The 142,500-nt window shown below is 43.4% G+C and overlaps 3 protein-coding genes across 12 annotated transcripts in view; 1 reads left to right on the top strand and 2 right to left on the bottom strand.

The window, feature by feature from the left end:
* Positions 1–45,242: 45,242 nt before the first annotated feature.
* On the bottom strand, positions 45,243–75,722 carry LOC105889387 (alpha-amylase-like). 7 transcript variants are annotated; one of them, XR_006152910.1, is made up of 15 exons: positions 75,289–75,722; positions 74,808–74,975; positions 74,448–74,594; positions 73,876–74,073; positions 73,420–73,671; positions 73,135–73,268; positions 72,884–73,006; positions 72,435–72,552; positions 71,965–72,086; positions 71,581–71,706; positions 71,041–71,316; positions 68,244–68,303; positions 67,870–67,909; positions 60,903–61,046; positions 45,243–45,314 (listed from the first exon to the last, which is right to left on the bottom strand). XR_006152910.1 is itself a non-coding variant. In XM_031583887.2 (11 exons), the coding sequence occupies exons 1-11, from the start codon at positions 75,292–75,294 to the stop codon at positions 71,121–71,123; spliced, it is 1,590 nt and encodes a 529-aa protein (XP_031439747.1). In that variant the 5' UTR covers positions 75,295–75,722; the 3' UTR covers positions 70,763–71,120. The 7 variants fall into 7 exon arrangements, 5 of the variants coding, with proteins under 5 accessions (XP_031439747.1, XP_031439748.1, XP_031439749.1 ...); XR_006152909.1 differs by lacking the exon at positions 45,243–45,314 and having other exon boundaries at positions 60,698–61,046; XM_031583887.2 differs by lacking the exons at positions 45,243–45,314; positions 60,903–61,046; positions 67,870–67,909; positions 68,244–68,303 and having other exon boundaries at positions 70,763–71,316.
* Positions 75,723–76,595: 873 nt separating this feature from the next.
* On the bottom strand, positions 76,596–88,890 carry rnpc3 (RNA-binding region (RNP1, RRM) containing 3). 4 transcript variants are annotated; one of them, XM_031583892.1, is made up of 16 exons: positions 88,792–88,890; positions 87,836–87,995; positions 87,537–87,584; positions 87,333–87,442; positions 86,174–86,263; positions 84,307–84,418; positions 83,231–83,299; positions 82,564–82,703; positions 82,008–82,133; positions 81,349–81,512; positions 78,806–78,979; positions 78,198–78,292; positions 78,013–78,071; positions 77,738–77,870; positions 77,449–77,521; positions 76,596–77,264 (listed from the first exon to the last, which is right to left on the bottom strand). In XM_031583892.1, the coding sequence occupies exons 2-15, from the start codon at positions 87,989–87,991 to the stop codon at positions 77,453–77,455; spliced, it is 1,545 nt and encodes a 514-aa protein (XP_031439752.1). In that variant the 5' UTR covers positions 87,992–87,995; positions 88,792–88,890; the 3' UTR covers positions 76,596–77,264; positions 77,449–77,452. The 4 variants fall into 4 exon arrangements, with proteins under 4 accessions (XP_031439752.1, XP_012670668.1, XP_031439754.1 ...); XM_012815214.2 differs by having other exon boundaries at positions 76,596–76,702; XM_031583894.1 differs by having other exon boundaries at positions 78,806–78,976.
* A 21,159-nt stretch (positions 88,891–110,049) lies between these two features.
* The window catches only part of col11a1a (collagen, type XI, alpha 1a), a 78,750-nt gene continuing 46,299 nt past the window's right edge, over positions 110,050–142,500 (top strand). The window contains exons 1-12 of the mRNA XM_031583937.2: positions 110,050–110,728; positions 116,957–117,121; positions 118,090–118,303; positions 120,969–121,131; positions 129,956–130,081; positions 132,377–132,463; positions 133,193–133,297; positions 135,829–136,131; positions 138,437–138,502; positions 138,755–138,796; positions 138,964–139,026; positions 142,175–142,249. Coding sequence (XP_031439797.1) covers positions 110,614–110,728; positions 116,957–117,121; positions 118,090–118,303; positions 120,969–121,131; positions 129,956–130,081; positions 132,377–132,463; positions 133,193–133,297; positions 135,829–136,131; positions 138,437–138,502; positions 138,755–138,796; positions 138,964–139,026; positions 142,175–142,249 — 1,524 coding nt within the window. The 5' untranslated portion in view covers positions 110,050–110,613. The remainder of the gene's footprint in view (positions 110,729–116,956; positions 117,122–118,089; positions 118,304–120,968; positions 121,132–129,955; positions 130,082–132,376; positions 132,464–133,192; positions 133,298–135,828; positions 136,132–138,436; positions 138,503–138,754; positions 138,797–138,963; positions 139,027–142,174; positions 142,250–142,500) is intronic.

The raw sequence follows: 142,500 nt of genomic DNA, 5'->3' as shown, positions 1-142,500 counted from the left end.
CCACGGAGTAAAGGAGTCGCAGAACCATAAAAACACCTTTAGAAGCCAAAAGTGATATCAAAAAGACGGCCAAGGTCACACAAAGTAAAGTATACCCCCTCTATTGTTCCATTCCATAGGTCAGCCGTGTGGCTGTTGTAATTAAGTTGACATGACGGTAACCATCCATTTGACAAAACTTCTATCATAAGCATGTTATGGCATGTTACTAATGAGGCAACATCTGCCACGACATCAAACTTTTCAGAGCTGTCTTGGTAATTATTGATAATGGTAAAGTGATATATGAATAAGACATCTGCCGTGACAAGTTCATGACATATCATGCTCTAATGGCATTTGACACAATGTTGTTGTATGTCATTTTAATCCAGTAAGCACCACAACATTGCATTATGTCAACAAAAATATATGTCCTTTGACAGTAACTGACATCACAGCTTGATCTTCCTGGAATCAACCTCAATAGATGGCTACTCAGTTGTCACAAAGGACTGAAGTTCTCATGAAGCCACATGAACACTGCCCTGAAGTAAACCTAAGTGGAGCCTTGGTGGCGTTGTAAAATATATTGAACTATATCGTTCTCTCTCAACTATTTGCTCTTTCTAACCACAATGTCTCTCTCGTCTGACCCACCTCCTGCTGCCCCTAACTCCCTGGAGAGTGGCTGAGGCTGTCTTTGTGTCTGGACAAAGAGCAGGGAGACTTGAAGGTCCTCGCATGGCCTCCGTCTTTTGGAAAGTTGGCTTATTTCAAATTTGTTCCGTGGTTGATTTCATTTTTTTTCCTTATTTCATTTTTTTTTTTGAAGTGCCAGACAAGGCCCCTCTCTTGAATCCAGCCAAGGCCGGCAGGGGCTGGTATGTGTGTGAGAGGAGAGCACCGGGAGCAGCCAGCGCCGCAGGGCATCCCTCAAAACATCTCACTTCACTGCCACAGAAGACAAGGTGTCTGAGGAGAAGCTTCCAGGTGACGAACTGCCGAGGAGAAAAAAAAAGGACGAAATGAAAAAAAAAAGGAAGGAGAAACAAGAAAGCAGAGAGAAGAAGAAGAGAGGAGGGGGTGGTGTGTGCCCACTGGGACCCCAGCAACACAGCGCTGTGCCTTCTCTTTGTTTGTGTAGAATTCAACAAATGTAGCTTTCTTTAGTATGCACCAAGTGAGGAAAACCGTCCAATTTCCATGCCTTATGTCTCCATACAAATCTCATATCTCAAGGGATGCATTAAATATGATGCACAATTCATTCCCTGACTGTAAATGCTTTTCATGAATTAATTTTAGTCAAAAAGCCAGTGCAGGGTTTTACCATTACTGGACATGTGAAAGATTTCCCTCCTGACGAGTGTCCATTGAAGCCCCTAGTAAACACAGCAGTATGTTTAAACACACAGCCAAGACAAACACAGACACCTATAGGGCCAACAGACAGAATACAGGTCCTTCACAAACAGTCTTTTTTTCTCCCGGTGTTTGTCATAACAAAGCATCAGGCTTTCGGGAAGCTCTGCAATTGTGCAAAGAAGAATGGAGGACAGAGGGGTGCACCAAATGTAATGCAACTGCGTGGCATCAAAACTCTCAAGAGGTGCTTTGAACAGTACTTATCACACACACACACACACACACACACACACACACACACACACACACACACACACACACACACACACACACACACACACACACACACACACACACACACACACACACACACATGCACACAAACACTCAAATTTGTCCTATAGCCAAATTCATCACTGCTCACATACACACACACATGAAATGTGTATTTATGCCTGCTACAGTGGGGAAAATAAGTATTTGAACCCCTGCCGATTTCGCAAGTTTGGCCACTTGCAAAGAAATGTTTGATCTATAATTGTAATGGTAGGTGTATTTTAACAGTGAGAAATAGAATATCAAAAAACAAATCCAGAAAACTGCATTTTATAACATTTATGACTTTATTTGTATTTGATGCAGAAAATAAGTATTTGAACCCCCAAGCAAACAGCAAGAATTCTGGCTCCCAATGACCAGTTATGCGCCCAAGAAGCACACAGATTAGTCCTCATTAGGCCTAACAAGGTACACCTGATCTCAACTGGTGATGTGTATAAAAGAAACCTGTCCAAAGAATCATACTTCACACATTCAACCTCACCACCATGGGCAAGACCAAAGAGTTGACCAAGGATGTCAGAGATAAGATTGTAGACCTGCAAAAGGCTGGAATGGGTTACAAAACCATCGGCAAGCAGCTTGGTGAGAAGCAGACAACTATTGGTGCGATTATTCGTAAATGGAATCAACACCAAACAACTGTCCATCGCTCTAGGTCTGGGGCTCCATGCAAGATATCCCCTCGTGCGGTATCGGTGATCATCCGAAAGGTGCAGAATAACCACAGAACTATACAGGGGGAGCTTGTGAATTATCTCAAGGCAGCTGGGACCACAGTCACCAAGAAAACCATTGGCAACACACTACGCCGTAATGGTTTGAAGTACTGCAGAACTCGCAAGGTCCCCCTGCTCAAGGAAGCATATGTACAGGGTCGTCTGAAGTTTGCCAATGAACACTTGAATGATTCTAAGGAGGATTGGGAGACAGGATATGGTCAGATGAGACCAAAATCAAGCTCTTTGGCATCAACTCGACTTGCCACGTTTGGAGGGGTAAGAATGCTGAATATGACACCATCCCCACCGTCAAGCATGGAGGTGGAAACATTATGCTTTGTAGCTGTTTCTCTGCCAAGGGTACAGGACAACTCCACTGCATCGAGGGGACTATGGATGGGGCCATGTAATGTGGAATATTGGGCTTGAACCTCATTCCCTCATTCCCTCCCATTGAAAACGCAACCTTAAGGATTTGGAGAGGATCTGCAAAGAGGAGTGGACCAAAATCCCTCCTGAGATGTGTGTAAACCTGGTGACCAACTGCAAGAAAAGTCTGACGTCTGTGCTTGCCAACAAGGGTTATTCCACCAAGTACTAAGTCATGTTTTGTTAGGGGTTCAAATACTTATTTTCAGCATCAAATGCAAATTAAGTCATACATGTTATAAAATGCAGTTTTCTGGATTTTTTTGTTGATATTCTGTTTCTCACTGTTAAAATACACCTACTATTACAATTATAGATCACACATTTCTTTGCAAGTGGCCAAACTTGCGAAATCGGCAGAGGTTCAAATACTTATTTTCCCCACCGTATATGTAAGACACCAGGTGCCAAGGCAGACTACACATGCCTCAGACGGAGAAAGACTGCGTCACGACCAAGGCAGACCGCACATGCCTCAGATAGAGAAAAACTGCGTCACGGCGAGATTAAGCAGGCCCTTTCTGTAATCAGGGCGGGTGTCTGAGATTTGACCTTGCAAAGCACTCGCTGTGCAGCAAGACGTTTGCCTGGAATCAGCTCAGTGAATCCTTCATCAGACATCCCCTAACAAGAAGTCAATCAGCGCTTGAGAGAGTAATTGCACGCTGTCAATACTCAATCAAGAAATGCCTGCTGGTGGAATAATGTTTGGATTTGATCTCGGTTAATAATGCCATCCAGGCTGGTGTCAGAAAGGGTGCACTACTTGCTCTCTCCTTCTCGCTGTCTTTTTCTTTACCTATTTTCTCTCTTTCTCTCTTTCTCTCTCTTTCTCTCTCTCTCTCTCCCTGTGTCTCTATATCCATCTATTGTTTTCCCCTCTAAGCCCTAGTACAAACAAGGCAGTTTTCTGGTTTCGATCCTTGTCCAATACTCTAATCATTTCTTTGTGGGAGAAAATACTTAAGAAGATGTTCAAGAAAATGACATTTTTTCAGATGGAGAAAAACTCAACAAAGATACCACAATATGGCCATTGTCAGAGGACAGGCATAACTTTTTATTGTTTTGTTTTCTCCATGACAACGGAATTGGAGGATGATGAATTTAACACAGATTGTAGGACACTGAAGGATGATGTCTATGATTTTATTACACAGAAAGGAGCAGGGGCATTTCTCATTCCTACGTTCATTAAGCTCCATATTTTAACCCGCTCTGTTTTCAGGTTTCACCATTTTTCAGCTTTTGTATCAAACCCAATTGCCGATCCTTGGTAGACGATTTTATTACATTTTATATTGAATCATGTCTAGACACCGCAGGATTTTTTTTTAGCCGTCATATTTCAGATGTCTTTATCTTGGCTCTTTGCTTCATTTGGGAAATTTCTCAAGTGGCCACTCTTAGAATTTCATTTCTTTTTTGCCTTAGCAAAATGAAAAAGGTTAACATTGTTGAGCACAAGTGCTTGAAATATGGGCCAGTACAGTGGATCTGAAGGTATGTGACAAAAGCTCTATTTTGTCAATTGGATTCCATTAAGCGCCATAAAGTAAAATATGTGTAAAAATTAATTTCATTTTCAGTTGCTGCCACAAATCACATTGATTATTTCAAACATGTTCAGTGCCTAAATCTATTTAGCGCTCTGAACCCCAGGACATTTTGTGCTGTTATTCATTCCTTTGGCTCACAAATAACACAGAAGACACCATTTAATGAAAGCATGCTCTATATATCTATAAAAGACAATTGGACAAAAGGACATTGGATAGGCCTTGAATATATTCCTATCTGAAGCATGTTTATTATGTATACATTTTATGACTTTATTTCAGGTTTTCAGTACTCCATTTCATTAACTTTTACAAGTGGTGCCTTAGCCTTATTACATTGTATAAAACTCCAAAATAACAATGATAGGGATTGTTTTACATGTAAGCTATGCCCATGTTTACAACTACATAGGAAGACAGATACATTACGTATAGTCTACCTCAGTGACCTCAGTCATGATAACTCAGGTATCATAGAATGTGTTTAGCTTGGCTGTGGCAAACTCAGACTTTTACAATAACCATTTCAATGCACTCATTAATATGACAAGCATACAGGCTTTGGCTGCAACAATGCTGAGGTTGGGTGACAAATTGGTAGACTGCCAAATGCATGACTTGCTGAAATTGAATTATGCTGAATTATAAGAACACTGTCTTTGACAAAGGTAGAAAAGAACAACATTTTTGAATTCTCAAGCTCATGCTGAATTCTCTCAAAGCCAGTGTGTTCGTCGATCCAGTCTGTATCTTTAAATCATTAATAGCCTGGTTCATTTCAGTAGCACACACCTGCTATGGAATCAATGCACCTTGCACCAGGGTGAAGGCCTGTAAAACTTTCAAATGAATGTGTGCAAGAGCAGATGTGTTGGGAGAGCTCCATGATTTCCATTAAGAATCACTGCTGCTTTGATAATCTGCTGAGTAAAGCTCTTGGAAGTACAGTAGACCCCCTACCTCTCATCCCCATTACTCTATATATTACTGTAGTTGCTGAAGCCTGCATTATTCGAGATGCCAAAGCCTGATTCAGACAAATAACTTTTAAAATGAGAGTGGATAATCATGATAGTAAGTGTGGTATAAATATTGCCAGAGTGCTGTTTGATGTTATGTTAGATTTAGTCTCGCACCAGAAAGATTTAATCAGATTAGCGTGGAATGGCTTACGCTGTAAATTAAACGACACCGTCCACTTGAAGAGTTCCCGCTGACAAGCAGGAGATGGGAAGGGACGTCCCATTTTAACGTATTAAATCTCACTCCCGGAAGCAACCTACAGCCAACTGCTTACATATTTGAGGGTATGTCTTCTCAGGACAATCAATCCCTTATACTTTTTGCATCTTAAATAGCCTATCCTTAGTCCAAGATACAAGAGTGTATGAGCCTTGATATGGACACCTTCAAAATAGTATTTTCCACTTTTTGTTTACCCAAGAAAATTTCGGCTGAAGATATAGACGTCAATAACCCTGCATAAAAGGTGTATTCAAATCAGGCCAATATATTTGCAAAGGCTGTCCTAACTTATTCAGTCAATGTGTATAGGATGAATCAGATGACAGACCCATTTACAATTTGTGCGTACAAAGAGTAGGTTTATGTAAAAAAAAAAAATGCATAGAATAAACTGGCTTTGTGGTTCAACGTGCCATAGGAAGGAGGTATTTCAGTAGTGTCAGGGACTAAATGTGCCACAAACACTAATTTAACACGCCTAAAAACGGCAGGTTTCAATACAACATAAGTGAAGGCTACGTAAAGTCATACGTCTTCCTCCATTGTTCATGTCTGTGGAACTTCATTTTGTGTCTGGTTTAATTATATCTGAGACATTATTATTTGGAACGAGTAGTCAGGAGCTCAAGTCAGAATCACAGTATAATAAGGCTTCACTCACCCACATTTTGCTCCAGGTAATGCAAATCTGTTGCCAAGGCACTCGTGCCATTGTGTGTATTGTGAATTATTGCTACGATTATGGATTATACCTCATGCAATACCAATTCAACTGGCTGGAATATTTCCCTCAACAATGCAAAATCATTTATGTCGTTAATTACACGGCAATATTTATCGCAGCCAATTTCAGTGAAAATAAGGTACAATGGTAAACAGAGAGAGAAAGAGCGAGAGAGAGAGAAAGAGAAAGAGAGAGAGTGAGTCTGAATGAAATCCTAAAATAGGTTTCTGTGGTTTCCTTATTACAAAACCCCTGATTTATAAAGCCGGAGTTCATTTCTACCATTAATGTCATAGTTGATTGGTTGCCAGCTATTTGGTCTAATGGTGGTGTGACATGGTTTATTCCCCTTAATTATAGTTAGATTATTGCCTGCCTCTGCTTTTCCTGGGAAAGCCCGTTGAGGAAACTGGCTCCGTCAGCTCTTTTCACAAGCCAACTGTTTGGATTCGGAACTTTAAGGCCCGCTAAGTAAAACATATGGAATGGTTTTTTCTTTCCTATTTCTGATTCCGTTGACAGAAAGGTTAATTTAACTTTTCTGTATAGTGTCACCAGTAATTACTGTCTCAAATGGTGATAGACTGAGCCAGATACACTGGGTTACTGGCAACCAGGAACCTTACACTTGTGACATTTTTAGTAATGTTGTTAACACGTTCCCCTCACATGAAAAAAGCCACTCAAAACATTGATATGCACGTGCTCCTTCTAAGCAGGAGATAAATGACCAATTAATTACGTTCAAATTAAAATTGTTAATTAAAAATCCGATTGATCCCCCCCCCCCACCACCACCACCAAACACACAGCTGACCTTTAAAACAAACATATACACAAACTTAGGTTTCGCTCTCGAAAACTTTCTGGTCAAGCCTAGAGACGATTCCACTGCTGAATTTCCACTTTGCCTTCATTACATCTCAATTGACCCCAATTCTAATGTGAGTGGGGGGGTTGGGGGTGTTTAAGGAGCACGGCACACTCTTGGCGTGGCTCAGGGCCTTGTATGTATTCAGGATTAGTTCTCGTCCTCTGGGAGCATTAGTAACAACCTTTCAGAAGTACTGATTGGAGAGAAGGATGTGCTGCATATTAACAGGAAGTTGCCATCCCCGGAGGATTCCGGCTGGAAGGAGAGCAAAGAGGAGCTGACAGAGGGACAGCCAAGGAGGAGGGAAGGAGGTTTGTGTGCGTGGGTGCGTGGGTGCGTGTGTGTGTGTGTGTGTGTGTGTGTGTGTGTGTGTGTGTGTGTAAGAGACAGGCGGTCTGTGTGTACCTGGCATCTAAAGGCCCTGAATTGAAATGATTAAGAGGCACTCGAACTAAAATAAGTTTAACCGCTGATGCTAGTCAGGGAGGAGGGAACATAAAAGCAGGAACAAGAGAGAAATCCATTACAGTGTGGCACCCTTAACAGATTTATTTAAAATGTCCAGGGAGCCAAGGCTGGAGAAGAATATGCCGGGCTACTGTGGCGTACCTATAAACCAAAAGGACAAGTTTGCACAAGCGGAAAAAGTAAGGAGATATGTGTGTGTGTGTGTGTGGGGGGGGGGGTCGTTTACAATAAATAAAAATAAATAAACAAAGTCAGACATCGGTGCTCCTTGTTCGGCTTTAAGGGACTATGTGAAGAAGAGAAGAGGCACACAGTTGTGTCTCAATGAGTTATGGCATCCCCGATGAATGGATCTACATCTATTTCCACCTACCTGTGCAATTCATCATGACTGATGATGACGTCTTATTTTTCCCCTCAAACTTTTGGGAAAGGGTTTCAAGGAGAACTGAACTTTTCAGGTTGTGGTCGATACTGGTTTTGTGTACTGCGTAGCATTGGCTGCCCTTGCAGGGTTTTTGTTTGGCAAATATTATTTTGGACGTGCAGAGAGGCCCATGATCTTGCTCATTATAGTCCATGGGCAGGCAGAGAGACCAAACAAGCAAATAGAGGCCATTGTCCTTTGTGTGAATCAGAGCACAAGGGCAAGCTTACGCTCTAAATGGAACAATACAGCATAATACGGAAATTACAATGTGAATGAATCAGCTGTTACCGTCAAACTAAATTTGTAATCACTGAAACTATGAAAATAGCTATTGCATTGCCGCTATACATCAAACCATATAACCATCAAAGTGAAAGTACATTTTGGCAGTTGTTCATTTTGATAATTTCCAACACACAAGCCCTTGAGTGAAATTAATTCATTTTGGCTCTATAAGGCCGATTGTTTGAGCTAATAATCCATGTCGAACAGGTGTATCATGAGTCCTTCGGAGCCTATTTGGTCTAATAGTCTTTAAGTGGCAGTCTCTTCAGGCTAAGAGGCCCTAGCACTTGTGCTAGTTGTGGCTGTCTCTGCCAGCTGTCTCATCAGCCCCCCTGCATTAGGCTTGGCCATAGTCGCAGAGCAATCAATGCGCTCCTCTTGTCTGGCTGGTGCCTGCCCTACAAGTATCAATTTATTGGAATGTTCTCATGTAACAGCCTAATCACACCTTCCTGTCAAAGTCCCAGACTCTCTTTCACTCTGCTCTCTATCACACTCTCAAACACACACACACACACACACACACACAACACACACACACACACACACACACACACACACACACACACACACACACACACACACACAGTGTCCAGGTGTAATACTGTGTTTGTATTCCTCTTCACTCTGCGGCCAAACACAGTATTTTTCTCCAAAAGTATTCTTTTTTGAAGAGCAGGTAGTTTGCCTGATCTACTTAACATTTCTGGAGTGCTTTTACTCTCTTCTGGGAGCTACAATAAGAAAGTAAGACCGGTGGGTGTGGTGGGGGGGGGCGCACCTTTACCTGGAGGTACGAGTCGGCAAAACCCGATGTAGGCCCCTGATAAAGACATTCAGGAGGCTGCCCAGAGCATAGGACTCCCACAGCTGAGAGCTGGGAAGGTGAGCTATCACTATGTTCAGACACCGGGCGCATCAAACAGCACACCAGGGCCCCGAACCAAGGAGCAGATGGGACGGCAAAGGCACTGCTCCATCTATCATCTCACCCTCCCTCTGCAGAAAACACGGCGCGGCAGGAAATCTATCGGTCTCACTTTTAAACAATATTCCCTCCATCTTTGTCATCGCACGGCAAGTTGAAACTCTTGCAAATATCCACTGAGAAATCAGCAAGTCTAGACTAGCATGCGAGGCTGGCGGGGGGGGATTGGAGAGGAGGAGTGCTAGCCGGTCGAACAGAGAAAAAACTTTTTTGTGACGATGTGAAAGATTGCTTTTTCATGATCAAGTGCCTTACACAGTCGGCCATAAGATGGACTATAAACACTGGAGTAGGTGCTTCAGTGAATAGGCACTCAAGTGAGGAAAAAAGCCACATGTTGGTAGTGGCAGCCTATTGTACCTAGTATTGCAAGCAGACGCTTCGTGTCTCCATAGAAAGACACGGTAGCCTGTCAATCAGCACATCATGGCGTAGGTCATGACACTGCTTCAAAAGGTGCATCTTCGAGGGTGTGATTAAGTATTGAGTGGGTGTAACCCCGGCTTCCACTGAGAAAACAGCAGGCTTCAAAAACGAAAAGAAGCCAGAATAAGAAGAGAGGAGGGAAAAAGACCTGATCTTGTTACAGCAGGTCAAATATAACATGTCAGTCAACTCTTCCACTTGTTTCCGAGGTGCTTTTCTCCCGACAGTCCGGCCTGTCAGAACCCAAGAGCTTTTCCGACTGGCAGGTCATCTCTCCAGGTGGAAACCTGAACCCCATTCTGGAACAGTCCATTAAACACTAGCACCCTCCAACTGTGGAAGAATAACACCAAAAAAGAAACATTGAGTTCAATTACAGTGAGCTTCACTGAACTGTGAACAGAGAATTACACTTTTCCAGTCCACAACTACTTGACGATGGTGATCCACAGTGAACATTCAAGCAAACACATGACATACTTACATATTGTGGGGGAGGTGGAAGCTTTTTTTGGTGGTTTTTATGTTTCCATTACTGAGTCTTCACAGTCATGTCTGTCAATTTGATTTACAGGAAGGGGCAAATACCTCCAGCTTTCACTTGACCCAAACAAGCTTCCCAAAGCCAGCGCTCCTTAATCTTTTCCGCACGAAAATAAGATGAGAAACACAGGATGCTCCGAGGTCACTGAGCGTCTTGAGGAGCTGCATCCTAACAGGATGCCAGGGTGGCGTTTCCTGCGAAAGCCACCGGTGGAGGCTGACAGCACGGAATTAATTGACATGCCTCGGAGAGGCGGTTCTTTAATAACATATCGATCAGTTGGGTCAGATATGCAAAGCATCTGCCATGTAGCGTCGCTCTTAGCGGGGAAGCGGGACGCCACCGGAATGCCTGATACGCCTCCCGTTGATTAAAGGAAGTATTAACCCCTCTGATCGGACAAGAGACGACGTCAGGTGCCTCCCTCAGAGGAACACGAAATCGCTCTTTCACAAAGGGCTCGCTGTAGTTTTCCCTTCATTCTCCCTGTCTGGTGGCTTTTTTCTTCCCACCTCCATTCCTCTGATGATACTTTGGCACTCACAAATACACAAATAAGCACACACAATACAATGTGAGATCCAAATAAGCTATGGCTGTAGACACAGGTGCTTTTGGTTGTCAGCCAAATAGCTTGGCAAAGCATTACACACATTTATCATATAAAGCAGCAGAAATACGCTTCAGATTTTTTTTGTGCGTGTGTGTGGAGAGCACTTACAGATTATGTTAACCACACTCAAAAGCAGCATTACTGTCAGTAATCAAAGAGGGGAGAACCTTCTCAACAAAAACGGTTTGCCTCTACTGAACCATTATCTTAATATAACATCTTCAGAACTAGGAGGATCAATACAGAGCCATTACACACACCAAAGGGAACATTCTGCTGTGTCGCCATCTGCCATCACAGGTTGATTATTCATCTTATGTCTGGGGCTTAAAAGCCCTGGGAAGAATGTCTTTTTCATTCTGGTTAACACAAAAATAGCTGAAACAAGTGGCCCATGAAAACCAGTATTGACAGGGAGAGCACACCTCCCTCTAAAACAAGGGCTGAGAAAGGTCAGACTAGCTATTTGGCATTAACAGTGGCTCTCAGCCAGCTCTGTGAATCCCATACACCTCGCTGACACTATATTTAGATGAGCACGTAAAGAACTGAGAGAGAGAGAGAGAGAGAGAGAGGACACTGATATCTTTATTACGGTGATAACTGCCATTTTGAATGATTTCTCACTGGCATTAATCTCATCCATTTATTCTAGCGCATCTAATCCCAATGACGCATAGATTCTGCAAACAGGAATATTTTTGTATTCAAAAGTCCACATCTTGAAAAGATTTTTTAAGCGCTTAAGAATGACCAAACATTTCAGTAGGTTATCTGATGGTCTATGGTGGCTATGCATACAGAAATGTTCATTATAGATTTATCTTCTTTTCCCTGTACATTTTCACCAACATCACAATGTCTTTGTCTAGATGGCTTAACATTATTTCTGTGTTAATAAGGTCAGAAGAAGCACAGCCTATTTGTCAGCCTTATAACATGAAACACTAATCAGCCACAAAGCTTATGCAAAGTGACAACTCAACACAGGGCGGCAACACAGGGCGGCAACACATGGTGGCGTGACTCCTAGAAAAATCGTCCAGGCAGCACACGCGCTCGCTAATGCCCTAGGTGAGCCACACTGGCACATAGCAGCACAGCAATGGATCCACTTACCCTCAGCAGTGGGACGTGTCAGGGGTTATTGAGGGGCTCCCGCCCCAGCCAGCTGCCCGGACACCACAGCAGGTTTGTCTGCTTTTGACAGCTAGCTAATGGTGGGAGGCAGCACTCAGAGGGCCTTGAAAGGGAGACTCCGTCCCCTCAGCAGAGCCGCCCTTGCTGCACTGGCACTGATGCACATGGATCAGCACTTGCTTAAAACGCATCATGGCTGCCAATCTGGCAGACCTATGAGGAACCCTGTGGCATGCTGGTCCAATTTCGAATAACCTAAATGAAGTGAGCTGTCGGGATGCCACCTCTCCATTTTAGGATGAATAATCTTTGCCAAATGAATACAAAACTTTTTAAACATTTATGGGCTTTCCTGTTCATTTAATAGAAAATGGACAGTGTTCTTTTTAAATAGATAACTATACATGAAATGCTGCACCAAAGGCATTAACTCACAAATGTATACTTATTTGGGACAATATGGGAGTGACTATACCATGAACTACAGACTAATGTATATACAGTATATTCATACTTTGAATATACTGTGTATAATACTAATTGGACATTGCACAGCCTAGAAACATGTTGTTCCACTATGGCAATAAATGTTGTTCCACTCTGGAAACCTGCATGTTACACTGCTACACTGATCTTTTCACAATGTAACAGGATGTATGTGATGCAAGGTGTTACCAAATAAGTCTATAAAGTACCACCTACCCTGCCACAGGCAAGAGGAGACAGTTCCTTCTCCCCACAGCTCTTAGTCACCTCAGCTTGATTATTTATCCTCTCCTTGCCTTCCTGAAACTTGAGAGAGGACTCTGACAGAGTGTGTGGGCAGGGTGAGACCCCATCAACGCCACTGCACACAGCAAACCAGGTCACACCTGACTTTCCCCCCCAAAAGCAGTCCATGTCTAAATGTGGTCAGTATGTAGGAGCTAGCCACATCCTCATGATGACATTTTGATAGATGATAACAACAACAAAAGTGTCTCTATCAAAGGTGTTTGCTGGTTACACTTAGAGTGACAGACGCGTACTTGTGGTTGACTTCAGAAAAACTAATCTCACTGTTCTGTGCTGTGGATATTCTGTGCTCTCCGTGCAACTTGCATCAAAAATGAATGGCCTTCTTATGTCATCCACTTGACAGGGTAGAAGAAACAAGCAAAACTGTATTCCTCTTGTCTGGTGGAGGCCCTTCCCGTTTTGCACCGCAATTTGCCTCAGAGACAGCTTTGGGGGCTCTTGTCCTGTCTGAGTTAAAATTGCAGGGGCCTTGGCACACACCGTCTTCCTCTGGGTTGCCCCCCCTGTTAATTTATGCCACATTAAAGTGAGCTGCAGTATCTCCGCCTTGCCATTCCCTCCCTCGGAAAGTCCCCCCTTCTGTTCTCTTTTCTATCTTCCAGACATGAGCTCCTCACAGTCACGAAGCCTCTTATTTTTGTGCCGAGGAGAGAAAAACAATAAGTTACCCAGCTGGGGTAGATGAGAGCTCCATCTATTGTATTCAAATAAGAGTCCTGTCTCTGTGGGGGGTGGGTAGGAGCGGTTTAGGGAAATGGAGGGTACTATGGCTGATAGGCTCCTGCCACGGACCGCTGAAGACTTCGGAAATGAAAAGGCGAAGGGCTTTCAATGCCCCCTGCAGGAACGGGGGGCCGGACCCCGACAGCCTCTCGAGGGCACACTTTCGCACAAGTCATCGACGAGGCTGTCGCTAGCCTCTAGATGCAATTGTGTGACTGGTGAACTGTGTTTGTGAGTCCCAGCTGGCACACTGTGCGCAGACGGGCAGGGGCTGGGACCGGATTTGAAGCTGCTGCAGCCTAATGGCAGGATGCTGAGAAGGTTTTTAATCTATTGATTTATTTAATTATTTCTAAAATATTTACACAATGCCGAGAAATGGATAGGAAGCTATGGGAGGGAGTGGATCCCTGAAATGCCATTTCAGTGGATGAGAAATTAGTCAAAACCAACAAATCCAACTGTATGTAAATGTTGTAGTGATCTGAGAAAGGTTAAAGCTGGTAGCAGGAACACTTAAAATGAACTTGAAATGAAAGCTGCTGTAATGGATAGTGTTAAAGGGTTCAGATAGCTGCTTAACATTCCCACATCTCTCAGAAAGCATCAGTAAAACACAAAGAAGAAATGTATGAACCAATCACAAACCTCCTACAAGATAGGCATCCTTGCCAGCCAATAATTTCGTATGTACCCAGAACATGATAATAGGATGTTATACACCAACACTGGTGTATCCTGGCAAGAGTAAGCAGGAATTTCTTATATTGCTACACTTTGTAATGCATATTTTGTTGTCTTACAGTAATACATGTGTATTTACATTGTAATAATAAATTGTACAAAACTGTATGCTTTTTCTCTGACGTTTCTGACAATTGCAGTAGCACATCATTCTGGATGTTCAGTAATGTAAGCAGTAATGTAAGCAGAGATGCCACTGCAAGAAACTTATATAAGATAAATGTACAGAAGATAAGTGTACTTGAAAGCATTCCTCGTGTAGCAAATGCACTGCATTTACATCTAGACACATAAGTATTTACAGAGGATTTAAGTGCTTCTAAATGCACACTGAAAGAACATTATGGCACGCCTACATGAAGCCAACCCCTAAGTCAACTCTGGTTAGAGTGATCACTGAGTTTTTTTTCTCTCCAGTAAGCCACCTGCGCTATTCATGTGCAACTGCAAAGTTGTACAGGGTCCCTGCGGGGCACTGCGGAACCTTACCTCCTCTTTGGTTCACTCTGCACAAGGCCTGATGTTCACATTCTTCTCATCCTCTCTGGTTTCTATGGCTACCCTTGTGACATGAAAAGACCATCCAGCCAATCTGTTGTTCTGGCAAGGGTACAAAGCCCACTAATTAAAAAGTCCATCCGCTCTGCACTGATTTCTATACGGAGGCCTGTTATTGGTGGGGAAGACCTCCTCTCCTCCATTCACATTTTGATATCTTTATCTTTGTAATTGTTGATAAAGCTGGCCTGCATTATGCATGAGCATATAAAATAAAACAAAACAAAAAAGACACAACAACAGCAGAAAACTGAGCACAAACAACACAAACACAGGCTAAACAATATGCATGCAAAACAAATACCCTGAGGTGAGCATCACACACACAAACCTACAGAGTTTAGTCGTCCGCTTGTAATGTCTCTCAAATTAAGCACCAGTAAGCAATTGCCTATGGGGCGTGTAGAAAAAATAAAGCCTGAAGGAAGGTTAAGGGGGGGGCAATTATGTTTATGCTTTGAATTCTTTCTCTCCCTTCCTCTCTTTCTTTGTCCCTCCATTTGTCTATCTATATATGTGCCTCTTCTTGGCAACACAACTCAGCATTCGTTTTTTTCTCAAGGTGCAGCAGTCTTGCAATTTGCATGTGTGCCTACTTGGGTGTGAAGGTTGTTGTACCCTCAACGTTGTGTATGGAAATAAAGACATGCGACAGGAGTTGAATGCAAATTAGCGCGTTCAGTCATCATCATGCATGCTTCACCACATGTTATCTTTACAGGTCTCGGAATTGGTTCATCAGATATGAATACAATAATTGCTGTGATGTCACAACCACAGAATACCTTATTACAACGTGAAGAACCAGAATAAATCAAATAGCTGACTGCAGATATTCTTACATCAGCATTCACATAACAACTAAAATAAATACTTAATAATCCCATAACCCAATCTGAATACATACCACAAAATACGAGATCTTCCTAAATGGTTTCGGGTCACTTGTACAGTACTGTAGTGCAAGATGTTTGTGAGCTCTTTTTTGCTGCAATAAAAAACAACTGTTATTTTCAATGCACAATCCAAACAGCCAAAAAGGACCACAATAATGCACAAAGAAATTGGATTGTTGCTAGCTAGACACCATATTTCTTGCACACCATATTGCAAACCATATTCCGGTCATAACCTATGGCTATACTGCAAGTCACACAGTTCAAGACTACGGTAAACTTGGTGAACCCAATTTTGGAACTTTCGACTTCTGAAATATGGGCATTTGCCTGATCAGTTCGAAAAACAATCTGATGCCTACAGCAACATCTGTCGTCTCACCTGAATGGTTTGTTCATTTGAATCATATCGATAGCCAATCATGATCCTATCAATCAAGCTCGATTAGACTAATATCAGTTATTGCAAATGTCTTTGAAAAAACGCTAGCAATTTCACTAACACATTTAGAATGCAAACATATCATAAACAATAGTAAATTACTTCTTAAAAGTAATAAGTGTTTTATATTAGTGTAATATTACTGTCACAATGAAGGATGCCATGATTGTAGTTGTTGCGTAAAGTCGGGTAAAATCATTCGTTTCCGAGTAAAAATTCTAACCCGGCCATGCGTTCAAATATTTTTTTCCTGACTCAGAGCTTGCATTTCCCAATTTGCCAACATGATGTCATGGACACAGCATTAGCCTGCAACAAAACAAGATTATTATCAAAGTTAAGGCACTATGAGAAGAGATAAATCCTTAATCGTTTCTTTGAGTAAGCGGATGGATTTTTGTACTCATATTTCAGTCTTAAGATATAAGCTACTTCCGTTATTGATTTATTTTTTTTGGTTAAAATGCAAAAGTCCTGTTTAAGGATATATTTAAATATATACAGTATATTAAATACATATAGAATTCTAGCATAGCATGAGCTCTACAATCTGCTTGACAATATCATACTGTTCTGGCCCTGTCTGTGTTACAATGTTACAACCTACAATTATGCAATGGTTTGTCTCTATGATATGATACATTTGAGTATGGTTAGTGTTTCAGATGACCATTGTAGCTTTGTTTTGTTGCACCCCGTCACACACATATTCTACCACACATGGTAGTCATTTAGTCTATAGTTTATATGTATTCTTTACTAAAACTGTATCATGATGCAGGCTTATGTGAAAACAGCAAAATAAATTATCAAATAAATCACAATTTTGACCTTAACAGCAAAAAAACAAGAAAAAAAAAAAACATTTCCAATGCAAAAGAGGAAATGAGGGGCATGAAAGTATACTTTTTTCCATGGATATTTGTTCTGCTCTTGACTGATCCAAGCAGTCCTTTGTCCTTTTGCACAGCCAGAGAAAAGTCCTTACATGAAAGGTCACAGTTCACAGATATTTGAAGTAATTTTTGATCAGCTCTGTGTTGCATCTGTTCCGTGAGTCTGGTTTCAATGGTCATCAGAGAGAAAAACCTCTCTACAAAGGCATTTGAGCCTGGCACACTGAGGACAAATGAGATAACCCTGAAAATCAAGTTGGCTTTCCCTATGTTTTAGAAAACTGCTACCCACTTCTCACTGGTGGATTCCGAGGTATCCTGTTCAGCTTCTTTGCAGTTTGTCTATATTTGCACTTGCCAAACTGACTTGACAACACCAGATATTACTGAAACCTTTCCGCCCCCAGGAATTGGCGCTTTTATGCTATATGCACAACAGATGCACATGAAGGGGCAAGTGATTTGATGACAGTGACATGATCGGGGCAAGTGATTGGATGACAGGTCTCACCCGTGACATGATCTGGGCAAGTGATTGGATGACAGTGACATGATCTGGGCAAGTGATTGGATGACAGGTCTCACCCGTGACATGATCTGAGCAAGTGATTGGATGACAGTGCCATGATCTGGGCAAGTGATTGGATGACAGGTCTCACCCGTGACATGATCTGCTACTGCTGTGATATCAGATCTAGGATCTGTAGGAGTGCCGTCTGGTGATTACAGGTGAGTAGAGTAGCAGTCAATAGACCTCTGCAGATGTGCTGTCACTCCGTGGACCATTATGGACTTCTGTGTCAAAACGATTTTCTCTATGGGATTTGGGATGGGATATGGGATTTGGAATAATGGCACCTACCAAACGGTCTGACTTTGAGTGGATCCTGTGATCCTCAAGGGTGGTAAGATTTTTGCCACATTGGAGTTAAACAAAACTAGCTACTCAGGGTTTCCTTCGGACAACGCCAGTTAACGGGACTAGGAAGGAGGTTTACCTGGAAACTGGCACGCTGTTAGCGAACGTTAGTGAAATAGCAGGGTTTTTCCTGCATAGAGAAAATTTGGGCGCGCACCTAAGCCGTTTTCCCGAGCGCCTACGACAAATCCCGAGCGCCTAAGGCAAAAAAAAAAGTCAGCGATAAAAAAATTCATAAAAAAAAGCTGTCATTCATGGCGCAATTCAGCTTAATGGTGTTTTGAACCCTCACCGTCGACTTCAAGGCAGCAGCTGCCTGGAAGCTGCATCCCGCCGCCCACCCCCTGAGCCAATCATTGAACAGAGGCTGCTCCAAGCTTGCCAGTTTAGAGAAGACGTTGGTTTGATTATGAGATTTGAGCAAGCAACTTAATGTAGCTAGCTTTTAGCTGTTTAAAACCAAGGCACTCAGCCGAGTTTGGTCCGGAGTTTAGCTGCTAAAGTTATCTTCTGTCCTGTCGTTTGAAGCAAACCTTTTAGCTCTGGCATTGGTCTCCTATTATGTATTCATCACTTCACTGGATTGGAAGTCCATTTTCCAGGCTCTCGCACGCCCCCTTCATTGAGGCAGAGGTTAGGTTTGCCTCCCCTATGTGCTTTTTCACTGTGGTTTTATGACAGATCAGCAAGACTAAATAGCTTCTTCATATACGTGAAATACATTGCATTACCTATTCTATGGATACAAACGACATAATAAATAATAAAAGTGTCTACAAATATTTCAGTGATGACAAACAATGAGAAAGCAAAAGGCATGCGCTCAACCCAGTGTGTGAGGGATTGCACAATCTGATATGAGGCGCAGCTCGTTGCTGCCTCACCTCGCAAGTCGCCTCTCTGTTTGAACAGGACATGGTCAAATTCAGCGATTTTGATTATAAAAATGATCGGAATCATACAACATTTTTATTTAAAGCACAGATCAGTAGATACATATTAATATTTATTTTATTTTATCATTATTTATTTTTTACTTTTCATGGGGCTCTGCCTTCCCTGACCACACGTCCCTATGTGTATGTAATCTGAAGCACTGACCCGTTTTCTACTGCCGGGCGCTTCACTGCAACTGAACAAACTTACCACTCTCCTACTTCAGTTTGTTTTCAGAATGAGAGAATTTTAGGAGGAGGATGCCATTACTGTGGCTCAACTAGAGGCAGGAGTCAGGTGCAAATAGGCCTTGTCCTGACAAGCTAGACTCAAAGAGTAATGTAAAGGGAAAAGAATATGTGTTCCCACTGTCAGTTTTTCAAGAACACGGAGAAGCTAGGCCATGCCTGATGCAGCCTCTGTTGATTTTCTGTTCCAATAGTTGGCCCTTTTTTTGCTTAATACCTGAAGGAGATCTGTGACGTAATGTGCTTTGGTGAAGTGGACTGGAGTGGGTGGTCGGGAGGGTATTGGGGTGGGTGGTTGGGTGGGTATTGGGGTGGGTGGTTGGGTTGGCCTGTGCCCGTGCAACATTCAACACAGGAATGTTTATGATTAAACTGTTACCAGAGCACAAAATTGTTTACAACAGCACAAAGTTCTTCATAGATCTAGCCTCATCATTTTGTTGTCAAGTGCACCGGATTGATGCATTGAACTTTAAAATGTGCAAAGTGTTCTCATATATAAAATATATTCCCCGGGGAGCATGCCCCGGACCCTCCTAGGGGGTTTGCATCGTTGTCACCTTTTTCATTCCTGATGAGTTTGCACCCCTGATTAAGGCAGCCACCAGTCTTTGGATAGCTCTCATAAGTCAGTTATTGTATATGGCATTAATATTATTCTAACCATCACACATAGGATATATAGGTACACACACACTGCTTAAATAAAACACTAAGCCTACTATCACAGTATTTTTTTAAAGATAATGTAGGCAACTGCTAGCTAGGTGCTTGCTCAAATTCAAACCAACGTCTTCTCTAAACTGGCAAGCTAGGAGCAGCTTCTGTTCAATGATTGGCTCAGGGGGTGGGATGCGCCTTCCAGGCAGCTGCCGCCTTGAAGTCGACGGTGAGGGCTCAAAACACCATTAAGCCGCAATTCATCACGCGTGCAATGCATGTCAGCGAATATGTTCTCAATAGTATGTTTCAAGTATAGGCTACAGCCGAAACCTCATTCTGTTTTGATCAATAGTAATCGAGTTGATAAGCGTGTCTTCTTGTCTGAACAATACGCAACTGTGAGGTGCGCGAATGGACAGAGCGGCCAGCTGCCAATCACTCAACTTGCGTATGCATCCTGACTTCATCAGTCGGCGGTGATTTTGAGCATAACATTCCATTTTCAGTATTCATGGCTTTCAATGTATTAAAATATCTGCTATGTTGAGGACCTACACAGGTGTAGGCTATTATTTGATTTGTCTACCCGTTTGAACGAGTAGCCTACCAGTAGACCGCGGGGCCTCGGGAGAGGCAGACAACCGCATTGGTTTATCAATGAAAGCTCAGCTCCTTCTGAGGAGAGCGGATAGATTTGTGTTGCATCTCGAATATAGTAATATTAATATTATCATTGATAAACTGGTGCGGTTGTAAACTGCCGTTCCGCTGCGAGGGCCAGCCCGACGTGCACCAATACACCTGTACAAATGCAAATTAAATTTCCACTCAAAATGCTGACAAAAGTTTGATTTCCAACGCAGCCTCCATTGGTGGGCCAATAGAAGTTAAACACACTATTAAACATATTTGTGGACAGTTTTAATAATAAAAACAAAAAGAATGGCATGTAGGTTTGTATAATAAAAATGAATAGTAATAGATAAACTTGAATTTCAGAATTTGTGTGTTCCATTTCTAGTTCTAGATTATATTGATATACATTTCAGTAGTTTGCATATATATGTAAAGAGGTAAACCTTGATAATCTTTGAACCATACATGATAGCACCATGGAGCTTGGACTATTGTCAATCTATTAGCCTATCTATTTTAATCTAAAGTAGAAGCAAAATGATTTCCTAAAGCATATCCTCCATTATTTATGAATTGGTAAAATGTAAGCTAATAAGGTGATACGGTAACACAGAGTGTGCGCGCATAGCACGCAATATTTATTTTTTGAGCACCGAAGACCCATTTTGACCCAGGAAAAACCCTGAATAGCTATCCCTAGGTAGCTAACTAATAACCAAGTAACCAAGTTGTCTAGTTTAAAGCCTGAACTATGCAATTATTTCATGATGTCGACGACAAGAGACGACATACTGGCAACTGGCATACTATCAATGTAGTTTAAAAGGCTAATGGTTTGTTAGCTCCCATGTACCAACATTAAAGATTGCAGGATCCACTCAAAGTCAGACGACAAAAGCATGTAGGGCAAAATGGGAGCCTTTCAGATTACTTCGTGGCAGACAGAATTTGGTAGGTGTGAATATTCAACCCCCCGAATATAAAACAATGTAAAATCATGGACTCTAGCTAAACTCTATGGCTAAAAAACGTAAGTAACTAAACTGTCCGCTAACTCAACCATATTAGCCTAGACAGTTTTTACGATCTAGTGGCGCTCTGGCGTTACATTGACTATGTTGCCAAAAACACCTCCGCCTCACCCTTTACATCTTACGTGACAATTTCTTTACAGTGATTATACACCATAATGGTTGGAAAAATTAAGATGTTGAAGCCACCTTTTTCAGTTTCATTGGTACTGCCATTGGATACAGTTTTAAGATGATTGGAGAAATTTGCTAACCTGTATCGATAGCACTCATAAGGTAGCTAGGGTGTTCCATACACATTTGTGGAGAGAAATTTTCTCTGAGAAAGATTTTATCTGGTCAAGTGTTTGGAGTACAATGTATCAACTACACACTGTACACAAGAAAAGTCACACGTCACAAGATGCACAGAAGGACACAGGGTCAGACTGGGCACTGAAATTCTTAGGACAAGGCACCGCACCACAACCTGCCATAGCATAACATAACATAATATAACATAACTAGGGCTGTCAATAGATTAAAAAAAATGTACTAATTAATCTCACATTTGAGATTCATTAATCTAGATTAATCGCGATTAAAAGTTTGTTTGTCTGTTTTTTTTTTTTTTACTTCCAATGAAAAATATCTCAATTTCCATACATTGTCAATCAAATGAGCTGTGACACCAAGGTAATTGTCATTGCTGACTGATGTCCAGTGGTCACCAGTAAGGGCGACGCTGGCAGCTTGCTCGAGGAGCTGAATTTTTCGTGCTCTCTCGCCGTCATAAAAGGAATGTATGCGAGACACAATGGTGCCCCTCGACGGTAAATCGTAAGAGTTGTCTCCTGAAGCAATTCGAATCACCTCAGTCAGCCCAACATCCTTAACTATGTTGATGGTCTGACAGTCACCGGCAACCCAAAATGCTAAAGCGTTGGTAACCTTTTCACGGACTGGTCTAGTTATTTTACTAGAGAAGTCGTAGAGTGTGGGTTGGCGACCATCTAACCTGGGACTGCTTTCTGTTGGGTGCTTTGCATTAAGGTGATAACTTAAAGACAAGCTGCTTCTGTGATAGCTAAATTCAATTTGACAAATGCTACATACAACTTTAGTTTTGTCGATTGTTCCGTAATTTTGCCTATTAAACAGAAACTTTCCGCCCAACAATCCCTCAGCTCTCTCCATCTTCAACTACCGCAGTGGTTCTCAAACCTTTTCTGTCATTCCCCACTTTGAACAAGGGGGGCTATTGGTAGGCCAAGCCCCCTACTTACATTGCCCGAGGGGACACAGGTTCAAGTCTTGGCTGATGTAATTTCCCAATCCTCTCCCCACCTCTTCTCCGCATCGCTTCCTGTCATAACTTCATAACTATCCAAATAAAGGCATTAAAAAAAAAAAAAAGTTGCGTTAATTGCGTTAAAATATTTTATCGCGTTAATCGCGGCCGCATTAATCGCATAGATTAACGCGTTAACGCTGACAGCCCTAAACATAACATAACATGACATACACTCTGTACAAGAAGAAAAGGCAAGGGTAAATGCTCACAGTTAGATAGCTAACTAAGGAGCTACAATACAAAATCTGTCTGGCTGAAGACTGCAGTTAACCAGTTATCCAGTTAGATACCTAGCTAACAAACTACTGGTACCAAACAAACTATAGGTATTTTGTGAACCGCAGTGTAACTATTTGCATTGTTAGGTAATTTAGATTAAATATCAGGTATATCGATACAAATTATAATACAATTATATTAGATATACATATTTTGCAGTAAACTATGGGCTGCTGAGCACCAAAGAAGATTAGCAATGGCAGTCAAATTATCGAGTAGGAACTACTGAAAGACCTTGTGTTGCTTTCAATACATTGCAAAAATTATGAGAATTATTAGTTTTCTCAGGTAGGAAATGAGATAGACACACTCTGTGGCCCTCAAAAACAGATTTTCAAAAAAATAATATTTTGTAGTCTGAGAATTAAGACTAAGACTAAGGCTAAAGAGTGTGGTAGAAAATGACATTGTCCTTTCAAGAATGCCGGTGAAATCAGTTTCAGTGAAACACTGAAACAATGCTCCTAATTAGCATCAAAAGCACGATTTTGTGTTTCTACACCATGTGTCTGTACCAAAACATGTCCATAGGGCTTTTTCTTGTAAAAAAAAAGCAGTATAGCTTGAGGTCTCAGACAGACAGGGGACATATTCCTTTGAACAGCTTATTCTGTATGAGCAGCTTGACAATAGTTACAGCTCCCTACTGGGGAGCATAGTATGGACAGTATTGCACACAATGTCAGACTGTTTCAGTTTTATAAAAATGCATTTACTTTCGTCAGTTTATCAGTCTAAACAACAGGAGGACAATATCATTTGAACTTGTTGGACATCATAAGTCAGATTTAATGATATATCAATGTAACTTCATGTAACACTCTCACTGTCAACTCTATAACATTCAGATTAAGCGATCCCATATCAGTTTACTATGAATTGAAATGACCTACTCTTCAATAACAGCCGATGTACAGTATGCTAGACAAAAATCACTGACACTACCCAAATGGGTAACGACAGCATGATCTACCTGACTTTATCAGTAAAAGACAAACTATCAAGATACTATTCTTGTGGAATGAGGAATTATTTTCTAATAACTGTTTAAAATATTGCTGAAAAAATCCCACAAATAAAGTTTTGATCACTGTATCATCCAGGCCACACGTCAGAGATATTCAGAACAATGTTACTTAGAGATACTCAGATCAATGAGTATGAGGTGTCGGGAGGTGTTGTTTTGTCTTTTAAAGGATGTTTGGGTTGCTGAAAAATGTTTTGTGGAAGTGGGGTTAGAGGTGCTCAAGGACAACCATGGTATGCCTCTTTAAAGGTCTTCTTCTCAACAATGCCATTTTAGTGAATAATTAATGTTATGGTAATAATCTAGACATGCTTGTAAATAAACACGTGTGTGTAAAGCATGTTAATGTTTTCTTCCTATCGGTTATTTATTAAATGGAAATACATTTAAGTATTTTTTAATGAACTGTAATCTGTGAGTCTATTTGGCATCACAGAACATCTAACTTCTTAATAATCGATGGCTAAAAATCAGCAGGATTAGTGTGGGGGAAGAGCAAAACCAACCAATAATGGGCCCTTTGGGACTTCAAATGCAAAGTTAAACATACTTACGTGACCTAAATAATGAAAAGTAATGAACTATTGGCAACGCTATTTCAAAATATGATGACCAATATCTGTTGGCAGGATATTTTTATGATGTGCCCAACTTAAGGCTTTTAAAAGACGTGTGTATCCTATTGGACATTCAGGACACAACAGCTTAAGCTAATACGTTTTCAATTACGCAAATTCTGTCATTTCAAATCTAGCAAACTTTACAGCAATGGCTATGCATGTCAAGTATCTACAAATAACCCACATTTAGGCCTCTTTTATTAGAACTTATGGATATTTGTATGGATCAATTTCCTGATACCTAATCAGGAGATCTTTTGCGATGGGAAAAAAATATGGCTCTTCTGCTTACTGAGTTCAATATGCTTGCTAACCATTTGACCACTTTCAGTGTAATCTAATAAATGTCCCTTACACAAATCCAATTCAATCAAGTGTGTCCAGACCACAATGAATACAGAGTTTTTCTGTAGTCGTCCGTGCATGGCATTAAAATGTCCACTTTTCGAGGAAAGCGTCCAATCTTTTGTAGGTGGCCGTGACCCAGCCAATAAAGAAAGGTCTGAGCTCAGTTTCAGAGTAAAACCTAGTTTTGTATAACCTATGATAATAACAAGCTGTGGTAGAGCTTTGGGTTGGACAAAACGGTGTATGTATCTAACTATAGATGCAGGCTTTTGATGTTAATAGCTCTTTGAGAGATGGGTGAGCTTTCTGACAGGGAATTATGGGAAATATAATGCTCTGTAAATTGATATTTGAGTAAATGTTCAGCATGTAATAGAATTAAACATGAAACAATTTGCTGTGCGGCAATGTTGTTCAGCTGCGTCTGCCAAGTAAAGAGTATTAGTCACAAAAGTAGAACCACTTCCATGCAGAAGCCACTCTCATTGCCTTCTCTCTTTCCCTCTCTAGCTTTCCTTTGGCAGAACACAGGATTAGAGGTGATTGATAATTGTTTATGCCGTAGGCTGTAATGAATTTGTGTATTTCAAGAAATTAAAGTTGGGTTCAGGCAGACATGCACACGGCAGAGAGGAAATGGAGGGGTGTCTGACAAGAAGAGAGGGGGATAGAAAGACCTAAAAATGGAAAGTTATGGAATATGAAAGTGGACTGATGTTTTTATTTTGTTTTGTTTTTTAAAGGTGGGTTTAGTTTTAGTCTTTAATGAGAATTTTTGGCAAACTCTGTTTTAATTGGAACACTGTTTTAGCAACTGTACGTGTAATTGCTTATTATGCTTTCTTTGACGAACTAGAACATGCGGTAAGTTTGTATTGTTTCATATAGGAACAAACATCAGTGAAAAGCTTTCAATACTTAATCTTCAAAACTGTAGATATGCTGCCTTTGATTTAAAAATATTTTGCTTGTAACCACAATTCAAAGTATTAACATGGACAGAATCTATTTGAATGAGGTCTGTTAAGAGGGTGATAAGAAAGCACTGTGTTTTATAGAAGGGTATGATTGGATGGGTAATAGAACAGCTTATTAACACATTACAGGTTCTTTCATGTGTTTGGTATTTTCTGTCTGTTTCTGGGTTACGTGTTCATTGAGCACAGGGGTAGCAAGGTTGATATGTATTGCCTGAGCATATCTCCCTCTAGGACTTTTACAGCAGCTGTACTCGTGGCCTGGTGTGACTTCGGATGGCCCTGAAATGTCAAGGGCTGGTAAAAAATGGCTTTTACCCAATTTATGGCCACTTCAGTTCATTCGGGTAATCATGGGCTACACACAGACACACAAATGGCCAGTAGAAACCAGCCTGGAAGAGTCTGTAACATTTTTTTTGTGCTAATTTAAAAAGGCGTAGGCTATAGACTAAAGGTGTCAGAATATAGGCAGAAATGTGTATTGCATCAAATGCCAGAAGTGTCTAGGTACAATATAAATTCTGTAAAAAAAAAAAAAGTGGAGAAAAGAAAACACAATATGCTCACAATCTCACTGATGTACATGTGCATTTGTTTGTACATTTATAAAAGGTCAAAGGTGAAGGTCTTTAGCAGACCAGACCTTTTATCCAAAGTGACTTAACATCGGAAAAAAAAAAACATTTATTTTTTGACAAGGAGTGGTAACTTAAAAAGGCAATGGCTATAAACAGATTGTGTACCCATGTATAATTGTTAAGCGACTTTACATCAGGGAGACAGGCAGAGAAAGAGATCTTTCCCAATTCGTCTCCAATTCATCAGTGGCACCATTAGTTGGCAAGTTATGCAGTGAGAGGAAGGGTCAGTCAGCCCAGTCTCACTCCCTTCTAAGTGCTTTTGTGTATTGTGACTTAGGGTTTGCATACGCATTAGTAGATATATTGGGGATGTCTATTCTTCACTGTTTGATAGAAGAATAATGAAAGAAAGAACGAACAAGTCTTTTGGGTACAGTGACCTCTGCTGGTGTTTCTGGCAGTCTGATAAAACGGAGATTGTTCAGAGGAAACCAGAAAGAATGGGATGTAGCCCGAATGTAAGAGATACAAAAAAAAAAAACACTTACACATGTACATTACAGAGATAAATATTCAGTCACTCATAGAATTAAGCTTCCTCCAGTCTCTCCAGTTTTGCTTCCTGCTGGAATACAGCAGTAATGATAAGAACGCATTGTAAGCTCCCTGAGCAAAGGAGGAGGAGGAGGAGGTCCTGTCAGTAAGGTGATCGCCTCCTCCCTCCTCATGGGTATCAGCAGGCCAGCCTCAGAGGTCAGTCACTGGCGGCTTGGTCCTCGGGGAGGGGCCCAAAGGGCTGGAGCTGAGGTTTTGCTGCAGCACTGGCTCTATATTATGGAGTTCAGGGGGATCAATGTGCTTTTATTGCGGTCCTTCCACGGGGCCGAACCGCACGTAGTCCCTTCGCCTGCCCTCAATCTATATCGCCCCTGCTGTATTTACAGTAATGAAACATTTAGACGCGTAAAGACAGCCATTGATTTTGTTGTGGGCACACTTCTTTTTTTCGGCCGCTGACTGACATTTCTCAAATGGCAGCCCGTCATAAAATAATAATGAGCCGATCCTGATTAACATTCTGTCTTTATGCTGAAAAATTGATTTAGTATTAAGATTTCGCTTAACTGCTTTTAAATATGCATGAGTTATGTAACTGGACAAAAAAATGACATTTGTTTTATTTTTCCACATCCTCTGAGGAGCTATCAGCAGCATTGATTTGACAGAGGTATTGATCAAACCTGTCTAAAGTGACGTAGGGTTAGCGTATAATGCCTGTTGTCAATGAGTGCCTAAAAGACTAAAAACCTCATTAACTTAATGATGAGCAAACCGGATGGTACTAATCATAGACAACTAATGACAAAGCTTACTAAAATAACAAAGCAACACGCAGACTTAATTTGGTTTAAATACAAATTTCTTTGGTAGATAAATAAATACAAATTGGATGGTATATCAAGCTCACCAAATACAGTAGGCACAGAGGAATTAACTGAAATAAGGTTAATTTATCTATTATCCATTTTAGCAGAGGTTTACAAAATGTTTTATCTGGCTCTTTCTGTCGCTCTCTCACACACACACACACACACACACACACACACACCATAGAATCCTGTAATTCAACTTAAATGCCGGTTGTGGAACGTGGGTTTGGGGAATGCAACTTTCTTTTTGACCGAGTGAGCCCCAACCCTTCCTTCAGCGAGAGAAACGGCTTAGAGATGTGATCTGAGCTGTGGAACTAGAGGCTAAAATCAATGTGTTTATGGTGATAATGAGGAGAAGGGCTCGTCTAGTTTCACCGAGGGGCCATAATAATCCCTCACAGTTGTGTGCAGGTGGGAGTTGAAACGTGAGACAAATGAAATGCAGCCTTCCACTCGGCATATATTCATACATTCATTCCTAACATACTAGCAAATACATGAGAATGCATGGTATTTAAAGGAGACGTTAGCACTCTATGTACATAAACCCATTCACATGACTGCTCAGGCAGACGTACTAAGTACATACAGTACTGTAGCTGAGAGGAACGCAGGAGACCATCGTTGATACATGTTTACACAACACCACCATATAAGCACAGGACAAGGCAACTCAGTCATGCTATTTCCAGAAAGAATATTCAGTGTAACTGTTAGCTTTGTCTTAATTAGCCACCGTGGGGATCGCTCGGTGTCTAAGCTAGAAGGTACCGACTGCAATAAATCTGTCACTCACAGAACTTCTCGAAGCACCTACTGTGCCCAGTTTAGCTGGCAGGCCGGGAGTCATTCTCTAGGGTATGGCGATAGCCGCAAGAGGGAAAACACTTAGTTCTGTGTTTACACCACCAACTACTTGAGTGAAGGGATTTGTGGAAGAACTGGAAAGTTGCATTTGCATTGGGAAGTTGGAGTGCATCTTCATGCTATAACATGTACCGTCGATACCGGAAATTGTCAGAAGGCTCTTAACAACAGACCATCATATCCAAGACAGAATACTCACATGAAGGATAAATTAGCATTCCCGTCCATGCCGTGAAGCCCTCTGCAGCAGCTCAGGCTCTTGTGTCATTCGGACATTCAGAGTCTTTAGCACAAGCTGTTTCCTTGAGGTATAGAATTAGTCGTCTCGCTGAAATCTGATTAGTCACCCTGACAATGTGCCGGCATGGAAATTACTTTCTTGTGCATATCATTAAAGAGAAATCAATATGATGAATGCGGGTGAAGGCTAGGACTATTTATTGTGGCTGAACAAGGCCACGCGGAGCCAGGCCCGGCCTTACATCTCTTCTCATAATGAGGGCTTAATTTGTCCGAAAGACAAAAACATCCACTTTGGGTCAGGAGGGCTGGCAAATGTGTTGCAGTTTTTTTTTTCTTCTCTTCCTCTCCTCATTTTCTTCCATCCTCCTCTCTCTCACCACTCCCCCCCTCATCGATGTCTACACGTCCGCCCCCAACTTGGTCCAACCTGTGACTTAATTACCTGGAAATAAATTGCCTCATGAGGAAATGTGAGCTGCACTTCAAGATGAGACCTCCTCACACTCCATGTCTTAATGCTCTCATTATCCGCCAGGTTCCTAGCGGCTTTCGAGCAGCTTCAAAGATTTCAGTGGTCAAATAATTAAGTGACCTTAGCTTTGCATGTGAAAGGGCTTTGTTAATAAAGGTGCCCCGCTAAAGGAACTAGGTCTAAAAAGAAAGGTTTTCAAAATAACTTTGGAGAATAAATTTCACATGCTATGTGAAGAAAAGAGCAGGCATATCGACATTCAGACATATAGTATAGATATATGCACACATACATACATAATTATACACATCCCCACTTACATGCATATCTACATCCATATATCAGTGGAAACAAAACTCTAACTCAATGCTCTAACAGCAAGATTTGCTTGCTTAGATTTCTCCGTTATGTATTTCCGTGTGCGTCTAATATAAAATATGAGTTGTGGCACAGCCACCACTGCTAAAGGTAGTGCTGTATTTTATCACTTAGATCCAAAACATCTAGGGTCCCTTGATAGAAGCTCTCATTACTTCTTAAGACTTTAAAGCTGCAAGGATAACTCCAGTACATAGGTGATAAACACTGGGTCCATATGAGAGATAAGAACCTCTTAGATAAACTTCTGCATTGCACACTCTTTTTCATTTTCTCTGATACACAGACACACACACACAGGTACATACATAATTGTAGGCTTAATGGGTCTACAACAACTGAAATAAAACCTAAAAAGGACAGAAAATGTGGCGCTGTGTGATAAATCTGACCTTTTCAACTGGTTACAAGTTGAGTTGAGAAATAGTCATGCAGCATCATGGTATGACGTTTACAACCAATAGGAGAGGGAACTTTATTTAAGAATCAAGAATAAACCATTGTTCAGCACTCCTTATTGAATTGCTGTTAATTGTAAATTATTCCAAGGAAGCGGCTGTACTTGTATTTTAAAATACTTTCTATGTCCATTCATCTCGCTCCTTCAAGAATGACACTGTTGATGAACAACAATGTTAAATGAAGTGTCCATACTGTCATTTAGGTTACATCAGAACATAGGCATCCAGCTTGAGAGGGCAGGTAGATCAGGGAAGCACGATGGCATCCTGGGTGCTGCAAGACATGCTTCCATTACTTTGTTTTACAACAATTAGCCACTTGCTGAATCAAAATACTAGTGACATATATAAGTTGACATATCATTTACAAAACCAGGAAAAAAAATAATGAATGGATGTCTTGAATGAATGGATGTTTGGAAAGGAAATTGCTTCGTGCTAACATTATTCAGTTCAGTTATAAGAAGACATGAGATGGTTGATTTCTCCACTCATACCTACCTGAGAATGAGCATCACTGTACCTGACACTCTATTAATGTGTTGCAGTCTGCCCCACACCACACACCACATCCATCTGTTAATACTACTGCTCGTCTGTGGCACCACCGGAGAAATACCCAGCAGCAAGGTGTTTGCCCAGCACTGTTAGCTTTGAGAGCTTAAAACACACAAAAAACACAGCATGTTTCAGCATTTAAGATTTGGTTTTGCTAGACACACTTCACCAGATAATAGCATCACATAATACATATTTGTTGTTGCCTTCCAATACAGTTGTGTAATTGTACTGTCTTTCCCTCGTCTCGCTACTGAGCAAGGACACTCGCAGCAAGTTTCAACACCTTCCTTACATTAGTGCTTGAACTGTGGAGAAGTCTATTAACATGTCACCTCAATGTAAATACACATACTTCCTGTTTTTTTTTCTTTCTTAGATGAGCGGACCAAGATACTTCATGACAATGCATGTTTATGGGAGCAAAAGGGGCACAGTTCTGGTCTTCACAAAGGGGTGTGTGGCAAAACTCAACATTTGAATCCAGTGTATGAATCATTTTTGGTTAAGGTCGAAGGTGTTGGAATATAAAAATGCAACTTACCCAGAGGTCATCTACAGAATAAATTCTCAGACATGTCTTCATAATGTAAATGTCAAACAATGTGTGTCTTTTTCTTGCCAATTTGTTATGCTAGCATTCACATTTGCTTGCCAGCTAATGTAAGTTATGGAGGTCGCTAATGTAGTCACATAGGGCCGTATTCACCCTTTCGCACTTTTGCGCACCTCCAGTTACGCACATTCAGTAATGCACACAACGCTTTACTTCAGAATGAAGGCCGGCTCAAGAAAGAGGCATGATTTATATAAAATAGAAGTTAGTCACAACCTCTTTTATTTTGGCTGTGCGGGAAAACGTGGAACATGAACTTTTGTATTAACCTTGTGAATGTCATTAAAATCCATGGAAAACATAAACCAGCAAGGAGAGAACTGTATTACGAATAACATCAAATGAAAACATCTATGTCTATCCATCAAATAAACCTAACAAAGACATTAATTAACCAAAATACACCTTCGTGAGGCCCTTTTATAAAGACGAGTTTGTGTTGATATTCATGACTTGAAAACGCGAGAAGGTAGGCTACATCGGAATGCACGTTTCAATATCCCAGTTTGAGATGATGTTATTTAGCCTATTATTAAACCCTCAATAAGTAATCAAACACCTTCCCACCGATGACTTCAAATTACGTAAGAGACATGCATCACACCAGCCATCCCCTGAAAAAAAAACAGACGAAGGGACAGATAGAACACTAATTATTGAGGATGAGGACCAAAAGAGAATGTGGATGATTACTGTGGCCTCAAAGTTATTCATCCAGGCGTTGGCGTAGTTGATAATGGCTTCGCGGTCAAGTTTAAATTGTTGGACGCACGGCATGTCGGTAAGCTCCAGTATATTCAAACAAAGTTGGAATACTCATGGCCAACTTCTTTACAATTGATATTGCTTATGTAACAGAGTTACTTGCTGTTTGAATATACCTGAAACTCCTATGTATACAGTATATGATGGTAAGTGTACATGGAGTTATGTGTTAATTGTTTTCAATGCCTAGTGGACAAGCTTCCTTTTATTCTTGTGAATTGTATGGGAAACTGCTGTAAAGAATTAATCTAAACTTGTGAGTCCTTGCCTGCCTAGAAATCAGGTGAATTCTGAATGGTTGTTAAAGATCTGTTTAATTCTGATTGGGTTAGAACTGTGGGATGACGGGGGATTAGGAAAAAGACCGGGAAAGAGAGTGGTGACCTGGGGGTAAGCGATGGAGATCGAGAGAGGCGAAAAGTTTCTCACAAGGGGGATTCATGACAGTAAGAATGACAGGGTCACTCGGGTCAGTAGACACGGGTATGAGAGGTCTGGCGTTGATTATGGCCGCCACTTCTGCCATTAGTGTGGTTAATACCTAATGTGTTAGCTTTGAGGGTCCAAGCTGTCAAAGATTCTTCTAGCTATTCTTATCATCCTCTCCCATGAACCTCCCATGTAAGAAGCATGGGGAAGGCTGAAGAGCCAGGAACAGACAATTTCTGCAAGGTACCTCTCGACAGAAATTGAATCAGTGTTAGATGGCATCTTGAGGTCGGCAGATGGCTGACAAAGTTCATTCTTCTGTCCGAATGGATTTGCTTCACAGGACCACCAACCTGGACCTTAGCACCCAATGGGTTGTACTGTCTATGGCGTAACTTTGTTTGCTTGGCATCCATGAATTGTCAACAAACAGGGCAAAGCCAAAACAACTTTGTAAGATAAGCATTGTTGACAGGATGGATCCACACCAAATTTCACAGAATGAATGGACCACAGAAATGAAAGAATACCCTTCTGTAACGTACCCCAATATTGTCAATCACTTGAGTTTTACACCATGTTTACTCTGCTGATGATCTAAAGCATTACATAACATAATGTAAAATTAAGTAAACAAAGTGAAATGATTATAGTTGATGGCAATTAGTGATGCACAACACAAGGATCAAATGATTAAACAATCACACACGCTTCAACTAGACACAAAAGGGATAAACAAATAATACACAACACATCCGCTACACCACAAACAACACAACATCCTATGCGTACAGTTTTGCAACAGTCTCTCGTCCGGAAGTTCCGTTAGCCCAACCCCATCATGCTATAACATATTTGTTATTTTTCATTAACCTAATACAATTTCTTGTGCTTTAATATGGATATTTATCATTGTTTTAAAGTGTAATTGAATATTGTTAAGATGGGCCATGCTTGTTCCATTTCTACAAACAGTATGACCTCACCCCACCGCCATTTAAAAAAAGAAAAAGAAATAAAAATGGCCGCAAGTGCTATCCTCCTGAGTGACACAGTGCAGTATTAGATATTGAACATAAACATTGCCTCAGGTGCAAGTGTTGAGTGCTGTGCACTCCACCTCATACCTCTTGTATGGTGACAGGAGGAACACACACCTCCCTACACACTTCCAAAGTCAGACTAAAATATTTTCAAGAAACTGAAAATGCACTCTTGGCTCCTAAAACTGTCAGCAATATGAACTGAAAGATGAGTCAATCATAACAAACTGAACGGCTGGAACGACGTGTTTTTTTTTCACAGAAAGAGACAAGAGATAGGGGGAGGTGGTGAGAGAGATCTCTCAAACTCATGGAGATTTGAGTGGGTATTTACATCAGTTGGAGGAAAGTTGAGAAAAGAGAAAAGTTTTTAGGGGAGTTTGGGTCCGTTGAAGTCAACCAAATTTCCACAGCACAGGGAATCAGTGGATTTGAGACACACAGTGTCAGTCACAGAGGCGGATGCCGTAGGAAATCTTCATTCAAGGCCTGTTGATTTCTTCAAAGTCTGCCATGGCCATTAGCGCACAAGTGGGACGTAGACTTATCAAGCCGCAATTGATTTTGTACAAAAGGAAAATCTTCACACAAAATGTATACACCATAAGATCCTGCAACCAAGTTCTTTTTTATGCCTACCAGTGATTCCTCTTTCCCCATTTCTTCATATATCAGTAGGGATCAGGGAGTAGTCCAACACATTTATGCCAACATTGCCTGACCCTCTGTGGAATAAAAATTAAATCACTAGCTTAATGACTTGAATGTTAACTTTTTTCCCATTTTCAGTGTTAAATATAATAATACTGGTTCACCGCATAGCAGTACGTGCCCAAAACATTTCAATTAAGATAGTTAAAGCTTGCCCAAAAGATTCCAGAAAAAAGTGAAAAACACTAGAGGCTGGATATGTTGATGGCCTCATGTCTTCCAACAACAGTGGGTAAAAAAAGATACCTTGGCTGTCTTAGGCTTCTTTTGTTTCTATGCAACCTTCTGTCATACTCTTATTTTATCCTTGGGGCTCTGGCATCCAAAGTAGATGAGTGTTCCCTCTGTAACAATCAATTTAGTTTTTACCACTTTAGAGACGAAAGCAAGGATGATCATCTGTTAAGTTAAATGTATTCCGCACGGCTGCAGTGCACTTGTCGATAAGTTGAATGCGGACACTTACAATAAACATAATTTACCCCTCCTTGGCAAAATCCCAGTTGTAACATCCCAAACACTGACCTTAAATCTGGCCAAGAAAGAAAAAAAATTGCATGCTGAGTTGTGTTTCATCGCCGATCTTCACAACAGCCTTGGACATGAAAATGCGTACGCACACATGATTCATACACGGTGGTCTCTGATGTGTTGTGCTTTGTTATTGTGAAATAACGGCAGCCAAATGATGGCACATTTTTCTCCACAGTTTCATTTGGAATTCCTCAAAGGACTTGGAGGCATAGATGCTGATTGCGCTCTGGAGAACTCAGCATATACAGAACTGGCAGTGGGATGAAGACGCGACACATTTCTTGGGGAGGACTCTGCAGCAAAGGGGCAGAGAGAGATGAAATATAGATGGATACTGAAGGATTACCATCTGTTTGTCCAAGCACTTTTCAAATCGCGGATTGTTACACAGCCACAGTGAGAATGAGCACATATATTTTCCAAGCAGCGTTGTGCAAATATGCATTCATTTTGAGCGCAATACATTTTAATTACCTGATCGCTCCCAATTTATTAGACAAATCATAAGGAATATACACATGAGATTTTATTGCTAAATATGAAATTAGTTTCTGGCTTGTCATCATTTATTGAGAATATCCAATTAGCAGATCATGTTATTTAAAACCAGATCTGCCATGTACATATTTAATAGCAAAAAAAGCAAAGCAAATAGGAACAGTAGGAGTGTGGTAATATATCTGCCATCCCAGCCAGATCCTTCAAGCTTGCGATTAGACAAGGGAAAGGTGCCATTTTTTTTTTTTTTCTTTTCTTTTCATTCATGTGCAAATTCGCCTTGATTTGCCATCTGCGTATGTTTGCTACGTGGGGCGGGTGGGTGGATCCAGTTTAGTGCTCTTTCTGCAGATCATCTCATCAAAGTGAAATTTTCTTGTGAAGTATGGCTACAGTAGTGGACACGTGGCATACTGACGTTGTCCATGTAGCCATTGGGGGAAAAAGATACATCCATGCCATAACCCATATCTCAACACAGTTGCCGTGTTTGTCATCGATTGCCTTTTGATTTCGATTGAAGCCTCAAAATGGCCGCTGTGTTTAAAGCACTAATAAGACTGCTGGGGATTAGTCTGCAGGATTTGAGATGAGCACTCAAAGTGCCCTAACATCCATGGCGTTCAGTTCTCATATGGGCTCTGAGACCATCTGGCCAGTGCAGCGAAGCAAAACAGACATGGAAGTGACCTCAAGGAGGAGAGTGCCAATCAAACGATTCTTTGCCCCTGTTTACATGGTTATGTTTGTCTGTCCACAAATTTCAGCAGTGTCCCAGGGAAGCTTCAAAAGGTTAGTAGCAAGAAATAGGCTTGTTACTATTCCGACATTCCAAAGTTTCAAGGTGAGGCCGTTGTCAAGGCATCAGGTTTTCTTATTAGTTTCTGAGTGGGGCCATCTTATTAAGGATTCAAGAAGGGACAAGCTCCTCGAAGAATGTTAATTAGTGTGACTTTAACAAAAGACAGAGGATTCTGCCATCTGCCTACCATAACAAGGATTCCTTGCTAATTAAAACACCTAGGCCTGCTATTAAAAAACAATACCTATAGAAGGGTAGTAGAGCAGAGGTTTGCAGGATGGGAAATATGAGGAACACCTTTTATATGCCTCAAGAGTACTGTGTAATATCGCTATTCGGCTTGGTAAGGCAGGACACTACAAATACAGCTGAAGTGTTTAATCTTTCGAAGAATATCTGTGCCTTATGTCATTTGTGTTTAATATTCTGCCAGTTATTTCAACACAACTCATATTACCATATGTCCTCCATCCCAGCAATCTATTTTTGGTATATTTCTTACCACATAGTATGTAGTAGTGTTGGGCTAGTGTAGAGTTTTGTAGTTTGTAGACTAACAAGTCACACTTTCAAGGCAACACTTCCTGGCCAAATCATTGTCAAGGTTACTTTGCACTCATCAAAGAGCAGCTTTTAGCATGACAAGACACCCAATATCCATCAACCTTAATCTTTTAGTGAGGTGCGGGATTTCACACCTCCATTTTTTTCCATCTCACTGAAACTTAGCTTGTGCTCAGTCACCTATGAAGGCGCAGGCCGCCCACACCCAGAGACGCCGCCACCGCCGCCCACACCCAGAGCCGTCGCTGAGGGACAAACCCAGGCAGGCTGATATGGCTGCCAGCTAAGGGGCCACTGGGGATGGGCCCTGGTGCAGAGCCTCCAGGTTTAATTGATTGTTGGGGGAAATATAGAAATCTGTTATGCTTGAGAAGGCAATTTGTCGAGAATGAATTTGTCACGGGGCACTGGGTAGTCGTATGCGCGGCGTCAAGATAAGGGAAGAGGGGTTGACTCGCTGCGAAGTCATGATAGCACCGAGATGTCAATCACAATGAGGCTCAATTACACCCCCCCCTCTCTTGTGATGAAAGAAAAGGACAAGAGCAGACGAGCAGGGATGAAATTTTCCAACTGTGCATCGGTTGAGCTCTCCCAGTTGAAAACATCAAATGCCTGCCTGCTTTTTCGCTAAGCTGCCCTTAGCATCATTGTTTGTGACATCCCTCTTTTTGTAGTTTCGAGTCATCTGGTCCCGGGGCAGAGACTGTGAATCTATCATCTCTTTACCACACGCAGCAAACACCCTCCAGGCACTGGTTTCATTTCAGGGCCCTCATTACCTTTTAATTGCCTCTAAATTGCATTGTGACTCATCACATCAATAACTCTATCTGTGTAAAGCACAAAAATCAACTTGTGGGAGTGAATGTCTTTTTGAACTGAGGCCTCCTTGGACAGAGACACAGGAGAGCAGAGAGGGGGTACACAGGTATTTGGGCAATGCCAGTTATGAAATCAGTTTTAGGAGTTGAAATGCAGCCAGGACCAGGCACTGCTGGCACATGCAGCTCCCTTTTAATCCCTTTTGATTGGACGCTGTTGTTTATGACCCTAGGTTACTGGCAACTGCTGGTCTCAGCTTTGCTCTGACCTTCATCAGAATATAAATAAACTTGTTGCCTGCCTGAAACCCCTTTTTTTTGGCAAATGCCTGATGACTATTTTCCGTGTTCAGTGCAACCATTGCCTTCTCAGAAACATTGTTACTTGATAGGCTTATTGGTCATAAAAAAAACACTATTAGAGGGGGAAAAAGTGCCATTTCTATTAAGGCAACAGTAAAAAAAATTGAAAAGTCTCTATGCACACGCTGAGTTACCAGGTAAACAGCGAAGCCATGTTCTAAAGGTAAGTATGCATGTCTGAGAGGGGAAAAAAAAAACATTAAATCAGATCTCAATGTTCACGACGTGAAGGCAGCATCTCTCTCTCTGCGCAGGTTTGTTTCTGATGGGAGTAACTGGCAGGCTTCCATTTAAATGAGTCCTGAATACTTAATCCAAGCTTCTTTCGGGCCTCTGTAATGTAACGTCAGTAAGACAGAGGAGAGCCGCGCTGGCGAGACAGAGCTCAGCAAATTTCAAGAGGCTGGATTACTGCATCAAATGGATCCCTGAAGACTACAGGGTTGCGAGTTAGGAAATCGCAGCCAGAATCACAGCCACGCGCCGCGTCACAGTAATCAAAAAGAGAGGTGGAGGAAGAGAGAGAAAGAAGAAGAAGAAAAAAAAGATGCTGAACTTGTTCAACCTCTAATTGCTTTGAAAATACACAATCTCTGCTTAAATTCTGCCTAATGGCCTCTGCATAGTAAGCAGTGCACAGAGTATTTAAACCGAGATAAACACTGCAACAATCAGCTTTATTTCCCATCGCCAAAGCCATTCAAAAGCAACAAAACTATACGCTATCATAGAGCAATGCAGCGGCTGAGTATTACTTATCATCACATCTGCATTGTATTCAGCAGGAGCAATTTGATCTAAAATCCAAAAGATGAATGGAATTCGCAGAAGAGGTCCTGATGTCCTGTGGCCCTCCTTGAGAACCATTACCATCACCCCTCTGACTGCAAAGGAGCGCTGTTACGTAAAGCAGCCAAGTCCTGTTGGATCCTGGTCAGAGGAGTAGCACATGTAAAAGCATGTCAGCATTCATGTTAACAATTTCTCCCTGTTGTTATCAGCCAACACCAATGGAGCTCAATGTCAGCCAAAAAAAGTGCATGTACTGTACTATATCAGGATTGATCAGCCAGGTATGCCTACTCGCATACCAGCTCAGTTAACACACGGAGCATTCGCGCAGCTGTGGAGACGTCCGTTCGGGTGTCAGTGACCTATCTAGGTCGGCATCTGCTCTGAACCCCAACTGGCTTTAGTAATTAAAGCAGCCCTGGACCATGAGGCGAGCCTACCTACCTACGCCCGCTCTCCCCTAAGGAGGGTCATTGAACTAATTGAATCCTTACATACCCCTTGTCTGCTAAAGTGGCAGTTCTGTGGGTTGTTAAAAGTAATTCAGCCGTAGCTACCTCTCAGTTGAAATGATCCTTAACTGTTAGATCCAATTAAGTGTAGGAGAGGTGATGCCGTTGAGGCAAATGTGTGTGAGTATGTGCTGATTGGGGAGCTTCCACTTTGCATGTTCTTCGGCAAGTCTTGTTTTATCACAAAGATTATGCAAGTGCTTCTGCTTACACTTTGATGTAGAGTTGATTGTACTGATCTTCTGACCTTGCAAATCCAAGTTCTCAAGCTGGACAAACAGCAGCCATACGTCTCCACTATGTACCACAGACACTGCCTATCAAAACAAATAGCTCTGTGAAATTCAGCTAAGGGATACAACATTTTTCAAAAATTCTCACACACCTCATTGATACACAGGCAAGGTTTTGAACAGGGAAGCCCAGGAGTATATTCATGGTGGTGGTTCTACTTACTCAAAGCCTTGACTGAGAGGCTGATTGAAATGAATCACAGAGCAGAGAGACGCATCAGATCTCCAGCCAGATTTGAGAGCAGGCTAAAGCAGCAGAGCAGTGTATCCTGTGCACAACTCAAGTATGGACTCCTCTTCTCTGTAAGAACAGAGGCGCTATATGCACACCACACACTGAAAGTGCAAGTGGAAAATGCAACGGTCGATCTGTACTGGCACTACGAATGTTTGCAGCACTATGTACAAGGATATGGAAATATATGAAAGAATATTCAAACCACATTTCACCGTTTCTTTCTAGTGCTTGTTATTCTTTGATTCCGATGAAAGATCTATGCATCTGTGAATTACTTATCACTGAAAGGCACGCTTGGCTGTTTTAACATGCTGAAGCTTTGAGATAGAGCCAAGGTAAAAGCAACTCTATTTGCCATACGGCTGCTCAAAAGTCTACAAGGGCTTTCATGTTTTCTAAGGGGGAAAAAAAGGTGTGGTCTAAAGCAATGCATGTAATTAAAAGCCTGGTAAAAGAGGAACACAAACACAAGCAAACAAGCAGGCTTTGGAAAACATATGCTCATTGAGAATGGAGGTTGAAAAAAAAAACCTTCTTCATCCTTGGTACCGCAGGGGTCAGTCAAATTGCCCATAGTGAAAGCCCAGTGCAGCTGAGCTGATGTTCCTCTGCCGTTTCCTCTGCACAGAATGGTATAGGAGGAGGAGAATGGATCCTTAAATCAGACCCTCCAGGAAGTTGCGATGTTGCGATCGCACCAATTCACGCGAATTCAACGATTCCCCGCGAATTCAGCGCGAGGTTGCAATTTTAACACATCACCGCAACTTTCCCGCAACTTTGACAAATCATTGTCATCTCCCACAACTTTCTCCCTTCCGCGGCTACACCAAGGGCGGAAATTCTGCCCTGCAGACACTAGCAGAGTTCTGAGAATGGCTACACCAGACGTGGAAACGGAACGCAGCCCATGTCCTCCGAGAATTCAGAAATAGATCTGGCTTCAATTTTTATAATTTTCTGCAAGGTGTGCGTGGCCCGTTTTTACATAGAGTCTGGTAATACATCAATGAAATGTAATGAAAATTATTTATTTTGCTGTGAATAATGAAGGAAGCAATGAATCCGATTATTTCCCAAACCCCTGAGAGCTGTTGCCATGGAGATTTAACATTACTTTCTGTTTGAAGATAAGGTAGCAGCTAGTGTTGAAGAATGGATAACTTGAAATTGGACGACTTTAAATTAATATATGAAATTGAACAACATAAACACCTATACGGATAAAATAAATCAACAAGGATAGCAAAACAGATTGATCTGCATAGAATGAGAACGGCAGAAACGCAGGAAGGACGTCAGACAGACAGATCAGTGACACAGGCTGTTTTTTCCGTTATATGTGAAGGCTGAAACATTCATAACATAGCATTCAGTCTTACTGGTGGTCCTTTTGTAATACCAACAGGTGCACTTCGTTGTGGATAAGTAAAGCCTATGTACTGTTCCCGCTACGTGTTTTACACCACCAGTGCGTTAACGTAGGTAAACAGACAGCCAAACTCGAGTACACTACTTTATTGATTGTCAGGTGAAACCTGAATCAGAGCAACAACAGATTACAGCACAGCTGGCTAACAAGTGCTAACGTTAGCTATTAACGGAATTATGAATGAATAACGGTCATATCGCTATATTACTAATAATTAACACTAACACAGTTCATAGAAATAATATTTAGGTCACTTAAACATGTTTATCACAGTATGAAACAGTCAAAACACGTAGTCATTGTTTTCGAGGGTGTGAGGGAAAGCATAACACAAGGTTTACTATGAGCATATGAAACTAGCATATGTTTCTAGATAACTGTCTAACAGCTGTTGCCATTCTCACGAGACGAACATTTTAATGATGTCAAAGTAAAAGTCCAATACTATACTTCTGTTCGTTTCTATAACAACAATACAAGCATACATTTGCTGGCCTAAATAAGCAGAGGGCAGAACAGCCTATTTTGCTACATTTTTGTAGTCCTGGTAATCTTTTGTTTGGCATGTTGGTAAGGTTATTTAGGGGGCCATTTATCAATGCTTTTGTTCTTTAATGAATGTTGGTTTATTAATTACTTATTTTTCAACCAATAACTGAATTATAATTACAAAGAGGGAAATTTGCAACTTTTTTATCGCAACTTTCACTTGGTCCCGCAATTTCATCGCAACAAACACCTAAAAAACACCGCAACTTTCATCGCAACTTTTTGGAAAAGCTCCCGCGAAATCAGGAATTTTAGGCCGCAACTATCACAAAAAAGGCCCGCGAAATCCTGGGGGGACTGTTAAATGGTAGCAAGAGGGTCGTATAATACTGCGGAATATGCTATAAATCCTAACATACCATAGGTGGTATCCAGGTTCCAAAGTTATACGACTCATTCATTTTTTACTAGAGCTGTCAATTGATTTAAAACAATTTGCTGTGGTTAATTGTGATCAAGACTGAAGCCTGTAATAATGGATATTTAAATATAAAATCAGCATTAATGTAAAATCAACACAAAGAAAGCATATTTAAATTTGAATGCTGATTGTTCAATAATACATTTTTAATTTTAACTTTTAACTTGAACACAGATTCTCTGGGATTGAGATGAAGATGTGGAGAAGAAGAGAGACAGACTTTTGGGAAGGGAGATACTTTGGAGGGAGTTAGGGAACATTGGATTGGTTGTAAGTTGAAGCGCTCAATAAGGGTGTCAGGTGTACATTGGATGCCCCCCAGATATTTTAACCATTACATATGTACTAACAGAAGTACTAAAAAACTCGGGCAGCTGGGTTCATTTGTTTTAACACGTTAAATATTTTAAATGAATCGCAAAAATTAACATTTAGATATTTTTATTAAAAATAACAAGCCACAAACATAAAATGCCACAAATTTAGGTCGAAGTAAAATTTTTAAATATTTGCACTGGGATGACCCATCACGAAGACTTCAAAAACTACTCTTTGAAAATGACGTGTCGGTTATCAAAAAAAGTTTCATGTCCGAACCCCCAGACCTCCCCCTATGTCTGCCATGCATCCTTCTGAGGTCAGTGGGAAGAGTTGAAGGGATGCTTCTGCCGGGCCTCGCCTTTGAGCTGGCCCCGTCTATGGCCATATTGATCCACCAGAAAGAGGAACTTTGCTCATCAAAGCATCTGAGGGCTCTTTGAAGGTGTGTTGATCAGTCCGCCCTTATCTCTTACCACAGACAGGACAGCACTCCAGTAGAGATAAAAAGGAATAGTTCCAATAATCTCCCACCCCCGCCAACTCGGATGCAGCACACCTATGTTGTCGTATAGCGGTGATGAGATGAAATACTGATCTCAGAGCAGATTGTATACAATTTTTTTTTTTTATTAGATCAAATTGATGCCATTGGGACCTCTGGTGACTCTTCAGGAGAATTTGTTTGAGTCTGGTGCTCTAATGAGAAATGATGTCTCCCCTCTCCTCCGGGGCGTTTCAGACCATCACAGGGCTCCGTGGGCCTCATGCTGGTGGATCGATGGAACAGAACAGGCCCGCACCGCACAAAAGACAGGCCAAAGGTGTACATGCGTCAATATAACGCCCACTGTGTCAGAAACCTCACAGGGGAAAGTCACAAATAGCCTCTGCAGGAATGCAGGAAACCGATGCCACCTGTCAAAGGACAGGCCGTGATGGCGTTAAAAAAAACACCTTACAGTTGTGTCTTTGCTGAGCCTCGGATTGACAGGAAACATTTCATGGCTGTTCTTTTTGACAGTGGCTTCATGAAACGTCGAACCCCCCCCCCCCCGATGTTATGTTTTTGATGCAGCCCGTCCTCTCTGTTCAGTCGTACCGCTCTGACGGTCCACACACCTGTCTTTGGGATGGCTGACTCTTTCATTCCATGGCCGAGCCACTGTCTGTTAACATTCCTGTGATACCTTAACAAACCAATCAATGGAGGTTAACGTCAACAGTGGCCATGTCGCAGCAATTACAATGTCAGGCCTGACTGTCTTTGAAATTGATTTTGCTCCAGATATAAATTACAAGCATAATCTGGCGCCATCTCTGCGGCCACTCTTCTCACAAAAAGTTTGATTGACGAGTATCAGGCGTACAATGGGAGATTGGAGTTAACATGGTGTGGCATTATCTAAATTGCGTTTTGACAACTTTCTGTCTTTCCCCGGCCGCCGACACATGCAAATTGACTTTAGCAAAAAGCGAAAATCTATCATATGCCAATTACAGTTTTCCACCGGCTCAATCTCCATCAGTAACTGGAAAAGGGTGACTTCTCTTTCCCTCTGCAGCTCTATGAACTGCATTTTGAGGGGCTGATTCAGTGCTGGCATTATTCTCAAGGATAGCCTGTAATGAATGAGTGAAGTGAACATTTCAGAACGTTACAGACGTCAGGCTGTGACTAGCCTTTCATGACACTGGCACGGAGGAAATATTACTGGCATATGGACATATCTCCCATTTCAGTAACTCCAACAAACGGATCCTATTTATAGGGTGATGAATGGACATCCACGGGAAAACAGCCTCTTCAATATTTTATTGATGTATTCAGAAGTCTGCAGATGACACAATGAATCCAGTTCCTTTTTCCAGAATTAGATCTGAAAAGTAGGCCAAAGAGACACTTTATTATGTTCCTAATGTCCCTCCTATTGTTTTATTCACTTCAAGCAAGTGAAACCCAGCCAGTGGAGCAAAGATTTTTTACCTGATCACTTTACGGTGAATAAAAGATACCGAGGTTAATATAATACAGTATAGCACAATGCACAGTACATCCTTGGCAATACGTTTCTAAATGGCCTTTTATGGAATAGACATATGAAAACGCATTTTTGTGCCAATCATACTAAAAGCTACAGGTGTTTGTTTATTTATTTATTTGTTAGGCATTTGATATAACTTGGCATAATTTGCTCATTTCCATAAAATAAACAATTAACATTTTCAATGAATATTCAGCCATACGAGCAGTGCTTTCGTTTCAGTTGTTCCATATTCAAACACCAGCCCAAACATGCACGCAAAATGGGGCCTCCATATACATACCATATGGTCAGTTCTAATGACTTCATATAAGCTATCAATCATGTAATCCTCATGAAAGTCGATTTCCTCTCCTTTCATCCTGCAAAACACAAACACACTGTCATTTACATTTAGGCCATACCACTGATGCCCCACTACTCCCAGGCCCCACTCGCAGATAGCAGCATCATTATTTCAGTATCAGATTTATTGACCAAGTATGCGAAAACACACACAAGAAATTTGGTTCCGGCCATTGGCGACTCTCAAGCAATACAGACAATATACACATTATTTACAGGCAATAACCAATATACAAACAATATACAGATACAAGTTTGTGTGGTAGTGCAAGCAAAAATAATGTGCATCACTTTTGGGTCAAGACAGATGATACTGGTCAACTATTCACAAGGGGAGCACTGCTGAAGGGAAGGTGTTGGAAAAGGTTGTGTCCAGGGTGTGAGATATCTGTAATGATTTTCCCTGCCTGTTTCCTGGTTCTTGAGGAGTACATGTCTTGGAGGGAGGGCAGAGGAGCATCCAATGATTTTTTTTATTTCTGCTCTCCTCACTGTTGCAGTCTGTTCCTATCGTGTTTTGTGGCAGTTCTGAACCAGACTGTGATGGATGTGCACAGGACAGATTTGATGACTGCGGTGTCGAACTGGCCCAACAGCTCCTGTGGCAGACCATATTTCTTCAGCTGCCAAAGAAAGTACATCTTCTGCTGGGCCTTTTTTGAGGATGGAGTCGATGATTGTCTCCCACTTCAGGTCATAGGAAATTATTGTTCCCTGAAATGTGAAGGTCTCCACTGTTGACACTGGGCTGTTGGATATCGAAAAGCAGTGCTGAGGGGTGTCTCCTGAAGTCTGCCGTCTTCTCCGTCAGGCTCAGTCCAGCTGCACTAATGAGCCTCAGCACTCCCCGTGGCAGTCTGCGCGGACCCCCGACAGGCAAGCACAGTCAGTGAGCAGAGGTAGCTCCTAGCTAGGTGAGAATGACATCAGATCACACTCACACTCGGTGGCAGGCTCTGATTCAGACTGCCGTCGTCCTCGCCACCCCTTTCAGTCGCCCTCTCCTCCCCCTGCACCAGCCTGTCTCCAGGCGTTGTGTAGTCATTACACCGAACCTACCCAACACCACTGCTTCATCAACGTGCAAAGGTCCAGTAGTTAGTCATCTTGGGTCGCCTCTGTGATTCCCCTGGTCTTTGTCAGTTTCCTATAATGTCCCTGCCTTGGTGCCTACATTGCAATTTCTTATTGTACATTTAAAAAGGATGTGATGCATGATTTAGTCAGTACTGTTGTGCTTCTTAGACAATTTTCTGCCACTGTAACCATTTCATCTTTCACTGCCTTACTTTTGGTTAGAAGCATCTATCAAAGTGATAGAATCTAAATGAGCACGCAAACTTGAAGAACGGACCGGAAGACGCAGTCAGGATTCTGGAGTTTATTTCAGCGTGGATACCCCGTCTAAGCCTGTTGCTCAGAGAATGGCCTAGCTGATTGTAGAATATGTTTGTACCAGTCAGTCAGGTAGAATGCAGGAGGGGAGACCACACCCTACAGGTAATGGCAGGAAGGGGGAGGGGGTTCACCTGTGGGGGGAGGGGGAGAGAACAGAGGACAAAGGGGGATAGCAGGAAGGAGGCTATCTGGGGGGAAGGGGTTCAGATGCTTACGGTTCAGGTCTCAGTGAGACAGACAGAGTACACATTAGAAGGGTATAAGTTACAGAATCAGATGATACAAAATAACAGTAGAATAGCTATTTTCGTTTCTATAAAAAGCAAAAAGCAGCAACGCTGTTAGTACAGGAACAGAAGTCACACATAGCCTTCACAGTGTCATAGTCATGGGTGTATGTGACTGTTGTGACTGACATTGCTGTCTCCGTGTGAGAGCCAAGATGAAATCCAAATCAAAGTAAACAAATGCTCCTCAGCACCAGACAGACTCATCACGCACAATCGTGAATGTAACACTGAAGCCAATGAGCCACGGGTGTTACAAGCACTGCAGCCAATGATCCAGTGTACACATGCAGCGCCTAGACCACATGCTGATCTCCACCCCAGTATGTGTGTGTGTGTGTGTGTGTGTGTGTGTGTCATCACTGAGTCATCAGCAGAGTGAATCAGTGTAGGTGCGTCTGAGCTGCAGGGGCTGTTTCATTAAGGCTGCTGGCCACTGTGTGTCTGTACTCCCCCTCAGTGCGCTCACACACACACACACACACACACACACACACACACACAACACACACACACACACACACACACACACACACACACACAAACACAGGCAACTGCCATATGGGCCACATGCTATTCCCTGTCATGAGGCATGCAGTAGCCTGTTAGCTACCACACATCATCAAACAGTGTACACAGTAGCCGACACACAGTAGTGATAAACAATCAACAGTCAGCTTTCCCCCGTCCTCCCTGCACCGTCTTCATCCTTGGCAGCAGATAGGTGTTCACTGACAGGATGCAGAGGATGACGCCAAAGCTCATCATAAACAATAGGGCCCAGATAATTACTTCTATACTGATGCAGCAAAATGGTAACTATGCTGTAAAATTGACAGTTTATTTTACCTTATTAAAGGTACGTTCCAACTTATTTTATACTCGCTAAATAGTTTTGCAAGACAAAGATGTATTGAGTAATTTGGTATATGACTGGAGTTCGTTCCACGCCTTGCTTTCCTTGAGAGGTCAGAGAAGATATTGACCTCTGGGGATATCTGCCACACAGACATGTCAAGGTGACTGAAAGAAATGTTATGTGCTCAGGTGGGATACATTACAGCGCCGGAGCTCGTTCCCATTTAATTACCGTTCCGCCATCTTTTCTACTCGCCAGATATGCCGCAGACAGCACAGGGTTTGTGAGTGGATGGACGTGCTAAAAGAGATCCCATAGAGAGTTAGTAGGTTAATTACACTCGTACCCCATGGCCAGTCATATGGACACCAATCTGCTGCAAGATGAAAATGTCACCTCTTTCCATACTTAATTGTGTGCAAAGAGGAAGGGATTATTTGGTGCTCTTGACTTCCTCTATGCTAATCTATAACATAAAGCTCTATTGAAAAGGCTTCCACAGTATGAGTTGAGAGAGTAGTCAAATCAGCCACTCGGTCCGGAACTGATCAATAGTCACTAATGCTTGTTTGCAATGATCAATGAGGGTTATCGCCATCCGGACAACACCAGAAGATTAGTTTTCCTTCTTGATCTAAATACTATTTAGCGAATAGTGAGATCAATTCAGGCTAATTTCGCAGTTTTGTTACTAAGTGAATAGTCAGGTCATGAGGTGCGCTGGTATTTTGAAGGCATGATCCTTGATAGGGGTACTGTGGTCCCTGGAAGGCGTGACTGATAGACTTCCTCCTGTTACATGACATGGAGTGAATTGAGCTACCATTGATCTACATAGGAAAAATCATCAATTCATGACTGTAGTTCAGGAGAAAGTGTGTTTGAGATCTAATGTGTGTGTGTGTGTGTGTGTGTAAGTGTGTGTGTGTGAGAGTGAGTGAAATTCACACCTCACATGTTGTGGTTGCTATAAGCAGCATACGAATATTTCACACATAGAGCACTTACTTTTTTGTATCACCAAGGACATGCAGCACACTGCTTTCTTTGCTATAGAACTATCGTGTGGTGTTCTCCATGCCCTCCCCATATCTAAAGTACAGTCGGTAAATAGAAAGTGAACATAACCCTGGCAATCCTCTATATGTTTAAAGGTTCCAGGTATATTCTATTATCATATTATATCATCAAGTTTTTTTTCACACTGCACACACAGTATTGGTGGACCTGATATATGCACCACAAAAATAATATCAATAATACATGATTCGTTAGTTGCTTTCGCAAAGCTGATTCAATACATTTACAAAGGGTGAGACGACCATTATTCCACTATCAATCAGATTTTTTACCCAAGTTATGTAAATTATAGAGCAGTGGCACAGAAATCATATTCTTGCCATAGGTTTCCGTGCAATGCATTGTTATGTTCTGATGAATGATGAAATGATGCAATAAAATAGTCTCACTGGGTCATTTTGTAATCTAACCCCATTTATATAAGGGTTACAGGCCTCTTTCCTTTTTCTTTAAGACCAGCTATGGAGCTGAAAGTAAATATCTTTCTTGTTAGCGTTCAATGAGCCACCATTCCCCTGTATGAGCATTCAAGGAGTGTAGTTTATCACAAGCCAATCTCCTGCAATGTTGCCCCAGGTAACATACATATTGAATTAGCACACATCAAAGAGACTCTGAATGACTAGTTTCTAGTGATAAAATACACTTTTTATCTCCTAATTATGAGCAAACCACCATAAAAAATGGAGACTTCATTGCACTCTTTCTTTTCTGAAGAAAGACAGGAACAGGGTGCATTCAAAACCCACAAGGAAGGAAGTCTAAAAACTATAATGGATTGATACGTAGGCTTGGGGATTATGACTAACACTGGGGCCATGAATGCCCATACAAGACGATGCTAATGCGTGACATGGGTCACTGTACGGCTTTTTATAAACATTCGCCTTAATCCTGTGGATGAGATAACATCAGCCATCACAGTTTAATCGGGTAACGAGAGCGTTTTCTTTTAAACTCCCAAGAAGATGGTTAGCCTACATAAAGAGGAATAAACAAATGTCTGTCATGGAGCCCCACCAGAGTGAACTTCACACAGCAGTTACCGTGGTTACTGCACTTGACTGGACAAGAGGAAGTCCTCGGCAGTTACTTAGCTGTCAAGGACAAACAAAAGACGACGATCCGAGGGAGGAGAGAGAGAGAAAGAAAGAGAGAGAGAGAGAGAAAGAGAGGGAGAGAGAGAAAAAGAGGGAAGAGAAGCAGCTGCTCCTGTCATGCTCAGGTGCTCAGGGGTAGCTCAGGACCCTACCGCGGCGCCACAAACCGCTGTGGCCCAAACCTGTGGATAACAGGGGACGAAAAAAAAACACCTGACAAACTCACTCCGCTTTGATTTATTATTTTACAAGGCAGGATTCACACAGCCCTTAGGCTGAAGAGGAAACTCCGAGGCTAATGCAATTACCCTCCTGCGAGAGACAGCAGCAGCTGATGGATTTTATTTATTTATTTGACTTCAACATTGTCCCGTGCATTCATCTTCCTTTCAGACGGATCATTTAACCATCTAATTGACCGCTCTGTAAGTCGGTAAATATTTTGCCCCCCATCTCCATACACCTGTGAGGCAAGAAGTTTGTGACGTCTAGGCTGTATTCAAAGTCAACATCCCTAGTAGAAGACATGAAGAAGAAGTTAGGCTTTGAGAGTTATGGCCACAATGGCTCTTGGTCAGTGCCGACGTTTTTGTTTCCAGTTGAGCTTTTAGAACACCGAAAAAAAAGAGGAGAGGCAAATGAAACCATTGCATGGACACACTCAGGCAAAACACCCAGGGCAACAATTTAGACCGTCAGCTAACTGTCACGAACCGTTGACCTGACTTGGCTAGTTTCTTCCACCCGGCTGCCATTAACATGCCAATCAGCCTTCCCGGCGAGCACCCAACGACCTAATCAATCATTGCGATTGGTTGTGTCACAAAGCAGCTGCAATCAGCAGGGAGGCTACACCTGTTGCTGTCACTAATCCAGCGCAGCATTTTCAACGAGCGTCACAATGTCAGCGGCCCTCTACTTTTTGCCCCATTTTAAAACATGTGGCAGCGCGGTGGTGCTAACGCTAATTAGAGGGATAACAATTGGGTGGGGTTTTATCAACTGCTCGCTTTGTTGTGCTCCTTGTTTGGCTAAACAACAAAAGAAGGTTCAGACCAAGCATCCTCCCAAGGTGAAGTGAAAGTTACTTATTCATGCACATCTCTCTTTGTCTCTCTCTCTCCCCCGGGAAGTATGGTGGCCCAAATAGCAGAGACGGAGGGGGGACTGTGAACACCAGTCTGGCACAGCAGTACCTTCCTTTAAGGGAGGCTCCCTTAATAAAAACAGGACACAAACACAAGTATATAAACACACACACTACTTTCTCTCAATTTATCTTGCAATCGAAAATACATACACTGATGGTGGAAATCTATGCTTAGTGCCCAAGAGCACTGTGGGGCATCTTTGTGAAATGACAACAAGCCTTCGCACAAAGAGAGACGAATGCCAACAGAGACTCATTTAAATATAAATGGAAGGAATCCTAGGTGTTAAATTATACGGGACCTAGTCACAATTTCACTGTTATTGGGGTTTTGCCATTAATGGGGGCATCTACTTTTCAAGCAATGTATTGTATGAATAAAACATAGCAATAAAAGCTGGTGCAATGATCTCCAAGGGCTAATTATCATAAGTTGACACCACAGGTTGGATAAATGTGCTCCTTTAAACAACATTGAAAACATTCAGACTATACAAAAATGAAGATCAAAACAGCCGTATGCAGCAAAATACAGTCAATTAAAGACATGTCAACCTGAATAATGATCTGAATATTTATTCTAAACCCTAAACAACTATTTTTCAGAATAACAAGATCAAATTATCGAAATAAAAGTCATCAAAGATGAATCTTACATGGGACCAGAGGGGTTAAAACTGAGGTTTGTTTTGACAGCTTCCTGACTTGACAGAGATGGCACTTACAGTGTGACATGCAGACCAAGCTACCCTTACCCCCAACCCCCCATCCTCAAGCACCACCTGCTGCAACACACACACACACACACACACTCACACACACACACACACACACTCCCTAGGGATAGACAGACAGTAAGGGGCAGCTCATATTGATCCAGGGCTGACGAGGAGGTATGGACTCTGCCTATGGCACCTCTTCTCTCTCCTCTCGTCTCCTCTCCTGCCTCCCTCCATCACTGCTTTTCTGCTAAAACAACGCTCTCTCTCTCTCTCTGCGCCACCTGCCAATACACGCTGATGGGCTTTTTAGACAATCATCAATATTTAACCTTCCTCCAGCAACAGACTCAGCAATTATGTCCTATTTGATAAGAGATTGATTATCATCAGTAGGGCAACGGAAGTCGAGATTAGCCTCTACTGTTAAAAGAAAGAAAAAAGTCTGTCCAATAACAATACGTGTATGTGCTAACATTTATAATTTTTTTCTGTCTAGATTAATGTTCATGATTCATCTAATGTATATTTAAATAATATGCAGAAGCTTCACAGGGGGATGCTGCACGAAGGGATCAAGTAGACAGCAGTTTGAAAGACAGTGGAGTGGGATGGGAAAGGAATGATGAAGGAAGAGTAGCCTCCATGCACTTGGCTAACGTTCAGCTTGGGAGAAGACAATGACAGGAGAATGACAACAGGAACAATAGGTTCAGTCTCATCCCTCACAATCTACAACTGGCGTGATAAGGATGACAACCTGGCCCAAGCTGCAATCTGCCGCTGCCGCTGCTGCTCTGTAACGTAGCAAAGCAGCTCCCTGTGGCTGTCTGTGTGGAAAAAAACGGCAACGCCGATGCTGCACCGATGAAAGCGTCTCGCCCGAGTTTTGCACAAAGAGGCCATGCTCTCCAGGAGCAACTCTTTGCAGACGTACAACGTGCTACATCAATCCAGCCCCAGACTGGGCTCTGTGCTGCCACGGCAACTGTGATGTTCCCTCCCATTGCATGCTGGGCAAGGTCTGAGTCGTTTCTTTTTTTTTAATCAAATTTGTTGCTTTTTTCAGATTTTCCGTGATATGAAATCTATCCCCTTGTTGTGCATCATCATTCTGTGCCACCAAACAAGCTCAGCCCATCATTTGAATGCAGAAGACATAGCAAGGTTGTTTTGCAAACTGTCCGAATGAGTGACAGTGAAGTATTTCCAAACAATGAGAGGAGGCCTTCATGTATTGCCGCCGTGTTTTTCTAGCTCTCCCTGTTGTGGTTCTCCTTGTCTCAGGAAAATGTTCAGCTAAACCCTTGAACATTGCCATTACTGGCACCTCTCCCCACACCTACACACAACTCCTCCTGCATTAGAACATCTGTAGCTCCTGTTCTCTTTCCTCCCATCATCCACATCTGATTTCTGAGCGACCATGAAAAGCCTCATTTGAAAGGGTAATCTGATAATGAGCGGCTTGCCCATTGCAGTCACGGGAAAAAAAAACGATTCAAAGTCCCTTCAAGGACCACTCTCATCGCTAAGCCCAGCCCAGACGGCCCAAGGCAGACAGATTAGCAATTGCATATTTTCTTGTGTCAAACTAAATAAATAAATAAATGGAAAAACGGGGAGCTTCCTCGCTGACGCTGCTTTGAAGAAGACCACTTTTTAAAGACGATTTGGGGCCAAGTGTGACCGGTCGTGGTACATTACGCTGTTAAAATACCCATGGCTTAATTTGTTTGAGAAGTGATTATGACTTCATGACTGGCTAATTAGGAACTCTCATTAAAATTTCTCCATGACTGTTTGTAAAGCATTACATTTCACTGATTAAATGTGAGATCCTTGATTAGCAGGCTAGCAGTCTCGAGAAGCGATAATGTTTACAAGGAGCCTTCTCCTTCACGGCATGCAAATTCTACCACTGCATTTTCTTGTTACATTAAATGAAGCATGGCTGAATGAATTCGTGTTTGTGTCTCAATTACAGTCGACAGAGTTTTCCCTTCCAAGATTCCTCCAAGACTAATGGATCCTGTGTGGGCGTGCATGTGCTTGCTGGGAGTGTTTGTCTTAGTCTGAGGATACTTGTGTACATATTGACGCATACGTGTGGTCTTCAAATATCTGGTACAGGTTTACCTACAAACTAAAGCCGTGTGAACTCATGCGAAAATGAATCTTGGTAAACTTCAGCTTTCCCCAGAGAAAAAATACAGGCAAAAGATTATTTTTTTCTCTTTCCCCCTGCCTTTCCAACCCATGTTGTGCATAACCTTTATGCTCAATGTGGTTCAACTGATTCCATTTGTCTCATTTGCTCCCTTCATCCCCTCGCTTGTTTCCACCCACCAGCTGTCCTTCCTACCTGCCTTTTGTGCAAGTCCCAGAATGCCACGGCCCCACCGTATAGTATAGCCCAGCCCACCCCACCCCCACCCCCACCCCCACCACTGGTCTCTGGCGTTCCGGGGTCATGGACATTTATCTGTGCTATAAACAATGCTGCTGCCCTCTGGCCACACTGAGCCTGCGGAGGGAAACACTGGAACAAAAACAATACATCCTCTCCCCCACCACCTCCCCATCACTGCGAATCAGGGCTTCTGCCCTCCCCGGGTCAGAGATGGTTAATGTCTGATGCGGTTTGGCCGGTGGCCTTGCTGATCTGAGCTTGTAGGCCACCTCCCGCGGGGGAAAGCCGTGACTGATGACTGAACTAAACGCATGAAATGAAGCTCGAGCCGCCCCTACGCTTTGCATCAGGACCCGTGCAACAACCAGCGAAGAGAGACAAGGGCAGTCCTAGAGGACGCAGGTCTACGTGTGGGGTATCAAATCAGCGCCGCGGACAACCACACCGGGCAGTGGTTCTCTCCGACAAGGAAATACAAAGGTATCATCCTCTGGGCTTACAGCTGTTGGTTTGCGGAAATGAGGATTCACGACAAGGGGACAACGGAGTAGACATAGCGATCAGCGCCGTCCTTTAATATGTTGCTATTGAGTTAAATGAAAGAGGCACCGCTTGGAATTTTAAACACCTCCCGAGGCAGGACTGCGACAAGCGAGCATGCTGTTGCCTCGAATTCTAGCTCATTAAGGATAAATGTACACACACACACACAGACAGACACACATGCACACCATTCTCCAGCCCAATAATTGCAGATCAGTTGCTGCTGCTAAGTAATCAGATGTAGATAGGGGCTATTAAAAAGCTTGTGTTGTAAGCACTGCTGATAGCGAGACAGAAACAGACAGGTTGAGAGGGGTTGGGAATGAGATTGAGAGAGAGAGATAGACAAAGAGAGGGAGAGAGAGATGGAGGGAGAGAGAGAAAAAGAGAGAGAAAGGCATTTAGTGAGCAGACAGTTAGCCTGATTCAGCTTGGCTGGGGACTGGGCAGGCTGTCTTGCTTCATGTACCTCATCTATCACTGATTATTTCTGGAGAGTCACCCCCTTTTCCTCCACACAGAAAGAGAATTCAATCTTTTTCCCTGTGCCTTCCAGTCATCTCCTCAAATGCATTTGTCTGCCCTTCACGCAGAGCCTCCCTACCTGCCGATATTGGAGGGGTGGAGGGGGTACGGATGGAGAGAGACTAAGGTAGAATGGCCAGAGGAGGAAGAGCTTTCTACATGTATTCTGATTTCAATCTGTATGGTCCCATTGGGAAAAGTGTGTGTGTCAGTAAGTGTGTGTGTTAAGGGGGGGTCGGTGCTAGGGGATATCAGTGGCTCTAAATGTTTTCATCGGCCCTTGCAGGAGTTGGACAACAAGTGGAAAAGAACGTAATTATTCAGGGGCCCCAAAGCTCAATTTGTCACATGGGTGTGTGATTAAATTCTTCATCAATCTACTGCAATGGTGATAGAAGAGGCAAAGAAGGAAGGAAAGAAAGAAATCATGCGCATTACTAAGAGTTGCGTGATTTGCCTCCCCACTGAGAGACTGCCCTTTCCTCTCAATGAGATTTCACTATACAACTCTACCAATGCAGAATATTTACTTTATATTTACTTAATACTTTCATAATTCCACAATATCTACAGTAACATCAATGAGGCATCTGTACGCATATCCTACACAAACAATAGATCTACCAAAGACAAAGATCTACTTTTAATGAAGAGAAACAGCATATTCTGTGAAACTGCACAAGTGAAGCATGCCAGCAGAATTGGCAAGGATGAGGCTCTAGAGACTGAGAGGGTTGGCCAGAGCAAATTTAATTAGCTTGGGGTATGGTACCATGCATGACCAATGCATATTTATTTTCTAAAAACCACATTATCAGTGTAACAACATTCCACATTATTGCAGATTCTGGATCATTGTTGACAATTATGGGGGGGAAAACGACAAAAATTATCACACAGGTACTGATCCAGGACTGTGCAATATATGCAAATGCACCACTGTCCAGTACAGTCCCTAACCATTAGGGAAAAGTGGGGTGAAAAGAACAACTCAGGAGCCTAATAGAGGAAAAGGTGTTTGCAGGGAAAGCATGAATACCTGATTATACAGAACAGGAAATCCAGTTAATTTAGCCTCATATTATTATTTATTTAGCCATATATTATTTTCATTAAAGTATGACGCAAATTATCAGGTTGAATGTTAAGCCAATAGGGTGTTGGGTACCATATTTCCCCCCACACTGCCATAAATCATTCACACATAAAGACTTCACAACAAAGTACAGAGTACAACAAATGTACAAATTAAACAGATTTACCTCCTTTGGCTACTCAAACCCCAAAATAATTTGAATCATCACAAATGGCTTAAAAATAACTTGGATGCTGAAAAACTTTGATTTGTTTTATTCACATTTTAGCATTGTTTGTATAAAACATGCTGATTATGAGTGCACTCATTCAGGACAGGCTGCAATACCACGGCACAAGTCAAATCAATCCAATCAAGTGATTTCAGCCATGTCAGGTAGTCTAGAAAAACAACTTTTCCTTACCTTGAAATAAGTCCTAGATAAGTCCTAAGAGACTGCTAAAATGCCTGTCTGCAAATCCCAATACCAGTTCAGAGATTTAGGAATAGCCATTTTCAATCCTCTCCACTGATTTATGCGTTTCAGCTATGGCTCAAAAGCATTCTTCTAACAAACGCATGAGCAAAGTCCTAGAAGATCATGAAATTATACCTTATTAAGTTGTCTGTTCCTGCTGGGTCGGACAATATCGATATTTTGTTATTTATTCAGTCAACAAAGAATCTTACTTTTCCAGCTTCATGGCATAGTAAGACAGGGCACTGGTAATTATATTCATAGTCTTCCAGCCATGATTCAAGAACTGTGTATTGGATATAAGTATGATTTTCAGCCTTAAACAGCTAGCTAGCTGTATAACTATTGCCAAATAGCAGAAAGAATGAGGTTAAAAGCTATAAAATCCCAGAACTCACAGGACTTCTATTATATAACATCTCTTTAAATGGCACATTGAAATAGCTGTAAACAGTGTAGTCAGGTCTTGATAATGGACAAACCAATTAAACTTAGCTAAGAACACGTATGGGGTCACATTATAAATAATAGAATAACCTTATATATTTTGTCTTGTTTTGAAAAACTGGCTATTCTGGCATTCTGGCGTTCAGACAGTTTGTTTTAATTTGAAAACTCCTTTCAAGGTCATGTGATGATAATAGTAATCCATTGAATATAGCCAGTGATGCAGTGATCATGGGGGTCCAAGTAGTTTGTGTGAAGCACTCAAAGTGGCAAAAAGGTTGAAGGATTGGACAGCTTCAACAAGTGAAAAGGGAAAGTGGCATTTTAGGAAATGTGAGCAATTGGGCCCATAATAAGTATACTGTGGCCAATTTGTTTCATATTTGGTACGTAGCTTCTACTGTCGCGGACAAAAGTTTAAGACCACTCACTCACGATCAATGTACGTTTTTCTTCTGAATGGAAATCCAGAAGGCACAAATTGTGGGGTTTTTTTTCACTAGGAAGGATATTCTGAATGAGCAATTAGTGAGAGGTTTAAGTGTATTAAGACTGACGTTCACAATGTTGTCATGAAATTTGCTAATTCTGTGACTGTCACAGAAAGCGTTTTTATTCGAAAAGGCAAGATATAGCGGAGCGCGACATAATGACGCGTTTACTGCTTGATGGTCAATTGAAGTGACTACAATAGGCAGACATAAGGATGACGCAATCTCCTGCAATCAATTCAATTTCTGATGCAATCACTGTGTTCATTTATCAAGTACATTTTTATCAAGAGTGGTCTTAAACTTCAGTCCATGACTGTATGTGTCGTTGTGAATGATTCTATGAAGTTTCATGAAGATCGGCCTTTCACGCTGGCAAATACTGACAGTGATTATTTTACCACTTACATAAGTATTTTTTTAATAGAGTGTCTACCAATGTATTCATCAAAAGCCAAAAAAGGGAACACTGGTAGGATTAACATGGTTTGCAGAACAGTTTTAAAGAGCATATGTCTCCACCCTTAAAGGACACAGCAGTGTATATGTAGTGCACTTTATAATGAGCAAAGTAATTACTAACCTAACCAGCTCAGTATTGAGAGGTTAATAAGAAAAGGCTTGAACATTCATCCTCACTTGCCTTCTTCCTAGCAGACCAGTGGAGAGTTATTTCCTCGACATCTTGGCTTTTAAAAAACAGCCATGGTTTTCCAAGACTTAAACATGAGTTAAAACCGATGTTTAGCACAAGAGACAGGTTCAAATGTACTAGTATAATTGCACTGGGGCAGTTTAGGCACATTTAGTGTGTCATCAGGGAACTAATTATTGTCTCTGAGAGCAGTGAAAATAAATTGTTATCTTGGTTTTATGGTCACAGAATCAAGGCTAAAACAACGCTTTCCTCACCCAGCTACCATTATAACGAGGATTATCACCTTAATCAATCAAGGAGTTTATTGTATATTCTTAACCTCTCGTGTTAATGACATTTGGCCTTTTTCTGTGTTGCTCAGGTTTTAAAAACCTTCATTCAAATGACTGTTAACTTCAGGGTCAGCTAGAGCTTCTAGAGACCTAGGGCAGAGTGGAAGATGAACAGAGACATAAGATGAGAGGATGAATAAACACACACAGAATCCTGCAACAGCCCCTGTATACAACCAAAAGGGAAAGAAGCCTGGGAACTGAAGGACCTTGACATCCTAATGCTTCTTGGTGGCAAACAACAGCTTAAGAAAGTCTAACCCCAAATTACACGCCAAAGGCTTTGTTGAGAGCCTTATATTTTCCAGTTGTTTTTTTCTGAAAACAAAGAATTTGTTTGTTTCAACACTGCCCCCAAGTGGACTTCAGGTGGTCAGTTAGAGGCATTCTCCCTCAGTCATTGTTGTTAGAACACCGGATCATAGGTGTGGACCAGGGATTCAGGAAACTGATTTGGACAATGAATAGAGATTACATTCCTGGATCTTGTACACAAAAGGGTCCCTTGCAAGTGGCTTGGTTTCTTTGTGAAGACACCCTTTCTTCCCCATTTCCCCCCCATAGGCGTGATACAAAAGGAGGAAAAGGGGGTTTCGATGAACTCGATGATTTGGCTGAAACCATGAGATTGTGATCAGTCCCACAGCTTGTTTGTTTCTATGCGCGTGTTTATTCACTCCACGAGAGAGATAAGGGGAGTAGGGGAGGCTGTAGCCCACTGCTCTCCCAGAGTCAGACTTTTACTGTGAGAGTGACAGTGTAAACTGGTGACCTCACCTCTGGAGTGTGTGATAAGAGCCTGTTTATTCCCCAGCGTGTCTGTGACCCGGGGCTCCTCACCAAGCGAGGCTTAATGTCTTTCTGCTGTGAGTGTGTGTGTCTCACTCTGCCGACTCACTCTCCATCTCCACTCCTGTCTCTCCCTATAGCGTTCTCTTCCTCTCTCTGTCTTTGTTCCTGTCTTAAGCTCTCTCTCTGTCTCTCTCTCTCTCTCTCCAATTTCTCTCTCTTAACTCACCTATACACTCAACTATACAAAATGAGGTACTGAGCAAAAGATGAAGTTGTGGTGATGATGATGATGATGACGCTGCTGTAGAGGATGCAGGTGCCTCTGAGTGAGTGACACGGGGTGAAGAGTCTGACCTGTTCTGCTAATGTGTAACCTGTGTTCTGTAAACTTGCAGTCTCAGACATGGGAGGCTAAAACCCATGGGTGCTAGCATCTGTCGCTAACATGTCTCTTAATGCATCGGGAGTGAGGTATACTCACTGCACAGTTCTGTTGGCTACCGTTACACCCCCTACGCTCACTCCAAAGGCACCAATGTAAGCAAGGCACCTCATGGCACCAATGACAAGCAAAGTCCCGCACCTGACTCAAACTCGCAACCTTGGGCATGGGAGGCGGGCGTGCTAGCAAGTAGGCTAAAAACCCATTTATGTTAGCGTCTGTCGCTAGCAACTCTCTTAAGGTGTTAGGGACTGAGGTTTACTCACTGAACAGCACTGTACCCGCTGGGTACCGTTACACTTGCGTGACACTAATCAGTAGGTACAGCTCTCACTGCAGTGGAAGGCCAAGCCTCAGAGTGCGGCTAAATAATTTAGCAGGTGCAATATGTTCAGGCAGGAAGGGGGGAAATGTCTCATAAAATGGCTGCCCTGTTCTCTAATTGTTAGGAGTCCTCAAGTGTTGATTGAAAATGATGAACCACTTTCCCTCACTGTGGCGCCCCTTCAGTCTTGATTCCCAGGATGTTTTCTCTTCTCCCTCCTCATCGTCGTGTCCACACATTCTTGCCGCCTCTCTCTCTTTTCTTTCTCTTCTCATCACTACCTGTGTTCTTTTTCCTATTTTTTCCCCCCTGTTTATTGTTTTTCAGTTTTTCATCAAGCACAGAGTTGCCATGACAACAAAGTGGAATGTCATGCTGCATTTCACCTTTGCTGTCTCACCTCATGTGGCGTTCCCTTCCCTGTGCAAACATGGCCGACGCAGCAGCCATACAGATGCCGGATTTAACCATGGCGGTGGCTGGGGACTGACCTTGCGAAAGGTGGCCCTCCTGAGGGTTTGGTGTGGAGTTGGGCTGCTTCATTCACAATGTGCATCACCCAGCCCAAATGGTGAGTGCCAGCGCTGCACTGGGGTGTAACCGATGGCACTTTCCACTGCAAGCTGACAACAGTCCTGAGAGAAATAGGAGAGAAAAACAGAAAGAGAGCGAAAGAAAGAGAGAGAGAAATAACAAGAGCTGTCTATAAGCATTGCACTGGACATATCCTGCTGATCCAAAGGGCAACTCTTAGGCAACTCTTAGTCTTCTGAGTTTAAACATTGCCAGTCAAGATGGGACTGGTCTGTGATGAAATAATGAGCACACATAGTGTAATGTACTTTAACACACTGTGGATCAATGGATACAGAAAGACATTCACGTTCAACTAAGTTTCTTCCTGAGCTAGGACATGTCCAACATCAGTGACACCCAGGTGTCACCCTAAAAAGCAAGCTGAATAAAACATTGCTTTGTGTGATACACACAATGACCAGGGGCACCTAAAAGTGTCCACTTAATGGGAAAGTATACAAACCGCTCTGAAAAGTATCCAACTTTGAATGAAAATAAGACATAAATATTAAACGAAAGCCTCTAAGGTATAAAAGGTAATGCACACAGCACTCCCCCCGCCCCCCCCACCCACACACACACACTCCAGTCCCACCATCTCAGAAAATAAACAGATGCCATCTCCCCCTGTCACTGCTGAGTGGCGGAGTGCATGAGTAATGTCCTCCTGAGAGTCACCGGTTTTCAGGCTCGCTTTCCACCGAGAGGTGTATCGTGGGAAACCTGTCAGTTGGCCAAACAATGGCATGCCAGGATGCGTGTGGCATAACTGACAATAATGGGCTGCACTGTCGCCGCTGACGGCTGTATTATTCACCTTGACAAATGTGCTTGAATGGGTGGAGAAATGGAAGCCATAGATCACACACACACACACACACACACCCATAGCCCCCCTCCACACACACACACACACGCTCACACACACACACTCCTGCTACCCTGTAATCCTAGCAAGCCTACCTAATCCTTACCCTCTCTCAGAAGAAAAAAAGAAAATGATGGACAAGTCCATTATGGCACTGCAGAAGCGAGGTCCCATCCACAAAGTAAACTTGGCAGGAGAGTTAAGCAATGTAGGGACTGTGCTTGAAGAGCAGGCAAGAGCTTTTGACGCGTTTGACATCTTGTTGTTAGTGCAGGGACGAGCCAGAGCCCCGGAGCAGTAATCGAGTGGATCGTGCCGGCGATGCAATTGCACATCTGAGGATTCCACCTGTGATTCATGAAAGCCACCAGCCGTTTAAAGGAGAGAGCGTTTGTTTATTTCCTTCCCCCAACTTTGCTTTTTTTCCCAGTCCTTTCCACCGTAATGTGCTGTGGGTAAACAAGAGTCAAAGCTATTTCCAAGATTTATTGATGTAAACAGCTGAAAAGAGCTTGCACTAGGACATTTTATTTTACTTTTGAGTTTTCGTGTTTTTTTAAAGGTGGGTTTGACAAACCAAACATAGCTGAAGGGCGGATGGTTTATGTCTCCTAGAAGCAAAGTGTGTCCTCTTAGCCTCTAAGTTCAGTGATTTGTTAAACCTCACTACCTAGTGCAGTGATTCCTTGCATTGATTAACTTCAGAGTTCTACCTCTTGGATTTCCTCTCCTTAAATCAGATGCTCAGTGAGAAGCTAGCCTCGAAGCCAGGGTTACAGTCAGTGTTAGTCACGTCTTAGAACACAGCGTTTATTATCTATGGAGCCATATGACAAGTGAACATCTATTCAGGCCCATATTTTTCCAAAGCATTAATTACCTCATACAGATTCCCAGCGCAGTGTGTTGTGACAGTGGGAGAAGTTTTAGCAGAAAAGCACAAAACGAAAGTTAGCCATCATGAATTTCCCATGTTTGACAAACTCAGTTTGACATAATTGTCCACGTCTACTCTTTGTCATTATAGTAATTAATTTATCTATTTTTTTATGGTTAAATTGATTGATTGCTGGATTGTTTGACCTGAAGCGTAAAATAATTTCCAGTACATAAATGGTCAAATCCTGACTACATAAGCACACAGACATCCTATTTCAAACCTAACCTTACTAAAATGATCTACCATTACAAGGGACAAGGACATCACACACACACACACACACACACACACACACACACACACACACACACACACACACACACACACACACACACACAAACAAAATATACAAAACAATGAAAAGATGCTTGTTCTCCAGTTGGCGTCATGCTCAGTATTTCATGAGGAATATATTTCTGTCAGTTTGGATAAAAAAGAGGAGGAAGAGATTGCGGACTATCAGGAACCCTCAGGCGCCCTGGCTCCTGTTAGAATTCATTAAGCCGGATAGCCCCTATGGATTATCAGTGTTTCATGGGCTGGCATGAGTCCTACCTCTCTGACAGGTCATTATTGCACATCACACTGGGACCCACTGCTGAGAGAGCACTGCCAGCTCTCTCGCACACACTCACACACACACACACACACACACACACACACACACACAGAGAGAGAGACCTCTCTCACACACACCTTGCTGGTACAGGAAGTCCTGCTGCTCCTCTCGCATGAGTAAAACCTTATGCGTGTCCATCACTCCATCCCAACCCCCCCCCCTCACTGCTGAAAGCCCCATCCCGCGCTCGGCCTTCGTTAGTTCCCCCGCCCGCAGTCTAGCACACGCCCCAGGGTCGAGAGGTCAGCCGTCGCATCCGGCTAGAGCACGAAACCTGTTGCAGTGCATTAGGAGCCTCTGATGTGAGACGCGGCATGCCAGGTAAGAGCACATGCCAGGCCATACCCTGAGAAGAGCGGAGAGAGTATTTACTCAGTTTGATGCACCATTCTAATCATGGCTTACGGTGGGGCGGTACTCCTCACTGATAAACAAATCCATGGCCGTGACCTTGGTGGTGTGGTGAGATCTACAGACTATCTGTTTGGTAACAGGAGAACTTTGTCAAGCTACAGAGCGCAAGAACTCATAGAGGAGAGGTTACAGCCACGGCGCATGGTTGTTGAGATCTTATCGACGTTTGCTTCTTCATCAGCCTCTCCTCCCTCAGACGAGCCGAGATGCTATCATCACCTTTTTACGGATCAGCGTTACGCTGGAATATTAAAAGAAAGAAGGGAGAAAAAAAATCACACATAGAGATGGAAAAACAGAAAAAAGATAATAAATACCCCCCTTATAGTCAGCAAATCAATATGACTCGTGTGTGGGATGATATTAACAATTGACAGAGTCAGGTGCTGGAAGCAGAGCAGCACAGAGAAAAATGGGATCTATGACAGCAGATGGTATTGATTTGTTCTCCTGTTTAAACAAAGCTCCATAATGCAATTCCGGGGGTAACTGACGACCAAGGAAAAGCTATTATTTCTCAATATTGCAAAACAAATTGTAATTAGGCTTTGGGGCCACAGACAATTGAACAAACGGCAGCAAGCGGAGAAACTCTGGGAAATTGATCAGGCCGGTTCCACTCGACCCACTCATAAATGGCTCAGATTATCACCGCTCAGATTATGAAGCCACCGTGCTCCACTCCACGCTGTCACAGAATACCTGATACGCAGCTCGGAGAAGAAAAACAAGGGTACAGTGACAGCGAGTAAAGATAAGAAGTGACTAAAAAGGCCTCTCAAAATACAAAGGAGAGAGAGACAGATGTCACAAGAGAGGATCGAAACTAAAAGGCTTCTCATAAAAGGTGGTTTAGATGGAGATATAGATAGATATTTAGAGACACTGAACGAGAGACAGAGAGAGAGAAAAGAAGATTGAGCCTTAGAGATGAGACAGGAAGTGAAAGAAGGCAGAGTTAGAAGGGGGTCAGCACTCCCTAAATGAAAAGGCAGTTTAACCCACGGGCAAATATGAGGGGAGCTGTGCCGGCCCCCTCTAAGCGCAGGGGATTCTGGGCCACTCTGCCGGGCCAACGCTTTAATAATGAACCATCGCCCACTGGGATTTGCGAGGGGGGGTTCATCCGAAGTGCAGCTCAACGGAGCACGCTCAATAAGCCAGCGGTGGAAAAACGGAATTAGTCGTGACCCTGCGCCTCCTCAAATATCTAACCCAAACCCCTCTGTCTCTTTTCTCCTGGACAGAATTCGGTGAGGAAGATAATATCGGAGTAACAAGAGCCAACATGGAACCTATTAGTCATCCAAATGATGCTGACAATCTCTGGCTATTCAAACCGGGACCTCAGACTGATTAAAACATGTGATGATTATCAACTAATTCAAACGCAGAGAGTGTGAAGCCGGTAAAGATTATGCAGATTATCGAGACAGTCCCATGAGTATGTTCACAAATTGCATTACACCACTGCAGGTACTTTAGTTACATCACTGGCTATATACTGAAGGACTTAGGGTTGTCTTTGAAGCTACATCTTCAAGAGCAGCCTTTTCTGGGTTCCTTTTAATTGCTCTTGACTCAAGGATTAAGACCTAATGCCAATGGTCGACTCGAATGATCTGTTTGATATTAACATTGCCACACAGAGGAAACATTGAGGATTATTTCAATTTGAGCAATTACCTTTTGGCTCATGGCTGCTAGAACACACAGCCAGTGGGTTTACTCTTCATATTGATTTTTCAGTATTCAGTATTTATCACTATTCAGAAGCAGCAGGTCCCCAGTCTTATGATCACCCAATGTTTTTGCATCAAATCTGGGATTTCTCTAACCCTTTGCTTATGAAAACCATCCCTGTGGAATAAGGGAACAACCAAGAGAAGAATAGGAACTCATTTTCCAAAATGCCTTTGCAGGTACATTTCAGTCTCCATCCTCACAAGATTTTCTTGGTTACACTGAACTGGGTTTGATCTGTCTAAGAATCACATTCCTACTGGTCTGAAGCACTGATTCATGTTGGAAGTCTTTCATGAGGCCATCAACACTTGAGTTCTCAACAGGTGGTATTGCTCATTAACACATTATGACCTAAGGCAAATTCTAAAAAAGCATTCTAAAACGTAAGGCATTGGTTTGAAAACCTGAGGGTTTTCTGAACAACTTGACAGAACATTCACGAAAACCTTCATTTCTCAGATTCTGTAGCAGATAGAATTATGAAATAAAAAAAACATTTGAGAGCTTAAACATTTGGCTTAAACTGGGAATTATTGCCTTTTCCATAATGTTCATTAACATTTAAAAAAAAATCTGTTCCAGTGTAAAAAAAAAGCAGTGGCACTGTAATAAAAAGTCATCATCAAGTCATCATCTACTGTAAGTGAGGATGTCAACAGATGTGCTTGCCAAAGCACTTGATGTGTACAGCCTCAGTGCACTGTCTGCAGCCATAGACGGTGGCAGTGACTCGAGCATTAGTGCCACTCCTTGACAGCGCACTCTGCCTGCAGATCCTTCTCTTCTGAGAGAGTATCGCTCAGTCATGCTCAGATGTGGCTCCCTCTGGTACTGTTGGTTGAGGAGCACTCCTTGCTGTCACTAGGCTAACAAGTTCCTGTGCCAGGTCTTCCAGCCATTCTTTGGAGCCACTCTTACACTCGGCAGTGAATGTTTTTCCTCCAGCACACCTTGCAGCAATGTATGCATTGTAACACCTGACAGCCAGTAAAAAAAAAAAAAGGTTTGAACTGATAATATCTAACCATCTGCTCCAGCACATCCACACCTTTCATGTGTTTTTGATTATCAGAGAGGTGTGTTGGCACTACAACCTCGATTTGATTGCACTCTTGCTTCCTTCTCTTCACTGACCCTTTCTCTGTGGGATCATAGTAATTCGACAGTCCCATGACAGCCTTGGTGTCCTGCCCAACACAGAAAATGAGGAAGGCCTTTCGAGCCACTTTGAATTCATTTTTGCCCAATTAAGCTTGCTTGCTCAGTATTTCTTTTTTTGTGAGTCCCTTACTGTTAGGACCATCAGTGGTGTCCTGTAAAATGCCAAACTGGACAGATTGGACCCATAGTTGGGTCTGGCTAGATCCATGATGACACGGTGAGCAAAAGCCTTCTCCTGTGTCCCCTCACGCCCTGTGCAGATTTTGACATAGTCAGCGGTGCTCTCTGCCATGGACCACACCTCGACACCCCATTTTGATGGTTTAAGGGGCACATACTGACGGAGCGCAGGTCTTCCCTTGTATTTCACCAACCTCTCATCCAATTCAAGTTGAGAAAGCATCCTAGTTTACTCAGTTTGTAGGGATACCTTCAAATTTATTTAAGTTGCTTTGAATGTAAGCATATATGACAAATTTGTACTAGTCATCATTTATTATTATTATTATTATTATTGTTTCTACCTCCAGATTATTGCAAATCTGTCCTTTGACATAACTTTAGGAAAGGCTGTCTGAGAAAGCCACTTCTTTTGTCGCCAATAGCCTCTCCTCGCTGGCAGCTGAAAAATGCCCATGGTGACAAACAGCCCAATTAACATTTCTTTCGGCATAACAGGTGTCCACTTACTGCTGGACAAAGTTCTGCATATGAATTTGTCACACAAATCGCAACCACATCTCCTCTGTGAAAACTTGGAAGTCACCTGTTATGGCATTACATCGTTAGGCAGGCCAATCTGTACCCCCTTGCTTTTACGACGTTGGTGATAGTTCCCTGTTTCCCAGTCATCTTGGAATTCAACAAACTCGCTGAAAGCTTCCTCCTCCTCAAACGTCTCTTATCCACTGAGTCTTGGCTAGTGCCCAGTCACATGATAATCTGGGCATGAAATTGAATCTTCTCATTCATTGTTCTCATCCTCAAAGTAACTGCTGTACTCTGCATCAATGTTGCTCCCCTTGCTGCGTCAGTGAATCACAAAGCATTTAATTGGTCGCTGGACTTGAAAACATCTAAAACACACTCATGTCGCACCCAGTTGTAAAGGGAAAAGCACACAAAATGTCCCACCTGGTCTTAATGGGTTAATCCAGTGGTTCCCAAAGTGTTCCTAAACAACCAACGACAAATTAAGTATGGCAGTGTTACAGTCTTACAGCATAGTAGCCTGAACTAACCTATTTGGTGATGAGTTTACAGCCTACTTTGTACTTATACAATATGATCAGGGACTACCGTTCAGGCTATATGTTAGAAGGGACAGCATTATTAATATAACGGACATGAACGCCTAACATAAACCGATTGAAATCATGAATCAAGATACCTAGCCAATCATAAAACCGTATTTGATCCAGCCAGATTTTGCAATGTTTTTCTCTTTGTCAAAGGGGATCCTGCCATGATAAGTTTGTGAACCACTGCAATAATCAAAAGTCACATACATGAACTGGTGAAACTTGCATTCAGGTCATACTCCACCCATCAGTCTATCCACTGCAGTCCTAGGACAAAAAAAAAAAAAAAAAAAAAAACGCATGATGAATTTTACATGGAGTCACATGTCAATGAAATTTTTATCATAATTACTAATGTGACTTCGATATCACAATCTTGACAGCTAGCCAATCCTCGAAGTGGCAGTGAGGAGGCCGAGACGCTGCTCCCTAATGGTCAGGCCTCTCGCTGGCCTGGCACGCATTAGCGGGTCAGGAGCTCCATCAGTATTTATAATATTCCACCTTGCTCACACCTTTCTCTCACTGTCTCTCTCTATCTCACTCTGTCATGCACTGTCTCATCAGAATGCACAGGCAGCCTCCTTCTCCGTACCCTCTTCCCAAGATGCGCTCCTATACATTTGAGCGGAATGACTTTAGATTAGCAGGCATATAATGCTCCATTATTCATGATGTTAATAATAGAGGCATTTGGCATATTAGAGTTAGGAAAACATTATCGTCTGGCAGCCGTATGATCTCGCAGCGCGCAATCTTATTAGAGCCACGCGTATGGAATGCTCTCTGTGGTAAGTGCAATGTCTGACAAGCTCTCGAATTCATTGTTCCGAGAGAATAAGCGCTCTGTATGCACGGTGAAATGTGAAATTTCACTGTTTTATTTAACACAATGAAACTGCTTTCTATCAACGAGTCCCTTTGTGTAACTGAGTGTGGTGTTTGAACACACGCTGTACTTGCAGTTGACAGCATCCATATGTATGGTGTGAAACACTGCAACTGCTGCATTCAATCATGACCAGCAGTTATCAGATATGCAGGCCGCCCGAACTCCCAAATATTGCCTTTCTGCTGCCTCTCGCTATGCACACATGGGAGCTTCCATTTGGTATTCTGTGTACACCACGAACACAAAGGTCTTCTACCCTCTAACTGTGGCCAAGCACATGCTGGGCCAAAGGGCTTTCAGATCAGGATTCCACCTCCTCAGCTGAAGACACCATTCAGAGGCCCCCGCTCCCAACCCCCTCCGTCTACACTCGTTCCTCAGCCTCTGAGCGCCGCCGCGTCCCCTGCTGAGTCAGTTCTCCGTTAGGCCCGGGGATAATGACGTGCAATGCTCGTGAGATAAATCGGCACAGCACAGCACAACCCCAGCACAGATTTCAAACGCCAGGGCCTTAGCTTCAGCAGCATTATTACAGCCACCGCTGCGCCGTCTCCTGCCTGCTTGGCATGCTGTCGGCGATGGGGAGGACGGGATGAGCGCGATGCATTAGTCCCCGAGAGCCTCTCCGGGGCCCACGGTTTTTCACACATTCCGGTCACCGTCTGTGCTTCTCGGAGACACCCACCATAGCCGAGATTTAGACATTTATCTCGGGCGTGTCTTCTCCGCCGCTGCTTGTGCAGCCATAAATTCTCCCAGTACGCCACACAAATGCTACTGTGGGGAATAAGCAAGGTTACCAGAAATAAGATGAGGCTGAGATTTAGTTGGGGGATTTGGACAGCGGGACGAGAGTAATGACAAGAGGCCCTGGCAGCGTTCTCTTTTGCGTTAACCGTAGCACCGCGGGCCCTCAGACTCACATGTTTACATGAAACATGTGGTGTTAAAGGCCACCAAACCCCGCCGAGACCATCCCCCATGCTTTCAAACATGCACTTGTTGGCTGGGGGTGAGCATTCACTTACAACAACACACACTCAACATCAGACACTTGTGGTTACTAATTCATGCCCTGTCGGGGCGTCTAGTGTGTTTCCAAGAGCTGTTTTCATTTTCCAATCTATTACTTCCGAGTCCACATTTACCCATGCGAGTGGCAATATTTCACAGCATCTCTTCTGCTGACATCAGGTGTATTTCTTCGAACTTTCAGATGTTAAGGCTGGTTTTTTTTCTCTCGTTGGACCAGGGGGACCACCTTGGATGATCCTCTTTTTACAGCATAAGCACTTTCCGGTGGAGAAACAAGGCCATCGAAGGCTGTTTTTTTGTGAGAGCAAACTGATGACCTTGGTAGTAATTCTTATCAAAGGCATCACACATGAAATATTCAAATAAATTACTTCACTTCAGGTTTAAAATGTTACTCATTTGGACAACTTCATGAAATTTGCAGGGTTTGACTGCATGAAATATGAATGGCAAAACCATCACTTGCTCTATAATGAATAAGCACACCTTGGAATTGACTCATTTGCTTAAGGAGACAGCGAAGGTCTCATTCTTGGATTGACATTTATGTGACAGGGGACACTGTACAGTGTCTGATACGTTGCTCTCACGAAAGAACATTTTGTCCTATTTTATATGATGAGCACCTCACATTAAGTTGCATTAAATGAAAACCGTGGTTTAATGCATGTTCAAGTCATTCCGCACTCGTATCGCAATCTTTTATGCTGAAGTTTAGTGATAATTGGCATGGACGTGTAATGTTTAAAGAGATTACGCTAGTTTATGTTTTGTATCAAACTGATGAAAAAGCATTCTCTATGCTTCACAGACTATCATTTATTTATGCCAAATGGACACAAACTTCAGTGCAGGTCCATGTGGATTTGTATAACACCCGGTAGTATACATATTCTCTTTTGTATTGCTCATTTTTTTTACCTAAATTACAGTTGACATTTCATTGCTAACACTCCCTCCAGATGTAAACCATTTGTCTGGATTCATGGAATGGGGCACTGATGTGTCTGAACATCAATAATACACAAAGGTTTCATGGCTATAACCTGACTGAAATAATAATCTTTCCAAACTCACAGTCTGGCTTCATCACTCTCTGTCTCTGATACAGGGCCAATGTCTTTCAGGCCAGGAGAGTCCCAACAGTTTCCACCTGATCACAACTTTGAGCCTGCATGGATGGCAACGAAGGGGTCCTGTTCGGTGGCCTTGATGGTGAAATGGGCTCTTCCATCTTCCCCTACGGTGATCCGCTTCCCCGTGCAGCCCATGCCAGCGGCTGTCCTCTGGCCGGATATCACATCGCAGTAGCTCCCTGCAGGCATGCCCGTTTGCAGCAGGGCATCCAGAGTGCTAGTAATGAAAAAGGATTAGTCACAGATGTTAGAGTAATGAGAGGTAAGTGCGAGTGGAGATGGGGCGCTCGGATCCCAATGTACCATGAACACTCTCAACTGGGCGTCGTGCAAAGGAGCGTTCTAAGCTTTGGTTATTGGGCGTGATGGAGCTTCCATGGCTTATGTGGTACACATGATCAAACATGAGCAATCAGTTTTGGTGACTTTCCAGCCCATGTGCTCCATTCTGTCATGGCTGCTGACCTTCTGCTGTGCTTACCAATCATCGTTATTGATGACTATGAATCCACGATCACCTCGTCCAAAAGCAATCTGATTCCCGCCATTGTCCCACCAGTTCAATAATGGCTGCCCATGGGCCACATTGCGGAACATGACCATATTCCTTCATTCAGAGGGGGGGATGGGAAATAAAGCATTCACATTTGAATGTTCAACATCCTGCACTTGGCAAAAGAGTCTGTTTATCTCCAACGGCACAATTGCAAATGGAGAGAAATAGACAGTCATCATCACAGAGCAATCACACCGTCCAATTTATGTCCCACAAGGTCAACCCAAATATTTAGCGGGTGATACAAATGAAAGTGGATGAAAGTGGATGGGCGGCGAGAGGGCCGGCCGGACACGTTGACTCAGTCACCTGATTTGATGCCATCTGTGTTCGCATACCCAACCCTCCCCACAGCTGCCGTCTGGGTTGATGGGGACGGGCTTGGTGGAGCCATCTGGATAGCTGGGAGGGCCCATCCAGTCGTTCTGATCCTGAGAGAGAGGGGGATTACAGAGAAAAGAGAAATGAATGAAATGATAAAAAGGACAGAAAGAAAGCACAAAAAAGGCAAGTGTAACCGTAAGGGAACAGAAGAGTCTTTCCGATGCGAATCCGATGCGCGGACAGGTAGGGGAGGAGGGGGGGTTGTGAGGAGGGGTGTGAGGGGACAGAGAGTGCTTATGAAAGTGCTGAGACTAAGGCACAATTCACACTGGTGGCGAGGACGGGGGGGACGTGCCTCGGGCCTCTGGACTAGAAGGCGTCTGCAGCGCCGCAGTGTTTATTTATTTATCTGCGTCTGACACATCCTGCCCTAGCGGTGCCCGCAGAGGACACACCTGACAGGAGCCACCCACCCTCCCTTCCACCAGACTCCGGTCCCAGCGGTAGCTCGACATCAGTCTGGTCACGCCGTAAGGATGAGCCAGCATGAAGGCCACAGCCATTTTGTACATTCTAAGAGGGGGAGAGAGGGAAAAGTGGCAAAGTGAACATTGTAGTTCATTAACACTTTGTGATTCCGTACATTTTGAATAATGACTTATTAATTATTCAGCAAGACGTTTCAGAAATGGCAGAGCCAGTCATCACTGTCTGTGTAAAATCTTCAACACCAAAGGTATATCATTTCAAATTAAGAGTCTCTAAATAACCTTGTAATTTGTGACCTCTCTTCCACTGCTTGTCAGCTCTCAGACAAACAACATGTTACAAGGTCCACTGCAAGGAGCCACACAATCATACTTAAACTGCATCACAGAGACAGAAATGTCAGCCTCTGCAGTACCTCGGCTCCCAGAAGGTGAGAATAGATGCCCCCCCTGCTCCATGCCCTCTCTGGTTGTCATGGTTATCCACAAACACCAGGGCCTGGTCGGAAGGCATCAGTCCCCAGCTTTCTCCCCATGTCCTGAAAATCAAATACGGCAGAAATCTCCTTTCAATAAGTACAGCCGAGCCCTTTCAAAAGTCACATGAAAAGGGGCATTTCCTCATCACCGGGGCCCTGTCTGTCTGTATCCCGGGGGTATGGCTTACTTAAGGTCAGCGAGCTTGTCTCCGTTCCATCTGCGAATGACAGATCCTAGCTTAGCTCCATATTTGAACTCCGTTACATGGCCAAGCCTGGAGTATTCACTCGCCTTTATGGGTTCTCCACCAAGGTCAATGACCTAAAAGAAAAGACGCATTTTTTGTGGTTTTGACAAATATTGTGCCATTAGCAGTGTTAACAGTCCACAAAAGTTACAGCAGTAAAGTTCATCTTGTTTTTCACAGCTCCAGGACATTCTATTCTTACATTATAACGAGACTTTAACTCACCTCTTGGTAAACGAAAGGTTTGGAACCTTCTGGAAACCACTCAGTGTTGAGGTTGTGCAGTCTGCCATAGATTGCCTTCAGGTCCTCTGGCCACATGTGTTTGCAGGCATCCACCCTGAAACCGGCCACCCCCATGTCCACAAGCGTGTTCATGTAGCCAGCCACCCTCTCCCTCACGTGCTCCTTGCGATGGGCCAGATCCAGAAGCCCCACCAGACGGCAGTCACGCACCTGCGCAGCACTAGCTGTGAGCTACATGGCAAGACCAGGTGTTTTTCACTCTGTTTCTACTGCACCACCCATGGTTTACTGACACAAAAAGATCCTGCCTAAATTATGAGCAGTTCATGTCTGAAATTTCATTAGGGAAAGAGTCACCTTTGCATCTGTATCCTATGTTATTCGTAACTGGAGATCCTTCATCTCCCCCCCACCCCCCCACCCCCCAAATCGTACCTGATAAATGTCTTGGTAATTCTCAATATTTCCACTAGCGGTGGTGCATTTGTCATCGTTGAAGTGGGAAGCTGAGTAGGGCACAGATGGGAACTCCTCTTCTCTGGCATTGAAGTATGATCCACAGGTCGAGCGCCTGCCTTCCCCCGCGCTTGCCGAGCACATGTGATTGATGACCACGTCTGCGTAGATCTTCACCTGCTCAAGACATGTGCTGGATCATTACCATAACCGCACATCGCCTCTCCGCCATCCACCAAGGCAAAGAAGAGAAATATGTGAATGTCAAGGGGCATGTCTATAAACATTGCTTATGGCCAGAGGCAATAGAGACCACTGATGGACAGAATTCTACTGCCCACTGAATATATCTCGCACTCTGACATATCCAAGCTTTCCAAGAACATTGGACAGTTGAGAGAAGTTACTTTTGGTTTTTCATACAAAATGGTGGGATCTGATTCACCCTCAATCTTAGCAATTCACCAAAGGTACAACTGTGAACTTTAAGCTTGCATAGCAGCAAGCAAGTATAGGCTGACTACACCATGTAGTTGTGTAGTTGACTTCACCCCAACTTTGTTGCATCTGGAGATCATGTCCCTCAGCTCCTGCTCTGTCCCCGACCTGGAGCAGAGCTTATAGCTGATTGGCTGATATCTCTCCCACCAAGGTCTCCATGGCTGGGTCACCACAACGTTCTCGCTGGGAGGGGAAATCTGATGCAGAGGCATTATTGATTGTGTTCACATTTAGTTTTCTTTCATTACCAAGTGTAATGCATAACAGTGCCATAGAAAATGAATGTGCACAGAGACAAGTCATCTCAGTAAACACCCACGCAAAACACTGAGAATACTTGACGAGAAAAGCTAAATGAAGAATATGTTTCTTCACTAGAAGTAAAAGGTAGCATTTCTGTATACACACACCTGCACAGCAGCAAAGCCATTTGGGGCAAGATAGTTCTCACATTCCTCAGCTATGTCTCTCCAAGGCCATTCAAACAGATGGACGATTGATGTTCCTCCACATCTGGTCCTGCAGTGGTAGTGAGACACACCAAGGCCAAGACCCAGCGCCAATAAACACCACCTGGCCTTCACTCCGGCCACAAGGAAATAGCACAAGTACCGCAACTGGTTAAACGTCATATTTTTCTGTTGTGAGCTGTCCGTATTACTGGCCTAGATTCTGCCAGGGGAAAATGCAATCATGCATTTTATGCAGTTCATCAATGCAAGGCAACACCTGTTATCGCTTTTTCATTCAAAAACCAAGTTCACTTCTGTACACAAATGCAGTCTACATGCAGGCTTTCTGTCACATAGGACTGTGAACATGATAATAGAATTCACATGTCTACACACATTAGTCTTTTCTCCAGGAACATTTCCAACACCAGAAACTCACCTTCATTTGTTCAACACTGTAGAGCTTCACCTGAACAGAGACAACTGGCCTCTTAAGGAGAGCTGCACGAGTATGCAGTACTGCAGCAGTCACCCCTCTCCAGTAGGACTGTTCATGAGAAGGCCCCGAGCAGGGGGCTGTGCCAGCTCACAGAACCATAGGCCAATCAGCATGAGGGAGAGACTCAAACTAACAGGCCCTGGATTGAAACATCCCAAGCAGGAAGTCATGCTAATTGCTAATGCTACTACTATGAGTACCAACACAGCTAGCTTGAATGTGAATATGTGGGATATTTTAATATGATTCAGAAGGAAGGTCAGATAATTCATTTAATTAGTTTGATGATCAGATACACTCTAAAACACGATGTTAGAAAAGGGGTTTGGCCCACCGGGTAGAGGATGGGTCATGATACACATTTTAAGCTTTCTGATTGGATGGAGTCAGGTTAGAGGTTAATGATGTGATTGGATACAGGGTCAGCCAGTCAAAGCTGAAGTGGGAGTGTCAGAAGAGGTTTAAATGGCAGCGCGGGACTGTAGGCAGACAGAAACATTCTAGAACTTTCTCTTATTGTGGTTTAAGATCTTCAATAAACCCTGCTTGAAGAATTCACCATCTGCTGTTCGACTCCTGCTTAAATGGGACCGCGTGTGTGTATATTTTAGACACGACAAAACTGAGGCAATATTTACATTTAAAGTCAAGTATTTAGTGCCATGTACTTACTTACCTCTACAGGCATTTTATCTCACAGACACTAACATCTTAAAAAGAGAGTAACAGCCAAACAGGACATATTAGTGTCAATCTGTGCTCAGAACGTGCTGCTCTCACTGAATAAGACATTTACAATGTTCTGGGTGGTTTGTGCCTGTCTCTCATTAGTAGGCTCCTCCATGCAGTGTACAAAGAGAATGGCGCTGAAGAGCTGGGAAGGGAGGGTGGGCTCCAAAGTGCAAAGTACAGACAGCAGCTTCTGTTTCGCTAGATCAAGGCCAGTTATTCAGCCACGGCCGCCTTCCACACATATCCCGAGATTGTTTGTTTGCGTGTTTGTTTTCCCTCTCTCTGCCAGTCATCGCTAGTCTCACGGCACTGACACCACCATCTGTTGCTTAGCGCCCAGGACTTGGCTAAGACAACACTCTCCATCAGCACCACGACATGAGTGTAAAATGTTAAGATACACAACCACACATACTACAACTGGACTGGACTGGAACATTACATTACCCTTTGATAAAACAGAACAGTTAATCATCAAACACAGTAACGGACGTCATCAAATAATGAGACTGTAGTCAGAGTCTGGGATTTTATTATACATATATATACATATTAAAAAAAAAACATTTTTTATTTAAATCAAGGTCTTCAGTTAAGGGGCGGCCAGGTCAACACCTGCAGTCTGGAAAAGCAGAGACGAGGGAGAGAGAGCAGATGTTTAAGACACTGTCACCAGAGGAGAGAAGAGGAAAGGGGTTTAAAAGTGGGTACTGCACATACATACACATCTTATTTCAGACATGGCAGGGGAAACAAACCAGGAGCTGTAAATGCAATTAGGACTCAGCAGAGGTAACAGAAAAGATGGAGAGAAGGAGTAAAAAAGAAGCCATAAATCCACACCTAAACCTTGGATCTGTACAGAGTGACTCACTACTGAAAGTGCTCAAAGAAGCATTATACACGTTGTTCAACAACTTTTTCCTTTTTTCAACTTGCTTGCTTTTTCATACATTTTCTTTATGGCCAAGTAGAAAGTAGTGTTATTTTCTGATTGTCTCTGTTCAAATTATAATTCTATCTAGGGTTAAAGTGGGTCTGTTGAGGCGGAGGGTATGAGGATATAGTGAAGTAAAAGTCAAACACGTCTATAAAAGCAGTATCTTAAAAGGATATGGCAGAATTAGAAGGATACAACATTTCCCCTTGGATCACAACAGAGGGACGTTATTTGCCATCAACATCTTAAACAAATGAAATAATTCATTGGATTAATAAAATGTCTTCTATTATATTTTTGAGATGATATGCTTGATCTAGTTTTACACAGTGTGTGAGCGCTGGACAATTGGAAGGGTAGCTAGACATCTTAAAAATCCCTTCCAAAACATCCCCAAGGAGACAAAAGGAGACAAGACCATAGCTTACCCTTCTAGGACCTCTTTGGGGCTTTCTTGGCATCTCCAGCATCTGGTTTGGGTCTGGCTGAGCGGGCAAATTGCTGTATTCTGGGTCAAGGACTCAAAATGCAGGTAATGGAATAATGTTTGTTCTCTCCTTTCCAGACATCATTCACCAGCAGGGTGAATACAATAACTGTCTCATTAAATTGCTATGAAATTACACCATTCACATAATATGACCATTCTCAGCCATTACTTTCAGAGGATAAAAAGGAACAACAACATGTCTATCCGACTGCTCTGGCAAAGGATACGACTACGAGTGGCTTGTCGTGGAGCACATATCCATTGGTGTCCCTCAAGGCTCTCTCTGCACTTTTCTCGCTGGGGAGGCCAATGAAAGCTTGACCTTTCATTCTCCCGTCCTTCATTAAAACGATATCAAACCTGCAGGAAGCATAGGAGACCAGAGAATAAGACATAGAAACCACATGGGTCTGACACATTACACACTCATTACACGAAATGTTCATACGGCCGTCTGACTGTATCAATACAGCGGATTTTCTGAGGAGATGAGGGATCTTACATGTTTCTCTCTGCCTCTGACGTGATGTCGATGTACCTGCCGTAGATGTACTTCAAGTCCTACAGAAAACAAAGGTAGCAGTGGGAACCAATCCAATTACTTTTTAAATCGATGAACTCCTATACTTCAGTCTTCATAAGCTGCTGCTGCTTCAGTGGGAGTCTTCCTCCAGTGAAGGTACTTACTTTTTCTTCCACTTGCTTGGCGATGTTCTTCACGTACAATCTGCAGGTCACTTCGCCGGGCTCATATTTTTTAAATACAGACATCCTTTTCATCTCTGAGAGAATTTAGAAAAGAGTGAGAGAGGAGGAGGTTTAGCAAGTTTAGAAAGTTAGCAAGTGACTCAGGAGGAGAACAAAGTCGGCAAGACACGAGACTCAAAGGGGTCAGCAGCAGTCAGCTTTTTTGATACATAAACACTAACAAACACAAAAACACTGCATTCTGTGTAACACTACATAATGTGTGATATTCCTAGTGAAAACTGGAGACAAGACGAGCGAGGGCAAACAGAGGTCTTTGAAATGCACACCTTGATGCACCTCTAGTTGGTTGTAATTCACATGGGTAAAGACTGAGCTTCCTAATAACACCTGTGCTCCAGAATTTAAAAAAATATATAAATGATTAATCGGATGGGGCTCTTCTACGAAACCTCAGTGCAGCACATAGCCAGTATATCTGATGCTGTTTGATGTGGAGTGGTTTACTCAGAGTGTGTGTGTGTGTGTGTGTGTGTGTGTGTGTGTGTGTGTGTGTGTGAGAGAGAGAGAGACAGGGTGTCCCTTACCCTCCCTTGAGAGACGTCCCTTCTCCAGCTCCTTCCGGGAGACAAAGTCCGAGGGGATGTCCTCCTCCTCCTCGCTGTCCTCTTCCTGCGCCTGGGGAGCCTGGGCGGTCGGGTAGATCTTCCCAAAACCGTCCGCCACCTCGTCTGAGGGACCCTGCCGCTCATCAGTCTCTGCTGAGAGAAAGAGATAGAGAGAAAAATGAAAAGAAAAAGAGAGAATGAGAAAAAGCCAAAGAAGCACACCAAAGAAGCAATGAACACAAAAACACAAACTATGGATCAATAGTCAACATAATCCACATTCAAATGTTTAATGAATGGTCATCCCTGTGAGACTTTTGATTCCAGGTTTTAAAAATGGTAGAGATGGAAATTAGAAGCCACCTTAATGCGGATTACAATTTCACACACACACAAAAGTTTGTCTGTGGGTCTGTGTGTGTGTGTGTGTGTGTGTGTGTGTGTACTGGCACCCTTACCGACAACCCCTGCTAGAGATAATGAGGGGACTAAGCATTAAAAAATGATAGAAAATAAATAAAATAAAATAAAAACACACACACACACACACACACACACACACTTACTGAACCATCAGAGCCACTTAAACCGCACAGACCAAAAGGTCACTTCCATTGAAGCAAGACCCCTCATTACCAAATCCGCAGCGATGCAAAAGCCACACCACGTTTTTTTTCCCCCTTCCTTGACACAACAGAGCGGGTCACGTTCAAGCGCACCTCTCTCCCGTGTGAGCCCCTCGACAGGGAGGGCAGGGCAGGACTGGCATCTGGCACACGGGCACCAGACCAGACGAGACAAGACGCGTGCGAGAGGATAAAAGAGGAAAGAGTGAGGGGTGTGTGTGTGTGTAGCGGGGGAGGAGGATGGGGGAGGCACGGCAAGCCGGTGCAAATCCTCTGCAGCCTTGTCGTTCAGATCTGCACGGGCACGCCCGAGTGAGAGTGAGTGTGTGTGTGTGTGTGTGTGTGTGTGTGTGTGTGTGTGTGTATCGGAGCAGAAAGACAGGCTCTGATAAATTCGCCTGTGAGAACTCAGATCCGTTTTTTTTCTTTTCGTAAGACTTTTTTTCCCCCTTTAATCTGAATTCTCCAAAACCTTATCATGCAGCTTGCGCTTCCCTTCCTGTGTTGAACTGCATTGTTTATCTGCCCAAAACGAGATGGAGGGAGGAGGAAGAAGAAAAGAAAAAGGCCTTGTCAATCTGGTCTCAGGCAGACTAAAAGAAAGAGAAAGGAAAAAAGGGAGGGAGTCTTTCATATCTGCCTTTTTCGCTTTTCTTTGGGTTGAAGAGTGCAAAACAAACAACTGGAAGATTGAGGAAAATTAAGAAAAGGAGAGGCTTACAAGGAGTGTGTAAACACAGACATGCACTCAAAAAGGAACACACGCTCACACTTTCTGAAACATTAATGACTTTGCATTACTAGGATGAAAAACACACAATGTGTTTCAAAAGACGGTTGGACCCTTTTAAAGACGCATTGCTAAATCCAAAATACAAATTGAAAAATCCCCTGCAAATAAGGCTAACATGCACATAACCATCTTTAGACATGCATATAAACACATACACACACAAAAAAAAAAAAAAAACATTTCAGAGAATAACACCAAAAACAAATATATAAAAATATAAATATATAATTGCACAGTGAGTCTGCTAATGTTGCTCTCTGTGGCTTTTTTGGGCTTCAGCACCTCTCCATGTTGGTGCAGCAGAGGGAGGAGGGGCAAGACAGAGGAAGAGTAGACAGAGGAAGAGAAAAAGAACCACAGCTACGGATCGGTGAGAGAGAGGGAAGGAGGGAGAGATGGAAGGAGGGAGACAGGGAAGGAGGGAGACAGGGAAGGAGGGAGAGAGGGAAGGATGGCTGAGGGAGAAGACAAAGAGAGGCTCCGTAATTCTCTGTGGGTACCAGCTGAACCCCAATTCTTAATGTTTGGCACGTTATTTTCTCTAAATGTTTTTTGGCATCAATGTATTAAAATGAATCGAAATATCTCAGTCTTGACAAGTCGGGATCAGTAACATTATCATGTTTTGGTAACTGTTAAGATTTTTTGTTGGCCTTTCATAACGTTTAACATAAGCATTGGCTATTGTTCTATCTAGGCTACACAAAATATATCTAGTGGGAATGTGCAAAAATGTACAATCTTAATCTATCTGAAATTAATAGCGTTTTAATTTGCTATGATGAAATGATTTGACCTGACAACTCCATTGCTTGTTCAATGGGCTCTATCTAGTGGTGCCTCCTTACACAACACTGAAACCGGTAAGTAAGGTTTTGTTGTAGCAAAGACAACGTTTATTTCTACCTAAAAAAATGCAGATATAGATCGATAATCATCAGGTGGATCTTCTGATTAATGATGCACGAGAAAGGCATCGATCCCAAGCCTACTATCTGGTATGTTAATCAAAACCCCAGAGTCCAGGTAACACTGGTGTCTAGCTTGTATCGGAAGATGGGTGTGGGTGTGTGTGTGTGTGTGTGTGTGAGGGCAGGTGTTACCTGCATTATCCTCTCCCTCCTCCTCACTCTCTTCCTCGTGAGCCTGGTCTGTGGTTTCCAAGACGGAGGACACCTCTGCAGGGATGTGGAACTCAATCTTTTTGGGGCCCAAGGCCTGAGGCTGCTCAAACACATCCGATGCCTGGAGAACAGGGGCTGCAGTGCTGTGGAACAGAAGAGAACAGAACAGAATGGGGGGAGCCAAATGTCAGTACCCAAGAGAATAGAACATTTCCAAGCTGCTGCGGAGTGACGCTGTGGCAGAGATGTCTGCAGACTGGTTGAAAATGAAATCTTTTGAATTTGTCAGAATTCTTTTTATTTTCCTCTCCACTACATTGTGCAACACAGTGGCATTCAAGAAATCCTTTTGTTGCCATCTTTACGGTCTGCTGTTATGCTCAGCATGAATAAGAATGTCTGCAATCACTGACAATTTCATATTATCTGCAGTATCTTCAAGAAAATGTTCTGTTTCATGGCAGATTCTCAATGTTTCAATTTAAATGTAATAGGCACTATATAAAATGTCCGCCCCTCTATTTATAACTATGAGAAATACATAGCAGACCATTTGAATTAGCATTGCCAATGACACTGTAATGAAATTATAATGTGTGACTGGGAGACATGCAGGGGGTGTGACAGGGAAGAGCCACCTTTGCGGATCCGGCTTGGGAGCGTACAGCAGGTCCTTCAGCTTGGGCTTCTTCCTCTTGGCCGACGCTTTCGTCCGAGCGGGTCTCTTGCACGGCTGGTTGACCAGGCCCATCAGTCTCACCATCCTGGGTGGAGTCACAGGAGATAAATGCACAAATAGATTTGAAGCGATGAATAGGAAGGAGATATCGTCAATCTTTCATGTGTTCAATGGTCAGTAAAGATCAGTCTGAGAACGTGTGTTTATTATCCTGAAGGTCGGCACGAGAGACTCTGGGCGGCCAACGTTTCAGTAATTCACACCTTTGCTTGGTCTTCTTGGTATAGATGCCGGCAGCACTGCCTAAGGGCCCCACTCGATTTGTAATAGTCGAGGTGGGAGAGTTAACTTGACTACTGCGAGTGATTTGCGGATTACCATCGGAGACGATATATCGGCTGTTACAGCTTCTGACATATGAGTAGATTTAACCTTGAGGCGGTGACCCACCGCGGGTGAACATAGGGGGAAACGGCCAGAGAATGCAAAGCAAGAAACGGTTTGTCAATGCGTACCGCTCTTTCTCCTCTTCGTCACCATCGCTTTCGTACTCCGACTCTTCCTCGCTGCCGTCTGCCCCCTCCTTCGGAAGAGGGGGGTTCTCCGGTGGGAACGGGGGAGGCACGGGGCCCGCAGGTACATGGTACATCTCAAACTGGAGATGGATGTAGACAAAACCAAACGTTCAGGCTTTCAGCATGCACAACCAATATGATCTAAATGAACAGTACCACCAACACATTGTCCACTAAGTAGAATAGGAGGCTGCTGGTGGTGCCGTGGTAACAGGCAGTGTAAAGCTTTGTGATCTTGGCAACACCTCTGGGCAACTATTTCAGGCCACCAAGATCAGGCTCCTATCTAAAAAAAATGGGGAGAGACTCATAACTACACGAAGAATGGTCAAACAGACCTTGAAAGTACATAGCTGGAATCGCGGTTTACTTCATGAAACGACATATCGCTAAAATAAGGCTTAAAAAGACTTGGGTTGATTTGCTTATTGCGTGTGCACCAAATTTCATGCGTGGCTGTTACTAGAGTAACATTCAGGTTTATAGTGGCAGGTAGGACCTCCAGTTACAGATCGGCCACCTTTAATGTTACAGACTTCCCTGTTCATTTGTCCCTCAGTGATTCGTCTCCTCCCCTATGTTGTGTCCGGCTGCACTAATGCCTCACCAGGGGAGGTCTGGGCGTCAGGGGGCCGAACGGACAAGGCAGGTTCATCTTGTTCATCAGGTGGAGGACCTGAGAGAGCCAAAGGCAGATAAGAGAGGGAGAGAAAGACAGGGAGCAAAAAGAGAGATGAATATCAAAGGCACACAGAATACAGAGAGAAGGGATAGTAGAGAGTGATAGATAGAGAGACATATAGAGAGAGAGAGAGAGAGACATTGAGAGTCATAAGCATCCACCACAGAGTGATGCTTATTATAACTGCCAAGATCTAAGGAGTGTATTATGAAGTCTGAGGCGCAGCACACCCGCTGGTGTGTGTGTGTGTGTGAGTGTGTGAGTAAATGTATGTGTGAGTGTGTGCACGTATATATGTGTTCTCTGTCTCGCACTGAACTTCAAGCACCTGCTGTTGTGCACGACGTCGACTAACAGTAATTGTGACCTCGCTTCCATATGCAACCCAGATTGCCCTGTGCGTCGCAAGTGGATCGGGAGCGTTTAGCACTGTGTCTGACAGGATGAGGCTCGACCAGGCTCAACAAGCCTCGCCTCTCTCACGACACAACAGCGCCACCCACAGACTGTAGAGGGAACGGAGGTGGATGTTCATAATTCACAGGGAGAGAGGGGAGAAGAGAGAGGAGAGGCGGCTCGTGGCTGTAGGGGGGAAATGTTAAGCCTATAAATCATTCCTCCCACTTAGGTTCATTATTAATGCTCTTTCTCCCTCCTGAAAATTTAAATGCAAATATTTGCTATTTGATCTTTTTAGGAAAAAAAGAAGGGGGGGGGGGGGGGGGGAGCAAAGGGAGGGAAAAAAATGTCTGGATGTTTCAAAACTGCCAAGTGCCAATTAAAATGACTGCAGAAAAACAGCCCTTCTTGTTTGTTTCCATTTTTCTTTTTTATTCAAATTACTGTTGGGACTTTGGCTTGGAGAGGAGTCGATTATGGTCTACTGAGAACAAGGTAGCAGACGACAACAAAAAGAGAAACAAAGGAAACATGAACTTGAAATGACCTGTGAATAGTGAAAGGCGACAAAGGAAGATGAATGCTGTGCGTGGCGTACTCACCTGAACGTAAAACTTGGGCACGCTCAGCAGCGCGTGTGTGATGTTTGTCACGACCGCACTACTGGGGGGAGGGTATAAATATTTCAGCGTCGGGTTGGCTTGGAATTTCAACCTGTGGAAGGGAAGCGGGAACGCTTGAGCATTGTGAGGCAAACATACATGAAGACCTTGGTCACCACAAAGCAACCTCTCAAAATAAATAAATAATAAAACCACCCTGTGACAACAGGGCACCTAAATAACAGTGATGCAAGAAGCTGGCTCCAAGGGCTTTGGCTGTCTGGTTTTGTTTTCGTTTCTTTTTTCCTTTTAAGGGAAAATGTCAATCTGTGGTTGCCCAAGAAGAACTCAATACCCTGCCTCCATTCAGGCACAGTGGGGGGACCGGCATGAAATCCCAGCGTCTATTCAGCCTCTACACGAGCACTTTCGACAGGCCCGAACCGCACACAAGGGAGGCTGAATCAAACCCTTTTCAACCGATGTCTACATTTGCCTCTGAGGAAACAAAGTGGGGACATGGCAGGGCTCTTGCCTACTGTGTTAAAGGCAGTCTCCATGTGTGACACAAGCTATAATACAAAGTTCAACTATTTCGAGAATGGAGCCTGCAGTATACAAGGAATACCATCAGAATTGCCATAGTTGAAGTCAGGGCACAAAATGATTGATGACTACCTGACATTTTTGCCTGAAACAGCAACAGAATGGTACCACAAAGTGCGCTCATAGCCCTGTTGTTGTAAATTCAACCCGCAAATATTTGTTGTGTTTCTGCCAGCTGTGCATGCAGCTTTTGTCTGCATAAATGTCTGATGAGACCTACAGTCTACAGAACAACTGTGAGGGGAACCAATACGGGACGGCCATAGTGCAACATGGCCTGGCAGACAAGCCCACACAGATTGCAGATTAGTTGGCAGTCCCATCCTACTATCCCTATAAATCTTTCATCCTCACAGGTATATCAACACTGCACACAGCATTTACATACAATTAGTGATATAACAACATGGCGTGCATGCCACTACCTCCACCATGAGCATGTCGAAGACTGAATTGGATGAGATGTATAAGCGATCATAAAAATGCCTAAATTAATATTATTTCCAGTTTCTTTGTTGGCCATATGCACCCAGCAACCATTTTGCATTACTAAGGAAGGGTGGCAAAGAAAGCAAGCGATACAGAAAAGAAAGGAAGGGGGGAAAGGAGGGGGGGGGGGTTGGAGGAGCTGCCCGTGATTGAAGGTGAGGTGACTACTACTCATGGCGAATTATATCATAGCCCTGAGCGTCTCTATCAAAGGCCACCTGGCGCCGGCACATGGCAGTGGCAGCCGGCCTGTCAGACGAGAGGAACCGCAGCCAGACGGGGCCACGTAATTGGACATGAGACTGCCCGAGACAGCCTCTCATCAGCTCTCCATCAGCCCAGGGCAGCGCCGGAGCCCGGAGGACAACATGGGCCAGCCCAGCGCTGACACCTCCATCGGAAGGCCTGCCTGCCGTGTGTGTGTGTCTGTCTGTCTGTCTGTCTGTCTGTGTGTCTGTGTGTCTGTGTGTCTGTGTGTCTGTGTGTCTGTGTGTCTGTGTGTCTGTGTGTCTGTGTGTCTGTGTGTCTGTGTGAATTTCTATGAGTGGTAAAATGAGAAAAAGGGGCATAAAGCTTCAGAGATGTGCCAGCAAGCAACACACACTTTCACACAAGTGAAAATCTAGCTCTACCAAGTATGTACATAAAGACACAGGGAACACATAAGACACACTCAAGAACTAGGGCCCATACTCTGCTCACAGGACCTAGCATGTGGACACAGTCAACGATTTTTTTACGGTCTCACACGAAGAGAAGAGTAGCTACTTACCCGAGGTTTGGAGCGATGCCAGTCTCTATGAGGGGAACATTTTGTGGTTGTCTTCTTTTCTTCCTCTTTCCATCCGGTTCCACAAGAGCACTGAAACAAGAGAGTCAGATGGAAGAGTTCCTTTCCCTTAAAAACCTGACCTTACTTTGATTTCACATAAGTGTTTTGGGGCAAAGTGGGTACAATTTCCACGTAATACATCTCATTTCTGGGTGGACATGTTTTTGCCCTTTGATAAAGTTAAAGTTAAAAGAGCATTGAGCAGTATATTTACATTTAGTCATTTAGCAAACGTTTTTATCCAAAGCGACGTACAAGGGAGAGGAGTATATACACCAACAGCCAAATGTTGTTGCACAGCGCAGGTTTTCCCTACTTTTTCATTCATTTGATAAAGTGCACATTTTTATTCTTGTCAAGCACTGGAAAGGTGTTGAGTGAACAACTAAACAGAGACGTATTCAATCAGAGATAACCATTAACCATTGTTACGCTATAATACAAGACCATGTAGCAGTGCATGTCTTCAATTGCATCCTATTAACTGGTTGTATGGTGTTGTTTTGTTGGACTGGCAGGCCTCAATTATATTCTAAGGCACAGGAACAGTTAATAAGAGTCACCAGTCACATGACAGAAAGCGCATTAACAGCACATCAATGGCAATGACAATGACAAAGCACAGGTGACTGAATACCATGCCACTGGACCCTTAGCTTTAACTGTGCACAGAAGACTGAGGGAGACAGGGCTATAGCAGGGAGATGGTTTCTAACAAGATGAAAAGGGGGTCAAAGACTACAGAAACTGATATTTAGAAGACATTTTTTTTGAGTCCTCAAAGAGCTGTCTTGTGTCATTACAAACATAGTGTAACCCTTTAGCCCTGACTCCATTAGTATTCTGTGGACAGTTCAAGTTAAACAGATTTACAGTATATACAGATTCATAATAATAATAATAATAATTAATTTTATTTGTAACACACTCTTCATTGAGAAGAATCTCAGGGTGCCAACATATTAGAAACTAACTATAATAATACAATAAAATAAAAATTAGTTAACATAAGCATAATAGAAAACTTAGTGGCAGTGATTTAACACAAGGCCAGAAATGCCTTCATCTAAAGTACTCTGATACAAAGAAGTGCACGTACCCATCAGTTACAGGTGGGTCTTTTAGGATAGTTACATTCTCATGATCTCTTGCAAATTCCACAACTAGTGTGTGGCCAAGAACCTTGAGCTGATGCAGTCTGCTTAGTGCCTGTGAAGGGAGAGAGGGGAAGTGGTGAAGTCTGCCGAAGATACTAAGCCCTACATCCACTGTCTTCACAACGCAGTTACAAAAATCTCCATACCTTAGCAGCTGAATTCTCAGTGTCAAATGATGCAAATGCCGTATGTTTCTGGGGACCAAACAAACACACATCGCCACACATAGATTAATGGCCTACAGGGTATATGCAGGGTGTTCATAGAGAAAAGAAAAGGGATTCTACGCTACCATTTTTGTTAAGCTGGCTAAATAAAAGGTGTGCAACAGGAGCAATGTTCCTGTGAAGAAAGGTGAGTGCAATTCTTCACACACTAGTGTGTTTTTTGGAGGTGTAACCTTAAAATAATCTTGGAGAACAACGTTAGAGGTCACTGAACTAACCAGAACTCCTTTCTCCGACATAACCCGGACAGCTAATGCTCCGAAATACTTGAGAAGGTCCTCCTTCTCATCTCTGGTAAGGTCATCTGGTAGGTGGCGGACGATCACTGTCCGGCTCCGTTTGCTCTGCACTACCCCATCCCCATGGTCTGCCATGGTTCTGCTTGCGAGAAAAAAATACATCATGCATTGCCGACAAGGGTTCGCAGGTTTGTCCAAAATGAACTTGATGCGTTTGATGCGTACACTTTAGAAGTGTACATATTAAATTATGGTAAATTCTAGTAACCAGCAGCTCGTTGACTGCTTCCGCTCTAAATGTGAGCCTAGTGTTTTTGTTTTAATGTAAATCAGTGTTGTGGCCTGATAAGCGACACAGTCCACAAAAGGGGGGCATGCTTTCCACTGGATCTTGCATCTTCTAAGGTTTTGTGGCGTGCATATGAGAGTCTGTTTGTGAAACTCTTGAATTCAGTCTTAACAAAGATATATATTTTGTATGAAATGGGATAATCAACTAGTAAGATAAATAACTAACGTTGCACAAACGAGCTAACAAGTTACCCACCAAAAGTAACGATAGCTAGCTACCAGCCATCCCTCGTCACTAACCACAGATGAGAGCTGGGTAAGTATTAAGAACCCGTATGAGTTGTAATGACATGTATTCACAGAGGGTCAGGAACACGTCAAAAATACCATCTAAACTGTAAGTTGCTGAAACATTGCAATATTTATTTTAAAGCAAAAGCTACGTTAGCTAACCATGCTAACTAGCGAAGTGGGCTAGCGATAGTATCCAGTGAACTGCATGGAGTTAACTTAAACAGTTATATGTTTGGTATTTGGAAGAAATAAACGGTTTTTCGCAGCATTAGGAATTAAACATTTTCTGCAACTGCATTTTCTTTCAAATTATATTTGATCTGCCCCTACTAAATCACAATATAACATACCGAAAAGAGGAGTTGTTTCCCCGAATTCAAATTGTTCACATTTGAAGTATCCGGCGTGTAGCGGTAGTTTCCGGGTGATATGATTTCTGATTGGATAGAGAACAAATAGATCCCTCCCACAACGTCGATGATTGGCTGAGGCAGGATGTCAATAAGACGCTACAAATTGCATTGATACTTGGCAAGACAAAATTGAATTTTCATTATTTAGCCAACAGAGGTCACTGTCAGCAAACAAAATTAACATGACGGACACATGGTCCGTCCTGTTCAGGGTTTTACGAGTGCATTAATGCAGATCAATTCCACATAACCCAGACAAGATGAAAAATACATTCTGACATCTTACAAGAAGGAAAAACAATGCTTTTAGATGAAAACGTTCAATGCTAGATTTCATTAATGTGAAAGAAAGGTAATCTACAGGTGAAGAGTTTAACTCCATTAAAATGAGCTGTCTCTTCAATGTGTCAATTTATATTGGTGGTTTCTGACTCTAAATAGATACAGACTTTAATATGAAGATGCATACACCTGAGAGAAATCTGACTGATAATGAGTGCCTATGTGAATACCTCTCCAGACTCACCCAGTCTGTCTCTCGCCCTCCTCTATGGCCTCACTATGTGAGGCTGACATAGAAGGGCGAGTACACCTGGCATCCGACCAAGCCAAATCCTGGCCTAGTCCGTCTCATTCCCAGATATACTGGCTTCCTCTGTTCCTGAGTCACTTCTGTTTACATTGGGAGAGGACATCTTTGATGTGCAGGGAATTGTGATTGATTCCACTGTATAAGGAGAGTGTTTGGAGTTCAGGATGAGCCAATGTCTGGCCTTGTACAAGATCGGCACTTTCATTCATCTGAACAACTGTTTCCAATTTCGAATCAAAAACTTGCATTCATAGTGCCAATGACACTGACACTGTATTGATTTTGAGCCCTTTAGTATTATTAAATTTAAATCTAAAACATACTGTGAATATTCTGTTCATTGGTCAGTTTTACACAAACTGGGGGAAGTATATTAGGAGCCATTGAACATAAAAGTAGTAGAAATAGTAGCCCATGCTTCACCCTGGAGATCCCCCCTGTGTTGTCAGGGACCCTCCAAATTCCTGCGCAAATGAAGTCTTTTCTTTGCGGACAGCGCGGGCATTCCTCGCGCGGGGAAACAATGCTCCCTTTCAGAGTGGCTGGCTCTGAAATTTCACAGGTGAGGGGAGGAACGGAAGACATCTGATCCTGTTCCCCCCGGCCCGGGCGTCCGTTCGTTCGCTGGGAGTTCAAGACGGCAAGGGGGGGGGGGGGGGGGGCTGGCTGGCTAGCTGTGGCCGCCCTGTCAGCTGGCCAGACTAGTGGCAAAAATGTGTCAAAAAGGAAAGGGCTATGCCTTGTCAGCAGGGCCCCTATTAGAGACACCCAGAGGAGCCGCCATGTTGACTGTGCGCATTTGGACCCAATTTATAAACTTTCTGGGTACTCCACCCATGCTTTATTTTTGTATAGACCTTCACAGAAAGAGGTCAGTCTTTGATTCTGAACGTTAATATGTGTGTCTGAAGAGCCATCTTCGTGCTTTGTGATCATTCGTTTAAAACCGGCACAAATTCAAGGCCTCAGGAATACAGCCTTCCCAAGTATAAACCTGGCTGCTTTTTGAAAAATACGGTGTGCAAAGGATTGTGGGAATGCCGTGCGCAGGTCAGGCCACTGACCACTCTGACCACACTCTTAGCATCTGAAAGCTTCTGTCACTCCCAACAGATGGAAACGCTTCATGCTGGCCTCCTCATATTTCTCTGAGGAGGCCTCTGTGAAGGGCCAGTCCGATCAAAGTTCCTTTCACCGGCAACTCGCAGACACATTATTTGTGTTACAGTGGCCGTTTGTGAATACTCTCCCCTGAAATACATTTCATTCTGCTTCTCAACAGGGACTTCACAACAAAGCTGAGAGTCTGGCAGTTGAAAGGGCAATGAAATGTTATCAGAGCTTGGATACATAATGGGTCATGATTGAGTCCTGAAGGCAACCCAGGAGAATGGCCATTTTTCAAGAACATTCTGCCTTGTTGTGACACAAAGTGTTCTGAAGAACTGAAAATATCAGTTGGCACGTCTCTTTTAACACGAAAGCCCAAAATGAATACGACTTTGCAGAAAGTAAATTGTTCAAATCAGATTGGCTCTTGAATCAGAAGTACCTTGACAATTGAAGGCATTGATAAAGGCCTGGTATGCCAAGAGAATCATGAGGTCTATTTGCCACAGGGAGACCAGCACTCAAGTTTGAGATGTTTGCCAATAACAAACATCAATTTGGGGAAAGAGAGGGTTTCGGAAATCTGCCCTAACTACCCATCCAGCAGTAAAAGTGTAAAGAAGGATCAACACAAATGTAGAGACTGCATTCCTCCCGTTGTTATTTATGTGACAGCTCTAAAACAGAGCTCCTGTCCTTGCTGCAGGCTAAAGTCCTACACTCCACACGCTCAGACTCTAACATGGCCGCTCATTTTTCAGACAATGGCAGGGAAGTATTTTCTTAGGCCTGAGCTCTTATGTCAGAGAGTAGACAACAGCACATTTGTTGCACACATTACATACTCAACACTACAGATAACTAATTGAGGAACACTTAAAATGCGACTAAATGTTTTTCTTTCTCCTGTTCTCTTTTGACTACATGGTCACAGATGTGAACTTGTCTGTTGGACTTTTCTGGATGAAGTTTTAAGAGTGACTCAGCTTGGGTTTATTCTCCCCCCTCTCCCAGCCTGCCCATGAAAATGCAATGAATGCTCACAGTAGCAACAATTCAGACAGTAAACCCAAGTCAGGCAATGACTCAGGTCTTTAAGACATCCCTTTCATACTGGAGAAACTGAGTGGAGCGGCTAACATTCCTCTCCAGGGACCTAATGTGTTTATAATGGACCTGTATGGAAACCACCATTTTAAATGGGAATTCATTGTCCTTTCTTTGGGCCAAGGATGTGTTGGTTAGAATGTGTTTTTTTCCTAGCCCCTTGCAGCTGTGTATGAGTTACTGTACAACAGACTTCGTAACCGTGGTGTGTTTTCTCTAAAAGTATGAACCATTGGTAACCATCAGGGTATGTGGATTCAATGGTTCAGCTGAACTTATACTGGTGTGAGTCAAAGTTGGTGTGCTTCTCTATCCCTCTCTCTCTTCCTCCCTCTGTGTGTGTGTGTGTGTGTGTGTGTGTGTGTGTGTGTGTGTGTGTGTGTGTGTGTGTGTGTGTGTGTGTGTGTGTGTGTGTGTGTGTGTGTGTGTGTGTGTGTGTTTGATAGGGCTTCTCTCAGATGAGTGTGGAATGCTTCCACGTAGTGTGTGCACATTCTCTCTCTCCCCAGCACATTTCTGCCAAGCATCAGCATCATGTAAAGGATACATCACTTCCTTTATAGTATGTCCCCTATCTGTCTCTTAGTATATCCTCCAGGTTTGAGACATTTGTATGGAAGCCATTTACATGTTTCTTACACACAGTTTCAAACGTAATTGAGTGAGAAACTGACCTTTTGTCCTTTGCTGTTAAAATGTTTGTGTTTTCACTGTTTTAGTTTGCTTTCTGCCCCCTATTAAATCACTTTTAATGTTGGGACTGCAGCGCAACAGCTGTTTTACTCTGCAATATGTTTTCCAGGAGAATGACAAGGGAGCCAGGAAGGGCACCTTGGGTATGACATTGACTGACACTTTCACCCCACAGGTCATTTCCAAAGGCTTAAGATGCGCAGAAACTCGCTGCCTATAACCACAAAAGAGCCAGGCCAATTCAGAATCAAATTGAAGTTTTTCTTTATTCCTTTAGTACTGTTGGACTTAAACTTTCTTGGCCTCTGAGATCTAGTCACATTCTCTTCCCACATCCAGACTCCCCAGGTATTTGTGCGATCACACCCAAGTTGTAATTACATCCGATAACAAGGCACACTGTGTGTAGCTGTTATCAATTGTTTAATTAGGCCCAGAGCGGACAAGAGCCTGGTCCAGATGAAAACTATATGAACTTAAAGAGCATTCCTCACCAATGTGCCATGCAGATGTGCTCCTTGAATAATGGAAACAATGTATCCTGGGAACATGTTCTTTTCCACACTTGACTCTGTTCTCAGCCTTGCATGGGGGCTGGACATAGAGCGGTGTGAAAGTTTACCAGGGCTTGTCTCATTTTTGACTTACAGTGTCCTGACAAATGTCAGCAGGACCAGGGAGTCTGTTTTTTTTTTCATCTTTGCAAGATCCATGGCTTGTTAGCGCTCGTTCTGTGAAGATATGCTAACATTTACGCCATCATTCAGAATGGAAAATGTCTTTTTGAATATTTATTTACTCTGACTGATCTAATTCCACATAAACAGTCCTATTGAACAGGCATGGGACCCAGAAAAGTACTGCTGACAGAATGAGAGAAAACACAAACAACTGGTGGTTATAATTCTGTAATAGACACAAGATATGCAATCAATCCATCCACTAAATCTGGGCTCAGTAGGATGCCCAAAGAAGGTCTCAGATGGCAGACTGTTTAGACTAAACCAGTGTCTCTCTGTGTGTCTGCTTGTGTGTGTGTGTGTGTGTGTGTGTGTGTGTGTGTGTGTGTGTGTGTGTGTGTGTGTGTGTGTGTGTGTGTGTGTGTGTGTGTGTGTGTTTGTGTGTGTGCGCGTGTGTGTGTGTGAGCTTCTTCTTTGACAAATCCAAAAGAGAGGCCCCATTGTAGGATAATCCTCATTGTGGCATATTGAGGAGAATTTATGCGTTTGTTTATATGTCGCCTTTCCTGGCCAGATGGCATAGAATGTGTGAGTGAAGGTGGTCACGACTGTTCTGCTCATTCGGGTAAAAACTCATTCGAGGGTGATGGGAGGTCAGGAATCCAGCATTAAGCAGAAAGCTGGGAATGTGTAGACCTGAAGAAATGTGTGTGTGTGTCTATGGGTGAGTAAGAGAGTGAGTTGGCCAGAGAGCGAGTATGTAAGTGTGTATCTTTCCAGTGAAATGGAAATGTCAAATGGAGAAGCAGACATACCCATAACAGTGACCAACATAGGCTATGAGGTTGTTGGCGGTTCCATTTTTCAGAGATTTCGTTTTTTTTATGCATTTTCTTTCTACATGGATGTACGTAAACATAAATTATGTTGTACCGTACATATCAATAGAGTATGTAGCCTTTTTATAGACGTTATGTTTTAGACACAATTCAAGAGCAACTAACTAGCAATCTCATGGAACACGCTCTTGCAGTGATGTTCATATATCAAAGCTTGCGCTGGATTCTCAAATAGGAACTACTGTCTGAGCCAGAAACCAAAACTTCAAGTCTGTACTCAGCCTGTGTTTCTCATAATATCCTTGTTGTACATATTTTAGGTCAGTCTGACAAAGCCACAAATGGCTTAAATGTAAAGCTGAAGTTTCATACTATCAATTACTGTTCCACTGTAGTACATTCTGTGATGTCATGCATCCAATTAGAGTGAAAGTGCATTTTTTTCACTACAGATTTCTCTCTCTTAGATTCTGGCTTGGATGTCTACATGAATTACCTTCCAAGACAGTGATGAGATAGCTGCTCTTTAATCTGATTTCACCCACTGACACATTTCATGCTTTTAACGAGCAAATGTTTCTACTTTACTTGACTTTAAATTTCATTACGATAATTTCAACCATTTTGAAATGTCCGAGACATGTCTGTTTCAACACCAAAGACACACATTTATTTGGGCAAAGGAATGCTTATTCTCATCTCCAGCTGAGGTATGACTTTCCTTTTTCCTGAGCACCAAATGGGCCACAATTTTTTGCGCCAGACCACAAAGCATGCTTGTTTTTTTTTTAAAGGGAGGTTGAACATGATTTGAATGAGACAGTTGATTGGCAATTTATCTTGAAGGAGGGGGGGAAAGAAGGTGCTGCCAGGGTTGGCTGCCCCAGTTCCTGCGCAGCATCGTTTTCACGTGCGGGGCGAACCAATGCTCCCGGCACAGCGCTCTACCCAAAAACCACCGCCACCATTCAGCTGATCCCGGCGGCCGCCCAGAACCCCCACTTTGGAAAAGTTGAAGACTTCTGAGCGACCATAATATATATGCTTCCATGTGGCATTTCTATTTCTGCCACCAAATCCCGGTAATCAGGCATTCGCTGACTCGCCTCCCCAGCCAGCGTTCCCTTTTGATCTGCTCGTCCTTCCCTCCTTCCCTGCCGCGCACCCCGCTACCCCCCGGTCGGCTGCCTCTGCCCTGGCGCTTTCGCTCAGCTAGCAATTATCCCGGTGATGCCGCACCCCTTCTGGGGTGCCAAAGGGGGAACACACAGTCACGGATCCCGACACACAGTTGAGGCCTCGTCAGGTGCTTGGCAGTAATGACATTGTGTCATCTGGAGAGATCACGTTGACAGAAGGATTACAAAGGTAGGGTGACTGACGGCTCCAGCTGACTAATAAATATCTACTGAGTGCACCTCACAATTGCGTATTCATTTGTCATTTGACATCCAGCACACAAATCTGTTTTAAGGTACAAATCTTAATTTAGCTGAGGAGAAGACGGCTTGACCTTTATAGTTCTAAAAGGAGCCCCACGTGCATTCAGTTTGAGCTGAAAACTTTTACAAGCAAGGCCGAGCCTGAATTTTAACAATGGGAAAATTTGTCCTGTCTATAAACTGAAATACCAGTAATTGCTGGAGTCATAGACCAGTTGCTCATTACATGCAGGCTGCATGCTGAAGGCAATAAAAGGGGGATCTGCAGTCATATAAAAATAATAGTTTTATATATGAGGGAATAGATGGAATATGATCGGTGAAATGTAGTTAACATTATGCAATTCCCGTCCTTTCAGAAAATGCTAATTCTACTAATTATAGTTGGTTGTAACTGGCTTTTTGTTTCACCGCCCTTGGTGTCAGTCAGCTTCTAACTCCCCGGCTCAGATTTAGCTTGAAGCGGTGAAATGATGAATGTGGGTCTGACCATCCCAGCTGAACTCTCGTCTGCCACTGGTTAACAAAAATATTTGCTCTCTTACTCACTTTTTAATCATTAGTTAATATCAGCACTAAAGAATGTGTGTCCAAATTTAGATGTGAACTGCTGAATGTCTCAGAGAAATCGAAACGGATGGAAACTGGAAAACAGACGAGTACCTTCTAGAATCATCGTCCCATAAAAGGAAATGCTGTAGGTTTATAAGAGGCATGTGCCTGTCCCCCTGCCTGCTTGGAAAAGACAAGTAGGAGCTTGTGATCCACATGTCAGTGGTGGTCTGTCCCACCTACACTCCCTAATGTGTTCAGGGGGTTCCTCACTAGTGTTGAAAAAGGCTCAGGAATGATATTTTCAGAAGCAAATCTCCCTTTACTTAAAAGGTGCTGACATGATGAGAACACATTTAAGACACTATGTTTTCCCTTTTCTGCATGGAGGTGCTGAGGGGAAAGCTATAAGCAATTTTACAGTCCAATCCATCTTAATAAGCCTCTTTTTTAGTCGTAGGTAGTAAAGTACGTTTTACAGAGCCTGGCACAGCATTGGCGTGCTCACACTCACCCCCCTGTCCTCGCCTTTTCTCTCGACCTACCTCTGTATCTCTCTCTTTCCCCATCTGTCTCTTTGGGAATGATCATGCCTAAAGCCATTTCTGAGTGGAATGCCTCAGCAAATAGGCAAGATGAGGAAAGAAAACTATCGCTTGTAATTACCTGTTCATCTCCAACCAGCTAGTAGCTGATTTACTGGGGTGGGTGAGTACAGTTGAGTCATAAAATATTAAGTAAACACTGTAGAAAATCAAAAAAAAATCATTGCTATGACAAATGCAAAGCAGCCCTATATTCAATTCATTAACATTTGGCTAAATGCTTCGTTCGCACTGAAAACACCTTAAATGAATTGAGACAGAAAATGTCAAAAGGTATGAGGCAAGAAAGAATACATAAAACCGCCTGCCTTCTTCTATAAACTTTCCTGCATTGAATTGATCAAAAGACATTTTGATTGCCAGTAAGTGCTACGTACAAATTCAATGTAATTACAAGGTTCTTTGAGAGGGCAACCACTCATTATCTGACTGGTAAAAAGGCTCTTGTGCCAGCTCTGAGCAGTTCTCTACAATACCATTTTTTCTTAGTTTTTTGATGCATAAATGAGCATGCCGTTTGAAGTCTAATTCTGGATGGTAAACATTTTCGCTCAATGTTTGAGTCCCGGTGTTTATTCTCCACTCACGGAAGGGGGACCAGGGAGCGGAAGAAGCCATGTGACAGCTAAAACAAGCCGAGAAAAGAGGTAGACCGGGGGCAAATGCAATCACACATCTGCTTAAAAGTGAAGATGACACCCAAGGCAAGCTCGAGCCTGCATCGTATCCAACCACTCCTGCAGGAGTGAAATTTTTTAACTCAAGGGTGAAACTTTTTTTTCTCAGTCATTGCTTAGTCTATGATGCTTTATATGGACATTGTGGCTAATAAACAGAAACTGGTGACAAAAAGGAAGGAAGGGAGGGAGGAGGAGATGGAAGAAGGGACATCACATCAGAAAACAAGGAGAATTCTGATCCTGAAGGAGCCTAGCAGTGAGAACTAAGAGGCGAAAGCCACAGGCCCTGGCAGGCTGTTTTTTAACACATGAAGATGGACAAAGGGCAGGGGCCAGTGGCAGCCAGTTAAAGCCTGGTGTGGTTGCCCAGTTTGGGACTCCGAACAAGCAAATCACCACCTTTAAACCGGATGTGCTCACCACAGAGTTTTTTCATTTTCGGTATACACTAACAGAAGCAATGTTTGGACAGGATGGTGGTTTGGTAAACCGTGATTGCAGCAAACTGTCTATCAAAGTGTGAGATTTGGTTTTTATTTTGGTACCATCTCTGGAAAGAGGAGGTGTTATTACACCGCCTTCTGAGGGTTCCCTCCCTGTTCCTGAACAGACAAAACTGTCCATCAAACCTCCCAAACAAAAGCTAGACATTGTACTTTACGTGTACCACATTGTTTGCATTACTAGGGCCACAACAGGACACAAGCCAAAGTAGTAGGACAAAGATTGCCATAAAATCTTCACAAGTTGGATCACACACAGAACAGGGTTCTTTTCACTATTGGTGTCAGCCTGGAACTACAGGAAAACCAGGTGGAAGTGAATAGACCATTCATTTCCAGTCCATCTGGCCTGACATGATATACTGTGGCTCTTAATCTCCCCCATGTGTTTTTCCAGCCTTCCTGCCAGAGCTGTCTCCTTGGTCTCTTTGGACGCCTGCTCACCAGGAATACTGTATGACCATATCAATAAGCTTCGTGGCTACACACGCGTGCAACATATAAGCTTTCCCTGGCGCAAGAAGAATTGTCACTCTTCCCCAGATGGAGCTGGGTGCCGCACAACCTTTGTCCTGTGGCAACCTAATTAAGTTTTGGGCGTTGCGCGTGTTTTGTGCTGGGCTGCTTCCCGCTAAACATCATCCATTTCCTCTTCGACTGCCTGACCAAATGGCATCCAGTTTTTTTTTTTATTTGACACAGATTTAAAAGTTCACACTGAATTATACCTTTTCAAATGGATACAGTGGTCATTGTTCCCTTTGTAACATGCAGTTATTTTTTATTTCGGAGAATGTAGCCCTTTTTGTTGTGTGTTTTGCATTGTTTTTGGTTTTGGGTTTGCACGCTAAGAAAGTATTGCCACTATGTTGTTATTCCTCCTCTTTTGGGGGCGAAGCCAGGGGATACATAGAACCAGATGAAGTCCATTTAGCGAAGACTGTGGTTTCTGTTGACTGATACCCCACTGATAACTTGCTGATTAGACACTGTTTAAGCCTGTACGTTGTGTGATTTAATCCTTGTTCAGAGGAACCCACTCTAAAAGATATGTAAACACACATCCTTCTTTTCTCCTTGGCGGGGACTGAAAGGGAGAGTTGATGTTGATGTGTTGGTGATCATCTTCCTGGTGTGGAGAAAGTAGGTTAGACAGCTTCATCCTGTTAACGTCACCTTGGATCATACCCATTTTTTGGTACAATACTAGCTATTCTGTATAAGCTTCACAGCGTTTTAACACGTTAAATGCTAATGGAAAAGGGAGAGACGTGAAAATACATGACAGGGGAAAAGTACGCATTTTTTGTTTTGTTGCTTTGGGGCTTTTGCAGTGTTCCTCCACTGATTACACCCAGAAATCCATGTGGTTTAAATTTTTGATACCACCACAGACAGAAATCACAAACATTCACATGGACTGTACAAATTCTTTTCAGTGCTATTGAGGTGTACACTTTAGCACAAAAATGATGATATGACAAATAGGGCTGCTAGACTTTTACAGAGCCCCTTGGATTAATTAGACCCAGAGCTTTCCATATGAAAACCTACAGATTAATCTTTTCTATGCATCACAAATGAAAGGGCAGGGTGTTCTTATGTACAGTGAAAATTGATTTAGTGCCTCAATGACAACATGAAGTAAAGTAAAGTTTGCCATCTCTTTGTGGTCGTGGTGTTTTTTTGTGGCAGACTCCGATGGTTTTTTGAAGCGGCACAGAGGCTCCATTGTAATCTGAAAGTCAGGCAGAGCATCTGTCCCAATGATCCTGCTGAAAGATAAAGCCATGAATGGCAGTGAATGGTGGTGATCAGTGGAGCCGTGTCTCTGTGAGGCCCAGGACCCTGGACTGATAAGAGCTGCAATAGACTTTAAGGGCTTAGCACTTAAGTTTGCCCTTCCCTGCCTGTGATCTATATTCTGAGCAATATTTATACCATGTTATTGGGCATTAATAGGGTGTGTCCATTAAATGTGGCGCAAAGCCATAGCTGCACAGTACTCTTGCCCAAGTATCTTCCTCCCAGGCTTAAAAGTCAATGGGCCGTATTTTATGTTGAGCAAACAAGTGACTTCATGCAGCAAATGTGTTAGTTCACCATCAAAGACCAGCAGAACATCACATCCATACTGAAATAGCCCTAGGTAAAAACTATTATGCCACATCCTAACACATATTTGCCATACAAAAGCATTAGAATTAGTACTTCATATTCTATTCTATTCATCTCTATTCTATTCTATTCCTCTTTTCCACTAATTAGTTGAAGCATTTTTTTGGAATCACTTTTACCAGTCTGCCGCAAAGGTTCTAAATGTAGGATATTATTTGGCTTCCTTCCTGGGAAAACAAAACGTGACTTAGCGAACGCTAAACATTTCGCCATGAAAAGCTGCCACACAGCAGTGGCACTGTTGAGGGTTTGTTTACACTTTAAACTTGGTCAGGAGGACTCCGGCAATCTGGGGATTTTTCAAAGCTGAAAGACAAAATGGAGTGAGGACCTTTATATGGTCCTAGAGGGTGTGTAAAATCTCCCCATTGCACAGTTGGATTTTTGTCTAAAGGAGGGACAGTAGGTGTTTCTGTAGCTGGCTGGAGGGAACAGTGCTGGTGAATGTTTTTAAGTTAGAGGTTGCCGTAGTTTGCCTTTTGACTAGCCTCCGCAGGGGAAAGTGAGGCCTTATTCACTGGTGTTATTCCAACACCCAGTGCCAAATTTAGCTATCCAAATACAACCCAATGCTCTATTTATGCCATCAAACAACAACTGACACAAAAACCTAATTGTAAAGTGATGACCAAACAGCAACATTCTCAACATTATCGTCAACACTCACCACACACACACACCCCAAACCCTAAAGCATTATCCACCATAGTTCCCCATCGCCCAACCTAGGCTGATCGCACACAGTCTCCACTGACGTGGGCTGAGGCCTAGGCGGCTCCTCTAGGCCTGTGCGCTGTGCTGCGCTGCAATGAAAGGGGCTCTGTTAGAGCAGGGAGGACTCCCAGTGCTGCTGAGGTGAGGGAGGAAATATGATCCATACACGGAGGGCTGTGGCAGAGCCAGAGCCAGGGGCTGAAGATGTGGCAGTGCTGCAGCTGGTTATTTTCAGAGATGACCTGATTCTTCTAGGCGCAGTCATGGAGAATGCTAAATGGTTGAGGTGCTGTACTTCATTAGCCTGGCATAGGTGTGTTATGGATCTCTGAAAGTGTAGACTACTTGTATATTCTAAATTTGCTTCTCCATTTTGAATCAGTGACATTAATTTTAAAACATTTCTAACTACAGGTGCACATTGCTCATTATTGTTATTGTGGAGCAACATTCCACTTCAGCACTTCAATTCATTTCTCTGAGCATATAGCTTCTGTCCCAAGCTCTTGTCGGTTCACACTCTATAATATGCAGAGGTTCAGACCCTATCTCACACCATGTTACACAACCTCTTGTGCAGGCCCTGGTTATGTCTAAACCAGACTACTGCAATTCAGTTTTGTTGTGCCTGCATGTGTACTGATTTGCAGATGATTCAGAATGTGGAAACACGTTTTGTCTTTGATCAGCCAAAGAGAACGCGTGTAAGGGGTCGATCACACCGAGATGCGTTTCTAGAAACGCGTCGCTAGCAAAACCATTGTTTTCCTATGGTATGGCGCGCTTTTCGTGCGCGCCTTTTATGCGCGGCGCTTCACGTTTTTCTAGAGGTTTTTAGGCGAGCATTAAAGTTAAAATATTCTCAACTTTTCAGAGCCAGGCGCGAAGTCGCACAGCTCATCAATGTCACCCTCGGCCCAGGCAGCCAATCAGATCCTTCCTGTTTTGATGCTGGTAGATGTGGTATGAACGGCGGCAAATACTAATGAAAATGGCGATGGCAAATATAGATGAAACTCTAATTTTAGCGGTATTTAACTACGAGGAACTATACAATTCGACGTCTGCTTGAATCAATTTCTTTATGACGTTTGATCGCCCGGTTGCGCTCGCAGCCCCGCTTCACACGCGCACCAGGCTGTTTTGCCCGGCGTGTTTTGCCAAGGCGTTTTTGAAGCAGCTGCGCCTGTAGCGGCACGTCTTGGTGGGATCGGGCCCTAACTCCTCTACTGGTCACCCTTCACTGGCTCTCTGTAGCTGCTAGAATTACATTTAAATCCATCACTCTCACCTATTGGACAGCCACTGGATCGGCACCACTCTATTTAAAAGCCATGATTCAGAGCTATTTCCCATCTCAACCACTTCGCTCCTGTGATGAGAGTCTGTTGTCTTTGCCTTCTCTCAGCTGCAAGAGATCGCAGTCAAGACTCTTTAGGTTTGTGGTACCTCGTGGTGGAATGACCTACCTACTGCTGTCCATTCCAGTGACAGCCTTGGTACTTTTAAGAAGCTCACCTTTTTAAACATCATCTGTCTAATTAGTTAATTTGTTCAAGGCATACTTTATAAATGTAATGATAGTTTTGGTATTATTATTAGTAGTAGTATTAATAATAAGAATAATAAGAATTATAATAATAATATTAATAAAATTGACAAAAACTATTTGGACTATACTATACTACTTTCTTTTGTTTTAGGTCAAATTCCCATGAACAGAACTTACAGCATGACCGTGTGTGGTTACTTTGACATTCCTCCGCACAGTTCTTGGATGACATTCTGTCTGGACCTGAGTGTATGTTTGGGGATCTGAGTACACAGAGCATTAGAGGACCGCCATGTTTTGATAACGGTTGGTTGTGACCCTCTTCAATAAATGATCTTAATCGAGACCAAATTATTTAGCCTCCCTGTTTATTTTTGTGTTTCCGTCAGCTACTTGTGAATGTCTGTCTGTAGTTCCGACTAACAAAAATGTATTAGCACAATCTTTAGCCAGATGGGCAAGCAATGGGTGGTCCACTAATGTTTACGGAGGAAGTTATTTCAATAAACACGCAGAGACAGGCTGACTTTCATCTGCTGGGATCAGTAAAACAATACATAAAGCTGTGTGGACAACCAACAGCATTTCCCCTCTCTTTAGTTGTTTAAAAGTAAGATCCATTAAGCCTAGCCACAAGTACTTTTCCTCAAGTGTTTGCATGTGTGAAAAAGTGAGTGATTGGCAGATAAAGATAGGGAATGGGTAAAGAGAAAGAAGAGAGAGAGATAGAGAGAGAGAGAAAGGGACAAAGAGAAAGAGAGAGAGAGTATTCGGGTGTTACTGTATCACAGCCACAGTGATGAATTCATCAGTGCAGTGTGTTGTCTGATAATGTATTAGAAGAGCAGCCAGGGTGTCAAAGCCCAAAACCCTGTGTCTGTAGCTGGCAGTCCAGCCCACGGCAAGCTCATATATCAATCTCCATGCATGGGGTCTCCTCCGCCTCGTCAGGCTGAGCTGGTCTGGGAGGCTCCGTGACCACCTCCCCAAGGAAGGACCAGGCCACCCACCTTCAGTGAGGGCGCAGCAGCAGCCCTTGTCCACCCCCTCCCGTCCCGGGGTGCTACCAGCTTACCTCATCCCTCACTCCCCTGCTCGCTCGTCAGCACTCATCTGGGATCATTTGGGAATGACCTCCACTGCGGAACGCTACCACTCCTTTATGGCTCTCTCTCTCCCTCGCCCAACACTTTCCTCCTCGTTTCATGGATCCTTCCGCAGTTAAAGCTTTGCAGCTTACTGGAAGACCCAGCATGGCATTGGCCTGTTGCAGACAGACAACCAAGCCATTGCCATGGAAACCAAATAAGGCCCTGGTAACGGCATATGTTTCTCATCTGCTTTTTTAAATTTTTTTTAAAGAAGGTAGCTGACGGTTGCATACCTGTTTTTGTTCTGTGCTCCAGAGATGTTAGTGTGCTATATTTCAGACCTTTCCTTGGGGGGGTTATTACAGTTCCGCCTCTAACAGGTGGTGTGGATTGACAGCTTTACTCTCACCTCTCCCTCTATGGCTCTCCGAGCACTAAACTCCCTATCGACTGAAGGGAAACTGAGGCACTCATAGCTCTGGAGCTCATAACAAAAGGGAGGACAGAGTTTTATTAAGCCATTGCCTCTAGTCCATACTCAGTTTTTTAGTGTTTAGTCAGTTTTTAGAGAAGGCAACAACCAGTTGGCGTTCACTCAGTATAACACAGTGTGTGTGTGATGTGTGTTTAGTGAGAGAATGTTGCCATTCATGAAGCTGAGAGTGAAAGTCAGTGAGGCACCCTAAAGCACCTACTTTGATTTTACAGCGGTCAAAACTTTCTGTAACATTTGATCCCTGATAAAATAAATACATTCTTCTGAATTCCCCTATTTTGTTCCAGGTAACCTTTAACAAAAGGAAATTCCTGTTTATCGTTTCTTATTTAATCCTTCATGAACCTGAAATTAAGGCTGTAGTCTGTAGGGAAGGCTGTAGACATCTCTCCTCCATGTTATTGTAGAGGTAAAGGAAAGGGAGGCCATGCAAGACCTTTGGAGGCTTTATGGGCTGTTGAAATTGGACACCCGGTTGTCTTTATGGGGTGAGGATCCACTGACAACAAAAACAAGTGGCCTCATCAGTAAGATGGAGTACTGCTGAAAGACTTTACTGAAAATGACCCCACACTCTCTGCAACCTACAGTATATTCAGCCCCACCAATCGTACGGAATTTTTATTTAACCATTTGTACTTCTTTATTATTGTTAGTTTTTTTTCCTCATAGTGCACTCTATATGGATGAATGCGTTCTTTAATCACTAAATCAACTTGCCTTTGACAGCAAAGTCAGATCATTTGTATTAAAATCTTACTTTAGCTTTAGTCTACTCTTAGTTTTTCTTTCTTTAATACTCTTTGAGAATCTTGAACACAGCCAACATATGATCTCACAGCTGGAGTACTATCATAAATTGTAACCATAGAGAGCTACACTAGATGTAAGAGTTGAAACCATAACACCAATTAATAGGGTGTCAATTATCAAAGGTAGCCTTAAAACATAAATCACAAGCAGGTCTTTGCGCTTTCCTGTCCCACGCAGGACCATGGCAGCTTCTGCTCCAGCTTCTGAGCCCTTCAGCCCTACAGCATGCTTGCCCAGACAAAATGACATTCCTGTCTGAAGCACAGCAGCCTGCATGTCTGACACAGACTGCTTGAGTCTTCCTACTCTCTCGCATGAGTCAAAAATATGCACAGAAATGCAGCATTACAGCATGTGCGGTATGCAGATAAAGGCAGGGTATAGGCACTTGATTAGCTAATGAGAAAATGCCTCAGATGAATGTTTTTTAATGATATATTGTGCCATGAAATGATAGAGAAAGCTGAGACTGAACTTTGTGATGGTCCAGTGGTGATAGATGTGAATTTGACCAGACGATAAGCAGTTAAGCCCAATTCAAATGTAAATAGGGTTGGTTCAGATGGACAGTTTGAGTATCACAATAAACCTGAAGATAAGACAAAATAAGACAGAACTGTATTTCTGAAAAATGGCAGTTACTGTCTCTCCACACTCCTATTTCAGTTGACGACACTCTGCATATTTACGTGATAATTATGTATATTTACTTAAATAAAGTTAGCAGCAATCACTCCTTGGCTGCAACTGGGAGCGCCATGCACATTATAAGCCTATGTTGGCATTCTCAAAATGGAAGCACCCTTTAACCGACGTTAATTGTGGTGCACTGCATGGGTCGACCACAATGAAAATAGAGGGTTTGCAGTGTTAGAATGCACTCGGTGACAGGCTGGCCCCTGTGCCATTTTCGACCTTATTCAGACATGGAGGGTTTAGAGTCTCTACGCTTCTCTCCCCTGGGCCCAGTCGCAAATGGGAATGTTATGTGTTGATTTTATAATCTTTTGCCTCAAATGACTCATTTGTTACAAATGTCTTAGCATTAGAGTTCAGCAAGCTCTAAAACAGCAACCAGGCTTCTTTTGGGCCCGTGTGTGCCACTGAAAGAGGTCTTTATGCTCCTGCAGGGACCTGGAAGTGTAGACACTAACAGACTGTGGCTGCTAGCTAACTAGTGTATGCCTGTGAAAAGTGCTTCTCTTACGATACCACATTGGGTCAAACTCACACACGAGGGGAAAAAAGACTGCACTCCTCAATGGGTTTTGTAAAGGTGTTGTGCAACCCACCATTGTTAGAGAAGGACTATATGGACTAGATAGACATTATTTATTGAATATGGTCTTACATCTAAGGTAGTTGTGGTTTATATAGAAAAAAAGTTTATTTATAATCTTATTCATCAACATTTTTCCATTATTCAACACAGACCCTGTGTCTTTGGACATATATGTGGATGAGTGATATCCTCTCTCCTGTTGCCTAAGCAGGGGTCATTTAAAAAGCCAAGATTTAGTTCCTTATAGTCAAAGGTCAAATGCTTAACAGCACAAAAGATGACAGGGTCCGCCTCATCTTTAGAAGGAAGGGGAGAGAAATGTGAGAGTAACAAGTTTGACTTTAGGCTACACATGGAACATTGTAATAAGTTAGGTCGTCTAAACTGCCTGTGAAAAAAGTCACTCAAAGTAGATTTGCACTGGTAAATTGAGAGGATGTTTTGGAACTCATGTGTCCTAAATTATTCCAAGAATCTTTCTTAACAGCATAAGGGATGGGCAACATTTCATATCCATAAAGTCTGTGGTTGATATTTCACTATGTGTCATTATTTTTTTCATATAATGTCACATTTCTTCCTGGGAAGTGGCATTGCTTGGAACGATATCACAAGTAGTTCATCTTAAACCACCAAAATGACAAATTCAAAACGGACCAATATAAATCCTTTATAAATACATATTAGATCATGTTTATGGTCATGTAACACATGTTTCTGGCTCTCTCTGAAGCCAGGCTTCAGATGATTAACTCAGGAGACCCAGAGATAATGACAAGTCAGAGCATCAAAGGCAGCCGATTCATGCTCGGTACATGAAATGAATATATCATGACTTGGCAAATATGGAGGATTTTTATTGAGAAGGAATATTCTAGAGAACGCCTCTGTCAATGGTGGAGGTCCAAACCCATGCCAAATTTGAGTTGCAGTTTGCATAATGTGCTGCGCACATGTATAAAATTAGCATTCATTAGAAATTTCGCATAATGATTTAATAAAGATCTTGTTCACGAAGAATAGGTCATGATAAAGATTAAAGGTCTTTAATATGCTGGAAAAAAAGAGATTTTGGCTTCAAAGATCTGCTCCTCTCAACTTTCCAGACACTAATTATAGAATAATGATACTGTCCTGCTGAGCCGCTACTTGGCAGACTGCTTTGTTGCTTAATCATATGGTTGTGAGCGCATGTATTTCTGCATGAAATTGAAGATGAACCCTTGAAAGAAATCTTTGGTATACCAGCAGTGTAGCAAAAAAGTGCTCAGAATGCTCCGAAAGGGTTATGTTCTGTAATTACTGGAGGTCGCTCTCTATTGATGTCTTGGTTATATTTACTGTTGGACAGACATACTCACAATGATAGGTGACTACCTGACTGCGCACGTGCCCAGTAGACCACAAATCTCCTATCCTTTCAACAGGTTGCTTTTTTTACATTCTTTTTTTATCAACCACATGACAGATTACAGGTCTTTATGAAAATGAATCTCTATAGCGACCCACTCATTCTTAATTCATACTTCTAGCTACAGTAGTGGTGCGGACTTGGAGAAGTTAAGTCTTGTCCTTAGGCATACATAAGTGCTTGTTAAATTAGTCTAATTACCGTGGCTTTGGTCCCACCACACTGCAGGAACTGGAGTAAAGCCATTGTCAGCAGACCTGAAGTAATTGGGCTTGTTCATCTCTCCCCTTATTTCCGGGAATTAATAGGAAAAACAGCGTGTAGTGTTACAATGGGGCATAATGTTATGTTGCATAGTTTTCTCTGTGGGTGGGGGGAGAAGAGTTGATTACTGTGTTCCTTGCCTTGAAGAGAAGGCTGTTGTTCAGCACTCACAGATATGAGGAGAGAGGTATGGTATTGATGTTTAGTATATAACCAGGCTTTATGTGGTTTCAATATGGTTCCTTCGCAAGGTGATGGGGCAAAATGTCCTTGTCACACAGACTATACAGACACAAAGACACACACACACACACAAACACACACACACCATTAACCCACCCACCCATATACACACACACACTGTAAATATAAGTTAATATGTTGCTGTTCAAGCCACATTCCAAAGCAGGCTTACTTCTCAATCCGTTCATTCATAAAGTGGCCACACGCGACATATTTCTACAGCAAACCTCATCAAAACAAGGATCCAGTGAAATGAATGCGAAGTATGCCACACTTCCACACTGACAGGAATTCACTCAATTGACATTTCATCTTTTGTTGACCCTTGATGAAACCACCCTAAATATGAAGTCAATGCATGCCCACAGAAGGAGGATGTTGGAAGTCCTGTGAAAACATAATAGGATTTTATCTTTTCACTTTATGTTTCTTGGTGTGTAAAATCAGGTTAAAAATAGCTTCACCAAAAGCTAAAGGCTCAACAATATTCTTTCATGAAAATGGTGCTAAAAGCAGAGAGTAGGGGTACTGTGGTGATAAAGAACTTATGCGTAAAATAACTTATTATTTATATTTATGTGAACAAGATGAATATGTTTTCTGCAAACTCCATTAAAACTGTCCTAATACTGTCCCTGGTGATGGCTGTAAATCAGCAGAATACTCACAGTAAATAAAAGTATAGTTCAAGAATGGTTCAAATTTTGCGGGACTTGCATACTTTAAACTCGTTAAACTTGTCATCATTTCACATACAATTACAGTCTCACTTGGGACGGGACAATCCCTCCGCACTCAAAAAATATTTCACAATCCCAGCCCTGTAACATGAAATGTTTTATGCTGCTTTGCACATGCCTTGGATTTTCTGGGGAACTATTCCATTCTTTTTGGCAGCAGTAACTCAATTCCAATGCAATATTTATTGCAATGTGCTGTGTCCATTCCAGGAGGAAGTTGGTAACGAGTGAGAATTATCTTGTGGCTTTTCCCATACAAGACGTATGTCTCTCTCTGGCAGCTCACCAGTTCATTCAAGGGCCCTCACCCAATGTGAAAACCTGGCCGAAACCTTTATACTCTGGATTATGTGTAACCCTTAGCAGTCCATTGCAATCACTTTGTCATTATGTTTTATAACAATTTAACAGACATTTTTCCTACAATCCCACAGTATTCCATAGGCCTGTCATAGATCATAACCTAATGTTTGTATCACACATCAATATTAAAACTTGTTTCAGCCTTCTTGAGTTACTACACTCTGACATCCAATAATCATACCGAACGTCTTGTGTCACTGGCAGTTTCGTTCTGTAGTCTTTGAAGTGTTCTCCTCTTGAACAGCTGTGTGTTTGGATCATGTTCCATCACACTTGTAAGTGGCCTTGTATACTGGTGTCTGCTAGGTGAATTTATGTAAATGAACGACACTAACATCCAGTGCCAGGTTTTATCAAGTAGCCAGACAAACTGCTGCATGAAGCCAAAAAAGGCTGCCTGCAACCGTTTTTTGGGGGGGCTTGTTTCTTAACCAATGATGCCCTAAAGCTCTCTCACATTGACAGCTGAACCATTCAACATGTTCAGATGGCTGGAGTTACACACACCTCTGAGCTTTATGGGGGTCAGTGGGCAGGTAAGGTAGACTTGCAGCCAGAAACAACTATTTCCAGTTCAGTGAAGATCCATGTCAGTTTTAATGTACAATGTAGTAAGTGAATGCGGTTTTGTAAAAACAGATGTATAAAACAATCACTGTGGTTCAGATGCATTCCTGAGGGTCCCACCTGAGATTAACTGATCCACAGGGCAGGACTGTTATGGTGGGGGCAGGGGTGGGATGAGACTGAGATTGTTCACCTCCACATGCTCTATCTCAAACATCATGTGATGGGGAATGATTTCAGGTGAGAGGTCTCCTTAAGAAATGCCAGGTCAGATAGCTTCCTGGATAACTCATAATCGCCATCCTTCTCGATTTACCACCAATAAGGTTAAAAGGGCTGCATTGTGGTCGAGAGAGAAGAGTTTTGGGCACGGGGAACATTTCTTTCCCTAATACTGGAAATCTTGGTAAAGTGTGGTGAAACAATATGATGAGTTGTTCTAAAACGAAAGCACTGGTGCTCGAGGATAAAGACTGGAAAAATAAAAAATGCAACTAAATGCAGTTTGATCAACAGACTACTAAATAAAGAGTCCTTTGTTTGATTTCACTCTGCTTTGCACGAAGTGCAAACGCCCAGGAAAAAGTTGCGTTTAAAGTGAGAATCGAGTTCAGGTATCCGTCAAGTGTCCGGCGTTCTCAGACAACTTGCACACAGCGTTTCATTGTGGCACAAAAAAACAAGGGGGTACCTAGGTGACCCAAGCCGAACAAGCGTCGGTATGTTGGACAATGCGGAGCGTTCATTCCGCCGATTGACAAACATTGTGGATTGCTTAAATGCCTATTCGGTCTCTCACTCTCATGTCATTCGTCTCATTCCCAGGGCACTTCAAGAAAATCGACGCCGGTTTGCAGGGGGACGCGCAGGGAACACTCTGTAAAACTGATGGGAGGATCCCAACACAAATTTCAAGCCCCGTGATTTGCTAATCGGGATTTTTCCCTTGTCATTTTCCTGTAGTCGTGGGTCTGGTTTGTGGTGCTTGCCCAGCCCCTTGACGGTGTGACTCCTTGGGTATCGAATGCTCAGTGCATTTTGATTAAAGCCCAAATACCTTCAGTCTGAAGGCTGGGCTCAGGAAAGGAAGATCGGAGGGGCCTGGACTGGCAGTGCGAAGCAACAAAATACCCCTCACTTATGGCTGTGTAGAACTCATCGTTACGTTTGGGATTGTGGAAGGGACATCATTTAAAATAACTTGAGGTCGCCCAGTTTTGTTCACATTTGTGGGCGCCGATCATGGAGATGCAAAGGTGGTCCACAAGGTGGAAAACGAAAAGGTGGCTTATGGATTCCCCTGTAACAGCATTCATCACTTTAACACTCCTTCTGCAGGCTGCAAATGTCAGAGCAGGTAAGAAAAGATCAGGTTTACAAAGTTTTTGTGAAACAAATGTGCAGGGACCGTCAGCCAGATGGAAGGCACAGTGGTTGGTTGCTGTTCCGTCATGGTGACGGATACGTGACTGATTTTGGCAACATTTGTATGAGTAACTTTTGCAGCAAGGGATCACTCGCTCGCAAATGCGAATGACCTCCCGACACTATACAGCTGTCCGTTAAGAGATGAATCCAACAGTCTGTGGAATCCCCCAAAGTAAAAAAGCCACAACAGATTGTATAGCAAGCTTATAAAATCACTATGATGTCTAACAAGCAGCAGATGGCATACCAAAACTAAGGTTATGTCTAACCACACCGATCACAAAACATTATCAATCTGGCAACGCGTTTAATCGTTGCCAGGGATATTGAAGTTTTGGTTCACATATGAAACAGAGTAAATAATGACTAAGCATTGGCTCGCATGGGCTTTACGCATGACTGAGTTTGTACACTGAGGATTACTATGGTTTACTTTGAACTTAATTTATTGTATTAGGATAGACTATTCATGCCCCCTGAGTTGCACTCCGCAGTCGTGAGGGAACCTAAAAAGAATGTGTCTAATAGGTCATACAGACAGCTTTTAAGATTTATGCTGTAAAAAGCTCTTTGTTTGAACTGGTGGTCCGTTAGGTGTATGTGGACACGGCTAGCAGGGTGGAATTCCGCAGGGTTTTAGATTGCCCCCTCAGAGTTTGGTAAAGAATTCTGCAGCATTTGAGAAGTGGCCTGATTCATGACATGGGGGAACGAAATATTTAGATGAATTCAATTCAGGGTACCCGACAAAACGATGCTATGTTAACTTATGTAGCAAATCTTATCATTGTCAAATTATTTTGTGACATTATTGTGTAAAATATCTTCATGGATTTATTAATTGTATTTTTTGCTTCTGTGTGACGCAAACCTTGGAATTTTGACTGATTGTGCAATCGTTTAGTACATTTCATGAGCAACACGTTTTATGACTAATGTGTGCATTTGAAGCATTTGTTGCTCGAATATGTGGTATTGTATCGATTTATGTTGAATGTAAACGAATTCAAAAGCATTGTTTTAGTGACTCTCCAAACCCATTTTTTTTTTTTCATATTTACATGTTAACGTTACTTGAATTGAGTTCTGCCAAAGACAATTACTGACTGACAAAGAAAATCAAAGTATGGCATAAATTGGGTTAATAACACAACATGCCTGGCTATAACTGCCAAATACGATTTTTTTTCTCTCCCATTTTCATGACCGATTGCCATTCTCTTTCAAGCTACTTGTTTTAACAGTTTCTGGTGCCTGTAAAAGTCACCAGAGCCTACAGCGCCCCGCTCGGTCCGTAAATAGTGCGCCCCTGGTCTGCGGGTGGACAGCATCGCCATCCAACACAGGCACCCTATCTCCATACTGCCCTAGTCCACACTGAAGCCCAAGAGGGTGCTTGTGTAATTCTGGGGTCTTTTTTTCTCCCCCCGTGGATCTCTCTACAAGTCTGCGTTGTTCCTTCAGTGGCTTTCCTCGATTCACTGGTGGGAATGCTTCCACTCTAAGTACTGTGCTCTTATTTGATGATGGTCTTTGTTGCTTATCCCTATTATTTTAGTGTCTTCAAAGGGTAGGCCAGCATAAGGGGCCTCCTCTGGTCTGGCAACAGTGGCTGAGTCACAGAGTTTAAGGACAAGACTCACAAAATGAAACATAAAGCTTCATTTGACATTTTTCACTTCTCAAATATCAGTATGTAGTTGATTTTTATCAGACATGAAGCGATGTTATAATAGGCCCAATAAAGCAACTCTACTTGAAAATGTGCATCAGGCTATTGACTTAAATGTGTAGTTCTCAAGACAAGATCATTTAAAACAAATCTAACAGCATATGTTTTACATTGAAACCTCAGGGTTATATGTATATAGCTCTCTTTCTCAGTCATTTATCAATATGCCCTTCACAAAAAGGTGATTACATTTTGGCTTTACTGTAGTCTATATGCTTTTTTTGGAAGGGGGCTTTATATCACATGAAGGCATTTTTTGCCGGCTGTCCCATTGAGCCTGCAGTGTACAGACACGTTCCTTCAGCCCCTGGGGCTTAGACTCCACTGATGCGCATTCCTTTAAACAATGCTCGCATTTCACAAATCTCAGGCTATTTTTCGGCTAGCAAGGCTCCGCCAGCCAGGTTCTAAAATAGAGGTTTGTTGTACTTTTTCTTTTTGTCCCTTTTCTACTATTTTCTCCCTTCTCTGTGGCTTTCAGCCACATTGGCCAACTAGACAACATGTGTTTGTTTGTAAATTATAGAGCGTATGCTTTCTTGGCAGTCGCTCTGGATCTCTCCCTCCATTTTCCAATATGGACCTACCATAATTACACGATGTATACGCATGTAAGGCCTTGTAATAGTAGCATATATGGACAGCCAAGCTCGACATGAACTAAAGAAATACAGTTGTGTGCCTTGGCTCTGTTTTAGAGTCTTGGGAAAGAGAAAAAAAAGAATATAAATAGTGGACTTAAATTGCACACATGAACATTTTCCCCTGTGAAGTTTCCAGAGTGGCACTGGTATAAAGCAGGTCTGTTCAAGCTGGAGGTCAGAGAACTGAGTGCCTTTGAGGGTTAGGGTGTGCGAAAAAAGAGAGAGTGAGAGTGAGGAAGAGTGTGAGCCTGCATGAGAGAGAGAGAGAGGGGAGAGAGAGAGGGGGGGATTCTGACTGAATACATTATTAGAGTCTAAGGGAGCTGCAGGTGAAAAGGTAGCCTCTTCACCCAGCTGATCTCAGCTTTGCAAAAAGTGATTTAGAGTGTGACAGGAGCTGACCAGAAGCAGCCCTTCTTGTACGCTTCTACAGCTGGGAGCTTCTCCTGGAGACGAGCACACACACAAAAAAGGACAGAAAAAAGAAACATCTGGGAAGAAAAATGTCTGTCCCTGACCCTCGTCAGTGGTCACACAAGTCGGAGCGTGTAGCGGCCTCTGGGACGACATCTCTTCTCTTTAATGTTGCCGTGATGTCCCCGCCTGTGAACATGACAGGCGTTAAATCAGAGCACATCTCCCGACGAGATGGATTAATGTGAAACGTGACACCAACACCAACTTCCCGCCCCATCCACCACATCCTTATCGATTTGCATCTTTATTGAGGAGGAGGGGTGGGGGTGTAGCCAAGCATGATCTCATAGATATGCTGATTTTTTCCCCCCCAAAAAAGTTCCACCCCTCCCCTCCAAGCAACCCCACCCCACCCCACCCCACCCTACCCAGGCCCATACGGCTGAAAGACTGAGCCCGATCAGTGTCTATTTGCACAGCAGCCAGGGCCAAGTCACACCAGTCCTTCAGATACACTCTCTTAAAGACCGCACACACTCATTTGGCCCTTTTAATGGATTTGGAGGGGGGAAGTGAGAGGAGGGTGGTGCTCTTGTTTTTTTCTGCACCTCCTTGACAAGGTCATCCCCTGGCTGGAGAGCCACATCTGGAACGGATGAGGACCTGAGATACAGTGGCCTCTCAGATCCTGGCATCAGGTTCAGCAGCCCAGTGGCCATGGAACCTCTCACAATATACAAAGAGCAAGTGGTTGGAGATTGTATAAAAGACTACTATTTTTCTCTGTCTGTTATTTTTTCTATTTTCTATTATTCTCCCTCTCTCTCTCTCTCTCTCTCTCTCTCTCTCTCTCTCTCTCTCTCTTCAACCACTCTCTCTGTCTCAGGGTGTTATACCTGCTACTCCCACAGAATGGGGTTAAGGGTGATCGCTAGCTCAATGGCCACTTGTAGAGGGTCACCACAAAGAGGATTCCTTTCGTGGACAGAAGAATAGGCGCAGCAGCCCCCTGCTTTTCAGACGTCTGAATGGGCTATGAGTTGCCATTGGATGGGTTTTGAGACCCCCTTACCAAGTTTCAGTCTTTTAGCTAAAAGGGCTGGCTGGCAAAAGTGTTGGTGTTTTACAGTTAGGCCTGGTATTTTATTTTCTGTGCTTCTTTCTCTCCCTTTCTTTCCCCCTCCCTCCTTTTCCTATGTGTGGTATATGTTTAAAAGCTCTTCCTGTTCTCCTTCTCTTCCTGAGACACATGTGGTCTGTCCCTGGTGGGCAACTGTAGGAGATTCTGTAGGAGTTGCAGATGTCAGGGTTGGGGGGCCCGGCGCCTCTAATGCGTTCATCATGCGCACCAGAGAAATAGAGAGAGTGAGAGAGAGAGAGAGAGAGATAGAGAGAGAGAGGGAGAGAGGAGAAGGGAGAGAAGGAGGGAGAGAGAAGGAGAAGGGGAGAGAAAGTTAAGAATGGAGATGGAGAGGGGTGAGGGGTGAATGAAGGATGAAAACAGAGACTAAAATAAGGGGAGGAAAGGAGAGAGAGAGAGAGAGAGGAGGATGTATGTGATGGAGAAAGAGAGGGGGAAGGGGGTAAGTACGGGAGGGAGAGAGATTGAATGGGGTAATGTAGGGGGGGGGAGGCAGAGAGAGAAAGAGATTGTGTGGTGGATGGTGAGACAGATGGGTGAAAATGGACAGATCAGCACTTCCTCTCAGCCCCTCACGCCCCTCAGGGCTGTATGACTCAACCGAACTGAAAATCAAATCCAGACGCAGGGAGCATCTCCAATCCCCAGTCACTAGAGAATTCACACAGAGCATCCCATAGAACACAGTGTTGGACGCGGAGAATGTGGCATATAGAAGTCAGCACAGTCTAGTTTGAAGAACCCCCTCCCCAGCTCTAGCTGAAAATCAGTTTTAAGAAAAAGGCCTTGTGTGTACCAAAGAAGCACTAGAAAATAGAAACAGATTAATGTTGAACTAGAGCATACTTTGTCCTCGAGCCCTACTGACCATAATGAAATGGCTTGTTATAGTTTGCTTATCCCTGGCAAAAACTGGAATGCCCGCCAAAGTGTGCTGAGAAGGAAATCAAACCTTTTTTTTTTCCCTCCACAGATCCACACATACGGAGCATAGTGGATGAAAAATTGGAACGGTGTAGCCCCCGGTGCCAATCTAAACAGTTATCTTAGGAGAGTAAACCCTTTCAGACAATCCGGGTCGGCAATCCTGGTTCTCTCCCTACGAAAACACATTGGGGTTGCGGTGGTGTGTAATGCAGTGGTGTGTAATGCAGCAATAGTCTCACGAGCGGCATTGGCTTCTGAACCTTTTCCCGGGGTTCATCAAAAATCCCCTAAGATGTGAAGCTCTGTGGTTGCTTTCACAGAAACGTTCCAGGTTCTCTCCCCGACCCCTTCGTTCCACCCATAAGCAGCACTGTTGATGAGGGGACTGAGAAGTCTGAGAAGTTGTTTTGATAACCCCCACATTTTACGTTCTCATGGGCCCTCCACAGGAGGTGAGGGCCCGGACTGTGGGATCACACAGAGGGTCCTTTATGCGAGGTGAATCAGGTTGTGGTGCGCTCAAAAAACTAAAGTGGCTCGGTGACCCTTATCAAAGTAAACCTATCCATATGGTGGCTACAGGACTAGTCAGCTGTGGGCTGCTCTGTTTGTTATGCTGCTCATTTCTGGCTAAGATGGAGATATTTCCTGTCATATGAGACAGCAGACATACTTCAAAAAGCTGCTACCCAGACCAGGCATTTCTCAGACAGGAGTACAGCTGCAAGAAACAGATCCTGTTTTTCATGTGGTAATTACAGAAGTAGAGAATATGTAGCAGTTAATTAAGTCATCATGTAGGCTAATGGACAAGGTGGAGTTTGTTAGTAGAAAGCATAGGTGTTGACCTTTTAAGGTTTTACGTATTTGAGAAAGTAATATGATTGTGGGATGTTTTCCGGCCTTAAAGACAAACTACCTGCTCCATCTTTTGGAATGGTTTATGTGAAATGAACGTGATACTTTAAACAGAATACGTCTGTCTTGGAAATTGATGTGAAAACATGTCACAGTCTGGAATATGGTTCACCTTGTTACATGCAATTTTCTCACAAGTGTCCTCGTTATGTTGGCAGGGTGGTGGTGGATCACATTTCCCACCCTTCGTTTGGAATCACCTTGGCATCTTGAGAGTGTTTTCTTTGTGGTCATGATTTTTCCAAATCTATGTTATACATAAGTCTCTCAGACATGTTCTATCCAGCCTCTAAAAATAAACTAACTGCCACTGAATTAAAAGCACACCGTATCTGTTTTCTCTCTCCACCACCCCCCACACCCAACCCCTGTCTACAGCTGAACCAGTGGACGTGCTAAAGCTATTAGATTTTGAAAATGCCCCCGAAGGAGTAAGGAAAACATCAGGACTTTGCGCAAACCGACGAGCCTCGCAGCCAGACACAGCCTACAGAGTTGGGAAACAGGCCCAGATCAGTGCCCCAACCAAGCAGCTCTTCCCAGGTAAGTGGAATCCCGGTCCTTCGCCTCACTTCCTCCCTGTGGTTCGGCTGCATTTTAAATGAGGGCCTTTGTTAGCGTTGCCAAGGCTTTTGACAACAGATGCCATCCCTGATTGTACAGTGCCGTGTTTCACCCAAGCAGGCCATTGTGCCTCGGCAAGCGAGCTTGGCAGAAATGTCCCAAACTGCAATTCAGTTTGGGGGCAAAGTGACTAGGCTGTGACATTTTTGAAGGAAGAGGAAAGCCATGACTAAGAGACATCTAACTGTTCAGAGGTCACAAAGTGTCCAAACTGCTGTTCAGATTCAGGAGTATAAGCTCATAAAAAAGTCAAGGCTCTAAAGAGTCGAGTTGAAATGCTTTCTTTCATTAGTGGCTTGAAAATTAAATAGCCCTTAGGTGCAAATAAAGTTTTATGCTTTTGGCCTTATGCACGGGAAATGTTCCATTGTTTTATGGGTCCAGAGATGTTGAAGCTTTTTAATATAGTGAGAAATGGCTGTCTATCTCTTCGTCAGTGTTTGTGTCTCAGTGATTTCCAGTGATTTATTTTATTGAAGCTTACCAGGAGATTAGATAAGTCTCCCCTAGGCCTAAGAATTACAGTTACAAATAAATTGGTATCCTCTGGATCACGTAATACAAACAAGATCTTGTTTAAAAAAGTGCATCGATTTTCCTCCAGTTTGGATTAAGAACAGAGGGAAACAATGGAAGACATTGAGAGTGTGGAATGTAATGAGCTGTTGACATTTCATAACATGAGCAGGACCATTTTTGGACAGTATGCTATTTTTTCATGGAATAATGGGAATAACATGGTAGATATGGTAGGTATACAGGTATACATGTACAGAGGGAAATAATGTGATAGTTAGTATAAGTACAGGAAGTGGTGAGAGTAGTAAAGGACTCTGTCACCCCCCCTGTCCCAGTTGTTAACCTGGTTCTGTCTGACTGCCCCCCAGGCGGTGTGTTCCCCGAGGACTTCTCCATCCTCACCACTGTCAAGGCCAAGGCTGGGATCCAGGCTTTCCTCCTGTCCATCTACAGTGAGCAGGGCATCCAGCAGCTGGGCGTGGAGCTGGGTCGCTCTCCTCTCTTCCTGTACGAGGATCAGAATGGCAAGCCTGCCCCAGAAGATTACCCCCTCTTCCGCACGCTGAACCTGGCCGACGGAAAGTAAGTGTGGCGTGACGTGACAGACGAGACAGGTCAGCGGAGGGGATAGGGGAGGCCAGGCCGACGGGCACACGGGCTGGCGTGAGGGCTCTAAGCCTGCTTTGTGTTGCTCAGCTGGCCGAGACTGCTCCCGCTCGGGGTCATCTTGTGTGCCCCCATCTTTGTTGGTGGTGCCTCCTGTTGCCATGACAAACCAGAGTCTCCCTGTCCTCTCTCTTGTTTGCTGATCTTTCTTTCCCTATCTCCCTCTCTCTCTCTTTCTCTCTCTCTCTCTCTCTCACTCTCTGTCTTTTCCTCCCCCTTTACTTCTTGCATCTCTCATCTTCCTCTAATTTTTTTTAAAGATATTTACGGTTAAGGTTTTAAGGTGTGTAAGGCTATGAAGCATACATAGATCTAAAACCATAGTAATGTGTAGTAGGAAGGAATGCTGTTCCAAAACAGGTGCTGGTTGAGTGATTAGCTCATACCCTTATGGCCTGTGACAGGGAATGTTCCTTTCTCTTATTGGGGATCGGTGGGGGGTAGATGTGATGTTGCAGGAGACATAGGATTAGTGAAATGCAATGGAGACTGCCATAGGCCATCTGACAGCAGCCACTTCTCTGACTGGGAAAGTGTAATATTGGCTTGCCCTATCCCCACCCGCAAACATTAACATCATGGATTACCTCATCCAATCAGATTGGCCCTTCAGAGGCTTCTATCATGGCAGTAGATTCACTGTAATCCTACAGTACTGGGAAGGCCCAGGAATTCTGTCGCTGAGCTGTGGCTAAGCCACTATGACTCTGTGACAGGGAACAACTTCCTATGACCTTGAGAACATTTATTTTTCTAATCTTTTTATCATTTGTGTTCTGGTGCTGTACTTAGGATCCTTAACTCTTGCCTTAAAGTTCAGACTCTCAGTCTGTTTGCTTGTTCTTCCAAGGACAGCCATGAAGCCAAACAGTCCAATAGGCTTTACATAAAAATAATTTGGTGTAGGCAAAACATTTTAATTCGCTTCCAAACTATTTGTATACATCTGTGTGTGGAAGAATGTTCAGAAGGTCTGGAAAGGAATTTATGAAACTAAGATCTGTGTGAGGATTTACAATAACTTAAGGCCTGAATAATGATAATGTTGTTTAATAGGATACACAATATAGAAATAAAAACAAAAGTCCCACTGCCTTTTCAGGTCCAGTCTCACCTAGGGTTGTCGCTTTGTCCAGAGTGTGGTTTGGTGATCCGCTGTCTAAAAAGCAATGTTCTCTGTTGAGGATTTTAGCACTTATGTGGGTGTTACGGTGCCAGAGCCGGAGCGGGGCCAAATCCTCCCCGACTAAACCCACCCTCCACCCAGACCTCCTCTCTGGAGCACCGCAGCACCGAGGCAAATGAATGTCGTCTAATCACCAGTTTAGGGCAGAATAGTTTTGTGAGAGTCATATAAAGATGATGAAAGCATCCAGTTTTTATCTATAGTCTTAATTTTCATTGTCTTTGGGTGGGGGAAAAAATGAGTTGTTGCCTGTAATGTGATTGGCTTGTTTACCGAGAAGAGCCGTCTGCAGCTTTTGTTTTGTGTTTGGGTTATAGAAATGCGATTACAGCACAAAGACACAAAATGTGCTCTCAATTAGGCAGCCATGTGTTTACAATGGAACACATGTATGGTGAGCAACATCAATATTTTATCAGAACAAAGAGGCTCTGGCATAATTAGACTGTGTGTTGAGTGGAGAGAGCATGCAGGATTGCACTGGTTTAAGTGGATAATGCTTCAACTATTTATCATTTGTGTTTATTTGAAAGGCTCTGGGTTATTGCAGAGAGATAGCCGATCCATGATGATAGATAGCTTCATTGTTTTGATTTTGGGAGCCTGTTGGCTGGTTCATTTGGTTTATGCTTTGCCATTACTTTAATTAAGCCAGATAATTTAGTTATCCCTAAACTGTCCCAAGTGTCCAACCAGCTAGAAATTACTCCTTTAATAAGCCTCCTATTGGAAAATGTGAAAATCTTTAAAGGATCAGTCTATTAAAAGATGCTTAGATGTGTTTACACAATCATATATATGAGGACATGCTGTTTTGCAGTTTTTGCAGAGTTCTGTAACAGTACTCACCCTAGATTTGTGTCCAGAGGGAATTTTGGAGGCATCTTAGCCAACTACCTAGCAAGAGGCCATGCCGAATGCCCTCCCCCCCCCCCCCCTTCCATTTTCAGAACAGTGTTTTTACTGTACGCAAACGTTTGGCTGCCCCACCTCCCTTATCCACACTTTCCACAATGTTCAATGTGTCCGTCATGCCGAGTAACCCAGAAGGAGGATTTAGTTTAGGGTTTAATGAGTTTAATCCCGTGTTAAACAAGGCCAGCGTTGGGGAAGAGGAGAGAGGGTGGGTGGGGGAGGTGTGTGGAGGTAGTGAGTGGGTGGAGGAGGTGTGTGGGGGGTCGTTGATGTGGCCAAAAATGAGGCTTGAATGTAATATCTCAAGCTAGGTGGCAAATTGTATTGGGTTTGGATTTGAAGGCTGGGGGTGGGGTGGTGTGGGGGGCGTACTTGAGGAGTTCCTCTCACGTTTGACACTGTTGAGCTGTTTAACCCTTTCCCTGCCACCCCACCAGCCTCGCTCTCATCATTTCTCTTGTGTTTTCTCTTTCCTCCCAGGTGGCACCGCATTGCCATTAGTGTGGAGAAGAAGACTGTGACCATCATTGTTGACTGCAAGAAGAAGGTCACCAAAGCCTTGGGCAGGAGTGAGCGCGCTGTTGTTAACACCAACGGCATCACTGTCTTCGGAACCAGGATCCTGGACGAGGAAGTGTTCGAGGTAAGGCCCATGACCCCCTGAATACTCAAAGCATTCTTTTGCGTTAGCTGGTATTGCCAGAAACGTGTTTTTATCCGTTGAGGTTCAGAGAAGTTATTATTTTGTCATCAAGCTTTCCATGTCAGTTCCGGGGTCACTTTTGTGTTTCCCAGAGATTTCAGCCTCTCTTTGTCATTGTGCAATTATGGTGCTGAGCTATGAATCTGTGTGGAATTAGGCTCTGTCAAGCAGCGTTCTGGTTATTTTGGCATGTGCTTAACACTCATCAAGAAGGAATGGAGACTAGACCTCTTTTATGGGTGGAGGGATTAGAACAAAGGAGACTCAGTCTGAAAGCACCAAATTTCCAAGTAATTTACAGTCGGAACAGACTCTGGGGGACTCTATAGGCCCTTCCATACTGTAGCAGTTACCTTTTTTTTAACTGCGAATAAACTGGCATGGGGCAGGAGTTTTATGGGCTCATAAATGAAACAAAAAGGGGCTGCGTTGAAAAACGAAGGCGCTGAGGCTGTGACGCAACACCAGTGCTTCATCATTCTAAAATGTCAGCAGAAACTTTCGCTGATTTTGGGTAATGCGGCTTCAATCAAGTGCAATTTTGTCTCGCCACACCGACTTATACGTCTTGTCAGCAATGAATGAAAACGTTTCTGAAACTGAACATTGGCATCCACAGGGGGAGAAGGAGACAGCTAAAAAGGATCGGGGAGGTTTACATTTGCTCTCCTGACATTTTAAACTTCTGTCAGGAAAAATGTGTTTCATGGATGCATCTCTGTCCCGCTATAGTAAATATTTCATTACTTTCAAGCACACTGTTGCAATAAAATGCACCCTAGGAGAAGGGGACTACAGTATGTGAAGGGAAACTTAAGATGGCCTCCCTTCCACATCAGTGGCCCAGTGCAGATGAGGGGCAGGGGAGGTGTGTTTGTGAGAAGGGGGGCAGTGATTGAGTTACAGAGTTGAAAGAGGTGGATCTCCTGCCAGGAGAAGCTGGGATGGGACATTCTTGACTCCTGAGAAAAAGCTTCCAACTAGGAAGTCTTCAGCATGTGCTTACCTGTTCAGCCTGATTATAAACATAACTTCATCCGACTACAATGTAAACACTAAAAATGACATAAAGGGTGATTTCCTCTACTCTTTTATGGGTTATTTGCCAGTGGCTACGGTTCATTTGCAGTTGCATTAGTAGAAGAACTGGTGGCTGTGAAATATAAGCAGTTGATATTCTTTATAAGGATGGGCTCTATTTTCTCTTTGATGTAATACTAAGGAATGTCAGATAATGAAAACAGTGTGCTGATAGTTGGCTGTGGGATCAGAGCTTCTACCTTCAGTATAATGCTACCTGACTGATGGCTATCCTTTCAGCCCTCCATATGTGTCAGATGTCCCATATGGACTGTGCTTGTATACCAGAGAGGGAAAGAAAGGCAGAAAGAGAAAAAGAGACAGAGAAAGAAAGAGAGGGTGAATGAGAAAGATGGATGGTTTGAGGGTGAAGGTGAGTAAAAGAAGGCGAGATATTTCCGAGGTCAGTCAAGATAGCACAAGGCAGTCCTTGTATGGCTCCTGTTTGCTTAAAAAAAAAACCTGCTTTCCATCACTTCCTGTCATGAGGGCCTCTTTTCCCTTGTAATTAAAGTCACTTAAAGGTAGAGGAACCCCTCTTTTAAACAGGACTACATTTAGTCAGGACCCTGCTTCAGGGATGAGAGGTATATGGACGGCACTTGATTATGGTGAAGAATTAGGAACTGCCCTGGTATTTCCATCAGATTGTTGCTGTTTGTTAGTGATTGTGTCAGCCTGGTGTTTATAACAATGTAATAACATGTCAGTCCTTGTTTTAACACGGGCACGACGTTTTGGACAGAGAAAAGCTGAAGTGTCAAAATATTTTGTCACAAAGCTCAAAAATGTGCTCTTGCGTTCCCGGGACCCCATGAACGCGCTTCGCCTCTGCCAGATTGAGAAAGAAAGAGAGAAAATGACAATAAAAATAAATGGAGCTGACAGCATAAACCGCGGATCTGCTTCCTATCAGTGAGAGCGAGATCATGGGACAGAGCTGACGTAGACCAGGTTCATGTCGGACCCACGGGCAGGGGTGGCGGGGATGGCAAGGACACCAGCGGCCCATTCCTGCTGATCACCAGAGGGTTGGCGCCGAACTCATCTCTGACAGATGTAAGCGCGGCGATGATTATCAATTAGCACTCCTTCGGAACACATCTGTTCTGCATTCTGCATTAAGGGGCGGAAGAAACTGCATAGTGCCATCCGAGTACAGCAAGGGAAAGAGAAAGAGAGAGAGAGAGAGAGAGAGAGAGAGAGAGAAGCACTTCAAACGCCTTGGGGTTTAATTAATGGTAATTGCTCCGAAATTTTCACTCACGTCCTCATGTGTCGCTGCCAATAGCTGTTTCTTTCTTTTTTCTGTGTGCTCAAGCATTATTATTATTCAACTGGTCTAAACTCATCAGCTTCGTGAGGGTCTCCTGCCTTCCTCCTCTGGGCTTGTCAGAGTCAAATTCTTTTGCGTTAAATGTAATAAGTCTTTTGTTCGGGTTGCCTGTGGCTTGCTTTGCACAGGTCTTACTGGGTGATGTGTGTGTTTGCTCTCTCTGCTGTGTGTGTGTGTGTGTGTGTGTGTGTGCCCTCTCTTCAGTTTACAGATGATCCCAAAGTGGGGGTGTGTGGGGTTTTGGGGGGAGGGATACTACCAGGAGGTACAAATGAGTTGGGATGTAAATAAAGACAGACAATGACTAATTGTCGTGTGTGACTGAAATACGTCGGTGTCAGGGTGAAGGAAAGGCCATATCGGCCTCAGGAGGGTCTGTTTGCCTGCGAAAGAGAAAGTTTGTTTATTGGTGGGGGTGGAGTGGGGATATGCGACTCCCATTATTGTGTTGCGTGGGTTTGACTGACGGCTGACGTTGCCTCTCTTGTGCCTCAAAGCCATTTCTCACCGGGGTCGTGCAATCACCATGGTGACATAGTGTGTGACGGGTACCACAGTGAGGAGCAGTTACTCAGCTATTTGTTGGTGGCTTGGTCAAATGATCACTTCTATGTTGTGTTTTTTAATATTTCGTACCAGGTTGAGCAGTTTGTTATCTTTCTCTTTTTTATTTAGACATACTTTTAATGGTAGATTTTTTCCCCAGATACCAGTCACAGGTTTTTGAACCGCAGACAGAGCTTGTCAGGGGGTTGCCAGATGCGAGTTTGAGTTGCATACCAAAGCAAGGAGTGGTCTCTATGGTCGTCTTTGTAGTTCAATTACCCAATACTTTATACAGTTTTAAAATATACTTTGAGATTTGGATTTTAAATCTGTGTAGTTTCGGAAAATTCTTGTGTTCAAGAACTACAACAAAAGTATTTTTACCACAGATTTTCTGTCGTCTTGTAAGATGAATTGAGTTTGTATAGATGAGACAACTAATAAAGTCAAAAACGCCATGGTAAGATGTCTAAAATGAGGCCCTATGGCATTTGTAACAGTGCGCTCAGTGTATAAGTTCAGAACAGGGGCCGAGTCTGTTCTCCCCGCGAGGCCACCGCAGAAGTGTACTCTGGGAATGGTGGAGGAAATACCTGGCCTAGCTTTGAGGAACCTCACTCCCTAATGTATTCTGCAGTCAGATGAATCACGTCTCTGTGATGTGTTGTTTTTAAAGCCTGCTCCGATTAACCACCCTTAAAATGACAACTTAGAGGATTTGAAATACAGAATACACACTGTGTGTGTGAGATAGATCCTTGGACAAAAGCTCATTTCAATTTGTGTTTCTATGGTTCAGTTATGTGTTCGTGCCATAGCTATCCCCTATACCCTCTTGGCAATGAATTTGTGGAACCACATGGTTCTGTAAAACAGAAAATGAACCCTTTATACTCTATATATGACATGTCTCCATGCCACAGCCTACTCCAACATCCAACATAGGCTTCTTCTGGAAAAAGTTCTTGAGAGCGTGTCATTATTTTGTCGTTACTGTGATTCGTCTGTTGAATGCTAAGTCGCGCTGCGGCTGCTCAGTTGTCAACCTAGAGCACGGCGTGGAGACACTTTCGTTTGGTGGTGTAGAATCTGACGGTCCACAGATAGCGCCGCCGAAAGAGCCCTCATGAAAGAAGAGCCTCTTTCACGGCTCCTCCGGGGCCCTCTCCCCCGAACCCGACTCTCCACGCCCCCGCCCCCCTGCTGCTCCTTGCCCGTGAGGCACACTATTCATCCTGGTTTGACACTACCTGTCAGACACGCAATATTTTGCCATCTCCTCTTTATATACAGGGTAGATAGAAAGGGAGTCTTTCTTTGGCTGTTATGAGTGCTCTTGGGCTGACTGTGAAGACTGGAGCCAGTGTAGACTGTGTGTGGAAGGCAAGAAGGGATGGATATTAAAGATTGTTTGTAAAGATTAAAGAAAAAAAATGTTGATTAGACTTGGTTTAAGGAGCTAAAGGATATATCCAAGTGGTGTTTTCAGACGCAAAGCATTGTGGGGAGAGAAAAAAAAACTGACACTCTCCCCGGGACTAGAAAGCAGAAGTCTGCAGGGCCGCATCTGTCAGCATTTACAGTTATCCCAGTTCATGAGAGCCAGCCTGCGAAAGCTGCCTTTGATTGAAGTCTGGAGAGCCAGACCTCATCTGATGCCTAAGACACATCTGTGGCGCAGCTAAGAGTTTGAGTGATTTAGCCAAGTTAACCAGTTTGCTGTGTGTATGGCTGTGGGTGTATCTCCCGTAGGTAGGGGAGGAGAGGTGGGCCTAATGGGAGGGTGGGTGTGTCCTTGGAGTGACAGGCATGCGGCCCAGGGCAGAGGTACATCAAAGGTCAGCCCTCCCACTGTTTTGATTGGGGGGCAGCGGCTCTTGTCCCACAAGCCCCTCTGTAATTAGGCCCACTGAACATCTTAATGAACAAAGGCAAAACAAGGAAGAGATTTTGCTCGTCTCTCAGAGGCCAGCCCTGAAACACCTCAATGACAGGGGTAGCTTTTCGCTTATTGTGCTATTTGGGGCATTTAGAGTGTATTCTTAAGTTGCATTTACCTTCTGTGTTGTAAAATAAGAAGTTTTTAGCAAGAATGAGCTGTAAGAGCTACCCAGGACACTGCACAAAGCCTCACTGTGGTATTATTAGGCTCTCTATTGGCTTGCCAAAACCCGTTTCCTGTGGCTTCTTCCTGTGGTGCTTACACACTCTCTTTTTACCTTTGAACTCTGACCTGTGTATTTTTACCTCTGTGAGTGCCGTGGTCATGCTGAGGTCACAGACAAGCTTAAATCATCTCTAGAAAATGAACGTAAGAGCTTTGACGTCTCCATCTCAATACAGCTTCTTTCTCATGCTCACTCTCTCTTTTTTCCTCTCCTTCTCTTGCCCTTCTCTCCATTTTCTCTCATTTTCATCCCTCTTTTTTCTTTCTGTGCGTGTTTTCATACACACTCTCTCTCATTTTTTCTTCTTGTTCATCTTTCCGGAAAAAATAAAGAGATAATCATAAGAACTCTTTCTGTTTCTGATCTGTACTTTGTGATTCTCAGTTTCCATCCGAGGTCCTGACCTTGAGGTGTGCTCTGTCTCTCTTTTGGCTGTTCGCTGTGCGACCCTGCCGCTTAACCTCTGCTCTTTGTGTCATTAAACTGTCTGTGCGTGGGCCAAAAGCGGCATGATGGCTTTTTAGCCCAAAGGTTTGTGAGTGTGTGTGTGTGTGTGTGTGTGTGTGTGTGTGTGTGTGTGTGTGTGTGTGGAAGTGTGTGTGTGTGTGTGTGTGTGTGTGTGTGTGTGTCTGTGTGTGTGTGTGTGTGTGTGTGTGTGTGTGTGTGTGTTGTGTGTGTGTGTGTGTCTGTGTGTGTGTGTCTGTGTGTGTGTGTGTGTGTGTGTGTGTGTGTGTGTGTGTGTGTGTGAGTAGATTATTAAAGCCTTGAAGGGGGCCAGGTGAGGCCAGCTGAAGGCTCTCACCTCCCCAGTCTTCAGAGCCAAGTCATGGGGGCTAATGCTACACAGGTGTGCGCCAAGAGCCAAACAGCCTTTTAGGAGCTCCAGCTGCTCCCAGCTATTTTCCTCTTTAACTACCCCTCTCTCTCTCTCTCTCTCTCTCTCTCTCTCTCTCTCTCTCTCTCTACTTCTCTTCTCCTCCCCCCTCTGTTTCTCTCTCTCGTTCTCTTCCCTGTCTGTCTCTATCCCTCCCTCTTCTCTCTTTCTCTGAATCCTCCTATTCCTCTCTCTCACACCCTCTGAACTCCTTCCTCTTGTCTCGCACCTCCCCCACCCCCCACCCATCATTCATTCATTCATTTCACGTCACCACCCTTCTATCTCCCATCTCCTCAAAGAGACAAACGAAACATAAACACATCTGCTGACGACACATAACGTCACAGTAGAAGACAGAAGCAACATGTCTCCACGCACCTTCAGTCCTCCGTAACACTGCCCCTCCAGTGTCTGGAGTCACTGTGCCGTACCAAACGGACTGTTGTGGGAATACAACTAGCGGCTAATCACTCCGACTTGGCAGCCGATTGGGCTGCAGCACCCCCGGTGTCTGTGCACCGGCTGGCTGGCATGCATGCCCAGGCCATCCCTCCCCTGCCACAGTTGGGGGAATCAGGCGCTCACAGGTGACCCATGAGGTAATACCCGTCAGCTCCAGTCAGGCCCGGGCTTGATCTGGCTGACTCTCCACCCTCAGACATTGGCACGGGCTCGCAGTGCACAGACCGCTTCTTCTGGAGCCAGCTCTGGCTTTCATGGTCTGCTAGACGCGTGGTACACTGGCCACAGGTGATATTTTCAATTGTGGCTTAGAATAATGTTGGTGCAGATTGCGGGTGATTATTCTTAATGGTGCAGTTTTTGTTGGCTGTCAGCGGTGGTGGACCTTTGTTTCTCTGGTCGTGCTGTTTACGAGGGAACGGGGAGTTTTCCTGCCTGGGCATAGAATATTTTTCACAGAGGTAGTTAATAATATGTAGCTTGCAGCTAGCAGTCTGTTGCTTTGAAACATGTAGTTTACTCTTGTATATTGCTTCCGGCTTTCTTGGGCATCAAGTTGTTTATCTTTCATCTTTCAGGACTATGGTTCAACTCTGTCTTCCTTTCTCTCTCTTACACACACACACACACACACACACACACACACACACACACACATGGAAACACATACACATTTTTGCATATAGGCACACAGACACGCTCATAGACCCAGACAAGTTCCTGCCTGCTGATTTATACTCCCCTGGTGCCTTTGCCAAACTCCAGTGCTGCCATTGAAAACCCACAGCAGCAATGGGAGCATACCTCTGATCAGTCAGCTCTCCTCTACCTCAAGGCGTGACTCTGTGACCAGGTTGCCAGCACCTCTGCAGAACAAAACCCCCGAAAAAAAGTAAATAAAACTTTAAAGGGCCATTCCTGGAGAAGCACTCTCTCCTAGAAGCCAACATGTGGCCCACATTGAGTACTTAAGTGAAACCTTTGGCAGGAGTTGTGGTCCTTGAGTGCTCAGAAGGCGCTGTAAAACGTCAGGCTGCCGATCCTAGGAAAGGGATGACCGTGCCTGACGTGCAACCAGTGATTGGTGCTTGTGGTGTTTTTGGTGCACGTCTCTGCCAGACCAGACGGAGAAACCGCCGTTTTTGTGCGCTCCCTCGCATTGAGCAGCTTGTGTGTTATTATGCTTTCTATTCTTACAGCTTCAGGGCGAGCCGGGGCGGGGCCGTATGTTGTTTTTAGGATGTGCCACACTAGTCGTGCTCCAGACTCTCTCGCAAGTGACTTTCATTATGTGAGCCATGCAAACATAGCGTGTCAGTGCCACCGCTCCCCGAGGTTCCGTCCGAGGTTGCCCCCCAAGTATCTTATAGTTCCTGGTCATCCTCCCATCCCACGGAGGATTGCTGTGGGCTCAGGTCTTTCTTCAGACCCAGCAAACCTCAGGGAGCATCTGATTGCTTCAAAATCTTCACTTCACTTCGCTTAGAAATGTCCCCAGATGTTCCAAATAATCAAGTGGTTTATGTGGCTCTTCCAACTGCAGAACTCTGTTGTTCTCAATTTGAAGATTTAGCAAAGACCCTCCTTGTTTACGATTTAAATAAGTTCAGCATGTTGGCTACTTCTATCAGATATTCTCCAGATATTCCAGATCATACCAAAGAGAACCGCATCTGCGGTGATACCATAGCTTGGCTGATAATTCACCTGAGTAGCCTGTGGGAGGCAATTTTCTCTGATTTTCCTGGGCGCCAGCTGTAGTGGTTGGAACATTTGTGTACTGGATTGTCTCAAGCTGATGCAGTCTGTGGGTGTGGATGTAGCCTGATATACTATGTCCTGTTCAATCTGTGGGAGAAATCCCATTTCTGCAGTGTTTCAGTGTATATATATATGTGTGTGTGTGTGTCTGTGTGTGTGTGTGTGTGTGTGTGTGTGTGTGTGTGTGTGTGTGTGCGCGCGTGTGTGTACGTGTTTGCTGTGTTTGCTTGAGCATGCTTATCATTGAGCATACTTTCAATAGCTTAATAATAAGTCTCTCAGAGATGTTATCAACTTGGGTCCTTGGCTCTGGCTACTGTAGCCTGGGTTGCTTCCTGTAATGTCTTTGATGATTAATATGACTAAGCATGCCTTTAATGGCTGTTCTCACAGGGCTCCTGTTTCTTAATACCCCACTTGAGAGTTTGCTACTCTGAATCAGCAGCACACTCATAAATGTCTGTCTCTCTCTCTTTCTCTCTCTCTTTCTCTCTTTTTTCTCTCTCTCTGTCTGTCTATCCCTTTCCTCCACAGGGTGATATCCAGCAGCTGTTGATCGTCGCTGATCCTAAGGCGGCCTATGACTACTGTGAACACTACAGCCCTGACTGTGACACACCCCACCGCGACACCCCACAGGCCCAGCAGCCTGAGGATGAGGTCTGTCACACACACACACACAAACACACACACACACACACACACAAACACACACACACACACACACACACACACATACCATTAAAATCAGCTATGGGTCAGTAGACCTGGAAGCAGTCCTCCCTCAGAGGTCATTATTTCTTTTATTTAGCACGGGTCGAAAAAAATGTTTGCCATAAACAAACAGGTGGTTTTGAGGTTTAAGAAGCCCCATGTGGCCTATAGGGGATTAATGGGTTATTGTTGACGGGGCCCACGTGGTCTACTTGTTCCTCTGCCGTTAGTGTTTCCTCGAGGCGTTTTCTTTTTTTTTTTTGCTCCTGAACAGCTTGGATCGCAATGGAATTTCTTAACGTGCCATGACGTCTAGGTGCTCTCCGCGAAAGTCTGGGATTCGTTCCACTTATGGCTTTAGCAGATCCTCCACTGACACAGAGGAGTGGAAGAACAGTGTTTTACATGAGCATACATTACAGCAGGGAATGTTCTGGAACATTTGGACAGAACATCATTGGTTTTTTGCAATTGCTGGCTTAACCTATTTTTAGGCCTTAGTCATTGGTGACTGAAAGAAAATGATAGGATAGTCTATCCTAGACATACAGTAGAATACTAACTGTAAAGTTGAATCTGTGGTGCCAACAAATACAAGCTAAATGCTTAAACATTTTGAGTCAACTGGTACCTCTTATAAACACGGATAGCAAGTAGCCTGTTTTAATGAAAACACAAAAACACAAACATCCCCCATAGTAGGGCATTACTCACGTACTTGCATAAACATTGACAGCGGCATCTCCGTGGGGCCCCCTGGTTGGCCCCTTGCCATTCACGTCCCCTCATGATGCTCGATGGAACAAGCACCACATGAGAATATGGATAGGGGGAGACAGACGGCCCTAAAGGCTTAAGGCCCTAAAGGCTTCACTGAGACATCGGCACCCACACTGCTCTCTCCAGAAGCCCCTGTCTCCCAGCTCTTGGCCCCAGCTCAGGGCCCCAGCTCAGGGCCGGCCAGAGCGGCGGAGCCCAGGAGTCCTGGTGGGACGGGGGCGTAGGGCCCCCACTATGAGGTCCTCCCCACGAAGGGTTCATGGAAGGCAGCCAGCTCATCAGCCTCTGAGTGCTCCTGTGAGCTCCACAGCTGTATGGGGACTAACTCTCTCTCTCTCTCTCTCTCTCTCTCTTTCTATCTCCCTGTGCATGTAATGGATGGACTGTTACGGGCCAGGCTTTGCAACACCATCCATTTTCGAGCTGATGTACTGCTCTCTAAAAGAGAGATTTAAATAGAATAGTGCAGAGATGGAGAAAAACGACAGAAAGAGGAAGCTACTTTAGTGGATTAATGATTCATGACAAATAATAACCCCTCTCTTCTTCGTACAATTTGTTCAATAACTGATTAGAGCTTTATCGAGAGCTAATAGTTTTGAATTTCATACCCCTCTATTAACTTAATAACACCATTGTTTGATTTTTCACTATTCTTTAACTCTAATGGCTTAATGAAATATCCATCCTCTTAGAAATAGTGCCCATTTGTTCAAGTGGAATACATTTTGTGGAACAAAATGGAAGTACCAGTCACTTACTGAGCTCAGCTGGCTTTACAATGAAAGAAATATATGAGGAAAAGGGAAACCGCCCGGTAGGACGATAGACTTTCCATAAATGCAAACCCTCAATCTCGTCAACCTTAGATGTATGACAGTGTGTAATTTACACGTGGGCGAATGAAAAAGTTCCATGACGGAAGGTTCCAGACATATGGCATGTGGTATTTTTCTCATGGCTTCCCTGACCCGCTGTGATGTTTTATTAGGGCCTTAACACCCACCTGGGAATACCACCATGCCCTCCACATGGTCTTTTTGACAGTAATTAACCTAACATGTTGGAAAGCCCCCACCGGTTTTGATGATCAAAACTGTCCAAATGCCTCAACACTAATAAAGTTTGGCAGATCTAGAGTCTTCTCTTCTGTAATTTCAATGCCTCTAAAAACGTGTTGTGCTATGCTGTGCTTCTTTGAAGCGGAGGATCCATTAAATTGGAATGGACTGTAATCTTTGCCCTGAGATTGCAACAACATGTCCAGCAGTTGGCCACAACACTTTTTGGCATTGCTAGTTTATTTTGCTCTGTATAACATCTGATATTTAACCAAGTCAATGTGTAATATGTCCAAAGGACATGCTACATCATTTTTGTGTGACAACAGTATTGTTTTCCAATACGCTGTTGAAATGCTAACCTGTCTTTGCTTGCCCTCTGTTTCCTCCCCCTATTCAGTATACTACTGCTACAGATTATGGAGATTTATATGATTACTATGATGGAGAAACAGCAAAAGAGACAGATGAATACTCTGAGCCTCAGGTAAACAGAAAAAAAAGAGTCGACATGTTTGTCATGTGGTGTCTTGTTGTACGTCATCATGGGTGTCCTTGTCTCCTCCTTTACTGTTAAGTGTTGTTTCCATGATAGCCTGTGCTTGTCTCTTATGTCTGATATGAATGTAAAGACCTTTACATGTGTTCCGCCCTTTCTAGGCTGAAAAGTACTTGTCTACATGGAACGTACAGCTTTCCTTTTTTTAAAAACCCCATCCTTGTCTGTGTGCTTATGTTTTGTATGTGTTGTCTCCCTGTTGTTCTCTGTCACATTAACCCTATTCCAGAGAAGGCGACGTAGTGCCTTCATGAAGAGGACGGCAAAGTCCGTCAAGCCTAAGGCCAAGTCGTATAAGTTCCTGACAGCCAAACAATCAGCCGCTAAAAAGCTAGCCGCTAAGAAGAAGCGGCATGGCTACCAGGCTACAGCACCAGCGAAAGCCAAAGCCTATCTAGGGGTAAAAGTGCCTGTAGACCCAGTCAGAACCCATCAAGATATTTCCTCTGTAACCAAAGGAAAATCTCTGATGCTAGTCTGGATGCTACCTAACTCTCCCTGCCCCCTTTCACTGTCCTCTCTCCCCGATGCTCCTCTAGACTCAACAGAGACGGTCTAGAGGCCAAGCGGATAACACCTGTGATGTGCTCTTTCTGTGTTAACTCCCGCTCTTTTTTTATTCTTTCTTCTTTTCTGTCAATGTGACACGAACCTCAGCAAAACAATGTAGATGGAGAGTACTATACTGACTCTGAATCTGACTACGGAACAGTAGATGCTACTCAAACTCAGTCTCCCATTGCCACAACCGGAGCCAACGAGGTAATTATGTGCATTTTCTCTATTGCTTCATTTGCTTTACAAAGAAAGAGATGTGAAAAAAGTGAGATGCCTCCGAGATAAAAGGCATAGGTCCGGGAAGACAAATGACAAGGAAGTACATGGTATGAAATGACAAAGACAGAACAATTCAAAGCAATTGTTCTGTTTTTTTAATTAAGTAAGCCAAGGGGTATCTCGATCTCGACAGCAGAACTCTTGAACAGAGACGGGCATGAAACAACATAAAGCTGAGAAGGAACATGCCATGTCCTATGAGTTGTCAATCCACTTCAGAACGTGCATGTTGTCCATTGGTAGCCATATGGCACAGATCTTGTTCGATGATTATTACATTCAGTGGATTGCTATACCATCAGTTTGATAGCTTTTTGTTGTTCGAGTCATTTGTGGTGAAGGCTGCACCATCGTCCAAAATACTCAAATGATCCAGTTTGTTAATTATCCTAAACTGTTCCAATGAGTCCATAAAATGTTATGGACACAGACATAAAATGCTAGAACCAAATTGATTAAAACTTGACTATTTATTTTAAAAGCTTTTTTTTACATAAGGCAGGGTCTGAAATTGTAATTTGTTTTTCATTAGAGATCACAGTCCTTTGAAATCTGGTGTGTTACTGTTTTTGCCTCGGGTGAAATACAATTATATATTTCTAAAAACCATTCCTAAAAAACCAATAGCTTTAACCGTAATGAGAAGCACACAGAGCTAAAGAGAATCAGCATGTCTGTCGACGCAGACTGCCAAGTATCTACCACACAGGATGCACCTCCAACAGTACAGCTTTGTCTCCATTTCCTTTGCTTGTTTGTAGGAGAAATGTGAAACTCTAGAGCCCGGTGAGCTGGGATTTGGGTCTCGCTAAACTCAAAACAGCTCATAGCCTGTGACTATGCTGACTGATATGAGACAGAAAACCGTGAAGTCTCCTTTAATAGTCATTGGCAGTGGTGCAGCCTTGGCCATGATTGACATACTCGCATGTCCAACCAAAGCTGGGCAAAGTTCTCTGGAGAAAAGTAAAGCCCTCCCAAACCCCTACCCCAATCAACTGAACAGAGGAAACCCTGGGCTGATTCCACATTTACACCATGGTTTTAATGTGGGACAACCCCACCTCCTCCAGTGCGATATAGCATCACAGCAATTGCCCCCTTTCCTTCTCCCACTATCCCCCAAGCCTGAAGTCTGTCTGCAACCGCTTTGACTGGATAGTTCTGGCACAAACTCAGTGCTTCAGGGCTACCATCAATGCAGTGCAGAGCCCCCCCCACTTTCACAGCCAGAGTTAGCTTAAGCTAGCATTAGCCAACATGTGCCACACAGATGCAATGAGAGGGAAATTCAGCTTGGGAAATATAAAGCAAATGAAACGGCCTGTGCCCATTCTTTAGTATGAAAGTATGTGCATTTGTTATAGCTGGAGTTGTCCTGATGAATTTGTGTCATTGCATCTTACAGTGTCAGCACTGTAAAAACTAAAACCCTAAAAGTAACCATTAGCAGTCATGGAGTTACAGAATTTCATCAAGTCAGTATATGTATAGTGTGCAGTTTTGTTCCCAAAATGCAGAGCAAAGATCTATTTCATATCTTAAGAGATGCAGCGCATCCACAGGGCACATATGTTTGACCAAACCATTTGACATATTTCCATAGAGTGAAATGCTAATTCTGTAGCCTAGCCATCTCAGCTCTGCAGTTTGGACAATTGCTGGAGAAGTAGCAGGAGTTATGTTTTAATGAAACATACTTTTAGTGTCATTTCAGACTTACTTCAGCTATTTTGGTCTTTTTTCATCCTCATGCATAATACTGCTCTAATCATGGGTTCATTGCTTCTGAAAAAAGACTGGAATAATTTAAAGTCTGTCATAGACTTGTATTATTTACTTGTATTTGATATGTAGAATTTGTCATGCTCTTACAAATCAAGGTAACACTTCATGTGGTCTCTCTGCTCGGAAGTAATTGACAAACGTTGATACCTGTAAATGCTATACAGCTATACAGTCACAATGCTGGAATCTCCTTGTATCTGCAGCTCTAATTAGTTATATTGACATGCAGAAATGAATGTAATCATATTCAACATTTTCACTCATAACAGAACTCAATAGCATATCAACTTAATAATTAACTCCACTCAGTGAGAGTCAACTTTGACCGTTGTACTGAAAAATACCGCTAATTTAAATAATTAATGATTTAAAGTGAGTGCGAATGCTATTGTACCTACTGTTATGTTTGATGATGCTACTGCATGCTGTTGAGTGTTGCACTAAAGCAACGATTCATTATGTATCCATATCATAGAAAGGGACCTGAATGAGGTGTTACCATGTTGCAACTCAGATTTTAACTGTTTATCATGCTTAATTCAAGTTGACATGCTGATCTGTAGGAGATGAATACACTAGTCTGTGCCGTTAACTGCTTGACTAACATCCATGTTCCCTCCAACCCTCCCCCTCCCCCTCCTTCGCTGTATTTGCTTGGGTAATGTGAGGCTGTGGAAGAGGAAATTGTTGGTGACTATGTCCCTGAAACGGCCGAAGCCGGTCCCGAGCCTACCGGTGCCACGGATATGGCGCAGCCCACGGACGCGGCGGCAGCTGCCCCCGAAGGAAACGCGTATGACTTTAAGGAGTATGACCTAAAGGAGTATGACGTAAATGAGCTTGGCGGGAGTCACTATGACTATGGGGCTTACGATGATCTGGGTACAGCGGGGCCCGCCCCGACCGCCATGGCATATGACGATGAGATCGGGCAGGGCAAGCCGGCCGAAACTGACGTCTCCGAAGCCAGCGTAAGTATGGCATACCCCTCCGCCCACCTCGCCTGCAACCCCCCAACCCTCCAAACCATCGTGGCTGCATGAGAAGGTGTGGTGGGGTCCTGTGGGGGGTGATGCAGGGAGAGGGTGGTGGTGGAGAGGTTGTGTGTCCCGTCCGCTTGTAGCTTCTGCGTTCCGTGTCAGAATCGAATGTTTAACATGCACACTGGGTATGTGGTCCACCCTTATGTCATGGCTTGGCATGGAGTATCTGTATCTGTCATTGTGTGAGTTCGTGTCTGTGTGTCCGTGGAGCCCGCCGTGGAGTCCACTTCCGTCAGTCCAGATCCTGAAACACGGTCTTACTTAACTGCCGTCTTATCTATCTTTCTCTCTCTTTCTCTCTCTCTCTCTCTCTCTCTCTCTCTTTCTCATGCACACTATGTTTCTCTCAGTGTTTCATTCGTTTTCTCGGTTTGTCACAGCATGGGCTGACTTTTCCCTTTTTTGTCTTTTTCCTTGGGTCATATTTTCTGTTTTCCTTTTCCCCTCGTCTCTTTCTATGACTGTTTGTCTCTCCCAAGCATCGCACACACATGTGCACACACACACACACACACACACACACACACACACACACACACCACAGGGAGGAAGAAGTCATAAGCACCCCCACCCCCCCCACCCCCCCCCAGGACTCTCTTCACCTCCCTTCCAAACGAGCTTCCTGTCAGGGAGACAGCCATTACCTCATCCCCTCAGAACCCAGCTGTCTAGCCAGGCACACCCTTTTACCTTCTCCTCCACATCATTTAGCCCCTTTTTCCACTCACACCAATCAACATCACTCACTTCCCTTACAGTGTCCACACAAGGATGTATGTTATGTAGTTCAGATTAGCACAGCAGATAGGCGATGGGACCTTCTAAAGTTATTGGCTAATGCTAATTCGTGAGAGAAATGGAAAACAAGAAAGAGATGTATGTTTAGTCTCTTCCTGTCAGATGTCTGTTTTGATTTCTTTCTTGTGTAAAGAGTGGATGTGGGCCAGGAAATCAGACAGTCAGATGTGATGTGTGTGTGTGTGTGTGTGTGTGTGTGTGTGTGTGTGTGTGTGTGCTCAAGGTCTAAGTTCTTATTGTCTTAGGCCAGTATGTGTGTGCTTACTCTGGCAACCCTTGAGGTCTTGCTGAGATGGCTATGAGAATGTGGACACACACACACACACACACCACACACACACACACACACACACACACACACAAACAAACAATATTTACACACATGCACACATATTGACCATAGACACATAAACCCGCCCCCATTCACAAACATACACGTGCGTGCGCACACACACACACACACACACGCACTGAAAAACGAACTTCTGTGAGAAAAACTCACAAAGTTATTGCTTATGGAACATTGCTGGCTCTAGTTGTACACGTATGCTGTATACATACATTGACATGACTAATGTAATTCCCAAGTGTCACTCAACTGAAATAAGCACCATGTCCACAGTAGTCCGCATCCCCAAATAAATGTGTTAGTCTTCCAGAAGGGCAACTAGCAAGCTATCATCACTGATCCTGAAGTAGATACATCATTCATACCACAGACTACAGAATAGATTCAATGTTAACAAGTTCTAGCCGAGGGCCGATAAAGAACACGTTTGAAAGGATACTCCATACCCACTTCACTCTTTGTAAAAAGTCAATACAAGGCTTTAAGCACACTTTCCTGCAGTCTTCCAGGTGGTTCTCTCCTTCACCCCAAAGCACACTGTGTTTATTTACATTGACTTGTTCCATTTCTGAGGACAACACAGCCTTTCTGTCAAGGCAATGACATCACTGTCCATCTCAAGCATGTGTAGAGTATGCACCCAGCATCATGACTAACCCGAATTGCGTGTGAAATCTTTCCAACTTTCCGTCTGACTGTTTTACTGTTGCAGAGTATTCTGAAGTAGCTGCACCTCACTGTAACACCCTTGTAGTGACCGTAGCACCCCATGTGTAAGAATATGATGGATGACTACATTCTGACAGATCTGAAGATAAATCATTTCAATAATACCAGGATCCAATGCTGATTGTTTTTATTATAATATCAGATCACTTTTATTTGATTTATGAAAAAGAATATTTTTTACAGTTTATTTGGCCCCCTAAACTTATCGCATTTAGTGCATCAAGTCATCTTCTTACACAAATATAGAATCAATGATTATGATAATTAGTGCATCTGTAGATTTTTCACCTTTTCATGGACTAGTGAGTTGAAGGTAAACTGGGGAGAGGCTTATCCTCTGTCCGTCCTTGTCTTTAGGTGGGTGGTGATGCAGGCTACCTGGGACAGAAGGGAGAGAAAGGAGAGCCGGCCGTCATCGAGCCAGTAAGTGTCACCTCATAGCCAGTATGGAGCTCTGGAGTCATAGAGCATTTCAATGAGCATTTCATAACTCCAGAAACAGCCACATTAGTTTCATTAGATTGGTTGCATACACTTAAAGAAAAATAATAAAATAATAATATTTATAAACAAATAATATTTGCTATAGATATACTCGCTATACTTTACTGTTGCTATTTTGTGTTGTTTATTTGTAGCTCTTTTTGTTAATCATACACTTTCTACCTATCACAGGGAATGCTCATTGAGGGACCCCCTGGACCAGCCGGCCCTTCCGTAAGTAGAATATTCTTGACATTCCTGACATTTGTGTCATTTAATTTGTGCAGAAATAAGTAAACAAAGCTGCACTATTTGCGTAATATAACTGTGCCCTTGGGGTCATATGAATGTTTAGAGTGCCTGAGGTGTGAGTCCTCACAGTACGTCTCTGTTATCTTCAGGGTCTTCCAGGCCCACCGGGTCTTCAAGGTCCTCCTGGTCCATCTGGAGATCCTGGTGACAGGGTGAGTTTCTATTCCTGTTCCTGAGCACGTTGCTCCTTTAGGAGAGCAGACCTCTGACCTCCACTGAGAGAGAGAGAGAGAGAGAGAATTGGAAGGGAGGCAAAGAAGAACGGGGGAGGGAAGAGCAAAATAAAGCCCCTCCGTTCCTCCAGACGACTTCTGTCATCGTGTGTCTGAAGCAATGAATCTGGCTAGGGGTTTCTTCACTCTCATGATGTGGAACTCCCCATGGATCCTCTCCTTCAGAAGTCCCTGACCTGAACGTGACTTGGGCCTGTGAAAGGCTGTGAGAAGCCTGTGAGACTCAGGAGTGTTGCACTCTTCAGAAATGTGTAGATCTGAAAAAAGCAGGGCAAAGAGACAACATCGCTCTGCATTTGCCTTGATGCCTCTCCTTTGAACATAAAACAAGACCCTGATGTTCCCAGACCAAGTCCTCTCAACCCCTTCCATGACTTCCATCTCTCTGGAAGACCACACAAGAATGGAAAAAGGTTAGCACCCCCCACCACCACATCTCTTATGTAGTATGTAAAGCCTAATTAGTTGTAGCTGTAAGCATAGTGGAGGTACAGTTGAGGACACATGAACAATAGGCCTTGCTGTTGTTTATGGTTCCGCTTAACAGATAGCACAAAGCTTTCTCATTAGGAAACGGCAGGGATGTTACGAAGGAAGACTGCATCCAGCTGCATCTAGAGCAAAGGAGAGCGACAGATGAGCGGATGAAAGAATAGCCGTGGGTTGTGTGTGTTTGTGTGTGTGTGTGTGTGTGTGTGTGTGTGTGTGTGTGTGTGTGTGTGTGTGTGTGTGCGGTGTGTGTGTGTGTGTGTTTATGTGTGTGTGTGTGTGTGTATGTGTGCGTGTGTTTGTGTGTGGAGAGGGGGGACAGGCAAAGGCTGTTAGAAAATGTTGTTTTCATTAGTGCAATCACTGCTTCCTCTGGATGGAATCCTAATGTTGTTCAAATGGTTTCCTCCACCATTTTACAATCCCAGCAAAGTGGGTGAGTGGAGCTGGGTCTTTATTGGTCCAGGCCTCGGGGATGTGTGGAATTGCTCTGGTGGTGAGGGAATAGTAATCACGTGCGTCAGATAAAGCAGTGTATCCTCCTTTCACTGTGAGAGTAAACAGCTGAAAGGTACCATGGATAGGTGTTGTACAAGCCACTTGGAAAACGATTGGAATTGATTTTTTTTTTGCACATCTTGAATAGTTGAACGTTTTATTGAAAGAACTAAATTGTCCCGCATTATTTAAGAAACAGGAAAATCAGCAGTTGTGTGCAAGGGTGTCTGCGTGCGAGGGACAGTGTGTGTGAGAGAGAAAGAGTGTGTGTGTGTGTGTGAGAGAGAGAGAGAGAGAGAGAGAGAGAGAGAAAGTATGTGTGTATGTGTGTCTGTGTGATGGATATCATCCTGTGCCTCACATAGAGAACCATTATAAACATTTTCTCCTAAACAAAATGGGCTAGATTGCCCAGATAGCTGTGTTCCCCCAGCGCGACGCCATAATAAGAACCCACTGCAGCAGACACCCGGTACTCATTAACTGTTTGATTTGGTGCTGTGGCAGGCCGTATGCTGTGTTCATGTAATCTCATCACACCTTACCAAGCTGAGACACATACAGACATGCACAAACACAAACAGTGCGGGACATGTTGTGATCATCTGTCTCTCAGCTCTGTCAAACATGTGTCCCTCGTGGCAGCGTGCCCGTCTCTGCGGTGTCTCCGCGTCGACTCCAAGCGCGACCCGACTGTGGAACACATGGAACCCATTCAACCGAGACAACAGACCTTTTGAAAGAGTCAGGGACGGCGGGCAAGCCGGCCAGATTCAAATCACACAAATTTTCAACACCCGCTCATCAACACTGCAGTTTTTGTTTTTGTCAGAAGCCCTTTTAGGTTTTACAATTTATTCAGATGTGTTAACATCTTGTTTCCAGGTTGCCATATACCATTAGTGCACCATTTGAGAGCAGTAAGTGAGCGCGTGAATTTGGGCCAGGAATAATACTGATTGTGTGTTATCCTTGGAGTGTGCACAATCGATTGCTCACCATAGATCAGAGAAAGTGTGTGTGTGTATGTGTGTGTGTGTATGTGTGTCTCAGGTTGGTGTTAGTTTTGGATGAGGAATGGTGTTGCACCCTATTTGAGTTTGTTCATTTAGGGTGTGTTTGTCCAGCATGCAAATGATGCGAATAGTCAACAGCCCACAGTCACACAAGGACAAAAATGCTAGATTTGGTCAGGAAAGAGAAAATGGTGGGAGTGGTGGAAGTTTGGAATGCACAGAAGTGCGAGACTAATAGAGTGTGTGAGGGAAAGTGTGAGTGAGTGAACGGATGGGTGACTGAGTTAGTGTGTTTGTGTGTGTGTGTGTGTGTGTGTGTGTGTGTGTGTGAGTGTGTGTGTGTGTGTGTGTGTGAGCGAGTGCGTGGGAGAGCGAGTGGGTGGGTGAGTAAATATATTTCCATGGCCTATCTGAAACATCAGTGATTCCTGGTGGCAGCAACCCTCAAATCTGACCTCACCGAATCCCACAATAATTCCCAGCAAAACGTTGCATCATCACCACAGTCATCCTCAAGGCCACGGATCCAGAGACCAGTGGTTGCGTCCTCCCCTGCCCCTGAAGGAGACACCCGAGAATATCAAGCCGTTCTTCAGGTGCCCATGTGCAGAATCCATTTCCTTCTGTCTCCTGATCATAACAAACTACCAGCTAAAAACAGCAGGGCCAGGGCTAGAAAGCCCCTAGTGTTTCACACAAGGGGGAAACAGCTCACGTGAAGCTGGATTATAAAAACAGATGGGCATTATGAGTCTCATAAGAGGGCCGTGTGGAAATGTAATTACACGTCTGAAGCATGACTCCGTCTCGAACATGGAACTAGAGAGAGGCCCACTGACCCACAGCTTCTGGGTTGAAGTCTGGGTTATGGGAGTTTTTCCAGCCTTCCATCCATCACCGGCACCATGTTAAGTTCCCCCTCTCTCTCTCTCTCAGGCGGTCCATGTATTCGCGCACTGTTTCATGAGAATGGCAATATGGCAATTACTTACCTAGGCCCTGTCTAAAGTAACTTATTAAATTTTACTTGTTTTCTGTTTCCGTTTCTCTCTCCCCCCACCCAGGGTCCCTCTGGGCGTGCTGGTCTTGCAGGTGCTGACGGTTTGCCAGGACCCCCTGGTACCATGTTGATGCTGCCAGTAAGAACCCTCATAACTATGATGTATAGGGTTCATTTATGAGTATTCACAATTATCTTTAACCAATCCCAACCTGTGAGTTCTATATTTCAATGCAATCAAATGTTGTTAATAATCTCTTCACACACCCTGTCCAGACATGACTCAAGTGTCATAGATGTGAAGATATGCTCAGAGATAGATGAGAGATATGCTGTTAATATGCTGTATTTATATGGGTGTAAATGGGTGTGGTAGCTGAGGTAGAATTT

The sequence above is a fragment of the Clupea harengus genome, chromosome 17, assembly GCF_900700415.2.
Source record: "Clupea harengus chromosome 17, Ch_v2.0.2, whole genome shotgun sequence".
In the NCBI taxonomy this organism is placed as follows: Eukaryota; Metazoa; Chordata; class Actinopteri; order Clupeiformes; family Clupeidae; genus Clupea; species Clupea harengus.
Note: the sequence above shows the minus strand (reverse complement) of the source record. Positions and strands in the feature narration are given on the sequence as shown.

What these genes read in the sequence shown, in the direction of transcription:
- LOC105889387 (XM_031583887.2), bottom strand. An exon ending in CTCACCTTCTGGGAGCCGAG is followed by an intron (nt 72,553 to 72,883) that starts GTACTGCAGAGG and finishes TCCCCCTCTTAG; the next exon opens with AATGTACAAAATGGCTGTGG. An exon ending in GTCATCAATAACGATGATTG is followed by an intron (nt 71,317 to 71,580) that starts GTAAGCACAGCA and finishes TTTCATTACTAG; the next exon opens with CACTCTGGATGCCCTGCTGC.
- rnpc3 (XM_031583892.1), bottom strand. Translation starts at nt 87,991, where the DNA reads ATGGCAGACCATGGGGATGGGGTAGTGCAGAGCAAACGGAGCCGGACA. An exon ending in TGCCCAAGTTTTACGTTCAG is followed by an intron (nt 83,300 to 84,306) that starts GTGAGTACGCCA and finishes TGGCTCTCTCAG; the next exon opens with GTCCTCCACCTGATGAACAA. An exon ending in ACGACAAGCCACTCGTAGTC is followed by an intron (nt 77,522 to 77,737) that starts GTATCCTTTGCC and finishes CCCAGAATACAG; the next exon opens with CAATTTGCCCGCTCAGCCAG.